The sequence below is a fragment of the Podarcis muralis genome, chromosome 2 (genome assembly GCF_964188315.1).
Source record: "Podarcis muralis chromosome 2, rPodMur119.hap1.1, whole genome shotgun sequence".
Taxonomy (NCBI): domain Eukaryota; kingdom Metazoa; phylum Chordata; class Lepidosauria; order Squamata; family Lacertidae; genus Podarcis; species Podarcis muralis.
Window position 1 is genome coordinate 62,437,194 of NC_135656.1, and position 143,518 is coordinate 62,580,711.

The 143,518-nt window shown below is 45.0% G+C and overlaps 2 protein-coding genes and 2 long non-coding RNA genes across 7 annotated transcripts; 2 read left to right on the forward strand and 2 right to left on the reverse strand.

Moving 5' to 3' along the window:
- Positions 1–591: 591 nt before the first annotated feature.
- Positions 592–5,585, reverse strand: RPS14 (ribosomal protein S14). The gene is made up of 5 exons (XM_028718283.2): positions 5,428–5,585; positions 3,223–3,373; positions 2,424–2,585; positions 1,310–1,386; positions 592–700 (listed from the first exon to the last, which is right to left on the reverse strand). The coding sequence occupies exons 2-5, from the start codon at positions 3,369–3,371 to the stop codon at positions 633–635; spliced, it is 456 nt and encodes a 151-aa protein (XP_028574116.1). The 5' UTR covers positions 3,372–3,373; positions 5,428–5,585; the 3' UTR covers positions 592–632.
- A 4,026-nt stretch (positions 5,586–9,611) lies between these two features.
- On the reverse strand, positions 9,612–14,448 carry LOC144326976 (uncharacterized). Of its 2 annotated transcripts, none has more exons than XR_013391922.1 (3): positions 14,287–14,446; positions 11,202–11,310; positions 9,612–9,752 (listed from the first exon to the last, which is right to left on the reverse strand). It is a non-coding gene; the product is annotated as an uncharacterized LOC144326976 (long non-coding RNA). The 2 variants fall into 2 exon arrangements; XR_013391923.1 differs by having other exon boundaries at positions 9,749–9,874; positions 14,287–14,448.
- Positions 14,449–16,782: 2,334 nt separating this feature from the next.
- LOC114591355 (uncharacterized) lies at positions 16,783–26,023 on the forward strand. Its single transcript, XR_013391924.1, has 2 exons — positions 16,783–17,265; positions 25,199–26,023. It is a non-coding gene; the product is annotated as an uncharacterized LOC114591355 (long non-coding RNA).
- Positions 26,024–34,577: 8,554 nt separating this feature from the next.
- On the forward strand, positions 34,578–111,384 carry NDST1 (N-deacetylase and N-sulfotransferase 1). 3 transcript variants are annotated; one of them, XM_028718284.2, is made up of 14 exons: positions 84,551–85,112; positions 89,718–90,200; positions 91,801–91,888; positions 92,241–92,395; positions 94,696–94,881; positions 95,140–95,268; positions 97,566–97,748; positions 98,365–98,461; positions 100,018–100,141; positions 102,622–102,796; positions 103,876–104,046; positions 106,389–106,498; positions 107,565–107,667; positions 109,207–111,384. In XM_028718284.2, the coding sequence occupies exons 1-14, from the start codon at positions 84,606–84,608 to the stop codon at positions 109,324–109,326; spliced, it is 2,631 nt and encodes an 876-aa protein (XP_028574117.2). In that variant the 5' UTR covers positions 84,551–84,605; the 3' UTR covers positions 109,327–111,384. The 3 variants fall into 3 exon arrangements, with proteins under 3 accessions (XP_077780743.1, XP_028574118.2, XP_028574117.2); XM_028718285.2 differs by lacking the exon at positions 97,566–97,748 and having other exon boundaries at positions 84,550–85,112; XM_077924617.1 differs by lacking the exons at positions 103,876–104,046; positions 106,389–106,498; positions 107,565–107,667; positions 109,207–111,384 and adding exons at positions 34,578–34,941; positions 103,549–103,848 and having other exon boundaries at positions 84,265–85,112.
- Positions 111,385–143,518: the final 32,134 nt, after the last annotated feature.

Sequence of the window (143,518 nt, forward strand, 5' to 3'; positions counted from 1 at the left end):
ATTGACGATCTGCATGTGACAATGCACCAGTGAATACAAAATAATCTGAAATAATGAAAATAATAAGGTGCATCTAAAAAGGCAGATGGGGAAGAATCAAATTATTCCTTTCATACAGATTTAAACGTTTTTCTAAATGGATCCCTGAAAGATGTATGTGGCAAGATGAGTCCAGAATTCTGTTATACAAAATCCAAAAGAACACATTGCTAGCCTATTGCATCTAAAACCAAACAGTTCTTTGGGGGAAGTGGCTGTCCAGGGTTGTGTGTAGTTTTTTTTTTAAAGTTCAATCTATATATGGAATTGAGATGCTTTGTCGCTACTTTTATCCATCACCGTCAAAATCGTCCTTAGACGGAAGCAAGATTTTTTATTTTTACTAAGTAGTATTGAGTAGCTTCATAGAAAAATAACTCGGTGGAAAAGTGATACAACAGAAATCCCGTGGAAGCTGTTAATGCACAGAAACTCCCCAAAAGAGACTGCTTTTCATGTAATTAGTGAGAAAAGGTCCAACTCAAGGATGCACTTCTAAGGACACCAGCGGTGACCAGAGTTGTATAAGAAAAGAACAAATGAGAGCAGAGGTTTATTGGAAAGCTTTAATGATGAAAGATAACAGCTACTGTTTACAGACGGCGACCACGGCGACCGCCCTTTCTGCGAGTGCTGTCTGAAGGGATAGGGGTGACATCCTCTGTGGAGAGAAATAAGGATTTCACATTCAGAAGACTTTCTTGCATACACAGGTCCACACACATACAAAACCCTCTAAGTCACTTTTCATATGGTAAATGAAACAATTTTCCAATGCAGAAGGCTGGTGGTCAAAATCTAACACTAAGAACCCAATTTACTGCAGGATCGTAAGTCAGACTGAGAAGCTGTACTTCCAATTTACAGCAACTGTATTTTAGGATGTGAAAGTCCAAGTTCAGACTGCAGAGGCTTTAGGACTTCCACTTTACTTAAGAAGGGACGACACAACTACCAGGGGAAAACATTTCATAATACCATGGTAGTTACCATGCAGCTTAGCACCAGTTTCAATTCTTTCTAACTAAAGGTCACAACTACCTGATGTTGGGACATCTCCTTGTCTAATCTGCAACATTTCTGTACTTCATATCTTAAACTCAGCACCTTTAGCATGTACCCCACAATCTTGAAAAGCGTTATCACGGGAAACTAAGAGGGTTTGTTTAACACCTGAGTAAGAATGGGACATTAAGAAACAGCCGTTTTCTAAAAGAGATGGTTTCCAAGGAGATGCATTCTTCAAATGCATCTTCAGTTGACAACTCACCAATGCGCCCTATCTTCATGCCAGAGCGAGCCAGAGCTCTGAGGGCTGACTGGGCTCCAGGCCCAGGAGTCTTTGTTCTGCAAAGGAAAAAAATGAGGAAATATATGAAGCAGATAAGCGTTTACAACTTATCTCTGATGTCTGCATTTGTTTATATATTGTATAGTTCTATAATAATTCATATGGAGGGAGTAAACTGGTGACAAAGACCAATACGGGACACGCAGGGAGATAAGATGGCAGTTCAACTTCAAGCTTTTGGTCTAGTGGCAAATAGAGCCCTAACTGTATTTTTATAAAAGCCATGTCATTTTCAGCTAACTTCATAGGCTCACCTTTATGCTGGAATCTGAAGGAAAGCGTGTAATGGAGGCATTTTATATTAACCAGCAGGAGTTTTTTTCTTTTTCAATTCAGACATTTAATCTACTGGGAATGCCAATCAGTTTCTGTGATTCATGGAATTATGTTCCTTTTTTTTTGTCTTGGGTGCCTGCTACCCCTTGGGAATTATCATTGTCATAATCCATGTGGATTCTCAAGATATCTCTGCTGCTTGTCTTTTCTACCCTATGCAGAACTGAGAAGGCTTCCCTCTTTTTTGCTTCTAACTGCAAGGTCTATGTCTAATGGGCATAGAATATCTCTGTTCTATTAAGGGAAATACATAGAAGCATTCAAAAGAAGTGGCTATATTAGGGTTGTCATATTTCAAAAAGAAAAAACCAGAACACCTCGAGGCTATATTAGATGCAACCTGATCTCACTGACAAATAATGTGAACAATACTTTTTATAAGATCATGGTAGTCCAAACTGCAACTTAGTCCATCTAAATGCAAAGCTTATTTAGGTAAGAGAAAAACAACAAAATATCCACAAAGATATTAAGCCAACCAATATATGCATTCAGTGCCAAGAGGGTATCCTCTCTGCTTCCCACCACCACCTTGGTCTACAGAATGCTACATAATTATATATACGGTAACGTTCTCATATGGTATTCCTGCATAATGTAAACTGTTAAGAGGTGAATGCTGAATGCCTTAGATACTAATTAGTATCTGATTAATTACATTTTATAAACTCTGTGTGGGAAAGAATGACACACATACCTATTTCCACCTGTAGCCCGCAACTTGATGTGAAGGGCAGTGATTCCCAGCTCCTTGCATCTCTGAGCTACATCCTGGGCAGCCAGCATAGCAGCATAAGGAGAAGACTCGTCCCTGTCAGCCTTCACTTTCATGCCACCAGTTACTCGGCAGATTGTTTCCCTGAGAAAGAAGGAACAGAGAGATTATTTGAGGAACCCCAAGTCTACTTTCACAGGAGATATGAAGTTACAGGGTAAGCAGATAAATTGTATTCTTGGCTCCTTTGCCAAATTGTTTTTAAAATATGGAAGCAACAACTTCCAAACCTTAACGCCTCTGCTGCTGCCCACAAGTCCTAAATCCTAGCAGACAAGACACAGAACCAGTCACACAAAGTTTAGCTGTCCCTTATGTTCCCACTTACTCCAGTATGCCTGAACAGCTTATAGAAGGTCATGGGGAACTGGTGGCCCTCCATTTTGTTGGATTCTGACTCCCACCAGCCCCAGCCAGGCAGCACTGCCAATGGGATTTGTAGTTCAGAAACACCTGGAGGCCCACATTGTTTCCTGAGTCCTGACTTATAGGATTTTAAACTAAAAGAACCTTTCTGTACCAATGTGAGTATGTCTCTTGACTTCTGTAGTTGATCAAGGGTCTGCCTGTGATGTCCAGCACTATATGTCCAGGAGTTGCATTAAGGAGTATTGAGGTGTAAAAGTTTACCAAACATCATAGACCAACATTCCCCATCCCCATATGTCTTTCATTTTAAAAACATGTTAAAGAAAGCAGTCACAAACGGGTGTCTACTCACTTGCCAGACAGGTCAGTTACATGGACAAAAGTGTCATTGAAGGAAGCGAAGATGTGGCAGACTCCAAACACATTCTCTCCTTCAGCCACCTGTGGTCCCAGACTGATTACTTGTTCTTCCTTCTTTTCCTTGCCCTTACGAGGTGCCATTTCTGTCATAAGAAAACAACAACAAATTAGGGAGGATATGGAAGGCCTTAAAGTACTGTCTCGTGGAAGGGATCTACTTATAAACCTTTATTAAATTAAGATTCCAGGGCAAGGAAAGTAAGTAGTTCAGACCCAAGTCACACAAGAAAGCTATTTTAATAAGCAGCTACATGGGGCTAGTTCACAGCCCTTTTTGCAGCTCTGTGCACAGAAAATCATTTCTGTACTGGTGCCAACTTCCAGTTCAGTCAGGCAGTACAGCAGCCTTCACCAACCTAGTGCCCTATAACACCCAGCAGCCCCAGCCAGCATGGTTGTGCTGTATGGGGTGGAAGAGAATTGTAGTCCAAAACACCTTGGCAAAGGTTGCAACAGAAGCACCTGTGCCTCAAGTTCCAGCTTCTAACTGCACCTCACTCCCAGCAACATCCACTCACCCTTGCAGCAACCCTGTTTTTCCTTGCCTCAGAAAACAAGGAAATCACTGCATCAGGTACTTCTCTCTCACATATATATAAATCCGAGGGGAAGATAAAGGACATCAATAGCACCATAGTTTACTAAGTTCACAGTCTTGATTAAGATATATGCAATATATTAACTGGGAGGAACAGCATCGTGAGACCAACAACAACCAGAATTGGGAGTTCTTGAAACACAAAACTTGTGCTAATTTGCACCGACTTTTCTTCAACATATTTTAATAATTCTCTTCATAAAAAAGGGAATGGAAGCCAAATGAGTTAACATAATGGTCTCCACTTTCTTTTTAAAATTATTTCAGGCCTATTAAATGAACATCCCTTCTGTATGACCGTGCAACACTCAGCATTTCAGTGAAATGTGTTGCTTCCACACTAATTATACTAGCTAGCAGGTTACAAAAATTAACAACCTTCCAGAATGACTTGCACAGGAAGAATAATGCTAATCAAACAGCACACATTACCACAATCACATCCCTATAACAAAAATCCTGCACTCCTCAATCAGGTATGCTTAGGCCTATAGCATGATACATTTCCCAGCATCATACATGTGGCAAGATCCCCACTGCTCCTATCTGTAATATTTAGCAATATATATTCTACAGACAATGCTATCAAGAAGATGCACAACAGCACTTAAGTACTTCTAAGCAAAAGGGTATGTAAAAAACAGATATTTATCTTACAACAGAGAAAACCTCAAGTCACTACATTCAACATTCAAATAAAGGGGATTACAATATAGGCATAATGTATGGAAACCTAGATGGCAGTGATTTTGCAGAGCAAGAATACAGCATGGGTAGTCAACATGGTAACCTCCAGATGCTTTGTACTACAACTCCCATCAACCTCAGCTTGTATGACCATTGATAAGGAGCATTAGGAGTTGGAGCACAGTGTCTGGAGAGCTAGGCCGTGTACTGTATGTAACATTGGAGATGCAGACGGCTCCGTGATACGTGGATCTTTTTTTCTCAATGTACCAGGACGGCCTGAAAACACAAACATGATGCCAGATCATCTCTGATCTCACAAGGCCGAAATCAGACCCAGAAAGTTCACTTCCTAGGATGAGGGAATTTGTGAGTTGAAACAACCTGCAGCTAGTAAATAAAGAAGTTTTTCCCACGTCAAACCATCTCAAATGGAAGGAAGCCAGCCTGCCTACCGGAGAACAGACTCAGCCACAGGCCTAGCGGAGGCCCTGGAGGAACCTCTCAGCCTCGTCCACCTTGGCCTTAATGAGACCCACAACGGCCTACATCACGGAAAACGACTCAAGCTACTGCTTCGCCTCTTAATAAAGCAAGAGGCGCGCAACTTAAACAAAAGGCGGAAAGGCGGGCTGCGCTACGAAGCTCCATCCCCGCTTTGCCCAGCCGCGCTCCTTCCCACTGCGGTGCTGCCTACCCCCGCGGACCCCGGGGGCACCAGGCCCTCCCCTCCGCCGCCCTCCCCGTGCAGCCGGCGGAGGAGAGGCCAGGCAAACCGCGGACAAATTCGGGGAGAGCCGGGTCCCCGAGGATGGGGGTGGATGGAAGTTACCCCCCTCTCTCGACACTTACTCGCACGTCTCCGCAGGCAGCAACCAACACCGGAAAGGAAGAGGCGGGCGTCGCGGGGGTCAGAGGTCACCTCGCTTAACCCGGAAGCGATACCGCTGACAAAGGCGGGTCACTTCCTCGAAAGACAATCCGGCTTAATCTTTAAATGCAGACACACACACACGGAATTTGATCGATTGGTGAAGTGATGGAAGATAGGGAGCAAAAAAAAAGGGGGGGGAAAGGAAAAATAAGACATGAGTCGGAATGACCTATTCCAAAATGGCGACGGGGCAGTGATGGAAACCCTCACTAAAGATGGCGGAGACTAGATAAAGTCTTATCCTCAAGATGTCGGGCGGCGCGGCGGCTCTGACGTCAGCGCGTTCCACCCCAGCCGCACACATAAAGCGGGGGAGCGATATCCTCGCCTTTTGAGTGTGTCCGTGGCGAAGATGGAGGCTGCGGGGAAGGAAAGCGGGAACTGGAGCCTTTATCAAAACAAAAAAAATTCCTTCCAGTAGCACCTTAAAGACCAACTAAGTTAGTTCTTGGTATGAGCTTTCGTGTGCATGCACACTTCTTCAGATACAAACCTCAACGTATTTGAAAAGGGCAGACTCAGATCGTTCATTGATTCCTCGCTGTGCGCGAACGCAGCTCATGGTCCTGTTGGGTAGCCGCTTCCTCTGCGCCGGCCTTTCTCCGCGAGGAGAGGACCGCGCTTGCTCTCCCTTGGTTCAAAGGGAGCGCGCCTTGCTTTTGACGCTCGGATGTGGCTGGCCCCGTTTTCCCAGTGCCGAAAGGTGCTGGCTCAGCAAGTGTTTTGTCTGTGCCGAAACCCAGTCCTGAGTTTCTCTGCCCATCGGATGAAGTGCTTCTGCCGAGGGGTGCTTAGGCTCCGAATGCAATGTTTAATTGCATATACAGCATTACTTAGAAAAATGGTTGCGGCAATTACAATCGAAATGGCTACAACCGGGGGTCCCATTTCTGCAATAACCAAAGTGTAGTTTTCCCAGAAGGTGGGAAAACCTATTCAGAGATCAGAGCTTTTCTTCCCCACAGCTGGTACCAGCATTTATTATTTGCAAAAGTGCTTATATGATGGAGGTTAGAGGGTAGGGTTGCCATATTACATATTTTAAAAAGTGCGTGAAGTTGTTGAACTTGTTTTGGGTTGTGTGCCAAAAAGCTGTAGAACCATTGAGAATATCTGTACCTGGCCCTACAACCAATTTCCTTTTCTGAGATGGAGACCATTTGCCAGGGGTAGGCAAACGAAGGCCCGGGGGCCAGATCTGGCCCAAACGCCTTCTCAGTCCGGCCCACGGATGGTCCGTGAATCAGCGTGTTTTTATATGAGTAGAATGTGTTCTTTTATTTAAAATGCATCTCTGGGTTATTTGTGGGGCACAGGAATCTGTTCATCCCCCCCCCCATATAGTCCGGCCCACCACATGGTCTGAGGGACAGTGGACTGGCTCCCTGCTGAAAAGGTTTGCTGACCTCTGCCATTTGCGCTAGTGGTAGATTATCATACTGACAGAGCAATCCATATCCCTTTTTTGTTGGGCTGCTGGTGGTGGGGTGGCTTCTCTCTGGTGCAGATCTCCCTTGTCTGCCTACCAGAAAATGGGGCTTTCCAGAGGTGGGGCTGAACGTTCTCTGGATCTTTTGGAATGTGAGTTGACCATGCTGCCATCATGTGGCAGTGTTGAGTGAGCTGGGCCCAGTCTCTGCCTGCACCCTTCACCTGGGATGCTCAGCATAGCTATGAAAGTGACAGTGACCCTGCTGCTCTGTAAAGCCCTACCATGCTGGGTGAGTGGAAGTGTTAGGATTGCTCCCAAAGAAGGGCCTGTGGTTTTCTTAATATGCTGCTGACACAGTCTATTAATTTACCTCCAGAAAATTGCCAGTTACAGCTGAACCTTTAGCCCTCCAGATGTTGCTGCACATACCACTGGCTATGCTTGTTAGAGCTGATGAAAGTTGTAGTTCAGCAGCATCTGGAGGACCAAAGTTCCCCATAGCTGAGTTATGGGAATGACCTAACCTAAAGCGTGTGGGCTGTATCCAACTAAGCGCTTCTCATACCTTTTGAAATTGACTTAATTTAGGTATTTTAATTTTAAGAGGTCTACCCTGAGTAGAAATGAGTTGGATTCAACCCTGTGATTTTCATAATATCACTGTTTTGACAGTTGTGCAGACACTGAAAAACAGGCAAACAGAAAAAATGTTTAACTTTTATTTGTATTCATTGCAGAAGCAAAACATGGTTAAAAAATAGTATTGCCCAAAACTGCACTAGTTTTGATTGATTGCATTTTGTTGTTTACACATGTCTGGCTTTCATTTCTGATGCATTTTGTCAGCTATCCTGGGTACACGGCTTTCACTGTATACAATACAGCTAACGTGTGTGTGTTGTTTGGATTGGTCATAGTTTATCAGCCGTGTACTTGTACAGTGGTACCTCGGGTTAAGAACTTAATTCGTTCTGGAGGTCTCTTCTTAACCTGAAACTGTTCTTAACCTGAAGCACCACTTTAGCTTAATGGGGCCTCCTGCTGCTGCTGTGCTGCCGGAGCACAATTTCTGTTCTCATCCTGAAGCAAAGTTCTTAACCCGAGGTACTATTTCTGGGTTAGCGGAGTCTAACCTGAAGCATATGTAACCTGAAGTGTATGTAACCTGAGGAACTACTGTATAGGATTCATAGGATAGAGTTAGCTGTGTCAATGAAGCAGTGTTTGCTTCTGTACAAAATACATGATGGTAATGCTGATTTGTAGTTGCTGATGAAAAATAATTAATAACTAAGCAGAATTTTAAACAGGTTTATGGTTAACCCCACCTCCTCTGCTTGCAAGCCTGCTCATAGCATTACTGGTTAAGAGCTCACGTGGCTTGTTTCCATCATTGTCAGGCGGAAAGTGCTGACTGTGCCTGAATGAAACACAAGGCTGTGGTTATTAAAATATGAGTTACGTATGTGCTTTGATCTGGGGGGGGGGGTTTCCTCTGAGACCCCCAGCAATTTTCCAAGTGGTCTGCTGGTGGTGGGGTGGGGAACTGAGGACTGCTAGTCTGGGCGCTGGGCATACGTAATATTACACAGGCTCAACAAAAGGGAACAAAATTGGAGAAAGAAAATGTCCCACTTGCTGGGGGCAGCTAAAAGGAATCTTCAAAAGTTGCAGTTAAAAAAACACAACCCACAGTTATATAACAATTAGCCTAAAATTTGAAAAAAAGAAGAGAATCAAGTGGAACATTATCAAGAGAGAAACACATGATAAAATAAGTATATTTTAAATAATTTCTTAAACACAGACAAGGAGGGAGCCAACCACTCCCTAAACCTCCCACTTGGGACATACAACAGGATTGCAAAAGTGGTGTTTGTGTGTGTGTACATAAATGCAGATCATTTTTTGTTCTACGTGCATGCACACTTGCACACATGCACTTTCTTTTGATCTTACTAAACTAATATTGTCAAAGAATCTGGCTTCTAAAAAGCTTCAGTTACATTGAATTATAATTCTGTCCCCATTGTACAGGCTTCAACATGGATGGGGAACGTGAGTCTCTCCCTACGTTGTTGGACTGCAAGCATGGTCAGTGGTCAGGGATGATGGGAGTTGTGGCGCAACAAAATCTGGATGGCCACCGGCTCTCCACCCTTGTGCTTTGTACAACACACATTTAGTTATGTTGCCTTTGCCCCACCCCCAGCCTACCACACTCATGTGCATAAAACATCCCCAGCCAGCAGCCTAAATATACCCAGCTGAAAGTATAGGCCTGGAATCATGATTCCACTGAAGTCAATGAAAGTTTTATTAAGCACTTCAGTAGCACCGTGATGGCAAGCAAGGCAATCCATCCATCACTACCGCCCCTCAAAATCATATCCGTCATAGATGAGGCAGCTCATGGAATCTGAAGGTGTTTTGAAATCCCTCAAGTGGAAGAAGCAGAACAAGCGGGACTCCTGGCCAACAAGTAAATGTGCTGCAGCAGAAACCTGCAACGAATTCCAATCTCTTTATTACCCTTTTCCTGTAAAGGAACTCAGGCAACATTTTACATCTCATTTATCTTTCAAGGAGGCTTGCCGGATGATTTTTGCAACAGGATGGGCTCTGCCACCTCTCATTCATCTGGTACGAATCTCCATCCGTTTGCATCGATAGAGAGAGAGAGAGATTTGCCAAATATTTCAAAGGGACCTTTCAAATATCACTCTGGAGCCTGACGTTTCCTTCGCATTAAGGTTGTCACAGCTTGATGGTCCTGGAAGGATTTACACAGGGGAGTGGGAGGCCATGTTGCTGTAAGAAATCATTGATTGGTAATCATGAATGGGCACTCGTCCATTCCCTACTTCTCCGATGATGATGAAGTAGCTCTACTTTCAGCAGCCTGACTGTCATTTCATTTGGGGATGGGGGGGCTGAGAAGAAACCCAGAGTCAGGGAATTAAAACAAACAAAAAACACTGCTGGGAACAAAAGCACATAGCATACATGCAGGGCTGAATCTTCTTGTAAAGTAGGAGTAAGTAGCCACACATTCGTTCCTAGATGAATTGGATTCATTATTTAAATAATTTAATTTCAGTAATTTCCTCTTTGTGTAAGCTTAATTCCAGATCCTGCTCTTCTGTTGCAAAGGATTGCTGCAGATACCTCACCTTTCACACTTTGGGATTGTGGTGGGAGTTTCAGGGCTGGTTCTGATATTGGGAGTGTTGTAACTGGCCTCTTTGCAGCCTGTCCTATTCATGTTTACCCAACAGTAGGTGTGGCTCATATCACTACCACTAGCCAAAAAGTACCCTAATTTTGCTCTGGCTCCTGAAGACTCTACTGATTTGGGTGGCAGCAGCAAAAAAAGGAAAGTAAATTAAAGTATACAAAAAGCTCTGGTGGAGCCCTGTGCCCTGTTGGGGCTGTCATCAGATCAATGTCGTCTGAGTGGAGAGGGGGTGAGAATCCTCCTTAGCTGATCTGCAGGGATTAATTTAGGAAATGGGTCCTGTACATGTTCTCTGGCATGCAACCCCCAGAGGGTTGACTACAGATCAGGCCCAAAAAGGTCAGCCACCCTTGCTTTATAATAATTGTAGCTGTGTTCACTCAGACTTGCTCCCTGGTAGTTTTGCATACTTAGTTGCCTGCTCACAGAACCTAGGTAAAAAGGTAAAGGGACCCCTGACTATTAGGTCCAGTCGTGACCGACTCTGGGGTTGCGGCGCTCATCTCACTTTATTGGCCAAGGGAGCCGGCGTCCAGCTTCCGGGTCATGTGGCCAGCATGACTAAGCGGCTTCTGGCGAATCAGAGCAGTGCACGGAAACGCTGTTTACCTTCCCGCTGGAGCGGTACCTATTTATCTACTTGCACTTTGATGTGCTTTCGAACTGCTAGGTTGGCAGGAGCTGGGATCGAGCAACGGGAGCTCACCCTGTTGCGGGGATTTGAACCGCCGACCTTCTGATTTGCAAGCCCAAGGCTCTGGTTTAACCCATAGTGCTACCCGTGTCCTAGGGGTACACAAACAGAACCTAGGGGGTCCACAAAAAGCAGAGGAAGCTGTGTTGGTTAATGGGCGTGGGGAACCAAAACACATAGTTGAACCGCATGAAGATCAGAGTGCTCAGCATGTCAGAGGTGTTACCTCCTGGATCACAGGCAGCATGCAGGGGAACAACAGCGGCAGGAGAAGGCTATTTTGCCCATGCCTTGCATGTGGGATTTGTATCAGCATGTGGCTTCCTACCGTGAGAAACGGGATGCTCAGCTGGAAGGGCCCTTGGCTTGATACAGGTTCTTGATCAGGTGACGTTTTGCGATATTTGTGGAATCCTCTATGTAGATGGATTTCAAGTCTGTTTCAAAGAAGCGGGATAGTTTTAGGTGCGCTTCAAAATAAGTGGATTAACCACTTGGAGCATTGGGCCAACCAACAATGGAGCCACAGGACAAAACTGACATGCTGGAGGTGGAATTGGGCCTGGCCTGTCCGGCATGGGAGAGCTTCACTGCATGCCTCAAAGCTGGCACCTTCATAGTGGTTGATGTCAGCTGGGTGCTGAAAGAGCTGCACATTTAAATAATGTGCTAACAAAACAAAAACAAAAAAACCCAACAACCCACATGCTGGTCTTTTCACACTTAAAAGTCGTCTAAGCAATAGTATTTGCTTCTAACCTTTCCCAGTGGTGCATGTCTCTTTGTGTTAGAAGACATTTCTATTAAAGACAGAATAGGAATGTAATGCAATTAATATCAAATGAAGTCCCTGCGAGACGACTCCATAACACAGCAATGGCCTTCTTGTGAAAATTTATCTACAGTGGAGTATAAAGGGGTCTTAAAGAATAATGAAACTGTATGTGGGGATTTTAATGTACGTAATAATTCCCTGAAACATTTTCTCTTAAAAGATCTAATTGGTGGCGATTTTAATCCACATCACTCTCTGTAGGGACATAAGGCTATTGCTGTGAATGGCAAAGACTTTGCAGAGAGAATGACAGAACTGGGACTGCCATTTTATTTCTTCCTTAAGCAGGTGACCACAGGGAAATTTCTTTGCATCTTACTCAACAGAGCTTCCATTTGTTAAATGTGAGCCTCAGAGCTTAAGGACTGTTTCCTGGCCTGAGATGTCCTTGGTTAAAGGAAGAGTGGATGTAGTCAGATTCAGTGTTGGAGAAAGTTCTGGAATTTGAATTGATCCAATGGTTTTGGAGGTGGACAGAAAGGCAATACTTGAAGGCCCTAACAAAGGCTGACTTTGCTGGGATCTGAGGGAGCTCAGAACTTTATGGAGCTACTTGACAATTTAAGAGTTTGGGAGAAAAAAAAATTCATATGTGTTTTGTTCTTATAAGAAACTCCAGTTCCCCCGAAGGCATCAATGAAGATGGCTGTGACCATATTGGCTTTTGTCAGATTATGAGATTAAATAAAAACCTGAAAATATAAGGTGGATGGTGCTGTTCTCTTTTCTCCCGCTAGAGGGTGCTTGAGATATTGTTGGATGAAAGCAAGATGACCACACAAACAAACATCTCAAAGTTCCTATGAAGCAAACAACAAAAAGGGAGCAATTGCAATGAGAAGCTATAGATCTGGAATTTGTTAGCAAATGTGACCTTATATATCTCATGGATTCAGTAAGGGATGTGGGTAGTTCTCTCAGCTATATACAGTAATTGTGTTCCATTTAGTATTCTTGTAATGGGTTTGTTTTGAACTGTAGTTCATGTTTCACATCCCAGCTATTAGAATATAGCCATTAGTGTGAGCTAGGTTTATCCCTAAGTGTACCTCTTGCCTTGCTGGTAAATGTCCATTGAGATGAATTAAAGAAAAAAGCTCTGTCATATAAGCTCATGGGATATTTTAAAGTCTCAGAGGAAGTTTAAGACTTTTTAACTGGAAATGCTGGGAATTTAATATGGGGCTCCCCACCACCACCCAAAGTGTGCTCTGTTGCTCAGCTGTGAACAGTCTACCCAAGGATTATTTAAAAATCCCTGGAATAAAATGAAAGTAAAATGGTTTTACAGTATTGTTCAGTCCAGTTGGAAAGGAGCACACGGCCACTCGCACTGCCAGCACAGGACTCAGATACAAAAAGGAAAGTGTGTAGGGCAAAGGGAAGAATGTGGCTCCTACAGTGAGCTTCACATCCCGTGTTTAAAAACCTTTCTAGAGACTGGTCTGGTAAGGTGTTAGACTGGAGCTTGACCTAGGACACTGGTTTCAAACCCCGGATCAACTTTGCAAACTAATGAGAAGGCCTTAGGCAAGTTTCTCCCATTCAATTTCATTTCTCCACTAGCAACATGAGAATAACAGCAGAACGTCTGATGGCTGTGATAAGGATAACAAAGGACCATTAAAGCAATGAATTAACCAAAAGGTGCTATGGAAGTGAGAGATTAAAAATAAATATTGACACATTTTAGGGCTGACACAATATACTAGCCAACTTGTCCCTATCTCGCTATTGCTGTAGGCTTTTGCTCATGGAGTGGGAAGAGGCCATTGTGCCCATCACTTCAGACAGAAAAATATATGTGGCTAGTCCTGCTAATCAGCAAGCTGGCCTTTGGTATGGCAGAGCCAATTCTGTGTGGAGCTCTCTCCAGATTTCTATCTGTGCCTCTACATTTCAAAGGAACCTAAATAATTACGGTATATTAGCCGGGCATTTATTAGAGGATCCACTGTTGGTTTTCCTGTTCCTTTCCTGTCCTCTTATCATTTCCTTGTGGTACTAGTAGTGGGAAGGTACTGTATATAATTACAGGCACCAACTCATTAACAGCTATGAGTCCTTGGCTACACACACACACACACACACACACACACACACCCCACACCATACTTTTAAAGCACATTCTCCTCCACAAATAATCATGGGAACTATAGTTTGTTAAAGATCCTGGGAATTATTGCTCTGAGAGGTTAAACTACAGTCCCCAGGATTCTTTGGGTGGGTGTGTAAAATGTGCTTTCAGTGTCTGGTTTGTAGACAATCCTTCAGTGTGCAAACGTGCTACAGCTATAAAAATCTGAGTGGTTATGATCCTGTTCCGAAGGAATCTTATTATTCATTTATTGCATGTATATCTCAAGGAGCTCAAGGTGGCAAACATGGTCCTCCTCTTCCTCATTTAATCCCCACAACAACCCTGTGAGGTAGGTTAGGCCGAGAGGCAGTGACTGGTCCTAGTCCAAAACTCTGACCAACCACTACACCACGCTGGCTCTCATTCCAGCACTGGAATGTAAAGAGAATAATAGCACTGCTTTTCCTTAAGGAATAAATAGGCCCAGGGGCGTCTTACCCATAGAGGCTAGTGGCATGGGGCGCCGGGGCGCCAAGTTCTGGAGGGCACCAGGGAAGAGGCGGAGGCTGAACGCAGCGCCTCCTGGCATCAGCTCGCTGCCCTCACCCGCCTACGCCATGCCACGCCGAAGCAGCGCCGCGCCCAGAGCCTCTGTCTGACCTGGCCACCGCGGCACGAAGCGTCCAGCTGAGGCGGGAGGCGCCTCGTCCAGCCTCAGCCTCTTCCCCACCGGAGGAGCCGCCCTCCAGCCACTGCCCGCCTCCTCCAGCCCCGCTGGCAGCACCATCCTTCCTTTAAAAAGGTGGACAACTGGAAAAAGGGGGGGGGGGTGCTGGAGGGAACTTTGCACCACGGCGCCAGATATGCTTAAGATGGCCCTGAATAGGCCCCTCACCATTATGGATGCCGGGGGGAAAGGTCCTGAAAACGCGTAGTCAAGGCTCAGAAAATAACACAGCTTTGCTATTTGTCCGCACTTCTCTTCTCCCATTCAAGCAAGTGTTCCCTTCTCCTGGCAGTAGCTCTTACTATCTGCCGTCTCTAAAAATGAATTTTGCAAGGGAGAACTGTATTCACTTTCTGTTTCTGCTCCTCTGTGTGCAAGGCTTTTCTCTGACCATCTAGTTTCTGTGTCCTTTGCAGGATTCCTCAGCCCTCCCCTTTTGAAGACCATAGAAAGCTGTTTTATACCAAGTCAGACCACAGGCCCATTATGTTTTTATTTTTCATTTATTCATTACGCCGCTTGATTGTAGGGGGGGACGACCCTCAAAACACTACAAAACAGAACAGTCAGATTATCACAAGAAGAGTTTTCAATGATATTTTAAAGCATACAGAAAGTGAAAGCAATAGACTAAAACCAATTAAAACTCAGCATCAGCTTTCTAAGTGTCTGGGAAGAATTGTCTAAACAGGAATGTTTTTAGCAGGCCCCAGAAGTGAAGGTGCCTGCCTGATCTCCATAGTTCAGTATTGTATACACTGACTGGCAGCAGCTCTCCAGGGTCTCAGGCCCATTAGCTAGAATCTAATGGGCACATAACTACATTTTCTTAGTAAATTTGTAAAAAAGAAGAACCTTATTCTAGGGCAGGCATAGGCAAAGTCGGTCCTTCAGATGTTTTGAGACTACAATTCCCATCATCCCTGACTACTGGTCCTGTTAGCTAGGGATGATGGGAGTTGTAGTCCCAAAACATCTGGAGGGCCGAGTTTGCCAATGCCTGTTCTGAGGCAAGTTTCCATGTCTGGTTCCAAGGCCTGCAACAACTTACACCTGGTCGCTGCATAAGGCTCAACATTTACCTAAGTCAAGTAGGCCCAGCCTCCTTAGGCCAACAGCCCCATCGTCACCGTATCCACATCACTGTTGATAAAGGGAGGTTTGTAACTAGTTCCCAATTGTTGGTGTCTGACTCTTCGTGACCCCTTCGAGCACGCCAGGCATTCCTGTCTTCCGCTGCCCCCCGCAGTTTGGTCAGACTCATGTTGGTAGCTTCGAGAACACTGTCCAACCATCTCTTCCTCTGTCATCCCCTTCTCCTTGTGCCTTCAATCTTTCCCAACATCAGGGTCTTTTCCAAGGAGTCTTCTCTTCTCATGAGGTGGCCAATAAGGCCATACAAAAAACCCTCAAGACCTGAATGTGCCAGACTTCGTTATCCCTTATCTTGCCCCAGAAGGGATTCACAAACTGCTTGGTGTCAGCCTACTCACTTCAACCCATTAACACCCCTGTGAGCGATGGGATAACCCCGCCCCCAAACCCAGTGCATTTCCTTCCCACATGAACTTGATTAATTGCAAGCTCATTCGCAATCTTCCAGCTGGCGATAAGCGCCACCAGGGGGTTGGCGGGAGTTTGGATGCTGCTTCATGTGTGTGAGAATCCCCCCCCCCCCCCCCGCTATGCCTGGATCCTCGACGTGGGTGGCCCATCTCAGCCAGCCTGTGCAGGAAAGGTGAATGGAGTGGGATAGAATTTCGTCCCAGAAGTGCTACAGAAAAAAAAGGAACCATATGTGCATGGAAGGCTGGGCTGGGCAGACTATAAACGGAATTAGCATCTGAGAGGATATGGCCAATCTAAAGCGTTTTTGGAAACAGATGTGAGAGGCGAGGAAACGGCACATTTTTATTTCGCTTTATCAAAGCAAAATAGCCCAGGCTGCCAGATGAGCACCTAGAAAGCACAACTCTGATCACCAGCAATCTCCCATGTAAGGCACCAGCAATCTCCCATGTAAGGCCCTGCCTCCTGTTTTTCCTCCCCGCCAAAGGGAAGGATTCGTAGTGAGCTAAGGAAGAGAAGGAGCACCACCACCCGCCCCTCTCCCTCTATGTTTTGGATGAGTTCACAAAACCCAAGGGGCCAGTGTGATGTAGTGGTTAGTGTCTTGGAGTTATATTGGAGAGACCCAATCACAGCAGTTTCAGAAGCTTCAACCAATGAACGGCGGCCCCCTCTGGAAGCCCAGTCAAGCCACCCCAGTGCTGAGTCTGCTGATCAGTCTGAAGCTCCCAGTGCGACAGGAAGGAATCCAGAATTATCTTTTAGATACTGTTTTCTCCTTGTATCTTGACAGGAAGAATAATGTCTCTCCGCTTCTTCTCCCAGATCAGAAAAAAAGCGAGGCTATGCGTGCACCGGCAGTACCGCCATGTTATCAACAGCAGAGAGGGGCATTCTCAGACCACTTCCAGAGAACTTGTCAAGGCAATTAACAATTGGCAGAAACATTAATGCTTGGCATTAAAGGCCCTGGCGCTAGTTAGGAAAGATAATTTATTTTCTCAGGATCTCTCGCCAGGAAGTAAGCCATAAACTCCAAAGCCACATCTACTTTTCAACTAGTGACAGTGGAGAATATTTCAACTTTATCTCCTTAGCTATCTCCCTTCAACTGTTCTGTGGCTACAGCCTCCCATTGCTGCTCATCCGGACTGCATATAGGATTGCTGCTGCATTCTTTGGTAATTGCATTGGATAATTCTAGAATATTCGGCCAAAATACTTCTGCTCTCTTTAGTCCTTCTTTGCAGTGATGTGGCTATAAATCTGCTTTAAGTTGTTAGCATGCCTTAAAAAAAAATAATCAAGCAATTATTTGATTCACTGTTGATCCATTCTACTTGTGTGGTCTACCAGTTCCCACCAAGATAAGTTCATGAAGTTGCATAATTTGTTTTGAGATTGATCTGTTTATCTCTTCTCCTAGCTTGGCAGATGCTGGTCAAGCCGGCAAGCCCTTAAGTGAAAGATGCAAATGGACAAATGTGCTTAATCAGAACCCCTTTAACAGTCATGTTGTTACTGTGTGGGCGGATGGGTGTTTGCAAATGCCAGGCCGAATACTTAGCAAATTCCTTTCCCCACAAGAATAATTAATCAGTGGGAACATTTTCGCCACTGGACATTGTGAACTTTAGCTCTGAGACTAGTTATTAGTCATATTTTCTCCCCCTTTCTTGGCACGATAATTTCTGTGCAAGTCCCACTCTGAAAATCTCTCACAAGGGTTCAAGTATTCTAAAATGCATATTTCTTGTGTTACGGCAAAATCTGGGTGCGAGGCTGCTCTGCCACCCAGCTCATCGGACTAAGTCCGTGGGTCCCTGCGGAGGAAAATGAGCTCAGCCGGAGACAGGAGCAAGCAGCAGAAGATCCAAGTTTATTGCGCAACAGGTTCAAGGCGAGATTGAACCCCGAGAATGGGGCGACCTAAACTTTTGAAACTCCCTCCATGTCCCAGAATACAGTGCAAGAAACGTCATGAATACATAATGAGAAGGTTGGGTTTCACGGGTTGCATCATGAATATATTACACACGTCATGAATATGTTTACAGAGAGGTGGGGTTACATTGATTTACATTTGAGATAAGGGAGGGGGAATGTGCAGAGTGAGGGATATACATAAATAAACATTTCTTGAGTACCGGTGGTGGCATGACAATGGGACAGTGATATGCATCGTCTGCCACCTGGCATTGCCGGGAGGAAGGGTTTGGCAGGACGATCTGACAGGATTAAGAAGTTCCTGTGTACGTGACCTGTCGCTTCAGGGATTATGGAGGTCGGGGTGGCATCATGGAGTCCAAAGGGAGCTGAGTTGAATGACACCAAGAGCTAGGAAATCGGAGTTATGGTTGATTTTATATCAATTTCCAAAGGTTTTCTATGCTTTCTGACCTATTCCGTATTGGTGATCAAAAGCGAAACAAAATGGACACATTGTAGCAAGAATGGATACACTCACGTTAGGAATAGGGCGGGAGAAAGGCATAGGAAAGATGGGGCTTATTCCGCCCGCGTGAAGACAGGAAAGAGAGCCTTTTATTTACAAGGCAGGGGTACAGTGTGGTGCCTATGCAATGGTGTGGGGGCCCCTGCAGTGCCCAGCCGGCCTCGAACCCCTTCAGGGAGCGGTGGGGAAGGATGGGTACCCCCCCCCTGTTCCTTCCGTATCAGTCCCCCATTCGGAGATAGATTTGCATTAAAGTTCTGCAAGAACTTGCAAATCTTTTCTCCGCACCCTAAATCTCGGAGAATGTAGGGGTGCCCTGTGAGTGGGAATAGGCTCTAATGGAAAAGGAGGTGGGTGGGCAGCAAAAGAGGGAACAACACGGACGAATAAAATTACTTGTGGCACCCTAGCTCTTTCAAACACTTTCAATAGTGGTGTATGCTTTACATTTAGCAGGAAGGTCCACTACTGACTGAAAAAAAATGCAGTTTGCTTTTTAGCCCCACCGTTTTTGTGTTTTCAGGTGCCAAGCTAGCTCTTCTGTGGTCTCACACCGGCATAGTGGTACAGTAACACATCCTGCTGAATCCCCTCAGGGCTTTCATTTAACCATGTCGCCTGGCAACCACCATAGCTGACCAGGCTTGGACACATCATGAGAGATATGTCTTCGCCTTGGTCTTTCTATGGGGTTTTCATTATTGCAGGCTCTGGTCTCACCCTCATGGAAAGTTGTCCACTTGCTCTTAAAGGACCAAAAACTAGTTGCAGCCTGGATACACGTGCCCAATTCCGGTAGAGTCCAATTTGAATTTATCTTGCCCCATGGTTCTCAACTTTTCAAAACCAATATGTTAAAACCAAAGCCATTCCTAAGGGGCATTTGTCCAAATGAGTCAATTTAACTCTATAAGGGACCATTCTTGCTACATCAAGGCATATACAATTTTCTTGTTATCAATAATAATATTACGAATGGTAGTCGTGTCCTCAAATAAATAAATAAAATTTGGGACATGATCTACACACAATTTCATCTGGCATCCTAATCAAAACATCTCAAATAATAATAAGGAGTGTTGCTTCAAATCTATCTGATAGATTAATTTCGCAGTTGTAGATGAAAACCAAGATTAATAAGTAAATAAATGCAGAACAATTGCTACTTGAAGACAGTACTGAATCTGCAAGAGATGCAGGGAAATCATAGAAAAGATTTGAAATAGTTTTCTGGAACAGAAAGAAAGAAATAGTAAAATTTGGGAACTTCATATATAGAAAAACATTGAATGCATAAATAAATGGGTAGGGAAGGTTGGCACTCTTCAGAGTGCCAGGTGGGACAAGGAAATATGATCATCAGTTGACTTGATCTAAGTATAGTCTGCTCTATTGGAAAGCATTGTAATATATGGGAGTCCTCCATGAAGACTTGGGGTGTAAGCCATATCCTTCTGCTGTTCATAGTTATGTATGTATTACACATAAATTTTTCTTTTGTGGAGATAACACATAATCAGACACACTTCAACATTCCTACATAATAACACATAATACACAACAAACTAATTAAATATCAGTTGAATATAAAAGTCAAAAAAATGTCCTTGCAATTCAACTCCTCCCTGTTTGTCAGCCCCACTCCTCCGGCAGTCTATATCCTTTGAAAGAGATAGCTGTGGCCACTTTGAAACTTTGGTGTCTTCTGTTGTGGTGGCGAAGCTTTTCATTGGATCTGTAATAACACACTTGTAGAAGTGATATCCTGTAAGGGCAGGGTGGACTTAAAAGACACAGTTAAAATAATAATAAAACACACACACACACACACACACACATTGACCTATGAGGAACCAAAATAAATAAATGCTAAGACACAGAATTTTAAGAAATCTGAAGTAACAATGAAAATAAAAGAGTGTTTCTTGATGTGACAACATCGGCTAGAATGTTAATAGCAAAATACTGGAAAATGAATTAATGGCAATTTAAAGTTGTGCAAGTACCTTGAACTAGCCAAAATGACAGAATTAATAAGGAATGCTCAGGCAAAAGGTAAACAAATACCATTCCACAAACAATGTTTGGTTATGCTTCGGTTAATTTCATAGACATCATGGAAAAACGGATTAAATAAATGGAAACAGATTATTTGTAACTTTAAAAGTGTCAAAGCCACGAAGAGATGGAAGTCACTAATATAGTAGGGATTTCACAGAACAGAAAGAAAGTTAATACAGCAGGGATTTCACAGAACAGAAAGAAAGTTGTTGTGGGAGAAAAAGGGACAAACACTTTGTTATCGGGGTTCACATATCCTCTTAAAAGGGAAAATTATTTCATGTGAGAAGCCTGTCAGGAAATGCTGTTCCTAAAATGCACACAAACAAAGTCTGTGATTTAAATCCCATTGAGGGGTGGAATTCTTTGATATTTACCTGTGAAAAGAATTTGGCATGTTTAAGATTTCAAACTTGGGACACATTAAGGGTGATTTCTCTCAATGGTTCCAAGTTTTACATAAACCTCCTCCCCCCCCCACAGTTCCCCCTCCTTCCTCTCTCTCTCTCTCATTTCTTTTCCTATCCTTTTTTTTTTTTTTTTTTTTGATCTAGTCTCTGTGCATGTGTGGAGTTCATGTCTCAGCAAACCTTTTATACTATTGAAATGTTGCATCTTTTGGCAAAATTAGAATTTGAATAAGGGAAGGGTAAGGAGTAGATTTTAAAAGAGGGTTAGATTTAAACAAAAGAGAGAAACTCAGCAATTGAAGTATTCACCAACAAAAGCTAGCAATTTCAGCCCAAGCAAAGCGACTGCTTCCTTTATGTACAGGAAAGGGCTAATATCCCTCTGGCCATTCGTGGAACAATGCCGCGCCCTTATATATGGGGGGAAAATGGCCAGAGAATCAGAATTCATAGGATTTTTAATTTTTTTTATTTTTTTTTTATTTTTTTTTAACATTCTAAGTTTTCGGCCTTACCATTTGCAGACAAAAATTTTCCTGCCCCTTTATTTACAGGATTGGTCAAGGCCCGTGTGTATTTATTTACAGGATTGGTCAAGGCCCGTGTGTATTTGTCTGATTTTCAAATAGTAGACAAAATGATAAACAAAATGATAAACACTGTAATCACTCAAATGCTTGGTACTACCAGTTGTGCTTCAAAACATCACAGCTTCACCTCTCACCTTTTTAAAACTAAAGAGCAAAGCTAGGCTGAATTTCAACTCCATCACCACACCAGAATTTAAGAATTACCCTGCAATGCTTGCAGACACATGTCCTTCCACACAGCCACAAATTGGGAGAGTTGAAAGGGACCCTGGGGTCATCTAGTCCAACCCTCCAAAATAAAGGGTTCACAGCAAGATTTCACAGCAAGATTTGTACTACACACACATACTTATGTACACAGGCACTACTGGGGAAGAGAGCACAATCAGTGCTCCTATCATGTACTAAGGAAGAGGAAAATAAAAATTCCCAACTTTATACAGAACCCTTTAGCAGATCTTGAGATTAGTTTGAGTTTACTTCCTTAGACGTGCAAGTTCCTTAGAGTGCAAGTTCCTAGACAAATTATCTTTAAAGAAAGATTGAAGTGAACATTTTCTTAAGATAGGGAGAGGATCTCTTATAAAGCATAGTTAAAACAGCCATAGATTTGATTTAAAGGGAATACAAAAGTGACAATTTTTCCTGAATTTGCAGAGGAATAGTAAGCCTAATCTGAATTTGCAGAGGAATAGTAAGCCTAATCTGAATTTGCAGAGGAATAGTAAACCTAATCTATGCCCCCCCCCCTTTGCAGTTTCCTTTAAAGGAAGCTTACTCGGGAGTAAATTTACCTGGCACAGAAGTAAGAAGGAGAAGAAAAGAAGAAGAAAAAACCTGAAAGAGACAGAATGAAACAAGGGGGGGGGGGCATTTTCTAAGAAAAGAGGCTAGGAAATCTTATAGAGACTGATATCAGGAGCCTTACAATAACTCTTCTGTCCAACTCTTATGTCCAACCAAATCAAAGTTAAAAATGGACTCAGATATTTTCTTAGAAAGAACACCATATTGTCAGTCATATGCTTAATGAAATACTGCATTTTAGCTTGAGAGCAATTGTGCTCAACTAGGCTTTCGCAGCAGAAACATTAGGTTAACTTCACATTCCAAAATAGACTGTAGACTCACAATCTCAAAAGTTGCGGCAAAGCAAGAGGTGGGGTAAACATTTGCACCCCTCATTCTCATTTTGTATTATTTAGGACTGATAAGGTCCAGCATGGCTTCCTTAGATTTAAAATTTTGAAGCAAGCTTGCAGTTTAAACTATGCACACTTAAGAAAGGTAGTCTGTCAAAGACAGAAGGAACAGACAACACACATAACAGACAACATGTAAACATACATATTCTACATATATGTATTAACAGACAACACACATAACAGACAACATGTAAACATATATATTCTCATCCTTCAGTTGGTTATTGCAAGGAGTTGGGCCGCTTCCTTTAGCTTCATTAAGTGAAATTAGTAGGAAGGTCCCACATGGTTTTAAGAGCCTCCTTGCCTCTTCAAACACAACCAGTTAACCAAACTGGCAGGGCTCACAATGCTTAGTTGGCTGGGTACCCCTTTATATATGCATGCGTTGTTGTTGCTTTTTTGGGGGGGGGGGGATAGAGAAGGGAGAAAGAGAGGGGTTGATTTGGATTTGGGTAACTTGTACAGGGGTTTATTTAGGGTTTCCTATCTCTTGTTGCTTGGCAACTTCCTAATGGGTTTTAGCGAGCTCTATCTATCTAGTTTCCTCTATTCCTTTCCTTATTTCCTATTCCAAATCCTGGGGTTCCTTTCCACTCTGCCAAATCCTGCCCAATTCCTCCTGGGCTATCCCTCCTGGCAACCTCCTTATCTATCGTCCCAATCTCAGGAAAAGGGGCCCTACTGGACGCCCGTGCGGTGCGGTGCCAGATCGGGTGATCCCTGGATAGAACTTCGAACTGAAAATCCCCCTTGCTTTTGGAAGCGGGCTCACGCACGATACACGTGTTACGTGGCTCCGACCAGTGCAGCTGGGATTGGGATAGAAAGCAAGACCCCTTCCTGCCCCCTCCGTAAGGGCGCTCGGGAAGTTCGGAAAGAGAACTCCAACCCCTTGCTTTCAACTGAGATGCCCGTTGCGGAGAGTCGGCTGTCTTTCCAAGCCGGGTCTCTCCGTCTTACTTTCGGACTCTCAATTGGTGCGGCTGACTGGAGGGTTTGAGAGGAGAAAGAGATAGAGCTCAGAACCCCCCTTTTGGGTCGAGCAGCAGTCCACGGTCTCTCTCACCAATTGGACCAAGAGACAGGCGAGAAGGAGCGATAGAGAGGAGGGCAGAGAATTCAGTTGCCAGGAGACTTCCACCCCCTTCCCACCAGTGCACTGGATTTTCCTTTTCCTTATACTCACGTGTCTTCTATGATGATCCCGGGATCGATGAATAAGCCGGCTGGATCCCTCTTTGCTCCCCGGCTGAACTCCTAGGGCTTTTGATTACCGCCCGGGAGATGGCTGGGGGTCCAAAAGGATCTTCCCAGGCAAAATGGCCCGGAGCCGGCTGAAGATTTCGGGGCCCCCAGTCAGCAGCTCGGGAGAACCGCAAGCCCCACGTTCGGGCGCCATCTGTTACGGCAAAATCTGGGTGCGAGGCTGCTCTGCCACCCAGCTCATCGGACTAAGTCCGTGGGTCCCTGCGGAGGAAAATGAGCTCAGCCGGAGACAGGAGCAAGCAGCAGAAGATCCAAGTTTATTGCGCAACAGGTTCAAGGCGAGATTGAACCCCGAGAATGGGGCGACCTAAACTTTTGAAACTCCCTCCATGTCCCAGAATACAGTGCAAGAAACGTCATGAATACATAATGAGAAGGTTGGGTTTCACGGGTTGCATCATGAATATATTACACACGTCATGAATATGTTTACAGAGAGGTGGGGTTACATTGATTTACATTTGAGATAAGGGAGGGGGAATGTGCAGAGTGAGGGATATACATAAATAAACATTTCTTGAGTACCGGTGGTGGCATGACAATGGGACAGTGATATGCATCGTCTGCCACCTGGCATTGCCGGGAGGAAGGGTTTGGCAGGACGATCTGACAGGATTAAGAAGTTCCTGTGTACGTGACCTGTCGCTTCAGGGATTATGGAGGTCGGGGTGGCATCATGGAGTCCAAAGGGAGCTGAGTTGAATGACACCAAGAGCTAGGAAATCGGAGTTATGGTTGATTTTATATCAATTTCCAAAGGTTTTCTATGCTTTCTGACCTATTCCGTATTGGTGATCAAAAGCGAAACAAAATGGACACATTGTAGCAAGAATGGATACACTCACGTTAGGAATAGGGCGGGAGAAAGGCATAGGAAAGATGGGGCTTATTCCGCCCGCGTGAAGACAGGAAAGAGAGCCTTTTATTTACAAGGCAGGGGTACAGTGTGGTGCCTATGCAATGGTGTGGGGGCCCCTGCAGTGCCCAGCCGGCCTCGAACCCCTTCAGGGAGCGGTGGGGAAGGATGGGTACCCCCCCCCTGTTCCTTCCGTATCACTTGGAACTATTGTAGCTGACCTTGCAAACGACCTTTGTTCTTGACAAAATTGCCATGTTTTTTGTAGACAATGTACGTATCCGGGGGTGTAATGGACACAGGAACGCGAATATATTTTGGAACAATATGGACTCTCAGAAAACACGCAAGGGTACTAAAACTGCCTTAAGTTCCAAATAATAGGAATTTCTGCCTGGTGAGTATAAATTTGTAACCAGTTTTGTGTTTTCACTTTCCTCTGGTATCTCTCCCTCTCTCTTTTGTTGGGGGATGGATGTTTTGATTTAAATGGTTCCTTTTCCCATTTGTTAATGGGGAATTATTCCAGAGAACGGTGCCAGAGGCCACATTCCAGAGATCAGACAGTCTACTGCTTCATCCCTATCAGATGTGGTACACCAAATATCACAGCAACGCTTTTTCTCTCCAGCGCTGGATATTCCCACTTGAGTGTGTAGTGAGACAACCACAAAATGTTAGCTAATGAAACACAGACTTAGGGGGGCGGAGGGTGGAGCTGGGACAATGCTGGAAAGGGAGAACGTGTATCCTGACTGATGTTTCTCAAATGGGATGACAAGGCCTTCCCGCAGTCCCTGGAGCCCTTTTGTGTGTGTCTTGCGCTGAGTGCCGTTGGGAATGCGAAAGCGCTGGGATTCTTCTGCCCCCACAGACTCTGGTAGCCTTTCAGTGGCACACAAACAGATGACGAAGGGCTGGCCTTTTCATCTCAAAGATCAAGAAAGAACATGAAGCTCTGAAGGCACAATGGGAGCAATAAATATCCTTCGTTACGAAGCTGAATTGAAAAGTAGAACTGACACCTTTCTTGTGTGGCCCTTTTCTTGTATATCATAGCATGGAAAATAAACAGGTGCAGTGTTTACAACCACATGTGGAAAACTCTGCCGGTGGAATTTCCGAGTCTCATTAAAATCCCTGGTCATCGCTGGGTGGCTGAACGGACCACGGAGGTGGGCCGTATTTTGATTGTCTTAAGAATGAAGTATTGAGAGCTCCAGGAAGGGAACAGAAAGATAGTTCACTTGCTTGCTCGGTGCAGCTGTCCTGTGCGCCTCTCTGCCCAGTGCCACTCAGCATGGAGTCAACCAATCTTTTTTATTATTTTCCCCATTTGTTCCTACACAGGGGGCCAGAGAAATGCAGCTTGCTCACTGAAGCCACCATTCAGCTCTGTAATGAATGCAGCTCACCATCCATGGTGCCCCAGTAAGTCAGGCAGGGCACTGAAAGAGGGTGCCCAGGATCCTCACAAACATGGTGTCAGCGCTCAGGGGTGCCAACAGGATTTTCTGGGCTCATGGAGATTGCAGAAGAGGACACTTGCAAAAGAGGACACATATTTACATACAATTTGCAAATGGCTTTTTGTCATGTGCATATTTGTGTCCTTCACAAGTGTAGAAGAGGCCACAGGAAAAATAAATCCCTTACTATGACGCAATAAAATGTCTGACAGACAGAATGTGAACAGATGAAGCTTTTCTAATAATTATATTTCTATATTATGAAAGGTTTAACCAGTTGAACTTCTGCCTGCCACATAGTTGGTAAAGGTACAAGAACCCTGTTTCCACCAACTCTAAACCAAAGTCTAGGCTGCAATCCTGTACCCACATACCTGGGAGCAAACACCGTTAAACACCAAGAGACTTACTTCTGGGTAGACATGCATAGCATTGTACTGTATGTTAGACATACAGTGAATTCTTGATCAGTGCATGGACTTTAACTCATGCACAATAGGCAATATGCCTAAGCCTCTGGTGGAAAGTTTTCACATTTTGCCTTTGCCTTTTGAGGGGTATGCTTTTCCACATGTACTTACTGTACAGTAACATTATCAGAAAATAGCTTAGAGGAAATATGTGATCTCAAATGAACCTACCACAGGAAAGATGGGATGGGAAACTGCAGAGACTCAAGGGACAGAAGACAACAGGAAAGAAAAGTGCATTAACGGGGGAGAGGAAAAAGTGGCCAATAATCAGGGGTAATGGGAATTGTAGTTCATCAACATCTGGAGGACCAAAGGTTTCCCCACACCTGCTTTACAGAATTTGCTGCTCCAGACACTCTTGCTGCGTGGCTCAGACTGGCTGTGCCTGGGCATATTTGTGCCATAAATATACATTTTTACGTGGAATGAATCCAGAGGGGATTTTTTTTCACATAAGTGTGCTCATAAAGTTTTGATAGTCATTCTCTCCCTCCCTCCCTGAGGAATTCTACCTCTGCTTAGGGATCTCCTATATCCTCAGAGCAGTCACCTGATCAGAGTTCCTCGGATTCTTTGGGGACAATGAAATGGATATAAGGCTGGTATAAGTTTGAAGATGTACCTTCTACATTGGACTCTTGCTCCCATCTGCCCCAGCGAGCACGGTCAGTGGACAGGTTTGATGGGAATTGTAATCCAGTAACATCTGGAGGGCTGGCCACAGGATCCCCATCCCAGATCAGCTTCCTGTCCTGTGACGCAGGATACTAGTTTGTTTTTCTGTTACTTTTGTTCCCATTTGTTTTTATGGTGTGTTTTTATTTTGCTTTTCCCTGTTGGATTTATATCCAATATAAATTTTCTTTTGCTATTTATCTTCATAGGCACTTATTTGTCAACTTTTCAATTTACCTGCTTTTAAATTTATTAGCATTATAATAATAATTCTTTTAGGGTGCAATTTGATGAATGTTTACTCTTCAGTGAGTCCCAATATGTTAGCAGGGCTTACTTCCAAGTAAGTGTGCATAGGATTGCAGCTGAAGTTTATTTAAGCAACGTGTTCACAAAATAGTACACACAGGTTTAGAGATGTGAAAGCTGTTTATTTAAAATGATATATTAAATAACTCTTTTTATTGTGGATGACTGGAAGATCCTGTTTTTATCATTCTCCTGAAAGAACTGTAAAACCTGCTTGCTCACAACATGTTCATGTCGGACTCTTAAGAGTAATGCCTATTGTACTTCGTTTTCACACCCTTGGATTGCTGTTTCTTTTGTTCTTTGCTGCTGGGCGCTGTTTTGGTACAGTTCCACAATATCAAACAATTCGTTGATAGAAAACAAAATGGAAAACTACAGGAGACATTTCACCACAAATATGGGCAAGGGGAGACGCACTGGAAAGTTTGGAGTATTGGCAACACTGTGTGACATCATATAACCTCAATGCAAACCAATCGGAAAGGTCAATGAACAGCGACATTGTAGAAGCACCATGAGAATTGTGTACCTGTGTGTGGAAATGGAATGAATGTGCAATTAACTGGTCATCTGGAAGAGCCTTTAATCTCCATAGGCTACCTGCAAGTCTGAGCGTATGCCCAGGGCAATCTGATCAGAAGAAAATGTTTATGTTTGTTCATAGGAACCAACTAAAAAGTAAAACTTTCAGTTACTGCAGTGGTTTTGTTTTGTTTTGAAACCAATCTGTTTGAACATGAGCTGGAAACACGAGGTTGTTCCATGGGGGTGTGTGGAAGCAATGTATTCTTTGCCACTGATTGCATCGTAGGTGTCATCTGCCCTCGGTGTTTAGAATTTATGCATCCACATGACTTCTATTGTGTGCTGACAATGATTTCAGGTACCATTGCTATTGTTCTGAGTTTGCCTGTACATGACTTAACAATCCTCGGAAGCCTCTAGGCAGGAATAAAGGGGCAGGGAGAAAATGATGAACTAGGAGAAATCTGGGCCTCTCTCTTTCTCTCCCCACCTCCAAACTCTCCTCCAGGCCAAGGGAATGGAATTCTTTGCAGGCTAGAGCAGGGATTGTAGCTAGGCAAAGTCCAACATGCAGCTGGCCGTTGGAGCTGATCTGCCCCTCATCTCTCAACTGGAGCGTGAAAAGTGGAAATTATTTGATGAGCCAGCAGCTTCTTCTCAATCCCTGGTTAGGTGGTGGGGGAAACCTCAGAGTTAATTGGCTTCAAAAATCTGACATGCATGAGGACACAGGAAGCGCACCAATTGCCAAAGAAAGGGAGCAGCCTTAGAAGAAGACATCAGCTAGACATACCAATTACTCCAAAAGCAGGCAGCCTCATCCGGCCCTTCAGGGCATTCCACCAAGTTTTGCTGCAGGAATGGTGCAGGGGGAGAAAGGACTTTATGGAAATATAGATCACTGGACAGAGCATCAAACGCATTCTTCTCCCGGCTAATCACAGTGCCGGGGAATCCTTTCGCTGAGAGATTATCACATAACTTAGGATAAGCCACCCAAGACCAATGTCACCCACATTGAGTCAAAACCAAACCAAACCTTGGTTTCAGAAGTGTGTGGGATTGCTGGCATAGAAGAAATCTCTCCTGAAAAGGTCAGGGTGTATTTCCAGAGATATTAGTTTTTTTCTTCCATACCCAGGTAATCCGCATGGCCCAGCTTCTCTTAATACTGCCCACAGACAGCTACTGAGCACATCTCTGAACACAAGGGACATAAGAAAGAAGCACGAAGAAAACACATCCAGTCAGTCTAGTCTGAATTTTAACCTCTGGGCTGTTGGCCAGAACCGAAAAGCACAAAGCCTGGCAAAGATCCACCGGGGCTGTTTTTGCTATTAATTAGTATGTGGGTGCTTTCATATAGCAACCCTTTATTTAAAAAGTACACGTGATTAAGGTATCAAGTGGTGAGGTGGCTGCATTTGTAGTGCAGTATAAGTGTGTGCTATGGAAATGTTGTGCTGTGAATGCAAATACACAAACTCTGTGCTGTTCCATCGAGTTCAACACCATTAATTAGAAAGAACAATGGACTTCGTATGTACTCAGGAGCTCTTTGTCCTTAGCGCTCTTTTTTTATTTCCCCTGCGGGGCAGAAAGGAACACTGACTCTCAGTGGATACTGCTGCTTTCCTTCTCTCTCCACCTCACTCTATGCCACTCAGTAGGGTTGCATGTGGACAGTATCCTGCTGCGTCTCCTTGTGCAGAACTGGGAGCAGGCTTGGCAATTGTCCCGATTTCCCCGGGAAGTCCAGAACATCACCATGCTGCTGCGAATCAATAAAACATTCTCTTCCTAAGAGGGGAATGTCTTGAATTGTAATTGCACCATATACAACAAGGAGATACACTCTGTGCTTCTAAAGTGGCACAGCAAATCTCCCATCAGAATTTCCCCTTAAGCTTTTTGCTTCACCTTCATCGCCAAGTGAAAATAGGGCTCCAATCCTATAGAGATTTACCTGGAACTAAACTCTTCTGAACTCCACATAAACCTGCATATGCCCTGTATGTTCACATTTGCCAAGGGAGGAGCCATGTCAGCTTGCTGCAGCAAAAGCAGCAGTGTCTTGTGGCATCGCAAAGACTAACCAATGTGTTGTGGCATGGGCTGCAGTTTACTATCAGAAGCATGAAACTGTCATCTGGAGCTGAAGTATATCTGTACATGGAAAGGAGCTGTAAATGGTAAGGTAAGAAGGAAATGAAATCTAGATAGTGATAATTACATTGTTAATGGTGGCCATTCACACACAGAAAAGCTGTTGATAACACTGGCCACCTGATATTGGTAAGCCAATTGGCACATGCAGTGTGACAAAAATCCCTTATCCTGATTCAAACCACAAGCCATAGTATTTAACTTCTTGATGAAGTAATTTAGCAGTTTCACATTATGGTCTCCCTCTAAAAGTAATATGCAATTGAATGTTACTTGTAAGCTGACTTGATGGGATTTATATCCTGAAAGGTAGGATAAAATAACTAATGAATAAATGTATGCATTTACGAAGTGTACATATTTTTGGATATGGCCATTTCTGATGTCAGATTTGTGTCCATTCTTTTGTGTAGATCTGTTTGCCCTATGCAGAATGCAGAGGGGCCATTGTTGGCAGATAATGCCATAAATAACATTGAAAAAACAGGGGAATGAACGGCTGAAGTTGTGGATGACTTATTAAGTTGTGTGATTGTGTCACCTGACACTTGCAGAGTGAATTAGTGGAATGACAACTAGTTTCTATCACATGTGTTAATTGGCTAACCGATGCCACAATGTCTATGTTATCTACACTTCTGGATTTTGTGTGTGTGTGTGTATGTGTGAATGACCACTGTTAGTAATATAATTTTAACTGTCTATACTTTTCTGCATTTCATTTCCTTTTGACCTCAATGTTTACATCTCAAGATAAAACTTAAAGTAGCCGATGAAGTGAACTGTAGTCCATTAAAACCTATGCCAGAGTACATTGGTTAGTATTCAGATTGCCATTATACAGTAATTAGATTTGTGTCTTCTTGGGTATTCTTCTCTCTCCCGGTCTCGCTGTATAGAAATTTAGATTGTAACCTATTTGAGGCAGGGACCTCTCTGTTCTGTTACTTTCTAAAGTGCCAAATGCAGTGTAATGCTCTGAGGAGGCCAGGAGCCATTTCATCAAGTTGGTAACAAAGGACCTATCAACAAACAAATGTTTTTTCAACTGATGTCTGACATCACCACTCACTGTCTGGTTTGCATGTGCATTTTTACACTGTGGAGCTGATTTACTGGCAGATTTTGAAATGACAAATCTCTCATCCCATCTTGGAAACTTTTGAAATGCAGATTCGTTTGGAAGGTGGTGACTCACAGTTTTGAACTATTCACAGAAGAAATCACCATGCCAGAAAGTAATCTTTGGGAGGCGTCCTTATTAAACACTTTAAAAAAACCCTAATATTGTGACAAACGGCAGCTCTGAAACTCAGTTAACTGACATCCAATTTGATCTCCCACTTTCTAACCAGGCTCACACAACAAAGAGTCCTAAATTGCCTGGATTAAAATATAGGCTGCAGAAGAAGAAACTACAAATGGGATTCTTCCACCATGCCACCACTGAATATTTTCCACCTTTTTGCTGTCGTCAGTGCCCAAATCTTGGTGGAAAGGTACACTTTTATCACCAAGTGATATTAATGAATGTCATAGTTTAATTATGTGATATGTGAACAACTGCTTATTTCTCCAGTGGAGATGGATCCATTTAGGGCAGGCATGGCTAAACTTGGCCCTCCAGCTGTTTTGGGACTACAACTCCCATCATCCCTAGCTAACAGGACCAATGGTCAGGGATGATGCGAACTGTAGTCCCAAAACAGCTGGAGGGCCAAGATTGGCCATGCCTGATTTAGGGCAAACAGGGCACTGTCCCGTCTGTTTTGCACTCACAGAACACTGCCCTCATCACAGTGGTGACGGGGGAAACCTAGAATAAATTGGCTCCATCTGCTGTTGGCTCTGGCAGTGGGTACACTGCTGACCTCCCTAGATATGTGAAAGTCTGGAATTCTGTCTCTACCTACTTTTGGCCTCTCAAAGTAATGTAAAGGCCGGGGGGGGGGGGCACCACAGAAATATTTGGAGTGGAGCTCTGGTTCTAGTATTATGGAACAAGGAAAAAAAAACCACCTCTCTCATTGGTCACTTTCTCTACACTGTAGCTATTCTAAACCAAATGTCCACAAATATTATACATTTTCTTCATAGGGGAGTTGCCCCTTTTTCCTGCATCCTTTCCAGATCTACAGTACCCTTTCTAAGGTTCAGTAATCTAAAAAAAAAATAATCCCCAAATTCCAAGTGCAGCAGTACCTTGGAATTGTGGATAAACGCACTGAACTCACTAGGTCCAGAACAATGCAATTCGGCTGCTGAGGCAACATACATTTAAATCCCACCCTGTCCTGGGAATTGTAGTTTGTTAAGGATGCTTGCTGGGAATTGTAGCTCTGTGATGGGAAACTACAGCTCCCAGGATTCTTTGGGTGTGTGCTTTAAATGTATGGTGTCTATGAAGCCTAAGCACCTCTTGTCTTGTAAGCTATATGGGTTCCCTATAAACCACCGTGATCACCTCTGTCTTGAGAACAGCAGGGTAAAAGTGTGACAGATATTCGGAATCACTGTGCTTAGATCAAGCTGCAGGGTTACATCCCTATGTACGTTTACCTTGAAATTAAGTTGCATCTAAATTATCTGGCGTACTTCACAGTAAGACATGTTCAAGGTAGGGACAGTATTCCCAGCTGCAAACCTTTTTAAAGAAAATTTACTGCAAACCATTTTAGAAGCCAGCTATGTGCAAACCTATTCTTTTTGATGGCCTTTGAAACAGGATTGCCAACCAACTCTTGGCTGGTCCTTGCAGCTTTTTGATGTCCACATCACCAGTGAGGCATGGGAGATTGTTTCCTTCCTGTTTTGCTTCCCCCAACTCTCATTTAGTTACTTATTAATCTGTGGCTTGTCTGAATGATACCGGGCTGAAAGGAAGTTACAGCAGCTGCTCAGCCACAACAAGCAGGTGTTAACAAAGGAGTAGCTTGGATCCAGACCAGGCTCTGAGAGAAGTGTGTGTCTATGAGAGAAAGCGAGGCTGAAATGAACCTAGATCTGTGACATATTCATCTCTCTGTATACACGTGTGGGTGACACACACAGAAAAAGTGTGTTGTCTTCCACACGCCGAGTTCTTTGACCACACAGTGCATATATCTGATTTTCAGAGAGTCATGCAGCTCAGCTGGGGTCATGTTACTGAATTGAGTTCTCTGCTCTGCTTGGGTTTAGAGTTGTCTTTGGCCTCGGTGTTCCCCGTATGTGAAATGGGTTACTGCAGGTGCACAGATGACACTCCCCTCCCACCCCAAAAATCTTACTGTTCCACCAAACAAAGCAAAATAAATTAAGGTGGGCTGCCATGCTAGAGGGCCTCAAAGCCTGCAAACCGCTTAGGAACGCTGCTTGTCTCTTTTGGACTAGGCAAAGACCTGCTGATCTACACAAACGCAGGTGCCTCTTTGCTGTACTTCCCTCCACCCTGGACGAGCACTTTCCCGGCTACGAATCAGCAAAACCTATCCCGCTCCACCTGTGAGTTGCGGAGCCCAATGCACTTCCCTAGGGCCTAGGCGCCTCGCGTGAACACCACTGAGGTCTACAGCAGAAAGGGGTGCCAGTGCGAATCCTAGTAGAAAGTAATTGATCCCCGTGCATCTCGGGCTAAGGAGCGCGCGGGGGACGGGACGACCCGGTTCACGCGCCTGATTAAGGCCGAGATGCTAAGCATGCTCCGAGATGCTGTTCCACACGGCCACGATCAACTGGGCGCGCTGTCTCAAAAGTAAACCCGACTTCGGCGGTACAAGTTCAGCATTGGCAGCGAAAGGCAGCCTTGATTTCCGGAGCGCGCCGCCGCTGCATTCCAACCCAGACCCGCCGCGATCCTCTCCGGTTCTACTCTGGAGCAGAGCCGGCGGGCGATTGCAAGGAAAGCCAGGATTCCCAACTTGCAGCCCCGATGACGCCTCGGCAAACAAACCAGAGGCACGGCACACACGCCGCCGCCGCCGCCGCCGGAGGAACCTTCTTGGTGGGTGGAGATACGGAGGAAGGGGGCGGGGCAAATCTGATGGGAGAGCTGGCAGGAGGTCGCTCGGTCCTTCTGCCAGCAGCGGGGCCGGGCTGGGAAGGGTTAACCGCGGCAGCCTCAGCAGCAGCAGCAGCAGCTCCTCTTCTTCGGTGCTCCCCGCAGAGCCTGCTGTGGCCTTTGAGGAGGAGACGCTGCTAATGCACCGCGCACCAGCCCCCTCTCCCTCCGCCGCCGCCACTGTGGGCTGCTGCAGACGCTGCGAAGGAGGACGGCAGCCTTGGCTGAGAGCTGCCTAGCAAGCGGCGCCCGGGAACCCGCGGAGGGAGCGAGGGAGCCTGCCTTCCCAGCCGCCGCCGCCGCCTCCTCCTCCTGGCTCCTCAGGTGCTGCCCGGGGGCTTGCGGACAACAGGTACGAGGCGGCGAGGAGGAGGGAGGAAGGGGCGAGCGGGCGGCCGCCGCCGCTCTCTCGCAGGCTAATGAATGGGCTGCGGGGGCGCCGGGAGCGCGTGCAAGGCCCGGCTGGAGCTCGGGCGCCAGGCGAGGGTCCGACGCGGGCTGCTGCTCCTCCGCCTTCGCGGGTGGAGGAAGGCGAGCCTCCTTCGCCGTGGGGAAGGGCCGAGGGAGAGCGGCAGGGAGGCGGCGGCGGCGGGGCGGAGTGGGGGGTGCAGTGGACAAAGGAGGGAGCGGGGTTAGTTGGCGGGGAAGGAGGGAGAAAGGCCTGCAGAAGCGAAAGCCGCCTCTCCGCCTCCCTCAACCGTGGTTTGGGATGATCCTCTCTTTTCTCCATCCGCCCCCCCCGGCAGTCGGTCTCTTTGACCCCCCCCCGAAAGCTGCAGTTCTAGGCTGGGGAGGGGAAGCGTGTTGGTCCCATGTGTGAAAGAACGGGAGGGGCGCCTTAGAAGTTGCATCTGTCTACTGTTGCTGGAGATTTCTTTTTCTCTAGTTTCTCTCCCCCCCACCCCGGAAAATATATATATTCCTGAGAACGGACAAAACTTTTGTCCTTTGCAGTATGTTGTGGAGACCCATGTGGTGGTGAAGGGGGGGGGGTGAGGAGCAGGCGGGACTGGTCCTGGAAAACAGTGCAGCCTCTGGTGGCCCTTGGTGGGTGGAGAACTTGCTTTTCTTTTCCCTTATCATTTTTTAAAATAAAATAGAAATATGGATCTGTGTTGTTTAGGACCTGGGTTTCCCTCTCTCTTGTTTCAGAAGCCGCTGCTGCTTTTATTCCCAGTGAAATTCCCTCTCCCTCCAGGAAATTCCACATATAAATTTTGTTTGTGCCTTCCTAATCTATCTCCTCCGATTGCTCTGGGGACAGTTCCTGATAAAGAGAGCCCTTAGCTTGCCAAGGCACATCTTAAAATACGAAAACGCAGCATACATAAATATCAATTTGAAATAATACTTGGCGCTTGGATTGCTTTTCATCTTCAAAGTGCTTTCACACTCATTAACTGATCCTCTCAGCATCCCTTGGATGGCAGCTTAACCTGGAATGATTTATACAGAATATCAAAGGGGTATGTCTTCCTAATGCTGTCTTGCGTTCATGAGTGTTGCTTTGTTCTTCACTGGTAAGCTCATGCCTCAAGCTGCACTTTCTTTATGCCAAGATATTCTGCACCCCAGTATTGAAGATTAGGGGAGAGAGGGCAAAGTAGACATCCATACAGGTGATGGAAGGTGGCCAGGAATTTTCTATTGAATCTCATGCCTCTTAGATCAAGGATGGCTTTTATACGGAGTATCAAAAGGAAGAACACTTATTATGAGGGCACAGGGAGGCTAAACTGATTAATAACCAATACAGTAAATCTGCCCTGCTTTTTTTTTTTTAAAGCTACTGTTTGTGACAAAAATTGGAGCTGTCTGTTTGACTTATATGTTGCTGTCATTGATAATTAGTAACACATTAAGTAGTTGGGATTTTGAACAGGATGCTAGTTGTACCTGAGTTCACTGTGACATGTCAGCTACTGGAAAATGTTTTTCCAAGTACTTGAGCTCCTGATACACTAATGCTAGAGAGTCACTAAGACAGCCAAGCATTTTTGTGACTGATGTGCAAAATGTTAGCCTGGTTGAGTACCAGATGCTACCATGAGCTGCTTGGACGAAAAGTAGGATATAAATGTTACAAATAAATAAAACAAAGTGGATATGTTGGTCCAAAATGTCCAACCTGGTAAGGTTATAGTTGTAGCAGCCCCCTTGATTCAAAGTGGACGTGGTCACATGGGGTTGGGGGCATGGGTGACACTGGTGAGCAGAATTTAAGGAAATATATATATATAATGGGAATTTCAGGTAAAGAAATACTGTTGCTCCTATGCATTTTCAAAAACCTGAGATACAGTTCCTAAGATACTAAAAAAATGAGTAGATGGCCAGAATTAAAATACCTAACACTGCCAAAAATCTGTTGGGATGGACACTATGAAGAATCTGAGAACTAGACGTGTAGAGGCTGTTTCCTTTTTTAACAAAATACCTCTCATAAGATTTTCATTATGTTGTACCAGTTCTGTATAACATTTAGAATGTGTTTCTGTTGATTACCATCTGCATTCTGCTAATTTTTGAAACAACTTGCTTTGGTTGATTGGAGGTGGTCAGAAGTTAGCAGCAGCTGTTCTGTGTTCCAGCCCTCTTTTCAAACAGCATAAGCACAACTAGGAGTTTCTTCAAAAGAGGGCATCTGTTGCCTTCTCTCTGTGCTGGCATTTGAGCCTGGGAGCAAGAGCTGTGCCAAGTAACCTCCTGCTGCTGCTCTTGAATTACTCTGGGTATCCCAGAGATTCTTGGCTGGAGATGGAGGTTGATGGCAACTACAAGTTCATTTCTGCTAGAAAGAGATGTTGTTTGTAGAATGTAGGGAGCAAGGATACAGGAAAGCTGTATTGTGTGACCTGTAGTCTGCTGATGGTGGTCTGGCTTGTACCAGGAGACACAAAGCCTCAAAATGGATTGAAGCCCTGTAGTTGCACTCTTCCCCTCGCCTTCCTGCCTGCACAGTTTAGCAGGATGAAAAGATCTCTCCTTCCTTAGAGATATCTGCTGGCTTCATAAAGCCCTAATCCCCTTGTGCCTTTCAACTCTTCCTCCTTCAAAAGGTGCTCTCTGAGGATTTATAGGAAGGAAAGTGCTAGCATTAATATAATACATGCAGGCATAAATATGAAACGTATTTAACACTGGAGATTGCTGCATCAGTAAAGCTAGGTCCCTACCCTCCATGGCTGATCAGAGCTTTCGGATAACTGCCATAAAACAAATAGGCTACCTTTCAAGAAACCAGAGGCATGCTGCTCCAGGCAGCAGTACCTGGATGAAAAGAGCTATGGATAAGATGCTCTTCAAATGTCATTACCTAGGAGAGAGAAACAGCATTAATTAAAAATAAAAGATTAGAGAAAAGCATCAAATTGAATGAGTGAGTTGGCTTAACATTCCACACCTTCTGAAGCTGCAAGTCTTTGTGTTGCTGTGGCTTGAGCCTTAAACAAAGCGCTTTATAATCCCAGCTGGAAGGCCTGTCCTAGCTTCTGAATTACAACATTAGCTGTGGTCTTTAGCCAACAACAAATATATGTGTTTGGTGTTGTGCGCGCGCACACACACACACACACATACGTAGATGATATAGATATGTAGAGAGAGGGGTAATTTTATTCTTTCAGAAAGGAGAATTCTGCGGTTATTTTTCCTGTCTTAGTAACTGGTGATAAGTATTGCTTCATTGGGTGGGTATTGAGGTAGACTAACAGCCATCCTTGCCTAATTCCCCAAATATATTTCAGGGGCCATTGTGTAGTCAGACTTTCTTGCTTGGGTGTGAATAATATATTTTAAATGTCTAAAATAGGAAAGCATAGCATCACAGTTCATCTAAAGGAAAAAGAATGCATACATTTGCATGTGTTTACGATGAGTTCTGATTTGAAACTTAGAGGGTGTAGGTTGGAAAGGAGAAGTTTGGGTGGCAGATTCATGAGCATTGCCTCTGGACACTGGAAGACCCATAAAGATCCCTTTTGGGTTGTGATTGATTCACTGCCACTGCCTGCACATTTTCAAGCTTTACTTCACAGCCTTGAGGAGTAGGAAAATGTTACTGTTTTTAAAATGAAAGCTAAGCTTTGCAGGGTCCAGTAATCGGTTTAGAATCATTATTCTTTAGAAAGACAAATGATATGCTTTATTATATTTTCATTGCTAGGCAGTTGCCTTGCGCTCTCCCTTAAGCCTGCTGGTCTGCTTTTCTCCAACAGTTTTCTCTAGAAATGTGTAAAGTGAGTGGCAGTGTGGTCCAGTGGTCTTGAAGATCTTAAGGTCTTAACTTCCTCCATGGTCTGTAAATTGGGGGCGGGGAATAGTCCCCCAGCTGTTGCGAATACTTCCTAGGCAATAATTTGCACTGGGAAATTAAAAGCACTTTAGAAACAAGTTTTGTGATGGGGGAACCTTTGTTTTCATTAATGTCATTGCTCTCAAAATACAGCTATAGGGAGGAGTGCATTTAGGATTACAACCGTAAAGAGAAACTTCGAAGTGTGACCCAGCTGAAACCTAAAAGACCCAATGTGTCAAACAGCAATGCACAATAATCACTTGCCTTATCCTGTGATACTTTGAATGCAGCAGTGCTAGAATCAGTGCTGCCAGGCAGGGTAAGGCTTCTCGCCATTGGAATCTGATTTCCACTGGGAGCCGAATGCTGGGCGGGTGCTGCGATGCATGCAATGGGGTTGGGTGGGGAAGGGATGCCTCAGGCAATAATATGATACAGCGATTTGGTCATGGGTTCCTTTGGTTGGATCATAGAGGGTAAGTTTGTGCAGAGGCTATTAAACATCAGACACATTCTCTCTTGGGCAGAGATGGGGGATGGCTGAAAAATGCCTGCTTTTGCCTATTTTGTCAAGGCTGCCTATAGATCAGCTGGAAAACGAATGCAAAAAGGGGTCTGCATCATACAGTCAGTTGAAACATTGGTGAGAATGAGAGAGCAGATGTGAAGGGAGAAGTGGTAGGAGAGAGTCGCTTTGTGCTTTTAAGGGCAGCAGTGGGAAGGGCTTGTAACACACTGTGCTAGTCCAGTCCAGTTCTTTTCTCAGTTACTTTATTGTACTTTATTCTATTTGTGCACTATCCTTCGGCTCACAATAAAAATGCAAACAACGGTAAATACGTACAATGCAGCTAAACAAATAGCAGCGACAAAGCAGTTGAATTGGATTAAGGCACAGAGGAGGACAAAAAAGCAATGGCATCACATCAAACAGAATGGGCACCTGGTGAACCTCCTCAGGAATTCTATAACCACTACCAAAAGTGGCCCTCTGGTCAGTTGCTACCCACCTAACCTCAATTAGTGAGGGCATCTGAAGGGAGGGCCTTTTCTGATGGCTTGGCACACAGGCTGGTTGATGTGGAAGCAAGCATTCCTCCAGATATCCCAGTCTCAGAATTATGTAGGGCTTCAAAAGCATGTGCAGAAATGGACCAGAATCCACTGCAATTCTTTTAAGCACCAGTGTGTTAAGGTTTCTATGTCTGGTGCCAGATAGTTGTCTAGTGCTCTTATTTTGAACTTACTTCAGTTTTCAGTAGTCTTCAAAGATAGCTCCATGTAAAGCACATTACAGTAGCTGGTCACAGATGTTACCTAAACATGATTTATAATGGCCAGGCTGTCTCTGTCGAAGATCGGCTGCAGCTGGTGCTCCAGCCTCTGCTAATGAAAGGTGCTATGTACCACACAGTTTATTTATTATGATTATTTATTAAATTTCCATACCATCCTCCATCCTAGGATCTCAGAGCAGTATATAATATAAAAACACAAAGACACATAGCATAGCAACAAACAAAAACAACACCTCCCAACAGTTTAAAAGGCCATAGATTGTTTAATTTGAACAACCAGTGGCAGAGCTGGCTCTAGGAACACCTTGAGGTTGCAAAACATGATCCTTTAGGAGAGAAATGCAACTCAATCTAAAACAGCCTGAGCACCAGTTCTCTGAGAAGACAGTCCATTTACCCACAACACCTTTGTCTTGTCAGGATTGAGTTTCAGTTTATTGATTTCATCCAGCTTGTCACTAATTCCAGACACCAGTTCAGTACTTTGACAGTCTCTCACCTGACTTGGATGTAAAGAAGTAGAGTGGTTATTTATATACTTTGAGCAGTTTTATAGCTGAAATAGTTGCATTTCTGTGGAACATTGCATAGTTTATCCAGGTGTGGGGATAGTAACGAGGTAAGAAGGCAGGCAGCCAAATGCTCAAGGACATCGTAGGTAGGAAAGGCGGGTGATAAAAGACGTGAGGGAGAAATAACCGTGTATTAAAGACACCTATGGCTCGGAGCCTTCGCTAGAGACTGCTTGCAACTTTTTCTTTTTAACTTTCTTTCAAAACCATGTAAGTAGAAATATTCTTTTTTTATTTTTTCCTCCCTCTCCCACCAACGAAACCAAACATAACATTGGAGATTCTCAAGAATCTACGTTATGTGGCAGAAATATTATGGGTTATAGATTGAATGTGCAGCGGATTATAAAAATGTGAACAGAAGATAGTGCTGGTGTTGAGGGAACTGGTCTGGTATTTAGGAAAGCTGAGTGCTGGGAACATCTTTGTGTTAAGCTTCCCCCTTTCACAAAATGTCTGAGGTCTGTACTCAAGGTTGACATTTTTATTTTTTTTTAAATACCAATAGGCCAGCTTGAGAGAAGAACCAGTTTATGTACCTTGGATCATAGGGTTTTCCATGGCTCAGATTCAGGTTTTACGAGAAACCAGAGCTGCTTATGAGAATGTGCTACTACAGTGACCCATGTATGGTTCCACCTCCCTATGCAAAGGGACAAATATTTGCATCCTCTGCTTGGATTTGGAACAGACTTAATGAACAAATTTGAAACCAATTTCATCCAAATACAAGAAACTGGTTTGTACAAACCATAGCTTATAAGCAGGCTATAAAATCAAGGACCCTAAACCATAGTTTCAACAAACCACACTTGGCCTATACCTATATTTGGATGAAATGAGAAACTGCAGTTCTAAACCTTTACCAAAGCTTTAAAAAACCTCTCCTCAAAGGAGGTGGGGGGCATGTGAATTTGAGACCTGTGCACGTTTGTTCTTGTGACAACAAACCATGATTTGACATTGTGCCTGAATTCAGTATTTCTGTAACGGATTTGGATCAGCACTGTAGATGTTACCCTCTATACCAGAAATACTTGGCAGTAATTATTTTCATCTTGACAGTAATTATTTTCTTCTTGCCTCTCAAAATTTAGACAGTACTGGTAAATTTTCATGTACCATAAAAAGTAAACGTTTGAGTGCCCAAAACACGCCTAGTGTCCATGACTATCTGGAATGTAATGGCTTCAAACAATTTTTTCCATGATCTGCACTGACTTTACAGAGGCTGTGTAATAAACAAGGAAATCAACAATACCATACTTGTGTATTCAGCAGCTTGGAAAACAAGCCATTGTTTTCCAGATGACTCAATTCTTTTTTTTCCAAAAAAGAGGGAGTATTCAGCAGCTACAATAAGCTTGTGGCTTCTGAATGAACATTGCAAAGGCTGTACAAGAGGGGAATTAAACTGAAGGAAGTTTGTGTCCTTTTATTCCACAGAAGAAACCAATTCAGTGTACTGAATAACTGCATAATTGTTAGAACTACCCTAGAAACATGGGGATGCTGGCATTCTCTGGCATTTTGGTAACCACCTTATATTCTTTGCCGAATACTAGAATGCATTTGCAGCATTGTTATTCATGTAATGAGTGTTTTAATGAAGTTAGTCCAATAAAATATTTGCTTTCTGTAATTTCTCTGGGACAATTAATTGCAGTATTCAAAACCCAGCCTTCTAATGGCATATTTTAAATATTTTATTTTCTTTCAGAACAACTTATAAATAAAAGCAAAAGTGATTGCAATCTGGGATGCTTGTTGGAACTCTACCTGCTATCAGAGTTGGTCAGACTCATAGTTCACCTAGTTCTGTACTTTTTCTTTCATTGGTCAAGATTATATAATTTAGAAGAATGGAGACACAAAGAGGAGTGCAGATTCACTCCTGGTTCCAGGCAAGCAAAGATTGGAATATTTGAAGCGCTGCTTAACTGAAAACCAGTTGAACTGGTGCTTTTGGATATAAGCCAATCCAGCACTATTGACTTCAGAAGCAAGGGTAGCTTAAATCCATGCAAACCTTTTCATCATTTGAATTGCAAAAAGAACAGTGATGAATTCCCAGATCTATTGGCCTGGTAATTCTACAACATGCTAATTTATATAAAAATATAAGCAGCTCCTCCTTTTGTTTCTTGTTTGGTAAGAAGTCTTTCCCCCAGTCTGTTTGTTTACTTCCAATCTCTAGTGCAATGGTTGTCAATGACATCAAGTCCAGGATCCATATTTAATCCTATATTGCAGTTTAGGACTGTTTGTAACTTTTTTTTTTTTTTTACTGTATATGTCCACCTTTCTCTTGATCTCTTAAATTTCAGCAAAACAAGAAAGATAATGGTGCTGACTGTGCTTATATGCAATCCAGTTGAGGTTCATAATTCACCATTTGAAGACGAATGCTTAAGTATGGGAATGGGCTGATTGGTTTTGTGTGGCGTACATCTGTATGTGTGTGTATACACTGGAATATCTGACATGCTTTGAGAATTTTAAGCAAGAGTTTGTTCTTAGGGTCACTTTAGTTAAGGCATAACTAATCTGTGACAAGTGATCCTGAGAAAACACTCTTATGAGCTTTATAATTATCTGACTAGATCAGACCAAGGTGCTAGTCCAGTATGCTGTTTTGCCCATAGCCAGATGCTTCAAGAAGCCAACGAGCAGGACATGATGTTAACAGCTGCTCCTTGTAGGTTCTCTCCAGTAATTGGTGACTGGAGATATGCTGCCTCTAAACCAGGGTTTCCCAAACTTAGGTCTCCAGCTGTTTTTGGACTACAATTCCCATCATCCCTGACCACTAGTCCTGCTAGCTAGGGATGATGGGAGTTGTAGTCCACAACTGCTGGAGACCCAGGTTTGAGAAGCCCTGATCTAAAGAGTGAGGGTGCATTCTGGTCTCTTCTGCCTACTGGCCATTGATAAAATGTTAGACCCAGGGGTGTTGGAGCCCAATAACCTCTGGAAGGGCAGCGCGTTGGCAGCCCATGATGTAAATGTGTTTTGTCTTTAATCCAATATCTCTGCACTGACATACTAGGGAGCTGTCCATGTAACCAGTTGAGCTGTGTTGATGCCACTGTCAGGTGTTTTCAACTTTCTACTCCCAGAGACCATTTGAAAGGCCTGAAAATGGCTGAGGGCAACCAGTTGCAAGCGGTGGCACTGCAATGGCAGCAGGTGGAGACAGGCATACATCTTCTCCTTCTTTGACAGCTTCCCTCCCTTGTCCTGTTACTCTCTCTCGTTTTATTGTCATTTACAATAAGAATGTTTTGTCTCCCTTTCTCATTCCCATCAACATCCGCTCAGGTCCTTTTCCCCTCAGAGGAGGGAGGAGGCTTCCTGACTTGGCAGCAGATTGCGTAGGAAAGAAGGAGGGCTGGTGTTTGTGTGTGTGTGTGTGTGTGTGTGTGTGTGAGAGAGAGAGAGAGAGAGAGAGAGAGAGAGAGAGAGAGAGAGAAGGCACAGCAGTGCATCTCCTTAGTCCATCTGCCCTGTTTACTTCCCTTCTCCCTCTTCGTTCTCTTCCTTTCCTTTCACTCGGCCAGTCACTCCATCAGTCACATCTGTTTCTTCCTTTATATTTCTCCCCTCACAACTATGTGTGGTACCAAAAAGGTTATAAAGGAGGTTCAGGAGGGCTGTAACAAGGAGGCTCACCTGAGAGTGAGCTGAGGCCTACTGATAGTGCCTGGCCCGCAGTTTGAGAAACATTGCATTTTACCTCCAGCCTAGTTGGCTGACTCTGCATTATATTTCCAGCAGAAGCTATATTAAATCGTAACAGGAATTGATTAAGTGAATGTATTGGGTACCTGGTTGGCATGCCTGTAACCTACAAGCTGTGGACTGATTTCTAGTTTGTATCTTTTACATTTGCCTTGCTCTTCTCTGCTTATCTCAGTATTTTCACCACTCCCGCTTGGTTCTTGCCAGGTGCCAGTCAATTGCCTACTGTCTTATTCCACATCCTTGCAGCAAATTGCTGGGCTTCCTTCCATATCTCCGAGCAGCTATTTGTGCTGGCACAGTCCTCCAAATCCAGCTAGATTGTCCTTTTAAACATCTCTGATGTCCTGTTCCTGGCTCAGCTCAGTTTCCTGCCTACAACCTTGTTTATTTGTCCTTCAACTTCTCGCGCTGATTTCTTGGCTCAAACCGCTACCCAAAATTGGATACAATTGTGATTTGGATAACGAGCAGTTGCAAAGCTGTATCCTATAGCTCAGTGTTGAAATTCATGTTCTTATAGCTCATGCAAGTTCGGTTCTTAATGTGTTTCTTGCAATAGCAGCCATTGATCTCCCCCCCCCCCCCCAATTGAAGCACTTATGTGTTGTTTACCAGTAATGTGCACCAGGTACGAATGTCAGCACAGAGCAAGGTTTCCCCAGGCCTACTGATTGACTTACTTGGTGTCTTTTCCTCCCCCCTCCCAAATATGTGGCTGGCACTGAAATAGTATCTATCTTGGATAGACATCAAAAAGCTAACAGCTTCCTTCAAACTATAAACTTTCCAGTTGGGTGCAGTTATGGGGGCAACATGAGTAGGTTGTAAGCTTTATATAGCATTCACTGTATGTATGAGCCAAGTCCAGGCCAATGAGGTACTTCTTGACACCCCAGATTTCAGCTTGGTATCACTGCTCACAGTCTCACCATGCCATAATGTCAGAAAATGTACCAATGCTGAATCTCTTCTTGAAATCTGTTGCCAAATACAAGCATTTCCTTTAGCCTACTTGCAAGGACAGACATACCCCAAATGTGAAGGTTAGACGATGTCACACCACAGGTTAAAAATCACCATGACTGGTTTACTCAGAGGATTTGTGAAAGTTAAGCATGCGCCATCTTTTAAAATATGGCTGAAATAAATAGGTAGGATTATCCTTAAGATTAGTTTTTTCTGACTCTGTTGGTTTTAGTATGTCGCTGGAATGGATTCAGATAGAGATAGAGGAAAAGCAAATGAGTGCCAATTAAATATATGTAGGACATTTTCAAAAATCAACGAAATGGCAAGATAGTGTTCTACAGATATTAGGCATGATTGAAAACATACACTCTTGTGTGCAGAGAAGTTCATTTTTTCTAACCAATATATATGTATAGTCCATTAAAAAGAAACAGTGGAGAAATTCAGTTTTGAGAAAAAAAGCTTTATGCTTGGAAGGAAGGAAAACATCTGATTTGTCTCTCAGTCTTCACTGTGCAAAATGTGGTGTGCGCACTTCGTGCTTCTCATTAGTCTGGTTTTGAAGCTCCCTTCTCATGGCAGTTTTGGCATTGTTTGCACATTTGCCTGCTTAAGAACCTGTTTTTAAAAAAATCAATGAAAAAATTCAAGATGGGTTAGAAGAACTAGTTGGTGTTTCTCAAAAGGAATGATATTAATTAAACTGTATGGATTACGTATTAACAGAATAGTTGCCTTTCCAGAAAGTTTAAATCCGTTTTTGAGCACTGTCCTAATCAGGACAATAGTTAAGAGACTTTTTTTTAATGATTTATTTATATATTTCATATATATTGTTTAATGCCAAAATAGTTCCATTCTTTGCTTATATTATTATTTTGTAAACTGCTTAGAGACTTACATGCAACCAGACTGTGTAATACAATGAAATCCTGGAAAGGCAACATTGTACGAGTCAGGGAAAGTTTTGCAAAACAGATGAGTCTTTGATTGTTTGAAGTTCATCGAGGTTGTTGCCTCCTGTTCTGAAAGAGGAGAGGGTGTTTCAGAAGGCTGGTGCCTAACCCTTCTAAAAATTAGTGACTATTCTCCTGTTTCTTAGCAATAACATATTGATAACTTGTAGTTGAGGCTTGCCATCAGAATATAGGACTAGACTGGACTTCTACAACATGCTTGAACTTTTAGGAAATGTGGCTTTATACAGACTTAAACACCACAGATAGGTTTCTGTGGGTCAAAACATACTGAACATCCCATTAGATTAGCTTATACTTTGGGGCCCCTATCCTCTAATATGTGTAACGTGGCTGACAGTTGTTCACCTCACGCTAACTGGAGTCTGGAAGCAGTTAGGGTAATATATAGATGCAGAAGAACTCTGATTATCAAGGCACTAAAATTTTTCACTGTTTTCTATGATATAGATAGAATCTGCTTTGCACTAGTCACTTAGGATCGCTAACATTGCCTTCTGGGTCAGTGCCTGCTGTATCTATTGTTCATGCTCTTTTTGTGGCATAAATCTGTTTTTGTTGCCAGCAAGGCTTCTTTTTTCTGCAAGGTTGACTAGGTTTCTTTTTTTTAAAAGAGAGAGATAAACCAACATTTTCCTGCACACATTTTTGTTGTGGTTGTTACAATCGAACAAGCCAGGCAACAAACCATTCAGTGCAAGCTTGCCTTTTCCAAAACACACAGAGGCGGAGGAAAAGGTAAGACCCCGCTTCTGACGTTGACAGAGCACCATCGTCTGTAAGTTTTCATGCACACATGGATCTCCATTTGATCTGCCAGTTGCAGAGTGAGAAGTGAGCTCTTCAGTTTGTTCTAGTCTGTCTTGAAAGTGCGGTGGATGCTCTTGGGGTGTTTTACTTTTGGTTGTAAATTCTGTACATAGCAATGTTCCTGGAATGCTAAGATATTTTCTTGCAAGGTTGTGTTTCACTTACTCTGTCAGCTTCTTGCATTGTTCAAGGGATATAACTGACTGACTGCATGCTGCCTTAAACATACCTCCTAACCTGACCCACTCTTCTCAAATTGCACAAGCTCACCTGTGGGCATCCTTATGATGATCTGTCTAGATTAGAAGATGTACATGTGTTTATTCATAGCAAGAATGGGGGAACATCTGGCTTTCCAGATGCTGCTTCACTGCAGCTCCCATAATCTCTGACCATTGGCTATAGCGGCTAGGGCGGATGAGCGTTGGGAATCCCAACAACATCTGGATAGCTGCCCTATCCATACTCCATACAATTAAAATTGACCTGATCAACAGTTACCTGCCTGTGGGACAGGGAGGTTTTTGTGGACTGGAGGAGATTGCCAAGAATGGGAAGGGAAGGTCAGCTCCACTGAGAAAACAGAACTTACTCCCAAGTAAATGCACTTTTGTGGCTCATAGGTTAGTAACTATTATGCATTCTCTTACAATGCTGGCATAAACTGTACAAAGGTGGGCTACCACACTGCTAATGTTGCTAATATAAAAGTACAGTGGTACCTCAGGTTACATACGCTTCAGGTTACAGACTCCGCTAACCCAGAAATATTACCTCGGGTTAAGAACTTTGCTTCAGGATGAGAACAAAAATCATGCAGCAGTGGCGCAGCGGCAGCCTTAGGCCCCATTAGCTAAAGTGGTGCTTCACGTTAAGAAAAGTTTCAGGTTAAGAACAGACCTCCAGAACGAATTAAGTACTTAACCCGAGGTACCACTGTAGTAATTTTGCAGTTCTCTTATTTCAAATGTAGCTAGCTTGCAGTGGTGAGGACCAGAAGCCTACATTCTTTCACTAAAACATTGTACATAGATCATAGCTGAGGAGTTATTGTTTTCCCTTTTGGCAGAAATAGGTTTATTGTAAGTTGAACTGTAAGCTAGTTTTAATCGATACCATGAAGTGCTCCTATAATTGACACTTAGCTCAAACCTGCCATCTTTTTTGCACTTTAAATCTTAATGTTAGCAAGACTATCCCAACATGGCACCCCTATGAATAGATAATGGCACTTTCCCATCTCTGTTAGCTGGTTTGTGAAATAAAGATTGCTGTTTAAGAGGTTCTTACTCTGAGACAAGAGGGCCGTAAGATCCAAGCCCCCCCCCTTCTCTTTGCATATCTGCAAACTCAAGATGGAGAGCAGGCTGTGAGGGAAATGTGTCTTGCCTGTCAAGATCTCTTCATGTGAACTCTGGTCCCAAAGGAGTTAAGTGGCTGTTCTTCAGAGGTTAATGAGGCTGGTGCCAATGAGAGGCAGTCATGTGAAGGAAAGGGGGGGGGGCTGGAAAGCTCTGGAGGCAATAAGGCTTCCCCCATCCCATCCCACTCCACCCCAGACCCCCTTTTCCAGCCTTCTCTTGGCTGTTTCCTATTACGTTTTCCGAATGGTAGTTCATAGTAGCTGGGAAGTGTCTGTGAGTTGCCCACAACACCAATGCGGGGAGGACTTGTGAGACAAGGACATAGGAGATCTTCTGTATCGTATTGTTCTGCTGTAAAAAGCCACAGACGGTCATGGCGGGGTCTGCAGGGGATGAATCAATAGCAGTGATGCATCTAGCGCATGACTGCTGGCTGACTGGATTCGGAGGGGGTTACTTGCTGTGGGCGGCAGAGCGCAGTCGAGGCTTCCCTTTCCCTTTGGGGAAGGCAGGTGAGCCAAGAAAGGCACCAGAGATTTCCTGCACCCTAATAATCCAGTTCATTCCCCTACCACCACAGGTGTGTGTGGAATGATCATTTCTTTCCACTGTGCTCTCTGGCAGCTACAGCTGCTTGGAGCTTTGCAGACTGGCTTGCCCTGTGTTTTGGGTGCCCTGCTTTTAACAACCCAGTGCTGCAACCTCTGGCCTTTATTGTGTATATTCACATGCCCTATATCCATCAAACCAGATCAAATCTTGTAGTGAATGTTCTAATTGAACCCTCCTCACTGTTTTCTTTATCCAGCCTCTTGCCCAGACCTTTCCAAGGTTTATATCCTGTGTGGAGTTCCCTCCATGTCGGTAATTGTTCTTTAAAACCTCAGGTCTTGGGGCAGAGCAGTAACACAATATAAACCTCAGCTTTTCCACCCTCTTTTCTCTGCTGCCAAACGAATGTAAGACTCTGAATTTTAAAATCATGTGAACTCTGCACTGATTTATAATTTTGAAGCAGTGAATTTTTATTTGCACCTCGTTTGCTTCTGTTGGTGGCAGTTATTTCCTTTTTAAAGGCATTTATATATTTGATGACCAATATGCTCCCTTATCTTGTTTTTTCATCAGTAAGCAAAAAAGGGCCACAGCCAGACAGACACTGCCTTTTCGTTAAAAATTATTTTAATTCTCCGGCGGGGTGGGGTGGGGTGGACAGCTATGTCTGTTGGTGTGAAGCATATTGCAGTTCTGTAGTGTCTGCTTTTCTTAAAAGAACAACAACAAATAAACGAATTTCATTTGTGTCAGAATATAAATGTGGTTGCATATATTTTGTGTGGGGGGGACTGTGATATCTCCCCCCCCCCCAAATATATTATGCCCTCTGCATTAGCATAGCCTTATATGGAGTTGTACCCGTTCAATTTTTCTAGCTCCCTCCCTGCTGATAAAGCCTGCTTGGAAAAGCCATGAAAGAGGAAAATTAAGCTAATAAGGAATATTGAGATTTGTACTGCCTGGCGTTTTTAAATATATAAAGAAAGGAGGTGGAACGATTTTATATTTTAAGCTCCATATGGAGGGTATAAATTTATCTTAAAACAGTTTTCTAATTATTACTTTGTTTTTAATTTCCTTGGGGTTTGTAATTAGCAGAGGGAGCCAACCAAAGTGGTATTTATTGTTTTTAATGGTTAGTGGTTTTTTCCATTTAAATCTGGGGAAATATTCCACAGAATGTAAACTGGCATATAAATTGATGAACATTCAGGTGCCACATTTACATGATGTAGCACTGAACCCTCCGCTCCATCTTTCCCAGAATAAATGCAGCCTGTGGCTAATCAACATTAAAGCCAGCACCAACGTACAGACAAAAAGGGCAACCAGTTCAGTTTTCTAAAGCATATTGCATAATGTTACACAAGACATATTCTGTTATGTAATAGAAAAAAAATAAGTGGGGCCCAGCAAGAATTTCTAGCATGCATCTGTTACTGGAGCCTGTATGCAACTTAGTGCTGGCTTTTGGTCTGAGAGGGCAATTGAAATAGATTGCCCCTTGCTGCAGCCTGATACGTATGGGGGATTTTTGACTGGCGATCTAAACAAGCCTCATCTCAACCTCTGATCTGTAATACAGTAAAAGCAACAAAGTATTGTGCAGGGCTGCTATAAGATACTTAGAACACACACCTCAACCTGTAATAGGGTCGCAACAGCGAACTGCAGTGAGGTTTGCTGTACAGTGGTACCTCGGGTTTTATACACTTCAGGTTACAGACGCTTCAGGTTACAGACGCCGTTAAACCATAAATATTACCTAGGGTTAAGAACTTTGCTTCAGGATGAGAACAGAAATCATGCTCCGGCGGCGCAGCAGCAGCGGGAGGCCCCATTAGCTAAAGTGGTGCTTCAGGTTAAGAACAGTTTCAGGTTAAGAATGGACCTCCGGAACGAATTAGGTACTTAACCCGAGGTACCACTGTATACTACTTTCTCAGCCCAGGCTGTGTTTGCATAAAAGCAATAGATAACTGCAGGGATGTTGCAAGCTACTCAGTCTCTCCTCCCTCTCCCCACAGCAGCAATAGGGGCCAAATTCCTCTATACAACGCTGCAGAGTTGTAAATCACTTTCCCAGCCACAGCTGCTGCAATATGAGGAAAATGAACTGTATTTGCTTCAGAATTTGTTTTAGCAGAGGCATTTTTTTTTAAAAAAGGTTCACACTAAATAAGAATGCTTTTAGAACTTTCCCCTTTTTATTACCGCTTGGTAGGGGGAATGGGCCACACAAATTGGTGGCTACTTCTTAGTATATTAAAACCTTGGATTGCTCAATTTTTTTCTTTGGTCAGCTGTCACTTTTGTCTCTGGGAACGCTTAAAGACAGTGAGCTGTCCAGACAGTGTATCTCTGCGTGTCTTCCTCCATTGTCTCTTGATAACCTCTGTTTGAGGGGGAAGAAAGGGAGCTGAAGAAAAATGCTTGAAGAGAAAAAGAATTAACTCCTCTTCCGTGCTTCTCCTCATTGCACTCCTTGCCTTTTCTTACAGCTACCCTCCCCTGACCACCCGCCAGTTGATCAGTCGTGTTTTGAAGCCTTCCCTGCTGTCCCAGAGGCACCCTCCTCTTCAGCAGTCATTTCAGCTGATTCCCTTCCGTCCTCCGGTTTTCCTTTCCAGGATACTCAATCTTCTGTGGCTGCTGAACATGCTCAGTCCTAACTGGACTGTTCTTTCTTTCTTTCTTTCTTTCTTTCTTTCTTTCTTTCTTTCTTTCTTTCTTTCATGTTTGCAAACCTTAGGGTTCCCCCATGCTTCTCGAGACCTTCCTCTTGTGCTTAAGTGGTGGTATTCTGCTCAGTAAAGGCAACTGACAGTCACCCTGCACTTCCCAAACGAGGAAATGATAACGCTGCTAAGAGTTCTTGTCTTTATGATGCCTCAAATGATCCTTGAAACAATTTGTTAGCCTTCTCTATATGTTTTGGTAATCGTTGCGTACCTGCTGCTTTTCTATTCGTCCAGTAATGAAAAATCTCGGTTCTTGTAATCAGTGTATTAGTTCTCCTTTGTGTGAAAGGACAGAATCTGTTTTCCAATAAGTAATAATACAACTATAGTTTGTTTTAGGGCTAATCATGTAAGGTTTGCTGCCCAATTGAATAAATCTCAGTATTATTTTAAGTTAATTGATCAATTATCTACACAAGCACATGAAGAAATAGAATAGTTTTGAAAAAGAAGAAAAATAGCTTATTTTTTAACGGCACATGTCACAGCAGGTACTTTTTTAAAGGAGTCATTAGTTCTATTAGGGCATCGCCCCAAATACATGAGCTGTGCCCACTGGCCCTGCTCCAGGTCTCCTAGCACTGCCGTCCCCTTGTAGTAATGATAGTTTTGAAACTACTGAAATAAGTATGGGTTCTTGCCATCAATGTTTTCTGATGCTGTGATAAGCTATGTTGGAAAATAGGGAAATGTATTTCTCCATATCCTATGCCAAATTTCTCCACTTACTCAACATGGTTTAGATAGGATTTCTTGTCAAATATGGATGCAAGATTTATTTTTCCAGATGCAGCACACCAGGCACAGACCCAGAGAGTTGTGGGTGGATGCAAGCACTTCTGTGTATATAGTAGGTTGTCTCTGATTCTCCCCCACCCCCCTCCACCTTTCCACTTACAGCTTTTTGCGTTGTGTTTAAAGGCTGCTCTGGAGAATCCCCAGAGTTTTGGAAATGGCTTCTCTGGCAGCAGAGGGGCCTTTAGTTGGAAAAGAATCTCTGAAGCCTCATTGCATATGCAAAAGCCTTCTTCATGGTCCATTGGACGCCAGCCATTGTGTGTATTTTACCCTGCTCTAAACTTTAAAAGGGAGAATGACAGCCTGATTGTGTGACTATTTACTTGGAAGCAAGTCCCATAGAGTTCAAAGGGGCATACTCAAGTATGCATGCATAGGACTTTAGCCTGAAGATGTGTACATTTTGCTTGCCAAATCCGTTCTCTGCTTGCGGTAGCCCCAAGCAGCAATCTTTAGCCATTTAGAAGCTTTACAGATGAAGCTTTCTTCTTTTATCTTCTCTGTATCGGTCCTCATCTTCTGAGCATCACTGTGAGATGGAAGGGAAATGTCATACGTATTCACAGGGAACCCGTGACTTATCTTCAGATAGGGATCATTTAGTTGCCTTTCCCCCCAAAGGGAAAGAGGGGAAGTAGTTACAGAGGGGAAGAGCACCTCTCAGGCTTCAGGCTTGGGGGCCTGTGAAAGAGCAGTGCCAGTTGACCGATCTCTTCCCTCTGCTCACATCCAGTTACTGGCTTGTGTCAAGCTGGTGATGGAGCATGCAGCCAAAGGCAAAGGTTGGCTCGAACCTGCCAGGGAAAGAACCTGCCATGGGGAAACAGTGAGTCATGCTCAGAAAAGACGCTGGACAAGGGACAATAACTGCCATGCGTAACAGACTTGGAAGTAAATGGTCAGCACGCAGGTGACAAGTTGGACCTGCAACAGAATGCTGCAGTTATTCTTATTTCCGAATAGGAGTGGTCCAGTTCAGGATGCCAGCCCATACCTTCCTTTGACACACTATGAGCCAGGATGGTTTCTATGGTTAACGCTTGGAGAGATGGCCTTAGGAAAACAGAGAGAAACTGTGCTACTGCTAATGGTGAGCCCCACCCCTGAGAAACTGTTGGAGAAATGATCCCCCAATTTCTCTTCCTGTAATGAAGGTGGAGGATTTGTGATGTTACCTGGACACAGTTCAAGTCCATACAGTGGCTTCGTTTGCACATTACACTTAGCCAAACTAGGGGCTCAGTGTGAACAAGTGTGCTGATGCTCATTTAGAAAACCATGGCCACTTGGCTCCTCTCCTGTTTCTGCTGCTGCCATACTACCAGGACCGAAGCAATGGTTTATTTCACTCCAAACGCATCAAGCATAGTAGGCCAAGAACAGCTTGTGGTTTGTTCAGAGAGAAGCAAGACATGGTTCACATATAACACTAAGCCAAACCATTGCTTAGTACAGCAGCAAAATGTCCAAGGGAATAGTGCAGCAGGCACAGTTTTCACAGCAGCAGCATATCACCCTTAAACCAAAGATTTCAGGGTGGTTCACAAAATAAAAATACAGGATAAAAATCACAAAATAGGTAAAACGAAACAAAAATTATTTTAAAAAACCACTCCCACAAACTAGCATGCTTGCTGGTTCACGCTGAGCCATAGTTGTGCTTCACACGTCATGCAAACCAAGCAGCTGCCTTGTAGGGGGCTCAGAGACTTAGAATGTGCAATCGTTTTCTATGCATTCCCCATGCGCGTACACACAGAGGATTGGGGTTTTGGCAGAGGAGGGACTAAGAGTTGTAATTCTATGCTGGGCGCAGAGGAGCAATGGATCACTCTCTTCCTTCTCTACCAACTAGCCTGCTCACTCACCTGCACGGAATTCCTGGTCGCCAGTGATCTGCCAGGCTACTTCTTAAATACAAGGTTGGGCTTGTTGTTGTTGTTGTTGTTGTTGTTTAGTCGTTTAGTCTGACTCTTCGTGACCCCATGGACCAGAGCACGCCAGGCACTTCTGTCTTCCACTGCCTCCCACGGTTTAGTCAAACTCATGCTGGTAGCTTCGAGAACACTATCCAACCATCTCATCCTCTGTCGTCCCCTTCTCCTTGTGCCCTCCATCTTTCCCAAAATCAGAGTATTTTCCAGGGAGTCTTCTCTTCTCATGAGGTGGCCAAAGTATTGGAGTCTCAGCTTTAGGATCTGTCCTTCCAGTGAGCACTCAGGGCTGATTTCCTTAAGAATGATAGGTTTGATCTTCTTGCAGTCCATGGGACTCTCAAGAGTCTCCTCCAGCACCATAATTCAAAAGCATCAATTCTTCGGCGATCAGCCTTCTTTGTGGTCCAGCTCTCACTTCCATACATCACTACTGGGAAAGGTTGGGCTAGCATACTTATATTCACATTACTTCATATTTAACTTATTATTAAGAAAAACAACAACAATATTTACAATTAAATAATTTTTTCTTAAAAAAATTCAATTGAATAAATAGCTATTTAGAAATGGAAAAAACCATTTTTTAAACACCCTGGTAATAATAGCAGCAGATCCAATGGGACACATTAGTAGGGACAGAGGAAAACTACTTTCTTTTCCCTTGCAGGGACTCAAACACTACCATGATGTGGAAGTGAAAATGTGCATTGTAATTCATTTATATATATTCTGAATGGTTTTCCTTTCCAGTTTTCGAAAGCTTGTTTTGCAAGCACTTAGTTTTGGGTCAAATTAGCCTCCCCACATCCTCTTACAAAAGAATTAATGATGTCCCATTGCTTAATGGATAGTGATAAATTGCTGGCTAAAGCTAAGCCTGCTCCAATGTCGATCTGATATTATTCTAATCTATGAAATTGTTCAGAATGATGTAGGAGAGAATACTCTGTTTATTCTTTGACATGATTAACTGAGACTTCCAATATGACTCTCTTGTGCGCGCACACATACAGACACGCAACACAATCCCTTTTAATGAGAAACTGTCAGGGAAAATGAAGTACAGAAAAACTGTTAGTGAATCCCCTGTGCACCGCGCCTCTTGTCATGGTGTCTGCAAGTCAAGTACTGTGAGCGGTATTCTGCATTGTTGTAATAACCTTAATGCTGCTTGTATTGCTCATAATGTTCCACCACTCAAGGTTGTTGAGCTGATTTGGAAAATTTTGATAAATGAAGCACCGCAGCAAGGGGACCCAGCTTTATTATCTGTGCATTACTGATGGGTTTTCCCCTCTCTGAGACTGCATTTGTTTCCCCATTATGTCTGCTTCCACTCATAAAGGAAGTCCAAGCTGTCTTAAAAATGCAAGCTGTGTCTACCTTGCAAAAATGTGGGCAAGCAGTTATAAAATGAGACTAAAATCCAACTTTATTAAGAAGCCAAATAGTTATTGCATTTGAATTAATGGTCTAACAGTTTTCAGTCATTCTTCAGATATAAATGTTATAATAATGGTATATGTTGAGTCTCACTTTTCTTGAGTATAGAGCATAGAGACCCAAACACCAAATACATGAGTTAGTTGAATTAGTTGTGACTGACGCAAGCATGTGTTAAAAGAGTAGTTTTCCTTGCAAGCTAGGGCTCCCTAGCCTTTCCTGGTGGCTCTTTCTATGTAGCTTGCGGCGGGAAGTGACCATTTAAAGGGCGTGCATGAAATCCACAACAAGCTTAGATCACTCACAGGCAGAGAGGTGTGCCTCTGATTTGGCTAAGAAATTGTTCAAGAAGAAGAAAAGAGACAAAATTTGACACAACTGATGCTTCTGATGGAGAGAATAAATAAAAAACATATAATAAAAATGAGACATACACGAAATCAGGATGCATTTCAAATGGACAACTTTTTGGGGAAGGAGAGAGTTCCTGTTCAAGTTACTGGGCAATGCGAAGCGTGAAGCTTCCTGAATTGTATTTAGTACGAGATACAGAAATGATTTGAATTCCTGATTACATTTTAAAGAAGATGATGTATGAGACCCCTTTATCCACAATGATAAACATTTATCAATAATTTGCCAAGCTCGCTGAGTAATTGATACAAGGAACTATAACTGATTGTATCTGTGACTTATTCTGACTCCAGATGATTTGAGTAGCAACCAACCTTGTGTAGGCACAGTTCCATACACACAAGACTTCTGCTTCTTATCTCCTTGTAGACCCCTGTGTGCTCCAAAAATCTGCTCAGGGGTGTCCCCCAGCCCTCTGAAGCAGATTCTCTTGTGTGGTGAATACAGAATACTGCCTCTTGGCCCTCATAGTTTTATATTTTAAAGCCCTAAACGGCCCTGGCCCTGTATACCCGAAGGAGCGTCTCCACCCCCATTGTTCTGCCCGGACACTGAGGTCCAGCTTTGAGGGCCTTCTGGTGGTTCCCTCACTGCAAGAAGCGAAGTTACAGGGAACCAGGCAGAGGGCCTTCTTGGTAGTGGCATCTGCCCTGTGGAACGCCCTCCTATTAGATGTCAAAGAAATAAACAACTATATGACATTTAGAAGACATCTGAAGGCAGCCCTGTTTAGGGAAGTTTTTAATGACTGGTGTTTTAATGTATTTTTAATCTTTTGTTGGAAGCGGGAAACCCAGCCAGATGGGCGGGGTAGAAATAATAATAATAATAATAATAATAATAATAATAATAATAATAATATATTTTGTACCATTGCAGGCATCTTTTTTCATCCTCATCTCTTATCTCATCACTTTTTCTTTTGCTCTGCTTTCTTTATCTCTACAGCTACATGTGTATGGTGGTAGCAGTAGCACACAAAGGCTCTCACTCTACCAGCAATTCATACCAGTGGAGGAGTCTTTGAGTCAGGCAGATTATGCAGTTTGGCTAGATGCGCTCCCCCCCCCCCAAAAAAAACAAAACAAAAAAAAAAACTGGGCCACTATCACCATGCATCTCTAAATCCAGAAAAGAAGCAATGCAGATGCAATGCTGTAAAGGCATTCCATCTCCCCTTTTGGATGAGCCTGTGTGAACCATAGATGTTCCTACAAAGGGCTACAACAACAGCTCTTTGGAAGTCGCTGTGTGTGTGTGTGTGTGTGTGTGTTGCAGCTGCAAGCAGATGGGGAGGGAGTGTGTGTGTGTGTGTGGGCCTTCTATTTTGCAGGCCTGTGTTGTTGTCATACGGATTGCCAGGTGACTAGGAAGGAGGCAAGGTCTAACATGTATCTACACCTAGCACAAAGAATTTGTCTCAGGGCCACAGACAGGTGAAATGTGGGATTTTCCCCAGCAGCAGCTGAGAGGAGTCTGAAGAATCAGAATGTTAATTATTCTAAAGTAATTGTTGTCCTCCTGGAGAGGGTCTTCTCTACATACCTAAATTTGAGTTTGACTTTGCTGCACGGGCATCGTGTCCTCCATTCTGCTTCTTTCATGTGGATTTCAGAAAATGAGGGAGGAAGCAGGAAAGCGAATAATAAGTACCATGCCACAGTTGCTCATTATTTTTTTTGGCTTTGGCTGTGGTTGGGAGTGACTGTGGATGCTATAGATCTCAAATTCTCTAACAAGAGTAGAATGGTCAGATTTGTATCACATAACGTGCTGCTTTGCATGCTCATTTTATTTGAAGCATTTGGCTTTTTCTCCCCTTAAAGAAAAAAATTCTAATTTTAGTGGGCATTTGTGGGCAGAAGGAATAATATAGGAAGTCATTCACTGGAAAGGATGTGATAGTTGTACTACATTGTGGGATAGCATATTAGAATTGCGTAACTAAAATTCCTGGTGATTTCAGGATACAGGTAAAAAAAGGCAATTATGTGATATCTTTTAAAAAATAATGCATCAAATGCATCATGTGAATTAAGGAGTGAAAATCAAAAGATTTACTCTTTGTTTTTCTTTATTTGAGAACATTTTCAAAATTGCTGGAATAACCTTTCATCACTATTTACTGAAAGGAGCGGAATGATAATGTGTGAGTCCATGCCCTTTTCTGAGGGAGATTTTTTTTTAATTATTATTCTTTTTGTCTCCTCCATTAAAACAACAAAGTTATTTGGAAGGGTGGGGGCTAGATCTGTTATGGAAATAATTAAGCTAAAAATGCAGAGCACGAGGCAAGCCAAAACGACCATCTGCTGCAAAATGCTTTTCTACAGTTGTGCAGACTGTGGCATTTTGATAAGATTTGATGCAACAGCACTATCAAGTCACATGTGTAATCTTATTACAGTAGTAATAAATACTTCCTGGGTACGATATTTAATAAATGAGATTTGGCATTAGAATGTGTAGAGGCAAAGGTCAATTGCAGATTTAAAGTACTCAAGATGTATCCAGCTTGAAATCACCCACTGGTGACACTCAAAAATCTGGAATACACACTCAACAAGATTATGTAGGAATTCACATCATGTTTTTCTGTCTGGAATTCACAACTGTAAAGGGGCGTGGTATATAGCCTGTAGATAACTTGTTGGCAAAGATGTTTCCTACAATTGGCTTGGAATTAGAAGTCATGGTATTTAACATTTCTGTATGGGTTATTAGTCTGAAGCATTTCACACACATTAAGGTAAAAAGGTAAAGGACTCCTGGACAGTTACCGTAAGTCCAGTCAAAGGTAACTATGGGGTTGCGGTGCTCCTCTCGCTTTCAGGCCGAGGGAGCTGGCGTTTGTCCACAGACAGCTTTTCGGGTCATGTGGCCAGCATGACTAAACCGCTTCTGGCACAACAGAACACCATGACGGAAACCAGAGTGGCTGGAATCACCATTTACCTTCTTGCCGCAGCGGTACCTTTTTATCTACTTGCACTGGTGTGCTTTTGAACTGCTAGGTTGGTAGGAGCTGGGACAGAGCAACGGGAGCTCACCCTGTCGCAGGGATTCGAACTACCAAACTTCTGATCAGCAAGCCCAAAAGGCTCAGTGGTTTAGATAACAAGCACCTTGTCTGGGGCCAGTGCTACCTCTATTTATTGATACTGAATCCAGGATGAGTATCTTGCATAAGACCACCTGAAGAGTTTGTAGCTGGAAGAGATTTAAACTGTATATACGTGGGATGAGCAGATCATACTTTCAGCTCCTCTGTTAGAGGCTCTAAAAGTCTCTTTCCCCAAGTTCCTTTAGTGATGATGCATTGCAGACAATTCCGCAGAATTGTTGCCACCGCTGGAGGCAGTATGCCTTAAAATACCAGTTGTTGGGGGAACAGGGGTGCTGCTGCGCTCAGGTCCTGATTGCATGCTTCCCATGGGCATCTGTGAGAACAGGATTGTTTGTTTATTTACTGTATTTTTTGCACCATAACACTCACTTTTTTCCTCCTAAAAAGTAAGGGGAAATGTCTGCGTGTTATGGAGGGAATGCCTACGGGTGGCATGCCTACGGATTTTCCTCCTCTAAAAACTACGTGCGTGTTATAGAGCGAAAAATACGGTACTTAGTAAAATTTATATACCACCTTATAGCAGAATGGGTAAATTGCCAACCCATAGCGAGATTAGCCTTAATATTTAAGCGCTTGCTCTGTGCTTGTCTGGCTGCCTTGCAATCTTCTAAATGTGCTTTCCAAATGTTAATCCTTAAATAGGCTGTCTTGTAAGGAATTCCTCGGCTTCTCATTAAGCAGTTAGGAAAACCCGTGTTTTTCTAAACTGATAGATTCAGAAACTACCTATGTTTCTTGTGTACGGAAAGATTTGCAAGAATCTATCAAGACTAAGTTGGTGTAGTTAGTGCTTTCTGAATGGGAGTAATCATGTTTACTAGTTAAAATATTTGAAAACCAAGGCCAGCCTTCGAATTGACTCCATTGTTGTTTATGAACGTACAGCACTGCCCTGTATTTTTGGCTTCAGTACAGTGTGTTCCATTTTAGTGTTGCTGTTTGCCCTTCCTACATCTTCATTAGACCAATGAGATTGAGGGTAGAGGGAAAAGAAGAGAGGGAGAGACAGGGAAACTGGAAAGTCACTTGGATGTCTTTGTTAAAACACAAGCATTTCTCCCCTGCCCTTTCCTGGCTGGGTGTTGTTTGTTTTATCCCCTTAACCCTGTAACTACTGTTTGCTAAGCACTTAAGCGGGCTGTGTAATCTATTGCTAAGATGTTCCTTATCTGCCTTTTATAAAACTCCTCTGACAGACTGCCGGAAGCCTTCTTATTGCTGTGGGAAGAGTTAGGGTGCTGGAAAAGATGGTTCTGTTTGCCTGCCAAGTATTTTCAGAAATGACAAGCCTGGTGACCCTAGCTGCTGTCTTTAGAAATGGTAGGATTACACATGCAATTAACAAGGCTTTGCAAATATTGGCCACCTCATATAGTATTTACAAGCATCAGCATGAATGAATGTTTTACGGCAACAGCTGACTTTACCTGCCATAGGCTACTGCTTTTATGTATCAAAATGGGACGATGGTGAGTTTTAGTGGTAGGTGGGCCAGAACTTTAATTGAGTAGCTTTTCCCCTTGACCTTGCAGATCAGTTCCTAAGATTAAATGTTTACCTGAAAGCGGCTGGCAAGAATGCCCATAAGCTCTTAAATTCATGTCTCTGAAACACGAGTCTCTCATTCAAAGCCCAACTGAATGAAAGAAAATATGGGAGCAGAGTAACAGAACATTAGCTATATGCAGCTACCTAAAGAGGTGATTTCTGTAAGAAGAAAGCGCCATCTCTTTTCCTCTCCCGCTGTTCATACAGAGGATATGCCTCTGTTGGGCAGTATACATTGATCAAAGAAATGTGTTTTATTAATGAAGGCAAACAAACCTTCCTTGCCTTGAAGGGATGGGCACCAGTGAGAGAGGTGCTGCTCGTGTCTCATCCGGCAGCTACTGCGCTCTCCACAAAGGCTGAACACACCATGGCTATAGGGATCCTATTAGTGTGCCTTCTTGTTATGTCTCTTCAGTGGCCTAATTCTAGGAAGGCACCTTGATCCTTTGCATATCCAAAAGACATCTCCCCTGCCTTTCCCTGCCACCTGCAGCTCTGCTCTGTAAAAGGAAATCGCGCTACCTGTGAAAATCCGCCAGTACCACACCTGTCCCTTTTATGCCTCTGCGAGAAAGGGGAATAGCTCGAGAATCTTGGAGGCTGATGGTTTTGAGGCACGCAAGCTGATTTAACATAACGATGGCAAATGATCTATGTGGCCTAGCTTAGGAGGAAGGATAAATTCTGAAGCCTCACGTGGAGTCTTATCTTCACAGTGCCCCCAAATCCCCAGGTTTTTGTTATCCAGATCTGGAAAAAAACACCCCAAAAAACTTTCTTCTTTATTGGCTTCCCAGGTTGTCTTGAGGCTGTGTAATTTTGCTTTCTATTGATGCCTGACTGCTGGATTCAGCTGCAGCCCAGGATGTGAAATGCAGCCAGCAGCCGGGGAAGGAGGGGGAACACCTGAATTATTTATTAAGAACAACTTACAGGCTTGTGGCCTAGCTGTTAACGATCAGCAGAGAGAGCGCAGAACAGGGATGGGTTGCGGGGTCTCTATCTCTCATTCTGTCTGGGAGGATGTTATTGTCTTGCCTGGATCAGTGTCAGTCGGGCATTGTGAAATGCTCATTCAGAATTTGCAGAAACTGTAACATTCTAGGGCCAAGGGGGCTTCATTCTCAGGGGTGTAACACCAGCTATTCAAACTCCTTCCCACCCCCTACCCCCACCCCCGCCCTGGATTTGCTTTCACTCCCCAGTGGCCTGCCTGGAACGCAATTCTCAACTTCTGCATTTTCAAAAACGAGAGGTAAATCCCCAGTATGGTGTGTTTAAAGGGATCTATGCAGATGTCAACAACAAGCAGGAAAACACCCTGCCATCCTGCGGAGAACAGCCAGTTAGAAGCTGAGCGTGTGGCACAACAAATGCTTCTCTTTTGTTCCATTTGGGAACATTTAGGAGCTGGGTAGCAATTAGTTTTTCAGCAAAGGGGGCAGCTGACTTCCTGAGGCTCAGATGCCCTGCTCCTAAAAGTTATTTTCCATGTCATACTGATTTCAGCGGAGCTTGCTTTCAGGTAAGAGCTCAGGAATGGAATTCCAGCAACCGTCATCAGGCTTGCTGTGTGTGGACGGACATCTTGACTGTGATCCAGTGTGAATGCAAGCAATAACGCATTGTGGTTAAGGGAGACATTGATCACACACCTTTCTGCTTAATTAGAAATGACAAAACTGGTTAAATACTGACTCAGAGTCTTTTTATGCATTTTGGTTGGAGTTGGCTTTCACCCTAAAGGGCTTTCTTCTTCTGCTCACCTTATCTGATCTTTGTGAGGTCTACCAATTAAGGGTGTTAATAACTAGATCTCCCTATCTGCCTTTACCTCTTAGATGGAAGTGCTCTGATTGTATTATCCTTAAAGGTAAAGGTACAGGACCCCTGACAGTTAAGTCCAGCCGCAGATGACTCTGGGGTTGTGGCGCCGCCTTACAGGTTGAGGGAGCTGGCGCTTGTCCGCAGACAGTTTTTCCGGGTCATGTGGCCAGCATGATTAAGTCGCTTCTGGTGCAACGGAACACCGAAACCAGAGCAGCGCACGGAAACGCCGTTTGCCTTCCTGTCGGAGCAGTACCTATTTATCTGTTTGCACTTTTTGGCATGCTTTTGAACTGCTAGGTTGGCAGGAGCTGGGACCGAGAAATGGGAGCTCACCCCGTCACAGGGATTCGAAATATATTATCCTTACCCAGTTGATATGCATAATATCTTCAGGCTTCTGGATTATGCTTGGATAATAATCCTGTAGCATTTGTGCAACACTTCAAAAGTACATTAGAAATGCACACCACACGTAAGGAGCAACATTATTTTTTATGAGGGCAAAAAGAGGTCTTGAACATCTGGGGCCAGGAGTGGATCCTATACTCCCTCCACACATCTGTATAGCATTTGCACCTTGTAATGGTTTTTCTTCTTAAAATGCTCGTGTTTTTCAATTTCTTACAATGTGTTTCCAAGTTGCTGATTTAACTCCCTTTTTTCCTAGGCCAGTTTCACACACCATTTGCTGTCTCCTCCTTACTAAGTAGAAACTCTGCACACTTTGTTTCTTTTTTATAGTTTCAGTTCATGCTTTCTTGGGTTTGAGCCCATGGCATCATTGAATAGATCCCCTCTCCAGCCCTAAGGGTGCTTGCTACATTTTTCAATCATGTTGTCAATCCTCTGTAGCTTGTTGGGGAACATGCATCCTTTTTCTACATGGTGTTATCTCCTGAGGCTCTGAGTTGTTGACTTCCTCTCTCTTCTATACCTTATCAGTGTACTCTTTTATTTTTGTCTGAGAAGCATCATGGAAAATCTTTGAAATCCTTGGCAATGGAATAGCCCCCCCCCCCCGCCCGTTTAAAGAATTGTATGCTATTTCATCTCCCATATTTTCCTTATCCCACCCACTGTTCCATTTTTAAAATGATGCAGCAAGTTAGTTTCAGAGTTAGGAGGTATTATTCAGTGTGGAAGGGAATACAGACACTTTGAAGTATGTTTCAGTGGAGTGCTCAACACTATACTCCCCACAATAAGCTTTCATAAGGAAAATATGTGCTTGCAGGTTGGTAATTGTGGCATCAGAAGAGAAATAAAAGATGGAGAGGTATATTATTTATACATTGCTTCCTGGTGAAGCATCGTGAAGTGACTTCACAATGCAATAAAATATATTAAAAATTGCATCAACATCATTTTTAAATTGCACATATATTTTTAAAGTTCAAATCCAATGCAGGTAGCTGGTAGGAGAAAGCTCTCCACCTTTAAGGCTTGTCCCCCCACTTTCAATTCTATACTGCTTTATATTTTTAAGGGGGAAAAAATCTCACAGCAGTTTAAAACAAATTAAAACATTAAATAAAACAATCCAGAATAGAATCAGAGAATTGTAGAGTTGGAAGTAACCCTACATCTAATCCAACCCAGTGCAATCTGGGAATCTCAACACTCAATCGCACCTGATGGCCCATCCAGTTTTAAACCATACCCAACCCTGCTTAACTTTGCAAATGTTCTAGGAGTTTTATTGTTGCACCACTAGGAGGGAGTTCCAAAGGGTAGGTGCAGTCACCATAAAGGTTGATTCCATCATTGTGTGAAACAGTCTTCCTGATAAGATAGTATCTACTAGACTTCTGCAGAATGCAGTCATTGGTTCAGTACATATATTGACACATGTACATCAGTGGCACCTTCGCCCAGCATCTTCTTGGGTCATCAGAATTTAATGTGTATTTTTTTAATATATGAATGCATAGCAACTGGCTTGACAGTTCTTTAGCTCTGCAAATAGAACACTCAGGAAGCACAGGGTGTTGTTGTTTAGTTGTTTAGTTGTGTCCGACTCCGACTCTTTGTGACCCCATGGACCAGAGCACGCCAGGCACTCCTGTCTTCCACTGCCTCCCGCAGTTTGGTCAAACTCATGTTTGTAGCTTCGAGAACACTGTCCAACCATCTCGTCCTCTGTCGTCCCCTTCTTCTTGTGCCCTCAATCTTTCCCAACATCAGGGGCTTTTCCAGGGAGTCTTCTCTTCTCATGAGGTGGCTAAAGTATTGGAGCCTCAGCTTCACGATCTGTCCTTCCAGTGAGCAGCACAGGGTGAGTCATACTCAAAACACAGAAGGCTTGCTTAATTTGGATGCACTTCCCTTGTATCACAGTCTCCTGCCTCCAAGGTAAGTGTGCATGTTGAAAGGGCCAGTGTGACTAGGACAGTGGTGGCCAATCTCAGCCCTTCAGCTGTTTTGGGACTACAGCTCCCATCATCCCTAGCTAACAGGACTAGTGATCAGGGATGATGGGAAATGTAGTCCCAAAACAGCTGGAGGGCTGAGTTTGGCCGCCACTGGACTAGGAGATCTGTGCACAGTGGAAATTAAAAGGAGGAACTTTGAAAGCAGACCACTACTTCTCTCCTCTTCTCCATGTAGGGCACCTGGGTCTCCAAGGTTGTGAGACGAGCAAGAGGAGTAGCATTAGGTTGGTTCCTCCGCCACAATGTCAAAAGCCTTTTCTGCTTCATGAAAGTTCATGTGTGCTGCTGCTCTCCCTGTCAGTTGTTGTGCTAATTTTAGATTGGGAAGAGTTGAGGCACGTTCACACTTGCCTTGGAGCTGCTGAGAGAGAGACAGAGTCGGCCAACCCAAAGGATGGAGAGATGGCAAATGCATTAAGTAATTTATAATATATTTTATTTATTCTTGGCATTGCTATACCTCTCATTCAACAAAGAAGACACACCCTCAAAAACAGTAGTTTCAGAAAAGGCAGATCACACTGGCTTTAAAAGGAGATTGTCTAGTCCGGGAGGATGAGTATGAATGGCTCACTGGTCATGATGGAACCTTTATGGGACCTTCCTGTTCAGGATAATATGCCTCTGAATACCAATTGTGGAGGAATAACAGCAGGAGAAGGTTTACTGCCTCCCTGGCACACCTGGCTGGCCGCTGTAGGAAACTGGATACTTGACTAAATGGCTCTTTGGCACAAGAGGCGGCCTTGCGAAAGATGTTTTTGAATGTTTTTGCCAGGGATATGTCTGCGGAGGAGAAAAACAATAAATTCTGCACCCTGTTTAAATTAGGGAAGCTGGTGCACGTTTCCTTATTTTGTCTATGCTATTGTACTTGTTCTGGAAAAATGCTTGGAAGTATGCAGGGTGCTGAAGCCACCCTTTCTAGCTTCTGAGGCTTCCAGGCATTTGGCATTCATTGTAGAATTCTGGTGTTAAAAACAAGGCCGAGGCTGTAAGGATAAATGTGGCTGTGTCTTTAAGGGCATCGCTCAGGCCTAGTTTAGCAAGTTACGCCCAAGCAGGAGGCAAGGCAAGAAGCCAGAGTGAGAAAGTAGCTAAAGGAGAGAAGACCTGTTGCATGTAATTCTTGTTCAACTCCTCTGACCTGCTCGACATTAATCAGAGAACATTACAGAGGCTGACAAGTTCCAGAATCCTGTAGTTGGAACCCCAAAATACATTTGTGCAGAAATCTAAAATACACACAAACCTTGGTTGCTGGTGAAATTTTTGCAGACTTTTACACAAGCAGATTTTCCCTTTTGTATCAGAGAAGCTGCTTTGCCGTTTTTAGGAAGGTGGTTCTGTATGCTATGTTCTTTTCCAAATTTATATTCATTATGTTATTTAAAAAAAACTGGTTCAATTAAAATAAATGAAAATAAATGGTCTCAAGGTACCACAGCATGCTTGGTTTCTTTGATAGCTGGATATCACTCTGTGGGAAGAGACATTAAGTCAAACTCATGAGTACACCTGCTGGAATTAATATTTATTTTATTTTTATTTATTAAATTTGTAAACTGCCCTTCGTCTGAAGATCACAGGGTGGTTCACAACATAAAAATACAAAATGAGAACGCAAAAGTCATAATAAAACCAATAATGAAAGCAAACCAATAACCCCCTCCCACAAGCATATTTAAAAGGACATAGTATCATTTATTTATTAAATTTTGTATAATAGAATTGAGTCTATGGCTAGCAATAATATTTGGGTGCCATATGCTTCTGCTGTGCAGGATTCATCTGCCAGAAATGGTGGGTAGTTATGTTCATCCACTCAAAAAAAGAAGAATCTATTCTAGCCTAGCTTAATACCTCTTTCACTCCTTCCTAAAACTGTTATAAACTGCAGATGTTATGGGCTTCAACATCCCCCCCCCCTACTTTCTGTTGTCCAGCCTAAAAGAGTTCTTAAAAACCTCAGTGGCTTGCTCAATGCCATGATGTTTTACCTTATCGTAATAAAGGTAAAAAATCCCTACTGTGGATTTTGAATTTTGTCAGCCATTGCTGAAAGCCAAATCGTTACGCACTGTGGCAGTGTGCACCTAGCTTGTCAGGGTCTGGGGGAGCAACATGTGCACATTTTTCAAGAGGCTGCCAGACAGAGGCCCCAACATTGCAATTTCTTACAAAATAAAGAATGCCGAAGCTCTCTGTGCACTGCTATATATAAACAGCAAGCTTTTTGGATGTTGCTACCGCAATTGCCAAGTGAGATTCATTGACCTTTCCCCTCAAAACTTTTGCTTTGCTTGTTAAATTCTTCTTCAGGGAAGCAACCCGGGTATAAAACGCAATGGATTTGTGGAAAGGAGAAGCATAAACGGAAGGTGGGGAGGGGAAGGGTTATGCACCTCTTTTTTTATTTGTTCTCTTTTTTCAAACGACAGCATACTTTTGAGAATCTGAAGTTAGCTTAACAGTAGTCTTATTGGAAGCTCTGCGTTGGGGAAACAAGCAATATGTCACCTTTTCTCATCTCTGCAGTGGACCCCCTTCAGTCATGTTATGTGTGAGAAACCAATCCCAGGTGCCCAATTAACTGTTGAGCATCCTTTTCTGGCACAGCTGTTTGGATAAGCTACCTGAATGTGCAGAAGTAGTCCAGGCTACCTGCTTGATAGCTGCCTTTGGGATTTAGCTGAAGTGGAGTAAACTGCGCTAGGTAAAAATGGTGCTGCTTCTGGTGGCTTCCCTTGACAAACAGTGACTAATGGACTGGGGCAAAGGGGTTATTTGGCTGTTGTAGACAGTGGTGTTATCAAGCTATTTTTAGTGCAACCTCTCTCTTATTGTGTGTGGGGGAATGATGGATCTTACAATGTGTGACGGGGAGGGAGGGAGGGAGGGAGTGAATAAAGTAGCACTGTGGCGTTGTAGGGCGAAACTACCTTGGCAGGCAAACAAGCTGATAGAGGAAGCCAAAGGCTGAATTTGACAGTGTTATTTAGCGGTAGCCGAAAAACGTGTTCTATCTTCTCCTCCCTTGCAAGATTTCAAGCAGGTAAGCACCACTGCTAAATAAGCAAAAAGCACATGTTCTGCTGGCCTGAATCTTTCTGAGCACAGCATCCAGTTCTGCCATTGGGGCCAAGTAGCTATTTGTGGGTGACCATAGAGACAGGGCACAATGTGCATCATCTGATGTTCACATGGACCCCATTTTGTAGCTTGTTCTCCTGTGTAACCTTGCTGGGATTTTTATTTGTTGTGGGGAAGGGTGTCTGTGGGCCATCTCAAACAAACAGTATAGTTTCATAAAGTGGGGTATGTCATCTCTCACCAGACCTCAGATGGAAAATAGCTAGTATAACACCTATTCGCCTTTTTCTTTTTTTATTTAGAAAAAAGGCACAGCCTTCAGACCCTGGAGTTGCTACCGACAGCAGGCCAAACTAGATGTGAGGCTGAGCAAGTCTTTCAATAGAACGTGCATACTTTTTAAAATAGGGACGCGGGTGGCACTGTGGGTTAAACCACTGAGCCTAGGACTTGCTGATCAGAAGGTTGGCGATTCGTATCCCCGCAACGGGGTGAGCTCCTGTTGCTCGGTCCCTGCTCCCGCACACCTAGCAGTTCGAAAGCACGTCAAAGTGCAAGTAGATAAATAGGTACCGCTCCGGCGGGAAGGTAAACGGCGTTTCCGTGCGCTGCTCTGGTTCGCCAGAAGCGGCTTAGTCATGCTGGCTGTACGCCAGCTCCCTCGGCCAGTAGAGCGAGATGAGCGCCGCAACCCCAGAGTCGGTCACGACTGGATCTAATGGTCAGGGGTCCCTTTACCTTTACTTTTTAAAATAAGAATTGGGACTGAGGCCTGTGCTGTTTAACATCATTGTAAACAAATAACCTGCGAGAAGTGGTTGAAAAGGCAGAGGTTCTGGATGACGGAAAGTACAATAGATTTTAGATAGAATAGCTAAATATAACCTGTACTGAAAGGTAGCCTAATGCTGGGAGAATGGGTGTCAAATTGACCAGGGAAATGAACAAACAAGAGTGTGCTTGTATGAGAAATTCCAGAATATGTACAATTAGCCACTTCCCCTCGAGAGGGGCTTCAGGGGTGCTATGAGATACTCCTCATTAACATGTTTTCTCCTACAGTTTTTTCTTTGTGTAAAAAAATTAGTGTGGCTGTGGAGAGGAATTTCCGAATCCATGTGGTTGAATTATTTGGTGGAGTCTTGCTTATTTTCAGCCACTTGTAGTCATTTTGAGATATTGCATAGCGGTTATCTCCAGTTACTAAAACTGGTGCACAAAAGGAAGTGTAGAGCAGCCTTCCCCAACCCAGTGTCCTCTCACTGTTCTGGACTACATTTCCCTTCAGATGCAGTGTGGCTGTCGTGGCTCGGACTCATGGGAGTTGTAGTCCAAAACTTTGGGAGGGCAGCAAGTTAAGAGAATTGTTAGGATGAATTGACTGAAATCCTTTGACTGAAATTTCCCATGTTGAAATTCATAGGTTTCCTGTGTACTTAAATATTTGCTATAGCAATTGAGACATGACCATGACTAAGATAAGTTCGTTAGTTTCAGCTGATTACTTCCCAATGCTTTGCAGATAAATAAAGGAGCATAATCAAAAACCTTTGGTCCTGCAGCCTTTTGCACTGGAGATAAATATCTGCTTAGTCAGGAAATGAATTTTTCTGTTCATTTGCAAGCATGCTATGCAGAGGCAGTTGTTTATAAGGCCACAGTCTTATCCATATATTTGGAAATAAGCCCTATTTAACAAAATGAGGCTTCTGAGCTGATATGATTAAATGATATGCTTAGTGATGTGCTGCAAGTGTCAACAATTTTCTACAAGCAAAGTCTGTTAGCAGTTCGACAAAATACTGCTCTCCTCCACTCCCAGGAAATGTCCATGCTGTCTGTTTGGTAAGAATCATAAATATTTGGAATCCAAAATATTTGGAATTTGAGAACTGAACACATTGCTGAGGTAGCAGGAGAGCATAAAACAGGTGTACCTAGCCATCCATTTGACTTCTGTGGATGATTCTTTATAAAGGATATCATTGCCTGAATTCTAGCAATTGTGGTGACTTGCTGGTTCCGGTAAGAAACCCACAGTACTAAATAGAGTAAATTATGTATTGGACCACTTATCTGGCTTCTGAAGTTAAGCATTATATTCCTGGTGCTGCCTCTCTTTAACATGGAAAGCCTGACTTTTGGTTCAGTCTATTTGGGACGCGGGTGGCGCTGTGGGTTAAAGCCTCAGCGCCTAGGACTTGCCGATCGAAAGGTCGGCGGTTCGAATCCCCGCGGCGGGGTGCGCTCCCGCTGCTCGGTCCCAGCGCCTGCCAACCTAGCAGTTCGAAAGCACCCCTGGGTGCAAGTAGATAAATAGGGACCGCTTACTAGCGGGAAGGTAAACGGCGTTCCGTGTGCTGCGCTGGCTCGCCAGATGCAGCTTTGTCACGCTGGCCACGTGACCCGGAAGTGTCTGCGGACAGCGCTGGCCCCCGGCCTATAGAGTGAGATGGGCGCTCAGCCCTAGAGTCTGGCAAGACTGGCCCGTACGGGCAGGGGTACCTTTACCTTTTATTTGATAGATGCTCTCAGCATTAAGTTTTAATAGACTGGTTGACATTGCGTTACGTTCTTTACGTTTCATTTTAAAACAAGCCGTGTTTATAAACACTCTTGAAAATGTAAACTGCTTTTATTTTTATTTCTTTTAATTAAGGAGCTGGAAAGAACAAGCACTCTCATGTATATTAACGCTGAGGGCATATGCATGCATTCATTTGGCTTAAACTTTAAAAGATGACGGACCCTTTTTGCTGTGTCAGTTGCAAAGGGTAGGCTGCCCATTGGCCGTGCTCAGTCTTCCTGACCTTAATATGGCACGTTAGTCACTCCCTTTGCCCCAAAACTTTAAAGGATGTGCTGCTTTCGTTCCCCTCTGAAAAGCTGGTGGCCTAGATTTGTGAGGGAGTGGGGAGAGGAACTGAGTTTGGAACAAATGCTTCATGATGCCTAGCAAGCTGGAACTGTGTGTGTGTGTGTGTGTGTGTGTGTGTGGTGTGGAGGTTGTGGAGAGTTTGCCTAGAAAGCTGGGTTGATTGTAATGCTGTTTGTCAGGGATCTCAGATTAGAAGAGGCTGCATTAAGTACAGAGGAGAGCCTGCCTTCAGGGGACTGAGCTGGGACATTGTTAGAAGGTGAGCCTCTTTCGTCTGCATGCCAAGCACGGGGGGGGGGGGGGGGGGGAGGGAGAAGAAGGATAAAGTCTCCCCCTCTTCCCACCAGCATTTTGCTTTAGTGTTTTGGAGGCAAAACACACTTGACTGAATGCTTGAAGGAGTTATATCCGCTGTCTTTGAAGCTACAAAGATGAGAGATTTCCTGCACTCTCATGTTGTAATGTAGGTGGATTTTGTAAACCTATGACAGGTTCCACACCAAGCATGAGCTTGGCAGAGGATAAAGGGATGGGGGCAGAAGAGGGGGGGGAGTGGATATCAAAAGAACATTTGGACTCATCTGTTGGATAATGAAAGGCAGGCTAGAGATGGAAGGCAAATAGCCTTAATGGGTATTTCTGTCGCAGGCCACAATTATGCATCAAATCTGTGTTATGATTGAAGCTGGCCTGCCAGTTGTTTGTGAAACCTTGCTTCTTTTGGGTGGCGCTTCTTGTACAGAATGCAAACCTGAATTCTTGTTTTTATTGACTTAATAAAGGAATGGCTCCATAGGGATTTTGAAATGGAAACATACATTGTTTTAAGATTAGTGCTTTAAATTAGGGTTGCCCAGTATTATGCTTTCTGATATTGCTGCTTATGATAGCCTTGTTTGTGACTTTATGACTTTATAGGGAGCGGGTGGTGCTGTGGTCTAACCACTGAGCATCTTGGGCTTGCCGATCAGAAGGTTGGCAGTTCGAATCCGCACGATGGGGTGAGCTCCTGTTGCTCTGTCCCAGCTTCTGCCAACCTAGCAGTTCAAAAGCATGCCAGTGCAAGTAGATAAACAGGTACTGCAGTGGCGGGAAGGTAAATGGCATTTCCGTGTGCTCTGGCACCCGTCATGGTTTCCCGTTGCCCCAGAAGTGGTTTAGTCCTGCTGGCCACATGACCTGGAAAGCTATCTGTGGACAAATGCTGGCTCCCTTAGCCTGAAAGCAAGATGAGCGCTGCAATCCATAGTCACTTAGGGCTGGATTTCACCGTCCAGGGATACTTTACCTTTCTTTCTTTGTGACTTTAAGAGTGAAATCGTAAGTGATAAAGAATCTGGATTGTGTCACTACTTTCATTGCAAATCAACATGCTCTAACACCACAAGGAAATTTGTAATCCAATGTCTCCAGTTTGCGCAATAGATACTCTGAATGCTTCCAATAGCCAAGTAATGAGTCCTTTTGAATGCCATTGCAGAGTTTGGTCCTCCCAAACGTTTAAAAGAGGGAGCTGTGGAATCATTTGGATAGGAGCCTTATATATTGCAGAAAGTTCATGATACAACTCTAACCAAAATTCTTGTTCAGGCAGGCACTCCCACAATAAATGGAAGAATGTACCTTGCACCCTACAGCCTCTCCAACCACATGATGTCATCTGTGAAGTTATATGTGAAAGCTGAACTGGTTTACGATGCCACCTGTGGGAGATTTTTTGATGAACAGTTCCCATATAAAGGGAGATACAGATTGGAGTGACATAAGAGTTCCATAGTTTCTTCCACTTACTTTCTGGTGTAATTGTACCCATATCTGTGTTCCAAAGCAACTTAATTCCTTTTAGGAATGCAATACAGTGGTGCCTCGCAAGACGAAATTAATTCGTTCCGCAAGTTTTTTCTTCTTGCGGGTTTTTCGTCTTGCGAAGCACGGTTTCCCATAGGAATGCATTGAAAATCAATTAATGCGTTCCTATGGAAACCGCTTGCCAGGGTGGCGGTGCGGAGAAGGGCTTTTCTCCTCACCGCAAGCCTTCAGGACAGGTACGGGAACAGAGGGGAAGGCGCGCAGCGCTTCTCCTCTGTTCCCGGGCTTGCGGTGGGAGGAGGGTTTTTCCTCCCCACCGCCAACATTCAGAACAGCCTTCCGAAGCCTGGCGGGGGGCGGAGAGACCTCCTCCCCGCCGCAGGCTTCAGAGCATCCTTCCGAAGGCTGGCGGCGGGGCGGAGAGACCTCCTCCCGCCGTCAGGCTTCGGAGCATCCTTCCAAAGCCTGGGGGCGGGAGGAGGTCTCTCCGCCCTGCCGCCAGCCTTCGGAGGAGGTCCGAGGACAGTGGGGAAGACGCGCTGCGCTTCCCCGCTGTCCCGGAGATTTCCCTATGGGCTTTCGTCTTGCGAAGGAAGCCCATAGGGAAATTCGTTTTGCGAAGCGCCTCCAAAACGGAAAACCCTTTCGCCTAGCGGGTTTTCCGTCTTGCGAGGCGTTCGTCTTGCGGGGCACCACTGTAGACAGATCCAGAATGCTATAGTGGTGAATAGGTGTCCTGTGGCTTAACTGTTGTACAGAACAGAGAAGGAGGCTTCTGGGAAGGTGGTGGGCTTGGTTTTCTTTGATAGTCTGGGGCTCTTTTTGCAGAAGCTTGACACCAAAACTGAAACAGATGCAAGGAATAGCAAAAATCATTGAAGGGATGATTTCACTTCAGAGGTACTATTTCTGGCTTGGTATGTTTCTCTTGGGAATCACGGTACAGTTCTTTCCCCAAAGTGTTCAACCTTAGAAAGCATGTAGAAGGCTGCTTGTTCATTTTAAAAGAAAAACCTTTGCAGAATTAAAAATCTGAAAAACGTTGTATTTCCGAAATACACTCCCTTCCCACGTGCATTCTGAAGGACTCTACTCCCATCTGCTAATGTTCAACTGAAGCATCTCACAGTTAGGAAGAGCACAACTAAAGAGAATTCGGCCTGTTTCTGTGTGTTAAGTTAAGCAGATCTTTGGAAAGGGACAGGATTATCCTCCACATAAAGAGAGAGTGTAATCTGGTAGATTGGAAGCGGAAGTTAGGTAAAGGAATACAGAGCATGGAAGATAAAGGCAGTAAAATTGACTATTTAACACATGGCTGGATTTGAGAACAGAAAGCTTCTGTTTACCAGTGGCATGCAATCCTAGATTAGTCTCCCTACATGGTTATGGTATTAAAGAGGCTTTCTGCCCCTGAGTTAAGGCCCGGTCCCAAGGAATGGTGGGATGGACTTGTAGTGTATTAACACACTCTTTCTGTCTCTTTGTACATAGTCTGATTTCTTTTTTAAAAAATTATTTCATCCTTGGAATAGAACTGCCATATTGTTCTGGTGTCTGACTAGTGATCTTGTTCACTGCTTAAGTCCTCTGGATTTTGCTAACCTTGTCTGGTGCGGTTGGTCATATCTTCTTCCCCTGTGGCATGGCCTGCTGCCATTTGGTTTCCGTGCATAGCCTGCAACCTTTCAGACTCCTTGAAAACGATTACGAGATGGTTGTCAGTGCCCAAGCCATGCTTTGGAATGTGGAGCGTAAGCAGATAACGAAAGGTGCTGTGGTCGCTCACGCTGAGTGTGTGTGTGTTCTAGTCCATTGCTTCTCGTACAATTTGCATGCAGTAGAATTTGTTCTACAGGACTCCATGGGATGGAATTGCCTTGGTCTCAAGGAAAAGGGGCATCGAGCAATAGTGGTGCCTCGGCAGAAGGAAAACCACGTGTTTCTGTTTGTCATGCTGAGCTAAACTCCATTCTGTACAGTATGCTGAACTAGAGTGTGTGTGTTGGGCAGTGACACGAGACGGCCAAAAGGTAAATTTGAGCTGCTACTTCAGCAAGCATCTAAAGTTGTAAGTGACCCCCCCCCCCCCGTTTTCTTTTTGTGCCAGAGCCAATCCTGTACACTGGAATATTTCTTCTCCACGTTTTCTTTTTCTTTCTTCCTTTTGCTGTTTGTTGAGAGCGGGTTGATGAAAGGGGGAAGGGGAATTCCTGTAGCTGTTACTAAGTTAATGGACCTCAGATCTAACTCTGCCACCTCTAGCAGTTTCCCCTTAATATTCATCTGTTCCATTTGAATGCTTCACTGTCTGATACTTCATTTCAGCACTGCTCTGAACTTGGGAATAAAGCAGTCATAATGTTCCAGTGCCTGTGAACATGGGATTGGAGGAGCAACTATAATTCTGCATTGCTGTGATTAGGGTACTTATGCATACTTGTGCTGATAGGGCAGAATTCTGCTGCCTTGTTTAAGGGATTATATGCATGGTTCCATAAAATAATTATTAAATATTTGGAAACTAGAAGGTGATTGGGCTTTTGTGATGGTTGGATGTATTCTGCACCAAACCAAACTCTGTGACTCAGTTTGCACCTCACAGAAAACCAGAGTTAATGATTTACCATGAAGATGCAGATTGGTTCCCTCTTTGTTCTACTCGTAGTGTGAATGTAAACAACAAATCACAACCCCTGGCCCAGCGCCATGTCCAAACTGGGGGTATTTGTTTGTTTTGCTCCAAAATTGCTAAGCCAAGGACAAACCTTTGCTTCACACTTGTGTGGAGCAAAACAAACCATGATTTCTTGTTGGGACGTAAAACTAAGCGTGGGATTGTGGTTTGTTGTTCCTGCTTCTACAAGGGAAGGAGTGAAGTAGTACACGTTCACAGCAAGTGATTTACCATGAAATGCGAACACAGCCTGAGTAGAAAATTCTGTAAAACCCATAGAGCCAGGTATTGAACACAGGTTTTGTTATGTTTCCTAGTTTGTGTTTCTATGCCTAGATCAGCAGTTCATGCCAGGCAATTCTTGCTCTTTCACGGTCTAGCTATGAAGCCTTCCCCTACTTAGTGATTAAAAAATGCCCATTGCTTATGAAAAGTTTAGGAGACACTGTCCTAATAGCTTTATTTCCTTGTCTTTATAATTGTTTAGATCTCGTTAGCAACCTCTTTATTTCCCTTCCCCTGACTCTGGGGAAGTAAGTACAAATTATATGAAGCAAAGGAAATGCATTATTTCCATATATTCTTCGAAGTCCTGTTGCTACTACTTTATCCTTGCATCCCTTTCCCCTCTGGATTGGCAACTGGGAGCTGTTTGGAACTGGGTTTGGATTGGGGAATCAGCACATGGAGGTCCCAAACATCAGCTCTGAATTGCACAGAACTTTTTTACTAGGGTGGACCCTATTAACCTTGCTGCATAAGTAGCAGGAACAGCAGCATCGCTCACTGTTATTATTACTATGAACAAAACCAGCACAATATGACGAGAGCACCTTATTAGAGCAAAAGTTGATTTGCGGGTTGTGTGTGCGTATGCACCGTCACCCAAGCCCCTTTCTTGTTGGTGATTAAAGATGAATGCCTAATCTTTTCCTGTCAGTAACTATTGCCTATCCTGCCTCTCCATGCATTGACATTAAATCTGTTGGCTGTCAGTTCTCTGTGTGTAGCCATGGGAACTCTGATGTCACTAACGAGAGCTTGTGACTTTCCTTCCATGCAGGAAAGATGACTAGTGAAGGCAGCAGGCGGCAGGTTGGCGGGATGTTAATTATTGTAAATGGTAGAAACAGAGTAAAAAAACCCCATCTGGTGGTTCCAAGGTGGGATTCTTGATTAGTTTTATCTCTTCCCCCACCTCACACCCGCCTTTTATATTAGAAATGCTAATTTTTCCTGCGGAGGAAGAAATGCTGGGGGTGTGCTCTCTTTGTGGGGAGGGGAAAGGGAGCTTAATGGTTAATGTCTAGTAAGCACTTTGGGAGATTAAAAGGGCTATTTATTCTTGCAGTTCCAGCAGAGGAACTTGTTGAAACGTGGCAGTGCTCCTGTCACTCAAAAGCAACTGCCTTTGGGGAAAACTTCTGATTGACAAACGAAGGTGCTGAGCTGGGTTTAGGAGAACAAAATGCTGTTCTGGGGGAGAATCTGCCGGAAAAACATCTTTCTTAGGAAACTTTGAAATGATTTCTCTTGCTGATTTTTAATACAAAAAAACGCACTCCTCTGGAGATTGGAGCCTTGCCCGCGAAGGTGTGTCTTACAGAGACAGGTTGCAGTTGAAACCAACGCTTAATTAACCCTTTGCAAAATAATTGTTCAGTTCTTTCATTCTATATTTCTTACACAACAACCGTATTCTTTTTTGAACTTTCATTTGAATTGAACATATACTCCCTGCCTCCGTCCCCCAAATATACATTAAATAGCATGCCTGCAGTACTGGGTTTCTTTGTGGGGCAGTGGGGGTGGGTTTCAGAGAATTCACAACACTGCTTCACTGTGCAAAAAGTCACCTTCTTGCCTAGCTATATTGTGTCTTAATTACAAAACCTAGGATGATCCATTCACACCATGCATTTCTAGATCTTTAAAATCCCAAATGGTTTGGGCCTATGCTTTTCTTTGGACTGCCTATACTCTTCTCTATTGTCGTTTCCTATGGTGGCCCCAAAGCAACGCAGTTGGGGCCATTTCTACGCTGGAGGCCTTTGCGGAAGCCCCTGAAGAATGTTTTCCCTTCTTTCCCCAAATGGCTTTCCGAGTGTGATGTTTCTTAGCTGGGCGGTGGTCCGGCTGAATTGTGTGCTTTTCAGTTCTGCTTTTAAAAACCCTTCTTTACGTGATGCGTTGAGTGGTAGTGTTAAGTATTTATTTTAAAATACGCATTACTTTTCCTTTATCCTTTTTGATGGGCGCTTGCCCCAGAAAAGCGGCCTAATAATCACCATCATAATACTAAATAATAATAAAAATCGTAGGAATGTTGTGTGGCGGGGAGCATAATCTGTGACATATTGTGGAATTTCATTCATTTCCGTGGTAGTTTTGCCCTTTTGAGGGCCAAACGACGCGTTACACTGAACAAATTATGTGCAGCAATCTCTCCTTTTTTTACTTTGATGAATTACAGGTACAAACCGGGTGATCCTTACTGGGAAGGCCACATGCAGAGAGGGGAAATTTATCTCTTCTCCCCAGCATTGTCAGAACTGAAACTGAACATGAGCACCCACCCCTCATGCTACTATAATGTTTGGGGTGTGTGTGTGTATGTGGGGGGGAATCTTTCCTGTTGCGGCAGTGAGAAGTTACTTCCTAAGTGTTCTAGCTGTGGGGAAGGGCAAGAGATGTTAGTTCCGATTGTGCTGTGGAGGGAAGAGAGAAGTCTTCCCACACCCACACAACATATGCCGCATTTCCAAGTTAAGGATTGTCTCCTGTGCGCATGCAATTAATAAAAATAAAAGGGGAAAGGAATCTACACGCTACACATTATGTGTAGTTTCGCCCCTAGATCCGTTGATTTGTAGGGCAGGCGGAGTGGGGGAAGAAAATAAACACCCAAAAGCAACCTTCAAATACAAACAAATTTGGTTCAGTTTCCACAGTCTCTTCCAGCTCGTTGCCCACAGAATTTCAAGTAGTAGTACATTGGTTTTGTTTGGCTGTAAGAACGTAACCAAGTTTCAAGTTGTGGGCTCACTTACTCTTTTTGCCATTTCATGAGCTCAGAAATAAAGTCTTTGCATTCAAAACATACATACATACACACACGGTGTCTGGAATTCAGCTACAGTAACTTTCACTCAGAGCAGACTCACGGAAATTAACAGACCTAAGTTGGTCATGGCCATTAATTTCAGTGGGACTACTTTGAATAAAGCTCACTCACCTATAAGTGCTAGCTTATCAAGGGAAAACTTCTCATTTAATAACCTACTTTATTGTGTGATATATCTGTTTATGTGGTATAAATGTTCATCTGTGATGTCTTGTCTACATCCAGTTGACTAATGTAGTTGTGCCAGGCAGATTTGGTCTGTAGCTGAGGGTCCTTTTAAAGTTGCCCAGATAGTATCATACAGATAATACATTATTGCTAATAATCGCTTGTAAAGCACCTAATGCTTACTAAGTGCTGTGCAGACATTAAAAACCAAGGTGGTTTGATTTATGAACGATCAGTAAGGAATATGGGCTGCTTTAGTTCAGCATTAGGGGTAGTATTATGAAATATAGCTAGAAATCCTAGTACTGTAAATGGATGACGTATAGTTAGAGATTCTAGTAATTATGGTGGTTCCGGGATGGTATTATAGTCAGGAAATTCCTTTGGACAATAGGCAAATGCTATGCTTCATGCTAGGAAATAACAACAACAACCATCATCACCATCACCATCACTGTTACTCCTACTGCCACCATTTGCAGTAGGGAAATGCCAGTGCCTCTTTATTCCAGTGGTTTGATGTGATGCCACAGAGAGAGTGTTGGCAGAGAAATCATGGCCTTTCTGACTGCCATGGATGGGCTTAGCGGCTCTGATGTCACCCTCAGTGCTTAGAAGGATTGTTGGAAATGTTAGTCTGAATTCTGAGGATCCAAACATTATTGAAATTAAATCCTTTCATATGGCACTACTTCAGTGGGTTTTGAATGAGCTCTTTGTAGAAAAAGTGGCATATAAATGTAGTAATAAATTTAATGAATCATTGATTCTGTGATCTCATGGCATTTTACTAGAAGAGCATGATTCTGCTTACTTTCTATGGCAGGATAGTTAGCATAATGCAAAGAGTTGTGTCAGATGCTGTAATTTGTGTAAACTGTGTGTCTGGAGCTATGTAAAACTTCCTAAATCCTCAGGAATATCACACCTTGGCCTGCCTGAGACACAGAAACCCCACCTTATGCGTGATGCGATTTCCTCCTTCCCCACACCAAAATGCAAACCCTTAAAAGAGATGTTTCTTCTTGTTTCTGGGTCTCTCTTGCCTCCTTGCTAGGAAGGGAGGGAACTCTGTTGCAACAGGAAAAATAAAGATCTGCCTTGCTTTCACTGCCTCCTGCCTCCATCCATTCATCTCTGACCGATCATGGACTTAGGGGACTCAGTCCCTTGGGGAGTTGGGCAGCAAAAGCCAACCATCCCTATTTTTTCTATATCAGATGGATTCTGTCCAGGATCATGGCTGAGCTAGCGATCTAGCTATACAGTATGGGGTTCCCTGTGTCATATTGGCATAGCTGCTTTGCCCTGGCTTTCTAGTAGTATGGGCATTTTTCTGTGGTTTCTAGGGTGATAATTGTGATCTTTTCAAATATTTCTCTCTCTCTATTTGCCTTCCATAAACATAAAAAAAACCCCTTGATTTTGATGTTTTACACCTACTTGAGACAGATCAGGCATTTCTAAGGAACAGAAAAGGAGTGAAGGTAAGAAATCGATAGTCTAGGAGGTCTGGCTTCAGGCCTTTTTTTGTGACACTTCAGAGGCCTGGTGGGCAAATCTTTCCTACTCTTGGAATTAAACCTGTCCCCAGTTCCATTATCTCCTCGCTTCAGGCAGGAGGGGAAATGACTGGATTAAGCCTGGCATTAATCCAAACTACTTTTCAACCAGCTTCCTTTTTAATCGCACTGTTGTTGATTTTACTTGATACTCCCCCCCCCCCTTTAAAGTCATCTCCATCCTTCTGCTCGCAGCGTCTCACACCACATCCATTTTAGGGGTTGTCTGCTTGCTTCTTCCACTGCAATAAGGCGGCAACTGTCCCCTTGCATGATGCACAAATGTGTTAAGGTTCTGAAAGGGGGCAGACAAAATTGGAAACAGCCCTGGCCAAGCTACGATTCAGTAGGGCACCCGAGAGCTAGGTGGTTCTCTGTGGTGGCCTTTAGAAAAGCCTCCCCTGGATTGCTGGTTGATTCATGCTGGAGTCTATTAATAGCTTTGCTCCACCTGCTAAGGTGCGAAAGTCCAAGGCAGCAGGCCATTGGCTGCTACTCCACTTCAGTCCAGAGGGTGCTGCCGGTGGTGACCTTCCAGCTGTCCCTGGGCAACTCTTCAAACACAGCAGAGCTGGGCTTAAAAGGAGGAGAGCAGAAGAACAATTGGGAGGAGAGGCTGGCAAGTAACAAGAGATCAGTGTAACTAAACACAGCAACTAAACCAGGACGTGCAGGCTCTGTGTTTCCAGATTTTGCAGATGTTAAACATTTGTGCGATACTTACTGGACTGCTTATTGTACATGTGCCTCGCCGTTAAGCCTGTTACATAGAAAACTAGGAGGCTGGGTTTCAAACGATAGGAGAACTTGAGTGGAATAGCAAAGGTCAGTATCTGAATCACTCATCCAAAGGTCACTGCGTTTCAGGCTGTTTTGTCTTCGGAACAGACAGATGGCCCTTGCTCTCTTCCTGCGCTGCGTGGCTGTTTACAGCTCACCATGCTCTTTCCCTCGGTGGAGTGGAAGGCTTACCCTCATGATGTTTAGACAAGAGTTTCCTCTTTGCTGTTGTGTCAAACACCCGCAGCTTGAGCACCGCTTGTGTTGCATGTTAGAGTTGTTTTTCCGGGATGCACTTGAACACTTGATGCCCTTGAAAGGTGGCTTCAGGAGGCCACATGTTTGGGTTTTGGTGGCCAGCCATGGTGTCTGGTAGAGCTGTCTTTGCTGTACAGGGACAGGCAGATGCACCCCTTTTTGAACCTGCTGTGCTCAGGGGGCAGTGGTGATGAGGAGCGGTGTGTGTAAAAACCCTTTCTTTCATACCTGCAGCATTGATGGGGGTGCATCCCAATGTGCTGGGCACCATTTTCCAAAGAGCCACTCTGCTTCCTTGTGCTCCTGAAAACTTTAAAAAGAAGGTTTCTGCTTCAGGAGGGTGCGCAGGAACTTTTTTCTTCTGGTTGATGGAACTGAACGTTTCTGGTAGTTGGTGGCAACCATATTGGTGGACCATGAGTATTGCTGTTCTGCAAAGGAGTTGTTAACATATAATGATACTGTAGAGGCTGAGTGTGTGTGTGTGTGTGTGTGTGTGTGTGTGTGTGTGTATAGGAAGATCTGTTGCACAACACAACAAAAAGGGTCCTAGGATTTGGAGGAGTGTGTATCCCCATGACTTATCGGCCGTCTCACTTGTGAACGTTAGCTGAAAGAATAAGGAATCCTCGTCACTTTTTTGTTTTGTTTTGTTTGTTTCTACTAACCCTTTTGTAAGTAGGGAAGCTGAAGAAAAATGGTATTGAATTGTCGGCGCAAGTCTAAACATGCCTGGATCAGGTATTGGAAGCTTTGCCAGATGCTTGGCTCTGACTTGCACCTGAACATTGACTGTGGATGTGCATCTTTGAAAGTTTCAGGTGCTTATGCACAGATGACTTTTAAGGGGAGTAGCATAAGCGTGTTGTAGAACCCTGGGGGCCAAATGAAATCTGACCCGTTGAATGTGCCATTTAACTGGAGGTTTTCGTAGAATTGTAGAATTGGAAGGGACCACAAGGATCATTTAACAATGCAAATTGTAATAGCTACTCTAAACTGAGGTTGTCCAGACTGCAACAAGCGCGGAGGGAGATTTTAATCATTTTTTCGCTGTGGAAAGTCCCTCCTCCGATGCTGGCAATTGTATCCCCACTGCTGCCAATGTGGGATATTTCCTTCTCCCAATGCAAGTGTCAGCTTCAGATGTGTCCTGAGTGCTAAATATTTCACTGGCCTTAAAAAAAAACCCAGCCTACCCCAAACCATTACCATATATCTTATAAGATACAAAACTTCCTTGCCCCATACTGCAAATTGGTTATATAGAAGTAGGTGGCTGGGTTTGCTCTTTTTAGAGGAAAAAGTAAATCTGGAAAAGAATCAAATGGGAAGTTTTGCCTCTGTGTGGATTGTTGAGGCTGTTTCTTAACAGCAGGACATCTTGTAGGTGTTTAGGAGTTGCAGGTGAAACGTGCCTTGAATCTGTGGTCTTTCCCTGGGTGCTGGCCTTGGAATGGCTGTTCCAAACTCTGTGAGCAAAATCAGAATTGTTTCACTTTTTTTTGTTTTTTTGTGGGTTAAAGCTGGGCAACGGGCCCCCGCTCTGGCTTTTCTTAAGTGTACAAAGAAACAGCAGTATTCTTACGGTTCTCTGCACTGTTGAACTATTAAGTATTAAAGGCTTCTTGTGGTGTGTTGGCAAGTGATTGACACTAAGCTGAAGCAGGTGCAGAGTGCGTGGCGGCTTCCTCAAAGCTATGTGGGGGTGAACAACTACGCTGGGAAAGCAAACTGCGGGCTCTCCCTGTGCCCACTGGGTGTTTAGGCCTCTGGATTGTATGGCAGCTGGCCCTTTGACTGGTACACCAAGAATGAGCTTGTGGGAGGAGGGGCTGTAGACCTACATATCTAGCCTAATAATGAAAGCTGAGCTTGAGGGCTGAAGCTGGCCTGTAATGCACTATCTGCCTTATGCAGACTAAAGGCCCCGGGAGGACCCAGCAAGCTACATTTGCATTTAAACACCACACATGCAAAACACCTATCTTGAATTTCCTTAGCTTTTTCTTCCAAAAGGCTTCTGTGAGATAGAAAATCCCTAGAAGCCTAGAGACACCCCCCTCCCCTAAAAATAGTTTTAGTTAAAAGGGAGGTAGGATTCATATAGGGGTGCAGGCAGGGAGAAGGCTGCTGCTCACAATAATCAATTTGACACAATCCAACTCTTGTCATGCCTGGAGATAAAAACAAGTGCACTCCCTTGGATAAGTGGCATAGCGCCTGAACGCGTGCAAAGTTTATTTCCTTACCCTTTTATCGGTCCAGGCCAACTTCAGCTGTGGCAACTTCTTTCATCAAAGGCATGGACCACTGAGGGGTCCATAAAGAAAGGTTTCTCTGTGGGAATATGCTGTGTTTGGGAGGCGGCTTGAGTTTGGGATCTTCCAGGTTGTGAGACTATGTTCTTCCCAGAGGGAATTTGCTAATACCTTGTTTGCCCTTTTTCTTTTAAACGCAGAACAACGCTTCTGGTACACGCCCAAGGATTCGCCATGCGTCTCCACCTGTTGAGAGATGTTCCGGAACCCCAAGACTGCCCAATTTCCGTCCTGATGATGCGTCAGTGATGATGCGAAGCTCTTGGTTTTTCTGCCTCAGAAAGGAACTCTGAATGGATTTGCCATGGTGACATGAAAAAAGACCAGGAGGGATAACGGACTTCCACAGGGGCGATTGTGTACACACACACGCTGCCTCTTAGGGAAATTGTCCTTTCCTACATCAAGATCTGGAGGGAGGGAGGGGGGCTGGGTGGGGTGGGGTGGGGAAGGAACCTGAACACACTCTATCAAAGCAAGGATGACTTTGGTAAGGATTCGGAGGAGCTTCCGGCAGGTGTCTCCTCAGGTGGTGCTGTTCTTGCTGTTTGCCTTCTGCCTACTCAGCGTTTTTGTCTCGGCCTATTATTTATATGGGTGGAAGAGGGGACTGGAGCCCTCGGGGGACATCCCAAGCCCGGACTGTGATGAACCGAAGGTCGCCCCTTCTCGCCTGCTTCCGCTGAAGCCCATCAAAGTGGTGGATTCTTCTCGCACAGACCCTTTGGTCCTTGTGTTTGTGGAAAGTCTCTACTCCCAGTTGGGCCAGGAGATAGTGGCCATCTTGGAGTCCAGTCGCTTCAAATACCTGACGGAGATTGCTCCAGGGAAGGGGGACATGCCCACACTGACGGACAAGGACCGAGGGCGCTTTGCACTGATCATCTACGAGAACATCCTGAAGTATGTGAACCTGGACGCCTGGAACCGCGAGCTCTTGGACAAGTACTGTGTTGAGTACGGTGTAGGAATCATTGGCTTCTTCAAGGTATTGGCTTTGGTTTGGGCAAGGCTTTTGTGGGAGCAGGTGGGGAAGAATCAGGCCACCTCCGGTGATGGGGTGCGAATTTCCTGCAGGAATTTTTTCAAGTGCTTTATTTTTCTGTGGGGGGGGAAACCAGTTTCATATACGGTCCTTGAATGGATGCCAATGGCAAGTAGAGTATTAGGCAGACCTGGGCAGTTTCAAAGAATGTAGCTGTGTTTATTTAATACAAGTAAAATAAACATACTGAATTAAATCACATTTTCCGACGCAAGCTTAAAAAACACGTTTTTTTTGGGGGGGGGGGGTAAAGTGTTTTATTATTGTTTCATTTTATAATGTATATAAAACAGGGAACAATTATAGCAACAGATGAAAATTAAAAGATGAAAATGAACTATAGGCAACCCCTCCATTTACACGTGTTCAATATATGTACAATCACGCGCGCACACGCTGTGCCAAACCCAGAAGTGACCTGAAATGTCACAAAAATGTTTTGACAAGGGGTGGACTGGGGCAGGGTGGGATGGAATAGGGTGTTTGCAGGCTTTTTCAATGGTGTTTCATATTGACACCATTTGCACACATAAGTGAAATGGGTTGTCTGTATAAAATAGACATGTAGAATGAGTAGTTGCACTGTAGTTACAATTACATGAGCTGAAATTTTTTGATGCTAATTTTCATAGGAATCTTATTTATTTTTTTAAAAAAATATGTGTATGCTGCTATATCATAAAAAAAAAAAAATCAAAGCAGTTTACAGCAATAAAAGCATCAAAACCTCTCCCCCAGACCAACACCACTGACCAGCTCATTTCATGGGGACAAGGTTAGTCCAACTATGGAGCACAGATCAATCTCTCTGCATGAACACATGGCCTAGTCCTACAGCAAGGTTAGGATCGTCTTTATTAAACTCCCTACAAATAGAAAATCAACACAAGAGTCACAAGGGTGGCCTAGCATCTCTCCCCGCCCGCCAAATATTGCACTAGTTATGCCCTCAGATTTTGCTGCTCCAATGCCACCTTATTTTGTTGCAGTGTAAATCCAGTCTGTTTTAAAGAGGATGGATGAAGAGCTTCAAAGAGTGACATAAACCTTGGACTCGGGTCCAAGACCTAAGGGGGAAGGCCAGAAGCTTGCATTATAATGTTATAATCAAACACGTGTAACTGTGAACACTCCCGCACTTGGTTTTCAGATTGCTGTATTAGGTTCTTCCATGTATGTGGTGGGAGGAATGCATAATTATATTTGTATGTAATTATGCCCATACTTTTCTATATACACTACAGATTCAGATACCCAAACAGCTGGAGTTTGCCCACTTCCTTCCTTCCTTGCTTGTTTGTGCTTTGCTGGTTGGTGGCAGCCATTTTCGGGCAGACACATCAGAGAGCAGGAGAAATCGGACAAATCAGGGAGCAGGAGAGACTGGAGAAATCAGTTTCTCCTTTCTCTCTCTTTTGCTGGTTGGCTGCAGCCATTTCAATAGGAAACCATAAGTGGGGAGAAAGATTGGAAAAATCCCAGATGAGAAATGTTCCCTTGGGAATCCACCTAAATCGTGGACTCGTTATGTGAATGCTCGCCAAACGAACGATTTTCGGGGAACACATTGCGTTTGGTAAGCAGGACCTGTGTGTGCTGCTGAACCAGTCCTAAATAAAAATAATTTTAACAATGAGATAGTCCTTAGCTGGTGGAGAAGGCTGTAAAGTAGATCCTTAGTTGTGTACTTCTCAGGACAGAAGTCTGCTTTACTCTTTAAAAAAAAAAGCACTTCAGTTTCCTCCCCGTTTTTCCTTGGACCCAATACTGTGTACACACTGTACATTTAAAGTACTCTCCCCCAAGAATATTGGGAACTGTAGTTTACTTCTCACAGAGCTGCATTTCCCAGCACCCTTACCAAACTATAGGTCCCAAGATACTTTGGTGGGGAAAGTTCTTAAAATGTATGGTATGTACACAGGTCTTCCTGAGGGAACATTCTTCCATCTCATTCCTTCTGCAGTTAGTGGTACAACAGTGCTGAGAGTGAATGCAGCTTTGAGGGCTTGGCTTGATAGCATGCTTCTCTGAAATTCATTACTGTTGGCTATCGCTGATGCGATAGATTGCCTAGACCCTTAAGCAATATTACCCATATTACAGTGGCACAGGTGCTTTCTGAAGGCATCCGTATCTGCCAGATGCTGGCTCATGCGTGAACAGTAGTGCTCTGGAAGAGCTTCAGCTTGCAAAATGTCAGCCTTTCTTGGACACCTTCTCACAGTCACTACTCGCTATTGAATGGCTTGATGTCTTGCCAGCATCGAGCCTGATAAGTAAAAGGGCTGTGTATTTTAACTGATGCCAAGAGCGGATTTACAAATCTGCGCCTTTTGAGATGAGGCTGCAGCGCCTTTAGTTCTGCTGGTGACAGTAAAAAAGATAACAGTAATGGTCCTCTTGGGAACTGGTTAATGTGTGAAGAGAACAGATTGTAACAGGGATTTGGGGGCCATCCGGCCGTCCCTGCCTAGCATTATGACTTGACAAGGCCACCCTACCCTGCTTCCCGTAGTGATTCTTGAATTTGGTTTCCAAGAAGTCAAGTAGGAGGGGATGCAGGCTAACACAACCCGTATGGCATTTGCCACAGGTCTATTGCATTTTTCCATGCTTGAATGGGTAAGCCAAGAAGGTTAAGAATCGAGGGCAGAAATGAAGCGTGTAAATGAGGCTTTATCCTGAGACCAAGAGACGTCCTGCTGCTTTTGACAGACATTTTTTGCACAGCAGTCTGTTTTCTCTTCCATTCTGATTTCTCTTGCTTCCTTGGCTTGAACCCACTATATTAAATTGGTTTAAATTTTCAGAGTGGCAAAGAAGAGTCAGTCTCCCTCCCTCCCTTGCTTCCTAACCCTCTGGCTTTCTGTCCACTTACATAGTTATATCTTTGAAAGATAATTTGATTGGGTGTTAAGTAGTATGGCTACACTGCATGTTGATCCCTTTCCAGACATACAGTTGGATAAAGCCTGTCCTTGAAAAATCCTTAGTTCATTGCACAAAGTATATTCTGTGTGTATTTCAGTGAACTTTATTGGTGGAAAGTACACAGACCACACAACATGCACGTTGCAATAATAAAACAGTGGCTTTCCTTTCTATTGACATAAATGAGAGAAGCAGAAGGGTCCAGAATATATGACGGGAAGAGCCCATCACAGTACCAAAACATATAGCCTAAATATAAGACTACAACCAAAATATAAGAGCCCAACCGCAAAGCCTGCTGACCTAACCATTTCTTTGCAGCTGTTTCAGAGAGGCACTCTGGTCCAGAGAGGCTCTCTAAGCCACAGAATTCAGCTTGGCTTGGTTTGTATATAAAAAGGCTGTATCTGATCTCCTCACCTCCGCGCCCTTCCCCAAGCGGCAGCCTCTTCATCCTAGTCAGAGTTTCCTCCCTCCAATCTACAACCTCTGTTGTCGAACATAATCCGTTCTGGAAGACTGTTCGACTTCCGAAACGTTCGACAACCGAGGCTCAAAGGGCGGTCGGCAAATCCCATTGAGAAAATTGAGAAACGCACCTCAGAAGCTGTTTGACTTCTGAGGCGTGTTCGAAAACTGAAGCAATTACTTCTGGGTTTTCAGCGTTTGAAAACTGAAACGTTTGGCTTCCGAGACGCTCGAAAACGAGGTTCCACTATAATCCTGTGGGGCTTCCCTTGTGAACCATCCACACCCATCACATTTAAGCAAAGTTTTCTAGCAGCTGTGTATACCACCTTCCAACCCTCTCTGGCTTAGGCCCGCCCCCCTCACTTTCCTCCTCTTACATCTTCGTTGGTATGAGTGGAGATTTCAAAAATGAATGGCCTTAAATGAAGATTAGACAAATTCATGAAGAATAAGCTCTCAGGGTTAGTGGCCACATGTAGCCTATGTTCTACCTCCGCTCTTGGAGGCAGTATGTTTCTGAATACCAGTTGCTGGAAGCCACAGGAGGACAGAGTGCTGTTGGGTCCTGTTTGGGTCCTGTTTGCAGGCTCCCCAAAAGCATCTTCTGATTGGCCACTGTGAGGATGGGGATGCTGGACTGAATGGTGCACCAGCCTTAACTTATGTTCTTAACCACCAGAGCAGCTCTTGGAGCCAATAGAACACCCATGTTTAGTAGTTTATAGCAGCAAGGAAACGCTTGAATTCCATAGACTGCTCCCCTGCTCTTGCAAGCCTGAAGTGACACACTCAGTACCACGTGTGCCTTCAGGAATTCAGTTAACCTGTACACCAATCACATTGTGCCATTATATTGCCTCTTAAGCATTGTTAATAAATAAATCTGAGACAAATAGGGCTCTAGTTCTTCACCCGCTTTCATACTCTGCTTCCCCTGTTCTTTTCCTTATTGTTGGCAGCTACAAGAAATTTTTCTTATGTGACACAACTTGCAAATAAATACTTCACACAGCAGAACCAAAGAGGTAACCCCTCAAATTCCTTCCTCCTATCTGGAAAATCATAAAGCCTCGCAAATGATGTCATCCTGTATACACGCAACACAAATGGGGTATAAATTCAGTTCATGTGATCTCCCTACAGGCCAATGAGAACAGCTTGCTGAGTGCTCAGCTGAAAGGCTTCCCCCTTTTTCTCCACTCCAACCTTGCGCTGAAGGACTGCAGCATCAACCCCAAATCACCACTCCTGTACATCACACGGCCCAGTGAAGTAGAGAAGGGACTCCTTCCAGGCGAGGACTGGACAGTCTTCCAGTCAAACCATTCCACCTACGAACCCATCCTCCTGGCCAAAACCAAGTCGGCAGAATCCATCCCACACATGAGCATTGATGCAGCACTCCATACCACTGTGGTTCAGGATCTGGGCCTCCATGATGGCATCCAGAGAGTCCTCTTTGGCAACAACCTCAACTTTTGGCTGCACAAACTGGTCTTTGTCGACGCTGTTTCTTTCCTCACTGGCAAGAGGCTTTCCCTCCCGCTGGACCGCTACATCTTGGTGGACATTGATGATATTTTTGTTGGCAAGGAAGGCACACGGATGAAAGTGGATGATGTAAAGGTAATGACACACAGCCAGGTTTTGCTCTTGAGGTTGGGATTTGGGGGAGATGTGGGGCTAGCTGTTCTGTGGATCCATTTCTTTGGGCTGAAAGCTACATGATGCTAGGAGCTGTGCCCTGGATCCCTGAATCCCTGAATGCTGTTCTGCTGTTCTTCTACCTCTACCACACTGGATCTAGTGTGGTGTTTGTGCTTCTGTCATTCCCAGAATGTGTGAGACTGGGATGCAGGAAGCGTAATCAGGTGTCCCAGCCTCATAGAATTTTAATATAGACTCAGAAACCATTTCTTTTTTTAAAAACCTGTTGTTCACAGCCAACATATTATTGCTTTAGTTGAAAGCCCTTTAAATCAGGATTGCTATGAATAGTTACACAAGTGCAAAAATGTAGAGATGGATTTCCTTGCGATTAAATTGGGAAGTACTAAAATTAAAAATCTTAACTTAGCCCAACATCGCTTGTTTTTCAACATCTGATAAAGAGAACTGTAGGCTGTGAAAGTTTGTCTTTAAGGTGCTACAAAAACTATTTTTAGTAAGATCAAAGAAACAAGAACAAACTAAGAAAGCTCAGAACTTGGAACAAACTTTTGTTGTCTAGGGATAAAATGAACTTTTTACTACATAACGGTATATTACCAGAAATAGGTGAGAACAATGTGTGTGTGTAGGAATCAGTTAATGACCACTATTCCTAATATTTCTATATCTTAGGGAGAGGGATCATTAACTGATTCCTTTGCGAAGAGCAAGAAGAAAATTAGACTGATGTTAACAACCGCGATTTATTTTGTTTGGCTTAGGGAAATGATGGTTTAAGGCTTGAACGCTTTCCTTTTTTTTTTAAGCAAAAAGCACAATGTGCAACAGATTTATCACTAGGTCCCTTAAGCACATGTCTGTCTCAGCTTTGTTTCCCATAGAATTATTGTTAAACCTTTGCCTTTTCTCTGCTTTCTTAACAAAAATAGAGAGTGTAGCTCTCCAAACAAAGTCCCAGAAGAGTAATTAAGCAGGATTTATTTGTTCCTGATGAGGAACATCTGAACGCTTACTTGCCCCCACTTCTACTCCAGACACCTCCACTTCTAAATAACTAGTATTTCTCTAACAAAGGCTAATCTAGTCACTATACTATTTGCTCACGTGAACTATCAAGTGCTTGCTTATGGTGGCAAATGTGTTGTGGGAGTCCCAAAACTGGGTTATTAGCAGATGGTGACCTTTGAGGTCTAGGAGGCGGCAGAAAATGTAAGCTGCACCTTCCTGGTAAGAGTGATATTGCAGCTTGCATGTTAATGACTGAAATGTGTATATATAAGGGCATGTGAGGAAAACTGATGTTTTGAACTGGTACTAAGGCCTCCTTGCATTTATACTGGTGGGATGGAAGCTTATTCACTGTGCTCCCTCCCCCACCACTGCTGGGATAATGTAAAAAAAAAAAAAAAAGGCCTATGCCATGTGAGAAGACACCATGCTGCATCTCCTTCTCTTCCTCTTCCTCGCGTCTCCAGAAGCTGGAACTTCTATTCCCCCAGCTTTCTAAAGCGAATAGGCTATGGTTTTAAATGTTGCTTTTCATCCCACTCTGTAGGCTCTCTTTGACACCCAGAATGAACTGCGCACCCATATCCCCAACTTCACCTTCAATCTGGGTTACTCAGGGAAATTCTTCCACACAGGTAAGAAGGATTTGTGGGGTGTGTGCGTTACCTTATTTGGGCTCTCAGGTCTTTCACATTGTGTTGAGGGCTAGGCTAGAAGATCTGCCTGGTAGGTGATGATAGCTTTGTGGATCAGATTCACCAGGAAAGCTTCCCTTCCCTTCCCTTCCCTTCCCTTCCCTTCCCTTTCTTATTTTTGCCCCTGGAGGTCCAAGGCTTGATCAGTCTGTGTGTTGTGTACAGGGTGGTTAATGATGTTTTCGTGTTCTACCGGGCAAAGCATATGGTTGGTTTGAGCCTGTGGGAGGAATGGCATTCCATTGCATGTCTTCGGTCTTTAGTCGTGACACTAGTGGTTTGGGTCTGTCAGGTACGGACGCGGAAGACGAAGGAGATGACCTGCTGCTCTCGTACGTGAAGGAGTTTTGGTGGTTCCCCCACATGTGGAGTCACATGCAGCCTCACCTCTTCCATAACCAATCTGTGCTGGCTGACCAAATGACCATGAACAAGAAATTTGCAGTTGTAAGTAAGACGCTTTCTGGGGACAGAAGAAGAAGGCTGGGGCAAAACAAAAAGCGGGAAGGAAGGCACGAGTCAATCATTTGTTTATTGTTCAGAATGATGAGTTTGCAATTGCAAAATGAAAAACCTAGCACTGCTAGGACATTGCCATAACGCGTTCCATCAGCACAGCATTCTTAAAAATGTCTCGTTGGCTGCTGCAGAAAACAGAACAACCATTTTTTGGGCTCCTGTCTACTATTTATGCAAGGAGTGTGGTGTGTGTAAAAACATCCCAACATTCAAGTCTCCCCAGGGGTCTAATAGAACCAGCTTCTCCTACTGTATTGTCGGTCTGAGGTGTTGCACCCTTCATAGCATGATAATGAATTGGACCTCCAGGAAGAAAGCATGGCCTGCTTTCCTCCCCTCCTCTCTTGTTGTCTTCTTATCTTCAACCACTGATCTGTAATCCCACCCTTTCCTATCTATTTCTGGAAGGGGGATCTTGGTTCCTGTGATCCCTTCCTACAGAAATGTACTCCTTCTGTGATGCTAGTCTTTCACAACTAGTGCCCATGAGCCTCTTTTCTTAAACCTAAAATCCACCTTCAGATTTTGTTATCAAATAGCTATTCAAAACGAAAATGTCCAGGAGAGCAAACCGATGGTTACGCTGAGTGTGGAATCTCAGCCTCTCTAACCTTGAGCACATACCATTCTCTGGCACAGGGACAAATAGTGTCCCTGGTAATCCTGCTTTGCTCCAGGGACACGGGTGGTGCTGTGGGTTAAACCACAGAGCCTAGGGCTTGCCGATCAGAAGGTCGGTGGTTCAAATCCCCGCGACGGGGTGAGCTCCCATTGCTCGGTCCCTGCTCCTGCCAACCTAGCAGTTTGAAAGCATGTCAAAGTGCAAGTAGATAAATAGGTACCACTCCGGCGGGAAGGTAAACGGCATTTCCGTGCGCTGTTCTGGTTCGCCAGAAGCTGCTTAGTCATGCTGGCCACATGACCCGGAAGCTGTACGCTGGCTCCCTCGGCCAGTAAAGCAAGATGAGCGCCACAACCCCAGAGTCGGCCACGACTGGACCTAATGGTCAGGGGTACCTTTTACCAGTTTTCAAGAACGGCATAAACTTTGCTTGTTTCCTTTCTACCCAACTTTTCTGTTGATGTGCTAACTTCTTTTATCTGAGGAATTCTTGAAAATTCCTTCATTACACCCAACCCCACAGTTTTGTTACAAGTCGGTTCTTCATCCTGTTGCAAATAGGTTTTTATTTATTCATTCACCCTCTTGGTTCCAGGTGTCAGATAGCATCCAACACCTTTCAGTACAGTTCTTTATCTGACCTTTTCAAAAGATGGGTGCTGCCAAGCAACCAGTTCTTGATAGTGCCATTTGTGGGATGCACAGCTCACTTCTCTTTGTTACTCTTTCAGCACAGCAGAGAGTCGGCTTGAACAAGCCCACTTGAGGGAGAAGAGAACTAAAAGATTAAATCATTACTCCTTTTTTTAAGGAGTTTTGCCAAAGATGCCCTTTGGTGCGTCATACACACAAAAAAAGAATTTGCAGGTTGCTCCTTTGCGATTACGTGAACAAATGAAAAGAACCTGGGAAAAGGGGAGAAACTTAAACATAGCCATAAAATCTCGCAGAAGATCTTTCTTAAAACAATGAAGCACGAAAGCTGTGCTGGATAACTCTTGGGTGGCAATCTGTATTCTCTAGTGTTGTGTAAGCTGTGACTTCATAAGATGTGCTACTATAGGCTTCTCCGTGTCCCCATGGGAGAGTTGCTCAGACTTAACACGGAATGCCTGTTGCCTGTAAAGCAGGGCTGAAATGTAATGTTCCAGGTTTTGTTCTTCAGTTATCCTCCTTGCATCTGCTGGAGAGCACCCGGTCTTGTGCTAGGGTCACTGGAGCATGTAAAAGCCTTGCTGTCAAAACTTGCTCTAAGGCTACACATGTTGGCCATATCATCTGTGTGATAAGTTGAGTAGGGGCTTGGTGTTAACAGTTGTTGGACCCATTCGCTACTCTCTCCTGTATCTCACAGAATTTACACATTGAACCGTCTTTCCCAGTCCCCCAAAATAGGATGCTGACATCTCTGCCACTTTGGGATGATATAGACTGCAGTGGGGAGGGGAGGTAATAAGATCTTCTTTTTAAAAAGCCCTTAAAGGCTGGATTCCATTCACTTGCGGTGGGAGCCTTTCATTGAAAGTCCACGGATTACTCCTGCTAATACAGTTATGACCTCTCTCTCTCTCTCTCTCTCTCTCTCTCTCTCTCTCTCTCCTCTTAGGAGCATGGCATCCCCACTGATATGGGCTATGCAGTGGCACCTCATCATTCAGGGGTGTACCCAGTACATGTGCAATTGTATGAGGCCTGGAAACAAGTGTGGGGGATCCGAGTCACCAGCACGGAAGAGTACCCTCACCTCAAACCAGCCCGCTTCAGACGAGGCTTCATCCACAATGGAATCATGGTAAGTAGGAAGGGCCTTCGCTCATCTTTCTTGCTTCACCCTCTCTCCAGTACGTGAATAAGCTCAAACTCTCCATATTGTTTAAGGGGGATCCACTAACTTAAGTGCAGGCAACCTGTGTGTTTCCTAAAGGGACGGTGAGGACCTCTTGCACCATCTGCTCAGAATTTATACGGAGCACTGGAACGGGCTGATTCTCTTTCTCCTTTTCAAAAACACCTGTAACTTGCTATATGTTTTCTTTCTGCTTCTTTCCAGGTTCTCCCACGGCAAACATGCGGCTTGTTCACACATACCATATTCTATAATGAATACCCTGGTGGGTCCAATGAACTGGATAAGATCATCAATGGAGGCGAGCTTTTTCTGACCGTGCTACTTAACCCTGTAAGTGCTGCTTTGATGAACAAGAGAAGGCCTAATTGCAGTGTGTAGAACCACTTCTTCTTCTTCTTCTTCTTCTTCTTCTTCTTCTTCTTCTTCTTCTTCTTCTTCTTCTTCTTCTATGGCATTTTGAAATAAAGTCTAAAACCACAAGCACCAAATAGAAGGAAAGCAACAAGATCACTGAGAAAAAGGGGAAAAGGTAACTCCCCGAGTGACAGACCTTGGTGCGTTCTGGGTGAGTTTGGGTGGTGGTAAAGCAGCCTGAGAAGAAGCTCCTGACCAGGATGAAAGAACTTTTAAGGAAAAGATTTGCAGAATATTAGAAAAATCACTGTAAACAGATTAAAATGTTAGCAGGCTTTGAAAAGGTTGACAATAGGACCCATGGAGGGGAAGGTGGAAAGTCTAGAGATTCGGAGTAATCTCTAAATATCTCTAAATGCATTTGGTATTGTTGTAATTTTATACTTGCAAAATCAAATAAAAATATTACCCCCCCCCCCAAAAAAAAGCATTAGCAGGGTTAGAATAAATTCAGCAATATGAAGTTTACTGAAATAAAACTGAAAAAGAGAGAGTACGGAATCATTGGAATATGCAGTGGTAAAGGGTTAATAAATGAACCATGGAAGTGGGGGAAGGGAAGTTGGTGATGCAATATTAAATTATTATTATTATGTACGGTTTGTATTTTGGTAAAATGTCATTGTGCAAATTTTTAAAATTCAAAATGATAAATAAAATTTAAAAGAAGAAGAAGAAGCTGTTGCTGAGAGAGTTTGGATTTTTAAGCTATGTTGCCAAAATCATAGTGACAGAGAAATGCATTTGTATTTGTTTGGTAAGTGGAAACCACATCCTGGGCCCCATAGCATCTCTTTAAAAGCTGAGATCCGTTGCTTGCTTCACTTGCTAAGTAGGCTTGTGCATAAGCATGGTGTCCCAGATTTTAGAAGATTGCATGGGAGATTTCTATAGTTATGTGAGACACACAATTTCTCTGCTGTATAAAATTGCTTGAGAAGGTCTTGATGCAGGAATCCAGGGCCATCGGATTTGAAGTGAGGAAATTGCATAGCTTTAGGAGTTTGCCTGCAGTTTGAAATGAATGTAAATGAATGTCTTTTTGCCTTTTATGATCCTAGAAAATGCATGTGATCCAACATTTTGAAGTAGTCTGGAAGTCTACTAAAGCTGCTATCTCTTCCAGGCTATCTGTTCAGAGAGGGGAAATGCCTCAAATCTGGTTTCCTCTCCAGATTTCTAGGGCTGCTTCTGTTCCCACTGACCCTTGCTCCCTTTGCGTTTGCTGAGTTATCTTGTTGTTAATTTCTGTATTCTCATGAGATAGGATGTTTGGTGGGGAAGGTCTGTGGGTTAGGCTGGGTCATATGCAGAGTTATCTGGGCCATGAATAAATTTGGTGGATGAATTTGTTTCTGTGGGTCGGAGAGAAGTTTATTTCTGGTTGATTGACCAGTGACTAGGAAAGAAGATACTTAAGTTGCCAAACAATTAATTCAGAGTGTCCTGCTTAAGCAAGTCCTCAAATTTATGCATGTGCAAATGGTGCACAATTTTTCACTATTCCTCTTTCTTTGTGGCACAATATGGCCTGCTTTGCATGTCACACTAAGGACTTTCCACACTTCCTCTTGTCCTCCTGGGGAAACCCGCTCTTTAGCACTCAATCAGAGCCAACAGCAATTCAGGTTTCCCCAGGATTGCCATTTGTTACGATCTATCCCTAAAGAGCAGGCTTTCCCTTGGAAAGAAGCGGGGCAAGAGGAAAGCCGCTTGGATATGTGCCTATAAAGTGTGGGTAAGGCAGAAAACTGCTTGGACCTGCGCTTTCTAAACGCAGCAGTGGAATTTGTGTATGAGCCCTAAAACATTATGGTTTATTGTGAACAAGCAGTGCCAGTGCGCTGGTGCACATTGCTGAAATGGTGAGTGCTTCTGATTGCTGAGAATCACAGGTGGGGAGAGCACAGGTCTTGCTTGTGGGCTTCCCACAGGCATCTGTGAAAACAGGATGAAGGACTAGAAGGGCCTTTGGCCTGATCCAGTAGGGTTCTTCCTGTGTTCTTACGTTCAATCTCTCTCCCCACCCCCTTTTGCTGCTTCTGGTGAACACCATGGTCTGGCTGCTCATGCCAGCCACATTGTTTCTCTCCAAAACAAACCATGGGTTGAAAGCCAAGGTGGCACAATATCGTTTTGACTAACCACGCCAATTAATTTCCTTGTCTTCTGTGCTGTCCTTTCTCCCCCCCCCACCTCCCCCCGCCCCAAAGATCAGTATCTTCATGACTCACCTCTCCAATTATGGAAACGACCGCCTGGGTTTATACACCTTTAGACACCTGGTCCGCTTCCTCAACTCCTGGACTAACTTGAAGTTGCAGACACTGCCACCTGTGCAGCTGGCACAGAAGTATTTCCAGATATTCTCAGAGGAGAAAGACCCTCTATGGCAGGTATGGGTCAGCTGCCTTTCCAGGCCTTCCTAGCTAAAGGCATTCAAGTAAACACGCTCAGTGTTCTTTCTGTTTGATTGGCTTGTTTCTTTTGAAACCAAAGCTCCGTAGAGACTCTCTATCTGAATCAACAGCCGGTCCAACAATTATGAACACGAAATATCTTTGGAATAGATAGTAGTTGTGCATGTGCAGCAATATTCGAACGACGTGCCTGTTTGCTGCTGTATTCTTCTCTCTCTCTCGAAACAGTGCACATCACACCAATCTGGTCCTAGATCTGAAAACTACAAGTGTGATATGATCTGTTTCTCATGGTTTGATTTACCCATCATTATGCTGCCTTTAGAGGTGAGCACAGCACTGTGTGAAAGTTTTCTTCCGCTTGTAAGATGCGAATCCACAATACTTAGACGTGACCTTGGAGTGCCAGGTATGAAGCAGGCCTAGCATGCTTGCTGCGAAGACAGTGCATCCTTTCCCTGCTGGCTGCAATGGACACAACTCATTGCTGGCTTTTGAGGGACCCCCTCCAGTAAGAATGGATTATTTTGATTTGCGGCATGCAAGCCTCAATTTCCCACTTGTTTGACTCCAACACATTCCCATGTTTCAGGATCCCTGTGAGGACAAACGCCACAAGGACATTTGGTCCAAAGAGAAGACCTGTGACCGGTTCCCCAAGCTGCTAATAATTGGTCCTCAGAAGACAGGTGAGCTCTAACCCAGGGATGCTGAACCTCAGCCTCTCTATTTTGCCCTTGGTACTCTCGCTCAGGCTGTTCTTTTTTTGCCAGCTCTGCTCCACACCCTCCCTGAGCTCTTTCCCCTGGTGTGTCCTTGAATTGTCATTATTATGCCTCTTGCTTGCCTGACTGTTGGACTGAAGGGCGGGGGGACGGGACCCCTGACTTTTGCCTGTCAGGAACCTTGCTCACTGGAGAAAGGTGAGCATCCTAACTGTCCACTGGTAAGCTGCCAGTGGGAGGTTCCCCAACACGTAACGTAGTTTGGGGGTTGAAGAAGTCCCTCCTGCTTCTGTAGCACATTGATCTACGCTATGTGCTTTGAACACACCTGCCACTAACATGGCGCGCGCGCGCGCGCACACACACACACACACACACACACACACACACACAGTATTACAAGGCTTGGAGGAATCCCAAAGTTTGCTGAAGTCTTACAGCAGTGTTTCTCAGCTGTTGTTGGACTCCCATCATCCCTAGCTAGTAGGACCAATCATAAGTGTTTAAGAAACACTGTATATAGCATGCAAGGAGGCCATGGCATGCTTTCTGGTAAGGCAAAACAGAAAAGGGGGAGAGGGGGATTGGAGTGGAGTGGCTGGGCTCCTGAGTAGAGAGCAATCCACAGGGCAGCATTTTGTTGCAGCTCCAGCTTATTTTAACTTCACAGCATATAGACCAGCCATCATATGACGGTCTCATCATTTGTTTGCTTTTCTTCACAAACTTTGTGCAGATGCCACTTTTTTTTTTTGTAAACCGTTTGCTGCAATCTGAGGCTAATGTAAGATTCCCCTTCCTGCAGATCAGTACTTTCCCCCAGTGCCTTTTCAACCACTCATAGCTGAGGCGAAACCCCTCGGTATGCAGCAATAGCTAGGATTGTCCAACACAGGATTTTTGAAGGGCTCCTTGGGTGTAAAAGTGCATTGCATGCCCTGAAGTTAGCTCAGGACTATACCTTGACAGGGGATGGCTGTAGCTCAGTGGCAGAGCATCTGTTTTACATACAGAAGATCCCAGGTTTGATCCTCGGTGTCTTCCAATAGAGCTGAGAGGCTTCCTATGTTTCTAACATCATATTGAACTGGTTCAAATGCAGCGCTAAGCTGTGGTTTATTAAGTCATGGTTCATTTGATCACGTGAACCCATCCCCAGGGGCTTAACCGTGATTTATGAACAACAAACAAATTGCACCCATTAGTGGAATTTTGTTTTCTTTAAAATAAAACTTGTTTTGCATTAACCATGGCTTAGCGATGGATGCAAGCCTGCCATTGTCTCGTCTTTAGCTATTCTCTGGTGTGAGAAACAACATTTGTGTATTGAGAGATAGGAGACGGAAAGGATTTAGGAGCACCTGGTGAACTTGCAGCACCCGTCCTGGGGAATAAACATATTAAACCTGCCGGTGCTTGGAGATCCAAGAAGGTCACACAAGCTGGAGAGCAAACATCTGGCAGATGCTTGGTGGGGAAACAAGTTTTCAGCTCTGTTTTCTTTCCCCTTCTGTGAAAAGGTACCACAGCTCTCTACCTGTTTCTGGGGATGCATCCTGACCTGAGCAGTAATTATCCAAGCTCGGAGACCTTTGAGGAGATCCAGTTCTTCAATGGGCATAATTACCACAAAGGCATTGACTGGTAGGTTTCAGCCCCAGTGCTGGGAGGGTGGCGAGCTGCATTTTGGGCTTACAAGGGTGGCTTGCAACATCAGCAATATGGAAGCGGAAGCCTTTTGGGGAGAGTCCATAGCTCTGTGGCGGAGCATCTCCTTTCATGCAGGCGATTTGAGGTTCAAAATCCATGGTTCAGTATCCAGGTAGGGCTGGGAAGGAGTCCTGCTCCAAACTGGCGAGCTGCTGCTACCAGTCTGTGTAGACCAGTCTTTCTCAACCTTGGGTCACCTGACATTCATGAACTACAACACCCATGATCCCTGGCCACTGGCCATGCTGGCTAGGAATGATGGGACTTGTAGGCCAACAACATCAAGGAACTCAAGGTTGAGAAAGGCTGGTGTAGACAATACTGAGCTAAATGAACCAATAGGATGACAGGGTGTGTGTGTGTGTAATTTTTATTTTCAAATTTTCAAAAAGAAAAAAACAATTTTATATATATACACGCACACTTAATCCATATCAGTACCTTTATGGGGTTCACTGAACCCCTGGACTCCGCCCCCCCATCCCTTCCATGGCTTCCAAAAGCTATCTTCCTTTTTTAACTGCATCTAATTGCATTTATAGGGACGCGGGTGGCGCTGTGGGTAAAACCTCAGTGCCTAGGACTTGCCGACCGCATGGTCGGCGGTTCGAATCCCCGCGGCGGGGTGCGCTCCCGTCGTTCCGTCCCAGCGCCTGCCAACCTAGCAGTTCGAAAGCACCCCGGGTGCAAGTAGATAAATAGGGACCGCCTAGCAGCGGGAAGGTAAACGGCGTTCCGTGTGCTGCGCTGGCTCGCCAGATGCAGCTTGTCACGCTGGCCACGTGACACGGAAGAGTCTCCGGACAGCGCTGGCTCCTGGCCTATAGAGTGAGATGAGCGCACAACCCTAGAGTCTGGCAAGACTGGCCCGTACGGGCAGGGGTACCTTTACCTTTAATTGCATTTATCCAAATTATTATACTTCCTTTTTATCCTTTGTCATGTTAAATTACAAGTGCTATGTCGATCCTGCTAACGTTTTTAGATTTTTACAGTGTTCTTTAATATATTCTATAAAGTCATGCCGTTCTCTATTAAATTTGTTATCCTCTTGGTGCCTGATCTTCCCGGTCAGCCTTGCCATCTCCGCATAGTCCATCATCTTCATTATCCATTCTTCTTTCGATGGGGCACCTTCTTCTTTCCATCCCTGGGCAAATAACATTCTTGCCGCTGTCGTCACATACATAAACAGTACTTTCTACTGTAGGCTGGCGAGGTATAAGGCAGCAGATTGCTGGGGTGCTGACCACCTGCTGTTTGCCCACCCAAAAACAAAGTCCCAGTGGTCTTACTCAGTGTAGGGAAGCTTCCTAGGCTCATGTTGGCAGTCTGATCAGCTGACAGGGGCTCCGAAAGGACAGATGCCTAACATGTGTGGAATAAGCAGGCAGTTTTTTAAAGTAGTATTGTTTTGTGGCAGCAAGAATACGCTAAGCTACACTGCTTTGTTTGCAGATCATCCAAGTAAGCATGAAATGCAGAACTGGGTGTGCATGTTTGATGCACTCTCCACACTCAGAGCAAGCACCAGTGATTTCTGCTCTGTAAGCATGTTTTATTCGGCTGGGTTACGCTGTGAGAAACCACAAAAGAAAAGTACACTGTGTCTAATGTGTTTTGCACACACCTCGCAACCCCTCTTCTTTGCTGTCTGTTGCATGACCGGGACGGTAGTCAACAACTGACAACCCCCACCCTGTCCTGGCAATCTGTGGTAGTTAAAACTGCAGTTGAATGAGTGTTAGCCTTCTCTATAAATGTATTAAATCTCAGTCTGATAATCCTTTGATCTAGAAGAGCACATCTCTAATTGTACAATAATTGTTCACATAAACAGTAATGAGCCAGATGTTTTAAAATGGATGAGATTCCACATGTGCATTAGTTTGGCTTGATAGATTTGGTCTTGGTCTGGAATATCTCTGAAAACAGGGAACCTTTTGGTATGTCCTAGTACTTCCTCTATTTTTTTTAAAGGACCTTGTAGAACAGTTGGCAATGTCAGGCTTGCCAATCAGAAGGTTGGCGCTTCAAATCCCTGCGACGGGGTGAGCTCCTGTTGCTCTGTCCTAACTCCTGCCAACCTAGCAGTTCAAAAGCAAATGCAAATAGATCAATAGGTACCATGGAAGTAGGAAGGTAAACAACACTTGTCATGGTGTCCCATTGTGCCAGAAGCAGTTTAGTCATGCTGGCCACATGACCCAGAAAGCTGTCTGTGGACAAACACCAGCTCCCTCAGTCTAAAAGCGAGATGAGTGCTACAACCCCATAGTTGCGTTTGACTGGACTTAAGCATTCAGGGGTCCTTTATCTTTTACCTTTAGAACAGTTGGCTGAAACCATTTCTGTCCTGCCTTCATCAAATGCCATCTATCACTCCCTTTCTGCCACTGACATTTTTTTTAAAGGTATATGGAGTTTTTCCCCATCCCTTCCAACACCACTTCTGACTTCTACTTTGAGAAGAGTGCCAATTACTTTGACTCAGAGGTAGCACCCAGGCGGGCAGCTGCACTGCTTTCGAAGGCTAAAATAATCACCATCCTCATTAATCCAGCAGATCGGGCCTACTCTTGGTACCAGGTAAGCTGCTCTGTCTCCTCCCCTCTGTCCTATATTTTTGAGTTTGGCTAAGGTATTGAATAGTTGGGCTGGAGTTAAGTTGTACATAAATTTCTAACTGGCAGGAAAAATATCTGCCGTATCCTATTCAGGACAGAACAGTGTTTTGCATTGATTTAGATTGTTGACATTAGGGGCTTTTTTTAATGAAACTTGTGCACACAAGTTGTCCTGCATATAGATGCCCATGGATGCACTCTTAAAGTGTGTGTATCTGGTTGCCACATCCAAAACAGCATTTTAAAACAACTTCATAAAATTACCAATGGCAGATTTGTATGGGAAGTTCAGGTGAATTATTAGAGTTATTTTAATTTATATCTGTTTGTAGATTTTTTCAGTCCTCACTGAAATTTATTTTTTGGGAGTAACTCATATACTAGGTAGAGTGCTGGACTTTTGCTATTTTGGGGTTGGATTCCATCACATACCAGAACATCCAGGTTGAACAAATAAAGTTGATTTCAAGCTGTAGTACAATGATCCCGCTCCCCATCCCTTTGACATTTTTGGGGTAAGGAAAGTGTTTGGGAGATGCACTGGATAACACTTGCTTGGTGCAACATTGTCTTATCTCCCCACAAACAAATCAAGATAAATGTTTAATAAACAGATCACCTGGAAGGGACTTTAGACCACAGGTGCTCTTCCCAATAACCCCAAAATTTTGTTGTGTCCATCAACATTGTGAAGATTAGTGCTTCTCATTTCAGAGACAAATTAAGAAGTTACAGTAACTGCACCCAGTACTCAGTTTTCCTTGTCTTCTTCATCTACTGCACCCTACAGGCAATATTGGATCACAGATACGCTCTTGTGTCTTAAAGATTCCCCTTGCAAGAAGCCCCCTTATGGAGAGTATGATATCTTCTCTTACCCTAGCACTGCTTATTCGTCTGCTTGCATTGGCACTGGAGTGTGACGGGGCTGTTAAAGGATTTCTTATTTGAAATGAGGTGTTCTGACTAGAGCCTCTGTGGCTTTTTTTCTTTTTTTTTCTTTTGGTAAAACTAAAATGCTGTCCACTTAAAAAACAAAAGCATCAGCGAGCACATGATGACCCAGTTGCCCTGAAGTATACCTTTCACGAGGTGATCACAGCTGGGCTTGAGGCCTCTCAGAAGCTCCGGACGTTGCAGAATCGTTGCCTAGTACCAGGCTGGTATGCTACCCACATTGAACGGTGGTTGAATAATTTCCATGCTAACCAGGTAGGAAAGACTCTAAATCTCTATATTATCAAAATATAGTGACTGTGGTTGCTGTAACACATAGGGATTCTCCTTGGCTTTCATGACAAGAATGTATGAAACTGGAGTGTTTCAGAAACCACTTCTGCATAAACTGTCGTGGAGTGTTTGGATGCAAGGGATTGGTGGGAGAAACCAGCTGTGGAACCACCGAGGGAAGAAAGCTCAGAGCCCAGGGAGCGGTGGTGGGAGAACAATGAGTGGGCAGAGGGGGAGAAGACTGGGAAGAGGAGGTGTAGGGGTAACAGGGTTCAGTGAGCTAGGACAGTCTGTGGCAGAGAGAAGTCAAGAGAGAACTCAACTGGGCAGAAGCTGAAGCAGGTGAGTGGGAGGAGGGAGGCCAAGAGGCAGAGATAAATCAGACTGGTGTCTCCCCTCTCCCCCTTCTGCTACGACAAACTCCCCTCTCCCTGCCCCTCTCCCAGAACCAAAAGAGGGCTGAAACGGGTGGAGCAGTGACAGGCTGCATGCAGACACAGTCTCCGAATGCTTGGGGAAAGCCCTGGAAAAGAGGGGACTTAGATGGCTGTGGGGAGGCAGGGACTGGAGCAAGACCATCGGGAATTAGCTGCTGTGCTCATTAGTCCTGACACTCAGCCAAGTCTGTGGAGATCATGTTTTTGCTAATAAAGAGTTAACTCCAACTTTGAACTGCGTGATTACTGATTTGCAGGCTCTGTGGCACAGGCTGACTTCCATGCTGTCCTGGTTAAAAAACTGTAATGAGGAGCCAGTTGAACTCAGATATGTGGCTCCATCCTGCACCAGTCCTTCCTCCCTCTGAGGTCAGCTGATAATGGGGGAAGGAAAGAGTTATCACATGGCCCCCACCCAGGTTGCTCTGCTGATCGTAAAAGAGCAAAAGATGGAAGTTATGCAGAAGCACTTCCTGTGCTGATCTGGCCCATTATACTTACTCCATTAAAAATGTAAGAGGGTGTGTAGGAAATTCTAGTTGACTGCCCTCAAATCCCCTCCATGCATTTCCTTGGACAATAAAAAGAAATCCATTTAACAGGAATGTGTTGAGAACCCGTCCAAAAATCCTTCTGCAGATGATAAAATGAGAAGACCTCTTTGGCTTGGTATGCCAAGCACTTAAGAAGAAGAAAAGAAATGGCAGACTTGGGATTTTGTATACTGGCTAGTTTAAGTTTGCATCTTGTTGGCAACTTATATATGTGCGCATAAGCATATGCTTATAGTTATGAGTATGCTGCTCTTGACTGTGAGGAAGGTCCTCCAGGCCCCCTCAAGGCAATGTTGTAGTCATTAAAGATTTCATGTCAAAGAAAAAGCCATGCAAATGAGCCACAGAGACGCTTCTGTGGAAAAGCCTGTGCTGTGGTCTGCATTTGAAAGCTCTTTTCCGTTCTTGTGCAGACTTAATGTGCTGGGAGAAAAAGTGGTGATTCCGTGCTCACCCTCTTCATAGCAATCTTATGCACATTTACACTGAAAGTAAGCCTCGCCAAACTCCAAGGCAATGCAGATTTAGAAGCAGGCTTAAGGCTGTTGAAATCAGTGTTGGGTTTAGGCCAGATGGGTTTGCTTTTGTGTAAATATATTTAGGAATGGGCCATAGGCCCAAAGGCAGGATATCGACTCTTCCTGTTTTGAGTGCATTAGGGTGTTAACCACCTAACACTTCTCCTCTCAAGCTCCCTAATGTTTGGTGCTGGAAACCACCAATCACATCACTATTGACATATTGTTGCTGCCTGTTATATTGCAGTAACTGGCTCTCGCTCTATGGAATGTGAGGCCTAGGTCTTCAAATCAACCTGGGACTGCTAGGAACACTGGCATATTTTATACTACTATTATATTTATATTGCATTTATAATTTCCCTGTTAAATTATTTCCCTTTTGGCATTCAGCAGCCAGGGTTGAGCAAAAATGTGCAAGTCTTTAATATTTCTGTGTGCAGATGTGCAAAATATGTGTGCCTACTTATGATTACTACTACTACTACTACTACTACTACTACTACTACTACTACTTTATTTACACCCCACCCTTCTGGCTGGGTTACCTGCCCTGTGCCCTTGGAAAGGAGTAGAACAGAAATAGTAATCAATAACATGTATTTGCATGTTACCCATGCACAGCTTCCATCAGTCTCCAACGAAGAGAGAAGCTAGGTCACTCCAGTCTTCCACTTTGCTTCCCTTACCAGTGCTTGGGGGACAAACCTCTTCTGGTTGCTCTGAGGCTCTGTACTTTGGAGTGGATTTGCTTTGTGCTTTGAAACAGAGTTGAACTCAAGGAGCTGAATTTACAGGGCTCGTTTTCCTTTCAGATTCTTGTTCTGGATGGCAAGCTGCTACGCACAGAACCAGCCAAAGTGATGGAAACAGTCCAGAAATTTCTCGGAGTGACAAACATCATAGACTACCACAAAACTCTAGCGTGAGTCCTTCACATTTCTTCCCCTTGAGCCAGTCTGGGTCCTTAATATTCTTTTCTACCTGTTGGGATTGATTTCTTTGCACGACTTTGTTGTATAGATCCTGGCTATTGAGGAATTGATTCGAGAGGCCACTTTAGGAGAACTGGGTTGTTGACCACATTCCCTTTTACAGAGGTAGAGGACTCTGGAACATTGCAAGCCTGCCTTTCTAAGGAATACAGGGGCCTGCAGTGGCTACAGATAGGAGAGAAATAAATTAATTCTGCGCTTGTTTCAGTAACAATAAGGTTTGTATTCTGCCTGAATCTTCATTGCCGTACATTCAGAAGATGCAGCATTTTCCTGTGCTGCTCAGATTTTTCTGGCACTCTGTGGCAGAGCTTTGTGTTAATTTATTTCTCTTTCCTTAATCTGAGACCCAGCACTTAATACACAAATGTGTGTAGTTGTAGCTTGAAAACCACATTGGATGAAGGGATTTCGAGAAGGGTCCTAGCTCAGCAGTATTTTGCATTGCCCAATATATATATAGCATTGTCATTTGAAATAATAGTTGATATGAAAAGAAAAATAAGCAAAACTTGTAAGCGCAAGTGGCAGCAAATGCTTTAAAAATATAACCAACTGCTTCTAGTGTGTTTTTCAGTTTTCAGAAATTATCTAAATTAAGGAAGAGAGACAATTTAAGCAGAACTACAACTCCTGCACCAATGCTTTAAAACCCCCCCCCCCAAAAAAATTGATACTGTATCATTCATATTTGCTTTGTCTATTAAAGTACAGAAACCTCTCTGTGTTGTCCCCTGGCTATTGAGGCCTCCTTGGAGGTTTTCTCAAGTCAGAAATACTACTATGTCAAAAGTGATAATGGGATAATTTCACATAATCATTGCCTTGCAAAATGGGGCTTATATTGGACTTGGAAGATATTGTTTCCATATGTTAAAATAAGTGATAACTAGTTTGGTGCACTTGTAAAAATGGCTAAATAAATTCAACCTGCAGTACAAGAAGCTGAGGGCAGTTTGGGTAACGTCGTTCAGTCTTTGTGGTTTGCCTTTGCAGGTTTGATCCTAAAAAAGGATTCTGGTGCCAACTACTGGAAGGAGGGAAAACCAAGTGCTTGGGGAAAAGCAAAGGAAGGAAATATCCGGAGATGGATTTAGATGTAAGTATTTGAAATCCTCTCAAGGTTTCTGGACCAGTGGGCATCTTGATGGTGCAACTGCTGATCTTCAGAGTTCTACACAGCATGCAGGCCCCACCCACACTTGCCACTAGCGGTGTGAAAACTTATATGCCACTATTCTTCTTCTTCTTTGGCGATCACTCGTAGCCGAGTAAGATTGTCTTCCATAAACACGGTTTTAACAATGATTCCGTAAGTGACTGTGGAGGCCAATTCTGGATCCACACTCCTTCCACAGTGGGGACATTGGTTTCCGGGTGGGAGTTGATCACAGTGTGGATGTGCTAAGCGTGCCTTTCTCTTAGCATGTTTCTCCCTTGCATCCTGAGTTCAAGTGTCTTCAAAGCCCATGACACCTCTGGTAAAGGCTGTTCTCCAATTGGAGCACTCGCAGGCAAGTGTTTCCCAATTGTTGGTGTCTCTACTACATTTTTTAAAATTTGCCTTGAGACATCGTGAGCATCTAAATATGGGAAATGTGGGCAGGGCCAGTTGCGTTGGTGCTTCTCACCTGATCATCGCTGGATAAAGAGAGACAGATTTGCCCATGGATTTCCCAGTCACACTTTCAGGTCTGGAAATACGCTGCTGCCACCCTTCTGTGTCCTCTTATCTGTCAGCAGTGCAGTTTGCTCCATGGGATTTAACTGTTGTTTCAGGGTGCCCTTTACGCAACTTATTGTTAAAGGTCTAACTGTTAAAATGTAAACATATAAACCATCTTACAGGGAGCTGTAAAGATTAATGGCACCTGTTCTGTGAACACTTGATGGTAAATCTAGGCTGACCTCTGTGTGGTACCCTTGTGTCCCAGGGCATGGTCTGCAGACACATGGGGTCACCATTTTGTTTAAGCTGGACTCTGTGTGATTTGTGCCTGGATGAGTGACTGGCTGGTGGGGTGAGGGTTGCTTAGAAAGGCAGACAGCCCCACAGAATAGGAGTGGGAAAGTATGGCTCTCCCTGAGTGAACCACCCACCCTGCTGCCACCTTAAATATCCCCCATCTGCCAGCCCTGCCAGGTCCCAGAAGCTTTCCTTAGGGGCAAGGGTAGCAAGCGGTGGCAACTCCATCAGTGGTATTTGCCTTGAATGGGGATGGACTTGCTAGTGGTTTCTCCCTTCTTCCCCACCACTGCTTTGAAAGCCTCAGAAGATTCTTGCAGTGCATTGATCCTGTCTTCCTCCTGGCAAATCCTCCCTCCTGGTTTGAACTGCAGTTCCTAGCACCCCAGACCATTGGCATCGTTTTGCTTAGAGTTTCAGTTCAGCCTCCATGAATCCCTGGCAGAAGAAGGCACTGCCATATGCTGGCAGTAGAGAGGCAGCTTCTGTTGTGTGGCCCAGTCAAGCACACAAACCGCACCCCTCTTTCAAGGGGTTTCTATATTTGATGGGAGCCATTTGAGCAGGCTGCTTCTCAGCTGTCCCCTCTGATGCAGCACGTCCATCGCATAGTAACACAGTTTTTACACAGTGGCACCTTAGTCATTATTCTTTGCTTTCCTCCTCTTGCAGTCGAGAGCGTTCCTGAGGGACTATTACAGGGACCACAACATAGAGCTATCCAAGCTACTGTACAAAATGGGCCAGACTCTGCCGACGTGGCTGAGGGAGGAACTCCAGAACACAAGATAGCCACTTCTTATCTCCTGTATTGAGCAATAGTAGAATGAGTCCGTGCGGAGGATCTCGGAACCTGTATGCCGAGCCGAAAGGATGTGATAATGGTGTGGGATGATATACACAACCAGGGAAGAAGCATTTTGAGCAATATCCATTCAAGATCATCTGGGGGAAATGGGGCAGCGGGGGGAAATAGCAGGCCCATTCAGTTAAATGCTGTAGCTTGGAAGAAGACGGCCGCCTGAGACCAACCACCTGAGTTGAATGACTTCGCTACACACCTTGGCCGAAGCCAGCTCCACAGCGACCTCTTCCATCTTCCCCAGGAGTGCTGTGCTTTACCGCTAGTGTTGAGGTTGCCCCCTGTAGTCTGTAATGCCACTTCCTGGCGAAGAGGATCTGCTCAAGGATCTGCTCTTTCTCCGCATCTGAGTCCCATCACCTGAAATAGTATTGCAGCAAGCCAGCTCCTTCTCAACAGATGATGGAGAAGGAAGAAAGGAAGGACTGGCCGGCAGCCAGGGGGCTTTGCTTAGTAGCAGCTCCCGCCCCCATGGAAGTTTGGAGAAGGGACCGCGAGGGCAGTACGACCTTGGATCTGGATTGGGGAGTGCCCCTGCTGCAAGCATGGACCTACTTTATGCAATTTGGGATAAAGCCCAGACCGGACTGGGATGGTGTTACTCAGTAGAGTTCTTAGCTGAAAGAGGTGGTTTTTTTATATATATATACATGGTGACTTTGAAAAAGACTACGGTGCTGGCAATACTTAGGTTATACAAGATGGATTTCCCACTCCCCTCTCTCCTCCGGTCTTCTTATTTGGGGATTTTTGAGAAGGGTGTGCACAGGGGATGGGAGGGGGATAAGGATGGGGAAGATGCACACATCTGACCAAGCGAAATCACTCCAGAGGGTTATCTTAACACACCCTCATCCTGCACCCCTGCCTGCAGCCACAAAGTTTTTGTGTGAGTGGTGGTTCCTGTGGTTAAAAGACTGACGCCATTCAGTATCCTAGCTGCTCTTCGCACACATGGCCCCCCTCCCAGATCATGAAAAGGAGGCCTGGGGTGTACACGACAGCCTTGGACTGGCAGCTGCCAAAAAAGGTTACTTAAGAACTTTGAACCCCTTGAGCACTAAGATAAAACAGTATTTTAGTAACTTTCCTTTCCCAGCCAGAACTATGGATGCCGGAGTTTGCATTCCAGATTAGGTTCTTTATTATTATTATTATTATTTTGTCCCTTTTGTCGCTGCAGAGAAAGGCCATGGCTTTGGCTGAACAGCCTGATGTCCATGTTTTCTATTGCTGCCCCAGCTCAGTGCCCAGGGTTGATGGGAGTCCCAACAGGAGTTTGGAGGGTACTGGGGTGGGGAAGGTTGCTGCACCATCATTTTCCTCAGCTTCCCTTTCACTGGTTTTCCCAGCCAGGTGCTTCTCCATCCTGCACACGGCCTACCTAGTGACTGCCAGTCACACAGGGCCTATTCTTCCCCCTGACACTATGCCTGAGCCCCATCTAGCGGATGAGTCGAGAAACAGCAGATGCCTTTCAGCTCTACCTTTTTATTCAGTGTCTTTATTTAAACAACTGTAACCAGTAAGGAATATGCAACTGCTCGAGAAGAAAAAATGGAATTGGAGATGGTGACAGTGGAGGGTTACTCATGTTGAGATGATGCCTCTTCTTCTTCCTGATTAAATCGTTTCTCATGTGGCCTTCTACACTACGGAACTTTTGACAATGGACCCAAACTACGCTGACATTGAAGAGACACCCTTCCTTCCCAGGAACACCTACCTCCCTTTCAAATAGGAAGAGCAGAGTAGTCAGTACGAAGGCTTCATACTTTCCGAAGTGGCTCTCTTGGATCTGCCTGTTTCTTTCCCCCACCTCCCTGTTCAAGGAAGCTCCTTCTTCCGTGAAGCCATGTGCTAGGATGTAAGCAAGAGAGCACTTTCTGTTTGTAGCAATATGGGCTGTGCCACGTGAAGGTTGCGACCTCTGCCAGGTTATGCCACGAGCGATGGAGCCAAAGCAAGACACCTCTGCGTTCTAAATACTGATCACATAGAAAAAAGGGAGAGGATAAGAGAGTTCTTGCAAAAGGGGCACATGAACAAGGAGCGCAGAACCCCGCCTGCTGCAGGTTTTTGTCTCCTCAGCTGAGCCCCAATATCAAAAGTGTGCTTACCTGGGAGAAAGGTGCTTTCAGTGAGAGGGACTGAAAGGTAGTGAACCGCGGCTGGGAAAGGGCGCTCTGCTCTTTTAAAACGCACACGCCCCTCTTCCTCAACTATTTCTTGCATGGTAGGAGCAGACCTGCATTCAAATAGCATATGCTATAGTCCTGTCTAGTCTAGCCCTGTGTCACCTGCATGTGTCCTATGTTGAAGGGTTTTGAAACCTGGAATTTGACCAAAAAAACCCCCTCCCCTTAATCTGTGGATTTCTAGCTATTGGGCACTTTGTCTTTTTAAAGGGGAGCCTTCATGTTAGCAATAGATCTGGCAACAGGAGTTAGTATTTGGACAAGTAACCTTTATAAGCATCGCCCCCCCCCCTTTGCCACTACTGGTAGCAGTCTTAAAACCTGAAGCTCAGGGCCATCTTTCCTGCTCAATTTAATCTAGTGGTGGTGTGCTTTGTGAGCACTACAGGTAAGAAGCCATAAATAAGCTTAGGAGGGCAGTTGAACTGGGGAAGTAGGCCTGTCACGGGAACAGTAAACGAGTAAAGTAATCTGCATGTGGGGCAACTGCTCCTGCTGCGGCTGCTGCAATTCAAGGCCCTGGTGAGTTAATTTTGGGCAGATGTCGGAGTGAATGAAAGTGACAAGACACACAGAATGCTGCCGTAGCCTTTCCCAGTGTTTCCAGCCTAAGGCACAGGGCCAGAAACTGCTATCCTGTACAAATTTAATTGCTACTCAGATTGGAAAAGGACAAATCTATAAAGCAGCAGAAGCAAGGAAGGCTTGGCTGCAAAAATGTGGCAGTGGACAGGGGTGGGCAGTTGCTGGGTCTACAGTCATACCTTGGTTTTCAAACAGAATGCGTTCCAGAAGTCCGTTCAACTTCCAAAACGTTCGGAAAACAAGGTGCGGCTTCCGATTGGTTCCAGGAGCGTCCTGCAGCCAATCAGAAGCCACGCCAGATGTTCAGCTTCCGAGGCAAAGCTCGCAAACTGGAACACCTACCTCCGGGTTTGCGGCATTCAAGTTCCAAGTTGCTCATGAACTAAGCTGTTTGAAAACCAAAGTACAGTGGTGCCTCGCAACACGAAATTAATTCGTTCCGCGAGTTTTGTCGTCTTGCGATTTTTTTCGTCTTGCGAAGCACGGTGTCGGGAAAGTTTTGGAAAAGCTTCAAAAATCACCAAAGTCTTTAAAAACCTCAAAAAAGGCTACCACACCGCGTTCTATGAGTTGCTCCTCGAAGTCAAGTCGCAACTGTATTAACGGTGTTAAGAAAAAGGAAACAAACTTGCAAGACGTTTCCGTCTTGCGAAGCAAGCCCATAGGGAAAATCGTCTTGCGAAGCAGCTCAAAAAACAAAAAACCCTTTCGTCTAGAGAGTTTTTTGTCTTGCGAGGCATTCGTCTTGCGAGGTACCACTGTACGACTACTTGGTTGGTTTTTCCACAACATGCACTGAACATTTGCAAAGTGGTTCAGTGGGGCTTTTAGAATTGGTTAAAAGGGGTGAATACATGCTCAGCCCGGGAATTTTTCCATTACCACAACTGATCTCTCAGCCTTTTCAGTAAACACACAGAGAGGGAGACAGAGACATAAAAGTTGTTACTATTACTATGTTAGAAGTTGGAAACCCTCACTACAAGTCGCCCAGAGATCTGCCCTTGCATCCTGATCTACCTTTTTCTCACCCCTGCTCTAGGAGACTTGCTTTATGACAAGATAGCATCCTGGGCCTCTCTTTCTCTCATCGTTTCCACATAGTTTCCACATAGTGTATTGACCTTGCTGCAGCTTTGATGCTTGCTTAAAATCAATCCTGTTGAAGGCAAAAACAAACAAACCTGTTTTAGTGTAAAAGTTTCTGCAAAAGAGTACCCTTCCCTTTATAGGGGGAATATTCTTTACAGCTGAAGCCCAAGAGGCTGTGAAGTCTCCTGTCCGGTTCTTGACCCCTGCCCGTCTCTCTAACGTCCAGAAAGGTCAAGCCACAGGTTTAGATGCTAAGTAGCATGAAAAGTATGGCCTCATTTATCTGTATGAAGGATTCGTATGGTGGCCCTCGCTAGATCTTCAGGAAATTGCTTTAACAGGTAATCTGCAGAGCAATGGTAGCTGCAGCCCAAAAGTTTGTCCCCATTGTGAATTTTGTGAGCAGCATGCACACAAAAAGCAGCAAAATGATGCTGAAGTTTTGCTTTTGTTTTTTTTTTACAAATGCATTTTGAATTTAGCTCCTGAAGGTAGCCGTTGTGTCAGGTTCAGGCATCACATGGCCAAATGCAAAAAAAGATGAAACCTTTATACATGATCATTGTTCAAAAGTATTAATTTGTCCTGCTCCCCAAAGCTGGTGTGGTTTAGCCTATACAGTGTGAGGAGAAATCTGCCTTTCCACTGGTCAGCAACATTCATAAGGCTGAGCAAATGTCAGGCATCTTGTCAATATCTGGGTTTTTAAGGAGGACAATTGTTTTGTTACTGGGTTTGTTTGGTTTGTTCTTTATAAAAGGACGAGCACTCTGAAGATTTTTATGTTTTGCATGAGATTCTGTATGGCTTCCCATGGGAAGGGGGTATTTTCTTGGTGGGAAGGGAGGAAAGGGGAGGGAATACATTTAAGAGTCTTTCTCCCTTATTTTTAATCTGTACTTGAACTCATTTTGGGTTCAGAAAACTGTGTCACTAATGTAAGGTCCTGTTGAACTAACTGCTAATAAAATGGGGTTGTCTGTTTTTAGATCATTTGTGTGGGGTCTCTTCGTGTGTGTCTCCTCTCTCTCCTTTTGTGAAATGGAAATGAGGAACATAACTTTATTTTTTAAAGGCTCAGCAAATCAATGTTTTGGTTTTGGTTTTTACAAGGACTAGGACTCTCAGCTTCTGTTCTGTAAGTAACTTTCTGTGTTCATAAACAGGAACTTGAGCAAAGTCCCGGCTAATGGCACCTCAAAGCTGCAGAAAGTATTACCACAGAGGCATTCTAAAATAGCATCAAATCCTTTTCAGCGATGTGCAGGCTACACAGCATACTGCAAATCAGAGAGATAATACAACGCAGTACCGCAGCTTCCCCCAACCTGGTGCCTTCCAGATATTTTGGACGACACAAACCATCATCCCTAACAATTGTCCATGCTGGCTGTGAATAATGGGAGTTGTGATCCAAAACATCTGGAAGGCGCTAGCTTGGGAAAGGCTAGCTTGTAGAGGAACAGTCTAGTTCATTCATTGGGTCAGTCTAGTTCATTCATTGGGCCTGGTTTGTTGAGTGTGGTACCATATATATATGAAGATTGATACTTCCCAGTTCTGACATACTTTCATGGGAACTTTGATTAACATATCATGATCCAGTGCAAAAACTGCTAAAACCAGTGTTGACATAATGGCATAATAAACAACAGTTAAATAATTACCGCCAATGAAATAGCCAAATAAATATATCAGAGGTTTATTCTTTAAATTTTTTAAAAACTTTTTTAAAAGTTTCATTCCAACCCTTTAATCTTTAGTTTTCAGCTGAGAATTTGAACACCGATCAAGGTTTTCAGCATGTGATCTTTGGATTACCTTGCAATGGATTATGAAGGTTTTTTGTGGGTTTTTTTTTAAAGTGAATCATTAGAATAGCTGAGGTTTTGTGAGCTGTTAATGGATGCATTCTGCCAGAAGGTGGCAGTATCAGCTTTGAAACTGGGATCCAGGTGGCAGGTAAAATAAAGCTTGTAGACAAGTTATGCTTGCCGTGAATTCATGAAAGATGCTGGCTGAAATATGACTTCAAGGGTGCAGCTGTGTTGCCATCGGTTTGTGCAAAGTGGTTCTCTACATACTTGCAGCAGTGTCAACTGCACCTTTGTATTTTTTTTATATATAAATTTTTATTAATTTTCCAACATAAATAAAAAACAATACAATAAACAATACATAAACACACAAACATATAAACACGTATAATTTCACAACCTCTTTTTCATAAACCTTACTTCCCCGACTTCCCCATACCTCCCCCTTCTGCATCCCTATTTCAAAATTTCTTCAGCAACCCCTCGCTTCAATTGACTGATTACTCATTTTCTCCCCCCCCCTTTCTTCTATTACTTAATCAATTTACAGCTGTAATTCTATATTTTCTTAACCTTGACATTTTAGCACTCATCAATTTTACAACAATTCTTAAGGTAAACTTTAAATTTCTTCCAATCTTCATCCAACTGCACCTTTGTAACACCCTGGTGATTATATTAGTCTGGTAGAAGTTTCCCCAACAAGAGACAGCACTGCACACATGCTCCCTCACTATTACATTCCACACAGTTGCATTTCAACCAGCAATTCATATGACTGGTTGTGCAGGTGCAACTCCCTTGTACAGTGGTACCTTGGTTCTCAAACGCCTCGGTACTCAAACAACTTGGAACCCAAACACTGCAAACCCAGAAGTAAGTGTTCCGGGTTGTGAACTTTTCCCGGAAGCCGAATGTGCTTCGTTTTGAGTGTTATGCTGAGGTCTGTCTGTCTTTGCTATTCATTTTGCGTTTTTGTGGCTCTTTTGTTTTGTTTTTGTGACACTGTGGAACCCAGTTCAGCTACTGATTGATTGACTCTATGACTGAAGTACAGTGTATATTGCTTTCATTTTATGGATCAATGGTCTTGTTAGATAGTAAAATTTGTGTTAAATTGCTGTATTAGGGTGTGTTTTTTTAAAGTCTGGAACGGATTAATCCATCGTGCATTACTTTCTATGGGAAAGCACACCTTGGTTTTGGAACGGACTTCTGGAATGGATTAAGAACCAAGGTACCACTGTACTGTATGTTTTACATTTCGGCTGCATTTAGTTCTGAGCTGATGCTGCCATCTTGTGGGGACACCTTAATGAACGCACATAAGCACCATGCAATTCCCATTGTGCAGAACTGCCCCCATGCCATAGTTCTGCTAACAAGAGGTGGCGGAAGTAAAAAGGATATTGCTACCTGATCCGTGTTACCTGATCCAGCACAGAAGCATCTACAGATGCAAAGGAATTGAGGGCACCCTGTTGCCAGGGGTGGGGAAGTTGTAAGCCAAAGGGCTGTGTCCTCTTGTGGACAACCTTCCAAGGGTCACATGCTGCTGGTGGTGGGCAGGGCCAGAGGCAGAGGTGGCCGGACAAGCCAGTGGCATTATCAGAGTTCAAAAACGCATACCAACCACGCAAAAACACTCAAGCTTGTGGAGCAATGTCAGTGAGGGATGTGACCTAGGGACAGCCCCAAGGGTGGTCTGGAGTCCATTGCTATTGCAGTGTTGTGCCTTACATACTGTATCCAGTGGAACTTACTTTCTTTGTCCTCCGCAGAACTCTCTGCCGCCTCTGGACGATGGCTGCTGTTCCGCCAGGGGACAATACCTCTGTGTTTGCTCATTGAGCATCTAGTCCTTGAGAATTAAGGGCTTCCTATGAAACTGAGGTGGGGCGGGGAAGGAGTCTCTCGTGTTTACAGAAGCAATGAGTGCCTCCAAAACCGATAACATTTCCCCATGGAGTCACACAGTGCGGTAAGCAAAGAATTCCACAACAGGCGCTGAAGCTTTCCTGCTCGGAGGAAGGAAGTCCTTGCTTTGTGGGCTTTCGGGGCTGGCAATTACTACTTAAAGGATGAATGGTCTCCTAGTTATTGCCGCTATAAGGGCTAGACCCCAGGGTACCATCAAGTCACCATACTTCAAGAAAGAATAGCATATGTGGGAGATTGTTTCCTTTTCAAAACTTTAGAATGGATGTTATGCTTCTGAATAGCTAACGGGTGCCTTGGGCAGGGATGGAATTGAAAAGACAGATGCATCTTCCCATTCAACCAGTATATAACTCAACTGACCACACCATCCTTTCTTGAGGACGTCTCAGCATGAAGGTTGTGTCAAAGCAGTGAGTGTACAATGGAGGCATCTTGTACAGAACTCCAGTATACAAATTCTTTTTAAAAATGAGAGGTATTGCGGCTTACTTTTGCTTGTAAGTTAACCCACTGCTGGCGGGGAAATGGGCAACAGTGTTTAACATGTGATGCCCACTTAAAATGTACTACCGGCTGAGATGGTTGTTCGTGTTCTGCTACTTGCTATGTAGATCATTATGAATAAAAATCTAGAGCTAGGAGCGAGAGCAGGGGCTGACGGATAATTCAGAGGTGAGCAGATGACAATCTCTACATGCTGTTAGAGCTCCATCTGGGAAGACTTTTTGTGCTATTTTTTTTTAACATGGATCACAAGCTGCTGAGTTTCATGGTCTTGGAGATATCCTAAAATACAAAATTCAATCCAAAATTAAAAATCTATTCCATTTTCAGTAGAACCAGGAGAAACCAGTACAGATCAATTTCTACATAGCTGTCAGGGGTTCAGGAGCAGAGGGACAGGAAAGGGAGGAATTAGAGACCGAGGGAGAGGAATCCGAGGGAGAGGTCAGCGATGATAGCCGTCCGAGGTCTCTAAGTCTCTCCAGCGAATCAGAGGATTCACAGAAAGGGGCTCCCGTGGTCAGAGCTAGGGGGTTGCCAGAGGGAACACCTCAGGAAGGAGGGGCCAGAGGGGACTCAGAGAGCAGCAGCTGGAAATCGGGACCAGCTTCCCCACCGGAGAGCAGTAGGGGGGAGGAGTCCCAGGCATCGGCAGCAGGCAGCTTTCCGCCAGCAGAAGGACATGAGTCAGGGTTAGCCACGCCTGCATCAGAGAGCGAGGAAACGGTCCAAAGGAAGGTCAGGGGCAGCGCGCGCGCGCCAAGTTCAAATGTACAAGAGGGTGGCGCAATGAGCAGCCCGGAGAGGGAGCCAGGTCCCAAAGCCCGCCGAAGAGAGGGGGAGGAGTCCGAGGGGTCCGCATCCGAGGCGTCCAGGAAGGAAGGCACCCCGGGGGGTAGTAGGACCCAGAGGCGGAAGGAGAAACGAAGAAGGTGGAGTAAGGCTAGAGTCTTAAACTGGTGTACAGGGGGCGGAGACTCAGACGAGGCTTCGCTGGTCTAGGGTCTAGACGTAGAGACGCACGCTAGGGCTTGAAAATGGGAACTAAACTTCAATAAAGACTTTTGTACAGTTCTGCTGGCTAGCGTTGGTCTTCTGTGAGCTGGGACCTGGAGGCAGTCTCTGACAGTAAGCCTCGTCTCACATTTTCATCGGTTTTCTTCGCCTCAAGCATCGCTACGGGAGCGAGGCAGGGAGGGCAGAAGACTGGTGCCTTGCGAGCTCACAAAAGTCAGGCGAGATGACTACAGAACAGAAAATAGCTTCCCTGCAAGAAGCGGTAACACAACTCAGCGCTGAAATAATCGCATCCAGGAAGAGAGAGGAAGAAGCGGCGGCTGCCTGCAAAGATCTTCAAGCCAGGTTGGAAGGGCTTGCGAAGCAGGGGCTACCGGGACCCAGATCCGAGGGGATTGGGTTGGGGAAGAGAGGAGGCAGCATTGTATCTCATTTTGAGGGGAATTTGCAGCAGTACCCCAATTTCCGAGCAGACGTGCTGTTTGCGCTGCAGCTGTTGGATAGAGACTTTAGAGATGAGCAAGAGAAAGTGGGGTTTATCTTGTCCCATTTGCATGGGGACGCGAAAGCATGGCTGCGCAATCTGTGGAGGGATAAGGATCCAGCGCTCCAAAGCGCAAATGCATTCATTAAGGCAATGGATTCCTGTTTCTTATCAAACATAGACATTGACATTGCCCGGAAAGACATATTTGGGCTAAGACAAGGGAAAGCCACCGTAAGGCAGTATCATTCCCGGTTTTTTGCATTGGTCAACGCGCTGAATTGGGATAAGGATTCTCCGCCAGTTAGAGACCTTTTTTTGGAGGGACTGAGCCCACAGATCAAGGATGAGATGGCACGGGGAGAGAGACCCACAACCACTCAGCAAGTGGTTGAAAGAGCGCTAACGATTGGGGTGAGGCAGGAAGAACGCCCATGGAGCAAAGAAGAAGGGCGTTGGGGACGCACACCAGCGAGAGTGCCCCCCCTATTGCCCAGAGATGCAGCGCGTGCGCAGTCCACGCCTCCACAGGGAGGGGGCGAAGAGCCGATGGAGATTGGCGGTGCTAGGGCTCACTCAGCTACCAGAGCCTTAACACCGGGAGCAGTCAAACCGAAGCTGCCTAGAGGGAACAGGAAGTGCTATATATGTGATAGTTGACAGCACATGGCGAAAGAGTGTCCCCAGAGGCTCCACAAGCACACTGCAGCTTCAGTGACAGTACTGGAAACAACTCAGCAGAGAGAACCACAGCAGGGAAACGACGGAGTCTGGCTGGAAACGGAGGCACTGGGGCCCAGCCAGACGAGTCAGTGAGGAAGTCCCCAGAGATTTTGCAGCCCACAGACCCCCTCCCGCCCAAACCAGTGGTGCAGCTCACCGCATCGCTCCAGCTGCCCAATGGACTCACCTTAGAAGTGCCTATTACAATTGACTCTGGCAGTAATGCAGACTTTATAGGACTGGAGTTCATTCAACAACACAACGTAGCGTTACTGCCAGCCACGCTGCCCCTGAAGGTTGTCACGGTGGATGGCAGGGAACTGCTAGGGGGGCAGGTGGTACAGCAGACGCCGCCGATGGTGATGCAAATTGGGAATCACCGGGAGGTCATCAGCTTCAATGTCACCCAACTGTCGGACACGCCTGTAGTATTAGGCATGAGTTGGCTGCACAGGCACAGCCCAGCATTGGCTTGGTACCAGCGCCAACTGACTTTTGGCTCCTCCTACTGTGCGGAACACTGCATTATACCCAGCCCAGAAGGGGAAGAGGAAGACCCGCAGTTACAGTTGGGCACGCTGCAAGCAGTACCCCTCAAGTATGCGGAGTTTTTGGAGGTATTCTGCGAGAAGGAGGCGGACAAGCTACCTCCTCACAGACCCTATGACTGCAAGATTGACCTCCTGCCGGGGGCGACGCTGCCAACTGGGAAACTGTACTCCATGTCTGAGGATGAACTGCAGGAACTCAGGGAGTTCATAGATCACAATTTGAAGCGTGGGTTCATCCGGGAGTCAAAAGCGGTGGGAGGCAGTCCAGTATTCTTTGTGAAGAAGCGGGACACGCCCCAAAAGAGGCTGGTGGTGGACTATCGAATTTTAAACTCGAAAACCAAGCCCTCAGCCTTCCCCATGCCCAAGATAGACGACCTGCTCGCGACGGTGCGGAAAGGACGCGTTTTCACCAAGTTGGATCTACGTGGGGCGTACAACCTGATTCGCATGCGCGAAGGCGACGAGTGGAAGACGGCCATGTTCACGCCACTGGGCACCTACGAATACAGAGTTATGCCCTTCGGATTACAAAATGGCTCTCACTGTTTCCAAGCCTTTATGCATCATGTGCTGGCGGGGCTCCTTTACAAGAAGTGCGTATGCTTCCTGGACGACATCCTGATTTTTTCAGAATCGCAAGAGGTGCACGAGAGGGATGTCAGGGAAGTTCTGCAGAGACTGAAGGAGCACAGGCTGTACGCCAAGGTGGAGAAGTGCCAGTTCGACATGACGGAGGTGGATTTCCTGGGCTACAAGTTGTCGGACAAGGGGCTCGCCATGGACAGCGCCAAGGTTCGCGCAGTTTTGGACTGGAAAAGCCCACGCAATCGGAAGGAAGTCCAGCGGTTTGTCGGCTTTGCCAACTTTTACCGCAAGTTCATCAAGGGATTTGCCATGCAGACAGCGGCCATCACCGACACGCTCAGCTCCAAGAAGAAGAAATTCATCTGGACGGAGCAAGCGGAGCAGTCCTTTCAGAAACTCAAGCGTCTCTTCGCGTCCGAAGAACAGCTGCTGCATGTGAATCCCAGCAGACCCATGAGGGTGGAGACAGACGCCTCAGACAGAGCCGTGGGAGCTGTCCTGTTGCAACAAGACCAGCAGGGGGACTGGAGGCCGTGCGCCTTCTACTCGAGGAAGCTCAGCAAGTCGGAGCAGAATTATACTATCTGGGACAGGGAGTTGCTAGCCATCCATGCAGCGTTCAAGGCATGGCGGCACTTCCTTATCGGAGCCAGACACACAGTGCAGGTCCACACGGACCACAAGAATCTGGAGTATTGGCGCACGGCTAGGTTCCTCAACCAGAGACACATTAGATGGGCAGAGTTCTTCGCGGACTTCGACTTCAAGATAGAGTACATTCCAGGCGACAACAACGTGATGGCGGATGCATTGTCCAGAAAGCCGCAATACCTTGAGGAGGCGGCACCGTCGGCGGCCAAGCACATTTTCGCACCGGAAGCGTGGGCGTGCGCGTCGGCAACCGTGGACCTGGACGCCGTACGTCGCGCGCTGCGGGAAGACCCCTTCGCACAGGCCAAGATGGAGGAGGTGCACAGGGGCACAGCGAAGGCCGACGAGTTCCAGATACGCGATGGGTTGCTCCTCCACAAGGGAGCACTCTACGTGCCGGGAGACGACCTCTGCGCAAGGGTACTGCAGCAGCTACACGACGCTCCCACCGCCGGGCACTTTGGCAAAGAAAAGACTGTCGAACTAGTAGCCAGAGACTTTTGGTGGCCCAAGATGCGGGGGGAAGTAGCGGATTACGTCTCGAGATGTGACACCTGCCAAAGGGCCAAGTCAGTTCACAAACCGCCGGCGGGACTGCTGGAACCGCTGCAGACACCGTCTGAACCGTAGGAGAGGGTGGCCTTGGACTTCGTCACGGATCTGCCCAGTTCGAGGGGAAAGACAGCAGTGCCAGTGGTGGTGGACATGTTTACTAAAATGGCACACTTCATTCCGTGTGCGAAGGTAGCCACGGCAGAGCAGACCGCCAAACTGTTCATAGACCACGTGTTCAAAGTCCACGGTCTGCCACGGTCTATTCTCTCCGACCGGGGGCGACAGTTCATCTCGAACTTCTGGCAGAAGCTGATGGGCATTCTGAACGTCAAAGTCAATTTGGCGTCGGCGAGACACCCACAGACCAACGGGCAAGCGGAGAGGGTCAACGCCATCATGCAGCAGTACCTGAGATGCTACGCCAATCAGCAGCCCACGACATGGGTGGACTACCTGCCACTCGCCGAGTTCGCTTACAACAATACGAAGCACGTGTCGACAGGGGTGACGCCGTTCTTCGCCAACAACGGGAGGCATCCCAGAACCTTCCCGAGTTTAGAGAGAGTGGGGGAGGGGGAGCCACAGGCAGCGGAAGCCTTAGCGTCGGAGTTGCAGGAAGTCCACGAACAACTCAGGAGGCAGTTAGAACTAGCAAAGCACGCATACAAAGTGCAGGCCGACAGACACAGAAGAGTTGGGGAAGACATACAGGTGGGAGACTGGGTCTGGTTAGCAGCGCAAGCAGTGCCGACCAGATCGTTAGCGAAGAAGAAGCTAGGACATAAGCAGCTAGGACCTTACCAAGTCCAGGCACAGGTCAATCCAGTGGCCTTCCGGTTGGCCCTTCCGGAGGGTTCCAGAATGCATCCGGTGTTCCATAGATCGGTGCTCACGCCCTACAAAGCACCTCATAGATTTCAGGAGCCAGACACAGCACCAGACCCGCTCAGAGAAGGGCCCAGAAAGGGGGGGTCGCCAAGAAGGGGGCACATCAACGAGGTCACAGAGATTTTAGACTCGAGATGGGGGGAAGAGGGAGTAGAATATCTCCTAGCCAGAGAGGGTACCCCGGCCAGTGCCAACAGCTGGGTACCGGACTATGCCTTGGAGGAGCCTCTGCTCAAAGAGGAGTTTCATGCCCTCTTCCCACACAGGCCCATGCCAGCCGAGTATTTCGACGACTGGCTCTTCACACCCACTCTTTCAGCCAGCACATTCCAGGGGTTCGCCTCGGACGAGGAACAGGCCCCAGTCACGAGCTCCCAGGAGGGTTCGCCACCGGGGTCTGCCTCAGACCGCTCTTATTGGTGGGACGATCGACAAGAGGAGCAGTGGCGCAGGAAGTGGCTGAGGGGTCCTTGGCAGGGACCACCCGAAGAGGGGGAGGGGGGCGAGACGGACATGGACGTGTTGGGGGAAGACGTGGGGTTCGAGCAAGGAGGCAGAGAGATGGAAGCAGAGGAGAGCGACGTCGACGAGTACATGGGGGACGAACTGTATCCTGCACGCACCCCCGCTACGACGGAGCACCCAGTACCCACACCGGAAGGAGGGGAGGGGGGAAGGGGGGGCTTCGAGGGGGGGATGGATGTCAGGGGTTCAGGAGCAGAGGGACAGGAAAGGGAGGAATTAGAGACCGAGGGAGAGGAATCCGAGGGAGAGGTCAGCGATGATAGCCGTCCGAGGTCTCTAAGTCTCTCCAGCGAATCAGAGGATTCACAGAAAGGGGCTCCCGTGGTCAGAGCTAGGGGGTTGCCAGAGGGAACACCTCAGGAAGGAGGGGACTCAGAGAGCAGCAGCTGGAAATCGGGACCAGCTTCCCCACCGGAGAGCAGTAGGGGGGAGGAGTCCCAGGCATCGGCAGCAGGCAGCTTTCCGCCAGCGGAAGGACATGAGTCAGGGTTAGCCACGCCTGCATCAGAGAGCGAGGAAACGGTCCAAAGGAAGGTCAGGGGCAGCGCGCGCGCGCCAAGTTCAAATGTACAAGAGGGTGGCGCAATGAGCAGCCCGGAGAGGGAGCCGGGTCCCAAAGCCCGCCGAAGAGAGGGGGAGGAGTCCGAGGGGTCCGCATCCGAGGCGTCCAGGAAGGAAGGCACCCCGGGGGGTAGTAGGACCCAGAGGCGGAAGGAGAAACGAAGAAGGTGGAGTAAGGCTAGAGTCTTAAACTGGTGTACAGGGGGCGGAGACTCAGACGAGGCTTCGCTGGTTTAGGGTCTAGACGTAGAGACGCACGCTAGGGCTTGAAAATGGGAACTAAACTTCAATAAAGACTTTTGTACAGTTCTGCTGGCTAGCGTTGGTCTTCTGTGAGCTGGGACCTGGAGGCAGTCTCTGACAATAGCTTAATGTGATAATGTTGCCAGTGTGCTACCCAACATCTGGTACAAATTCCCCATGCTGACTGGAGCTTGGTTTTGGTTTCTACTTGTTCTGGTGAATAAGGAACGGGCATACACAGAAACAGGATGTTAAGCATTTTCTGACTACCACCTTGGGATCAATGGGCTTTGCTTACTGTCAGCATTTGCTTGTAGTGACTGCCACTGTAAAGGCAGTTACTGGGCCCCTGGAAGGGCACACTGTGCCCGGACCATGAGGTGGCTTTTAATCCTTTCTCCCTGCCGGTCTCTGTGCTTTGAGAGGGAAGCAGAGTGGGTGGGTAAGGACAGACAGGGAAATGAAGCACACTGTTCACCACAGTGCAAAGGTCTCATTGCCTGAGCACAGTGGAATGTTGTATCCCGGCAGAGACAAAAGGCGCTATGCTATTTCCACAGTGCACAACTTGGCTCCTCTGTATGGGGCCTCTCGAGCTATTCTGCTGCAGGCTGCTCCTCCGACTATGACGCACGTGGCCTAAATAGCAGCATTTGGGGTCTGGGGTGGGTGTGCGATCCTCTTGGCTGACATCAGTGTGTCAACCGCAGGGTTCTTCAATTTATCCCGTCTCAACCAGGAAGCCAGACTTAGCATTAGTGTGTTGTAATTGCAGCTGAGTCCCACGTACAACACTTTACTTGCTTGGAGTATTAATTTACCGCCTCCCTCTTTGACAACACAACAAAGATCCTCTGGATGTCTTCCCTTCACCCTCATCCTGGCAAGAATGCTATTGTCCCCTCACTTTCCTTGAAAAGGTGTTGGCTTGAAATAATATTTTCAGTATTTTTCTCCCTGTCACAGCTCAACCCTATAAAAATAAGAAAGAGTGCATGCTTTCTACACAGCCCTTGGAATTAGGAGTATGAAATGAAACTTCTTGCTCGATGCAAGCCTTTTAGAAATTAAGGGGGGAAGTCAACGCAAACAGGTGTCATTCTGGATTCCACCTTCCATCAGCTTTAGCCAGCATAGGCAATAGTCAGGGATGATGAGAGTTTTACTCCAAAAATTATGGAGAGCTTCAGGTTGGGAAAAGCTGATGTATACTAGCAGCAAACCTAGGGATCCGTCTTGCCAAAGAGCTTCACCTATATACAGTGGTACCTCAGGTTACATACGCTGCAGGTTACATATGCTTCAGGTTACAGACTCCGCTAACCAAGAAATATTACCTCGGGTTAAGAACTTTGCTTCAGGATGAGAACAGAAATCGTGTTCCGGCAGCGCAGCAGCAGCAGGAGGCCCCATTAGCTAAAGTGGTCTTCAGGTTAAGAACAGTTTCAGGTTAAGAATGGACCTCCGAAACGAATTAAGTACTTAACCCGAGGTACCACCGTACAAGCTGGAAGATATCAGCGTGCTTGGTTCACAGGTGGGGGGAAGGTTTGCAGAAGTACCCATTTTTATTTTTTAAGGGGGAGGAGAAAAACACAAAAATAGCTTCCTAAGGACTTGGCATGCTCAAGAATGCTGACTTATTGCTGGAGGGCGGGGCAGAGGAAAAGAAAATGAAAACAAGGAAGAGGGGAATGGACTAGGGCAGGGAGAGCCAATGTTGGGTGCTCCAGACATTGTTAGACAGGGCTCCCATGACTCCTGGACATTTCTGAGGCTAATGGAGTCCCACAACCTCTAGAGGACCCTGGAATGAGGCATTCTGAATAGAAGGCTCCATGCTACAATATTTTGTTGCAGGTCCCACATGTATTCTGTAAATGAACACCAGCTTTTGAAACCGCTTCTTGGGAAAGAAAGAAAGAAACCCTGGTGCAGCAAAGAAGACCAGAGAGAGGGGAATGAGGTAGCCAAATTGCTCATTTGTACTGCTGTCTTGTTGACAAAACTCTGCGAGTTTATTAGTGGAAGCAGAAATATTACACAACAAGCAAGGCCAGAAAGCCCCAAAACACATTAGCTGAAACCACATCCCCCTCACAGGGTCTGGGAAATGTATTTGGCTTCTTGTCATCTGACCTCTTTGAGACAGCATTCCAGCAGGGAAACAACACAACCCACAAGCCCCAAAGCATTTTCAGAGCACCAGCGGCTTCCTCAGTGCCTGGTCTGAGGCTGGGAAAATAGGCCAAAGAGCTGAGGGTGGCAATGCCTTGGAGTTGGGGGACACTATGGGCTCTGTGGACACCTCCTTGGGAACACTGAAGACGTTCACCACCCAAAACCTGAATGCAGTGTGTTCTGTTTCCCCCCCTGAATATGCTGCTCACAGTGCCAAGCTAGTAAAAAGAAGCTCAGAAAGTCTATTTGTGGTGAGCTTCCCAAACAGCTCATAGCTCCACCTTCCACTGCAGTAGCTTAGCATGAAGGCTGAAGGTTAGTGAGCGGAAGGCAGACTGCTATTTTCAGGAGCATGCCAGAATTCTGATACAATGAAAACAGCCTTTCGATGAGGTCTAGGACTAGCCTTTTTCTCATACCTGGTTTGGCCAGGCATAATCCTTCAGAGTTTGTCTGCACTGCATTTCTTTCCTTGTGCACAATCCTCCTGCAAGTCCCTCCATTCTGCTACATCCAGTACCCAAATCATAGAATTGCAGATTTGATGGAAGGGATCCTGAGGATCATCTAGTCCAAACCTTGCAATGCGGGAATATGCAGCTGTCCCATGCAAGGATTGAACCTGCAACCTTGGCATTAACAGCACCATGCTCTAAACAACAGAGCTATGGAAAGGGGATATTTGTATTAATGCTGTGATGGTTAATTTCATGGAGGAGGAAGATGAAATTGCCACGCCTCTGCCAACGTGAAGAGCTGCTGTGTGCATGAACTTCAGATTCCAGCAGTGCATTTCTGGCTGCCAACATTCTCAATGGCTCTTGCTTTGTTGTCTAAGAGTTGCTTGTCACCCAGCAGCACCTTCCTGTCGCCCTTGCTGTGTCCAGAATAAAAAGAGAGCATTGACCACAAAATATGTAACATTTATGCTCTGCTTTCCCTTCAGTTATGCCATTAAGAAATCAGTAGTGGAAGGGATGCAAAGAAGAAGAACCACCCCCCAAAAGCCCCCTGGGGCTGCATATTTTGCACTTTCTATAGGGAAGACTGTGTTTTGCTCCCAGACACAGGCCCCTCTAAAATTTCTGAAGTTAGACCTGTCCTTCCAAAAAGGGCCCAGGGTTTAAAGAGCTTCAGGTGAGGCGTTTCCTAGTTTGTGCATGGAGGGCTCTAAATTGCTTAGGGCCCAGATTAGACTTTGCCTTCCCAAGGCAGTCTGGCATCCTAGTAAACACATTTTAAATTTAACCGCACTAAACGCAGCACTTTATATGCAATCAATCATTCTCTTAAGTGCTCTACAGAGTATTTAATTACAGGTCGCCCATGGCCTTCAAAACTCTGCCTTCTGCCTCCCTCTCCCATCTCCAGCCACGGCACACTCACTGCCATTGCTGGCTGGAACAACATAGCTCTGCCCCTGGATCAGAGCCTAGATACATTTCCCTACTAGTGGTAACAGTAGGAAAAAGAGAAGCAAGGACTCCTGGCTTTGTAGCCCAACCTTTTCTGCTCCACTGAAGCCTATAGGTTTCAGAGGCAGGTGGAAACCAGATTGGACATCTCCTAGCCATGTGAGTGGTAGATAATATCTTCTGAAATCATACAGTGGTACCTCGGTTTAAGAACAGCTCTGTTTACAAACTATTCTGTTTACGAACTCCACAAAACCAGAAGTAGTGTCCTGGTTTGTGAACTTTACCTCGGTCTAAGAACGGAAGCCAAACGGTAGAAGGGCACTGGTGGCGAGAGACCTCCTTAGGGAAAACGCACCTTGGTTTAAGAACGGTTTTGGTTTAAGAACGGACTTCCGGAACAGATTAAGTTCGTAAACCGAGGTACCACTGTATTGTGAAAGAGAGATAATCAAGGTTTCATCAATCCTAGACGTGTGCACTAGTCACAAGATTCAACTTCTATCTGTAGCTTTGGGAAGCAGGACTCTATTTTGCAGTATTCTGTGTTTTTCCAAATCATCTCAATATTCAGGACCAAATGAGATCTGGTAAAAACGATTCTCTCCCCGCCCCAACTCCATTTACTCTAATTGGGAATCGAAAAATGACTATAACTTTTCCTCTTCACAAAAGTGGATGGCATTTGTAGATGCAGGAGCCACTTGTAGATGCAGCCTGCCAAATTGGAGGCAGCTACATCCAGGGATTTTCATGCAGGGCACCTTTAAAGTTTGATTTGAAACAACAAAGTACAGTCCATAACTTCTCCATTTTCTGCAAGGAAAAATAACATGTGTGAGAGATTACAAAACAACCCAGCACTTTGCTATGTGTTTGCAGCTCCCATTTAATTTGCTTGGTACACATGAAGTTACTCTCAAACAACACCAATCCTGATACTTTCTCCCTGTAAATTTGGGTTTATTCGATATGGGGGTAATCTAATAATTTGGGGCAAACTGGGCTGGGGCTGATGGATTTGAAATCCAACAACATCTGGAGAGGTAAAAGGTAAAGGACCCCTGGATGGTTAAGTCCAGTCAAAGGCGACTATGGGGTTGCAGCGCTCATCTTGCTTTCAGGCCGAGGGAGCCAGCGTTTGTCCACAGACAGCTTTCTGGGTCATGGGCCCAACATGACTAAACTGCTTCTGGTGCAACAGAACACGATGATGGAAGCCAGAGTGCATGGAAATGCCGTTTACCTTCCCACCACCTATTTATCTACTTGCACCATTTCCCTATCCCTATCCCTGCCTTAGACTGTCATGGCTTCACCCGCTCAAACACCTCCTCTCCCAGTGATGAGAAACAAAGTTTGAGGATATTGCCAGTCCTGTGCTGTGATTCCTTACAGTACTATAATTCCCAGAGATGGATCTCAAAACCTGTTTATATCAGGAGTGCAAATACTGTGCTGGCTACAGATACAAGAGCTTCATTCAAACCTTCGGATGGTTCAACCCTGTTTTTCTTACATTTTTTTTTATTGCATTTACGATACTGTTTTTGGAACTAGTTGACGTCTGCCATTGACCTTATGCGCGACCAGTTAAAGGACCTTCCTGAGTGGATCCCTGAGCACCTGGACGAAGGCCCACCAGGCTCTCCTCCCGTACTGATTTAATTGCAGGGATGAGTTGTGCATACCTCCTTATATAAATTAGTCCTGACTCCTTTAATCTCCCCCTGCTGTGGCAGGAGCCGATAGTAGATGGCTGGAGATTAGCAATATCGCCAATTAACAGTGGAAGGAGCAGTCTCCTTTTTAGTGGCAGATGTCTGAGATCCTGCAACAAGTTTCTGTTTGGAAAAGAATGCTGCCAGCATCGTCATAAGTGTGTAAATCGCACCCCCCCCCAAAAAAACCATACTGTTCATAATGGATCCTATGGAAGCCTGGGGAAATTAGCATCTGTTTTCTTAACATGCTTTGGGGAGAATGATCGGTGGACTTGTTCCTAATAGTGGCATGTGCTATTTCCCCCCATTTTGTGACAATGGCAGGGTCACAGAGGTGCATTTCAAATGGAATAAAATCAAATGTTTTGAGGGAAGGAGCTCTTAAGGTGGTGAGTGGCTATTGCAAAGAGAGAATCGAGCAGCTCTCAAACTCCCCCACTTGAAAATTGTGGGCCGGGGTGGGAAGGGCTGCGGTTGGTGGACCACTTAATACGTAAAACCTTGCTTTTCTAATATCATGGATGTGCTTCTGGGTTAAAGATGAGGACAAAGAAAACAACAGTTCCCCTTCTATACCGGTATCTTCATCAAAAATAGTCCTGTATTATGAAAATCTTAGGCCCCAGGCCAGAGCTTCTTACTCTGTTTGATCTCCTCTGACTGAAATGGTCTTGATCGCTGTTATCTGAGAAATAATAATTCAAGTTTATCTGTTTGTTTATTGTTTCTTCTATTTATGGACCACTTTTCATCCATCCATCAGGACTGCAGGAGCAAGTTCATAATACATTAATAGAACTGCAAAGAAAAAGGAAAAACACACACCAGGAGATTAATATCACAAAAAACAACACATAAATTATGGCAAAACCCAGGAATTTAAAGCACAGGTCCAAGTGCAGATATTATAAACCAACTGTTCCCAATTAGCTAAGTACTTTGGTCCCCCAGTTTTTCAAAAGCCAGGCCATGGACCTCCTACTTTTGGTATCTCTATGGTAGTTTTCTATGCCATGGACCCCCTGGGTAGGTTATGCAGACCCCCTTGGGTCTGCAGACCACCAGTTGGGAACCACTGCTCTAAACTGTTCCACAGCCTTTTCACAGACTACCTGAATGGAGCTTGTCAACAACCAGGGGGACCATGGACCACAGTTTGAGATCCTCTGTCTTGGATACATTGGCACTGAGATTCCCATTTTGACCATCTGGCTTAGGGTCAAAACTGACACATTATGCTTTTGTTGTTTTGGCTGCAACTCCGTTGCTTGCATATCTGGTGGTAAACCAGCTCAGCTGAGCAGGCTTTGCCAACCTGGTGCCCTCCAGGTGTTTTGGACTACAACTCCCATCAGCCCCGGCCTAGCCAGCCAGCACAGCCTGGATTTGAGTTGTTGGGCGCTAGGTTGACAAAGCCGCTCTAGGGATTTAGAGTTGCTGGGTGGATCCTGCGATGGATTTTGCCATAGAATTGGTGTAAGGGGAAGTTATGTCTGCCTCTCTTTGCTGACTGGCTGCTGGGTTTTCCATCAGGCGCCAGGGCTTGCACCGATTCCCTTGTGATGTGGCCTGCAGGCCACTGAAGTGTAAACTGAATCCAGGGGCTGTGGAATGTTGCCGTGTTGTCTTCAGACAGGGTCCCCTTCAGATGAAAAGATAGAAGCTGGTCTTTTCCACCTCACCCCCACCAGACTCGGGCCGATGGAAAATGCTTGAGGAAATTAAGAATAAGCCTAATGAATACCAGACTGGGAACCAGAAGAGGTTTATTTTAACCTGTCGAAGTGAAAAATGACGTGCAGTTTAGTTAGAGCTCCAAATGCGGTGTCTGAAGGGGGGCAGAGAGGAGGGGATCAGGGTGGAACTGAAGTTTTCATATCCTGCTGTATGTGAAAGAGGAGAGTTTAATATCCCCAGAAGGCCCAGCTAATGCACCATTCCAATGCACGCTTACTTTGAAGCAGGTTTCATGGATCACAGTGGGATTTACCTCTGAGTAATCATGTATAGGGACGCGGGTGGCGCTGTGGGTTAAACCACAGATCCTAGGACTTGCTGATCAGAAGGTTGGCAGTTTGAATCCCCGCAATGGGGTGAGCTCCTGTTGCTCGGTCCCAGCTCCTGGCCACCTGGCAGGTCGAAAGTATGTCAAAGTGCAAGTAGATAAATAGGTACCGCTCTGGCGAGATGATAAATGGCGTTTCAGTGCGCTGCTCTGGTTCGCCAGAAGCGGCTTAGTCATGCTGGCCACATGACCCGGAAGCTGTACGCTGGCTTCCTCGGCCAATAAAGCGAGATGAGCGCCGCAACCCCAGAGTCGGCCACAACTGGACCTAATGGTCAGGGGTCCCTTTACCTTTACCTTTAATCATGTATAGGAGAGCATAGTAAATTTACTGGTGGTTGATGAACGTGAGCAAGGCAGACTGTTTGGCATGGCTGGCCTCACGATGTAGAAATTGCAAGGGAGACCAGCAAGGTCCCGGTTCCTTGAAATACAGGAGAGGTGAGGGAGGTGTCTAAAATTAAAGTCAAAATAGCTGCTAGGAGCCCTTTGAGAAAGACATGGGTGAGAGCGGAAGCCCAGAAACCCGGAATCCCTGTGATGATGGCTAAAAAGACCAAGGCAGGGTCTGCACTCTTTGGGTTTGGAAGTGGGTGCTCACAGACAGACAGCCTGCCATGCGTTTCTCTGTCAATAGGGTGTGGCAGGTGCCCCAGCTGTCTGCCAAATACATTTTCTTGATTTCTGCCTCTGTTGCAAATTTGCAGGCTAGGCAAAACCCAGCTGGCTAAGGGCCAGGGGTTGCTGGAACAAGTGTGGAGGAGAGACAGCCTTCCAGCTTGTTGCTGGAGAAGGCACAGGGCAGGATGCTTCCTAGTACCACCCAGCTGTGACCCCTCCCTATCTGCCAGACTCTGCTCCTGCTCCAGTTACACAGCTTTTCCAGCACTATGAACGGGCTGCGCCAAACTCTGGTTAAGAAGCTTATATCCGCAGAGGAGCAGGCACATCAAGATTCAACAGGGAAAAGAACCAGCAAGGTGAAGCCCCCAACTTGTCTGAGCAGGAACCGAACATGGGAATTTTAGGCATTTTATCCTAGGAGTCCATCACTCAAAACACAGCAACTCTTGCTTCTTTTAGGACACAAGTCTGCTTTCCAAAGCCGTGGTTACCAGGCACTTGGTGGGATGAACAAACAAGGTAGAAGGTTTGGGCCACTCATATAAAATGGAGCATATTTTCAAGCAGGATGAGGCAGAAACAGACCACTAGAAAGCACTTGACTTCAGTGATAGAATTCTTCTACACTGAATATGTTGGTGATCTCTGGATGAACTCGTTAGCTAGAGCATTAGGATCCATTTCCTGAGAGGCTTGTTGATATCCATGCAGAAAAGCCATGTGATAGAGCCTCATCTGCGTGATGCCTTGGTGTAAAAAGGCCTTTGTTATCTGAAGGCGTGAGAATGGACCTCCTGACATACAGAATGAAGTGGGCACTGCAAGGCCTATTTTAATCATCTTTGTCAATTCTAGAAGCAGCTGTCAATGACGTTTCCCTTGTTTCTTGCTCAAGGCCAAACTAGATGTCTGTTCAATTACAAGCACGGGAGCCGGATTTTGCCTAGGAAGGCAGCACCTGGGAGGGAGGGGAAGCTTGTGGTTCTACTCCCCACCACCCATGTTTGGAAAGGGGATTTTGTTCTTGCCCCTTTCCTGCATGGCTCTTTAGGGGGGCAGTCCCCCATTGGTGCCTATGGGGATTCCTCATCCCTAAGGCACAGGGTCTCTTTTGGATTAATGAAAGCAAACGTGAGGGGATTGTATTGGCTCTGGCCCCCTGCCACACATTTGGTGGCTAGGGAAGTAGTTCTAAGTGCATACTGATATATGCTCCTAGGTCTCCACATGAATTGTTGGCCAATCTGAATTTTCCCTCAGAAACCCTATGTGCATATGTAGTCTCCTTCACAAGACACCAAACAGATGTCTGGTGTGTGTGTTTATGTGTGCGCGCGCGCACACACACGCACACACACACACACGGACAGAGCTATCTAGCACGGCCTCACATCCCTCTCACATGTGCTTTCATTGCACAAGGAAGAGTATGCCTTGCCCTCAGTGTGTGCGTTTCTCCCTCTTTTACACACACACACAGCCAGGCAGAGTGAAGCAACAGCCTCAGGTGGCTGATTTGGGGTGCCATGAAAAGGCAGTGTTGTTACTTAATTTATTATTACTGTATTTTTATTACCAGAGACAGGGAGAGGCACTGAATGTGGGGCTCGCTGTCTTGGAGCCAGTGTTGGGGCTATTTGCTGTTCTCCCTCAGGCTGCAAAATGTCCTGGGCCAGCCCAGCACACAGAGTAAAGATGGCAGCTGTGACATTCATAATGGCTGTTGGGATCCTGTCAGCTACTTCACGATTTCATACCTGACAGCAGCCTCAGTGGAAAACTTAGTCAAAACAAAAAAAATTCCTTCCAGTAGTACCTTAAAGACCAACTAAGTTAGTTCTTGGTATGAGCTTTCGTGTGCATGCACACTTCTTCAGATACACTTCTTCAGATACACTTCAGATACATGCACACGAAAGCTCATACCAAGAACTAACTTAGTTGGTCTTTAAGGTGCTACTGGAAGGAATTTTTTTTGTTTTGACTATGGCAGACCAACACGGCTACCTATCTGTAACTGGAAAACTTAGGAACATGTTAAGGTACTTTTAATACTTTTTTATAAGAAGAAAACTCTAAAAGGGAAAAGATATGTAGCTTCAAACCACCAGGGGGAGTTAAACTGTATGCTTCATTTTTAAATTCCTTGTTTTTAACCTGTCTACATTGCAGTTAATTTAATTTAGCAGTCTCCAGAAGAAAGCAATTATGTTTCCCTTATAGAAATTAAGGAAAGGGTACCTAGCAACACAGCAAGTTCCTTATACTGAGACAGACCATTGGTTGATCTAGCCCAACACTGATTGGCAGCAGTTCTCCAGGGGTTCAGATGGGGTACCTGGAGAAGCCAGAGGACCAGGGACCCCCCCCCCACCAGAGGCTGTGCCACAGAGCTACAGCCCTTCTCTGTGTAACATACAGGTACTGTTACTTTATGTTTTACCAGACCATCACTAAACCCTAATATAAAGCTCTGTTTCCTGTGCAAGCCCACATTGAAGTAAGTCCCATCAAGTTCAATGGGACTTAGCTTCGGGTGGCACTGTGGGTTAAACCACAGAGCCTAGGACTTGCCGTTCAGAAGGTCGGCGGTTCGAATCCCCGCGACTGGGTGAGCTCCCGTTGCTCGGTCCCTGCTCCTGCCAACCTAGCAGTTCGAAAGCACCTCAAAGTGCAAGTAGATAAATAGGTACCGCTCCGGCGGGAAGGTAAACGGTGTTTCCGTGCGCTGCTCTGGTTCGCCAGAAGCGGCTTAGTCATGCTGGCCACATGACCCGGAAGCTGGACGCCGGCTCCCTTGGCCAATAAAGCAAGATGAGCGCCGCAACCCCAGAGTCGGTCACGACTGGACCTAATGGTCAGGGGTCCCTTTACTTTTGCATGCATACAGGATTCCTGCCTTCATCTCTCGAGCACTGAACTCAACCCAGGGCTTGGTCTGAGCATGAGAACCTTAGGAGATCAGGCCCCAAGTCCCTGACAGGAGCCCAGAGGAAGACCAGATCTGTCGTTCTCGGGTCTGGGAATGTGCTAGTGGCGGAGCCTGCAAAGTGATTTTAATCCAAGCCAAGGCCTGGGATGTCCAGAGTGCAGTGGGGAAACCAAAGCTCCGACAAGCTTTGCAGACAGATTCCAGACGTGGCCCCAAGTGGGAGTCCTGACCCACAGTGGTTTTTGAAGGGAGTCGGCTGGAACTGGGACTGATGCCGAGAATAACACTGGTACATTTCAAAGTCTGGGGGAAGGGAGCAAGCCTCGCCTCCCAACGCCTCTCAGCGGTCCTGTGCTTGGCTCGGACGCAGGGTCAGGTCCTATTATTCCGGATTAATTAATGCCGCCTTGCTCCAGTTCCTTCTCCCAGCAGAAGCTGCTCCCTCCAGTCACAATGTTTACGTAGCCAGCCTTCCAAAGAAAGCCCCTCTTGCTGACGATGAAAAGCTGCTCTCAGCCCAGTGTTTGTTTTTCCGCACGCCCCTTCCCTGTGGCATCCTCGGCCAGAGAATAGCGGTTTCTTTGACTGCACGAGGGCCAGTATGCCTCCTTCCCTCCTGTCCCATCCTGCGCACAGTACAAGGCCCTTCTGTTAGTACTCCACGGCAGGCAGGCAAGAGATCAGCCAAACAGAACACAGATCTGCCCTTCTTCTCCCAGCGGCCCCCACAGAGGGCACTGTCAAATTGCCATTTCCTTTCCAGGTCTGGGGAAAGTTTGTGCAGCCCTCCCTTCTTTTCCCTTCTGCCCCTGCAGAACAAAGCAAACTGGAGGATCTGCTTGCTTCTTTTTAACCTGTCCCAATATTATGCTCAGAACTGTACTGGTGGAGAGGCCTCGCGATCCTGAGGGTGTTGTTGGACTCCAACTCCCATCAGCCCCAGCCAGCATGGACAAAGGGAGTTGTGGATAGTCACAGGTTTCCCCACCTTCGTTTTAAATGAAAAGCACATGGAAACCTCAAGAAACCGAGCACACGAGAGGCGCTGGCAAGGAGAAAGAGGAAGACATGAATTATACCTGAGACTGGGGTTACCAGAAGGAGAGAAGCAGTCAAAGCTGGGGCCCAGGAACAGAATCAAGCAGAGACCGTCCTTGGACCTCGTAGGCAGCCTACAGGTAGCAAGAAGAGTTTAAAAAGTGTAGAAGTTTTATCCAAGGGTTTGATATCTGAGCATCCATGTTTGCCCACAGAATGGGCTGGACCTAGGAGGTTGTACATGCAAGGCACTGAAGGTCTGAACTGAAGTGTAGGTGGGTTCCCACAAGGCAAGAAACAATGATAACAGCAAGAACCTTTATTGAATTAACAGAACTCGATAACAGGGGCAAAGCAACTGCTTATATACATTTCTGAAGGCCTGGGCCACTCCCACTCCCAATGTGATTGGCTGTCTAAACTTCCAAGCTGCGAATCATGACTCAGAGTTTAAGGGCCAATGGCAGGGGCCCAAATCCTGAAATGTTCTGTGATTGGATATCATGTATTGAATCAGAACACAGGGGCTTAGAATCCTTAGTCCTGACTCAAGCTCAGGCAAACACAGACCACTGAATATGTAACATGAACCTCACAACAACTGGTGCAGCATCAAAACACAACTAAATATTTAGTATTAAAAATGTACTCGCTGACTGCTTGCTTGTTGTATCTGCCCCACACATCACACAAAAATAGCATGCAGGTGCTGCTGTTGTTTTCCTTTGCAGAGTGACATCTTTCCTTTGCAATGTGACATCTAAGGCCATTGCACATTGCACAGAAGCAAACCCATGTTTGCCACCAAGGGTGTGCTCCGCTGGGTTCTATAGTCAGTTGGGACTCCCTATCTCCATCAGAATTATAGGTTCAGTTGCAAACATGTTTGTTGCGGTCATGCTTTACATTTGTAAGCAACAGAAGCAAGTGTCCTGGTTCCTGCATTTATGAGAGGCCTTGCTCCATAGCATGCTTCCTTTTCATCCCCCGAAGTTCTTAAAAACTCAGGTGGAGATGTGGCAATGGCAGCGCCTACACCTGAACTGGTATGCTTCACAAAGCAAAGGCCTAGGTCTTCATAGAAAATAGGTGTCAGGTTGACAAAGGTCTGGCTACAATGGAGTGCATTGTCTAGCAAATGGTCTTCATGCACACAGCGTGGTAAGAAACCACATGGGGATGAATTAATAATATACAGCTTAAGTGCTGATAATATTGGGGGGAATGTAGACAGGGTCTAAAGAACATAATCTAGGAGTCACTGAAGCAACAGCAACAAAAAAGAATTATTTTTATTATGTATTTTGTGTTTTTTATATTGTAATTTTATGTTGTGAACCGCCTTGAGATCTATATACTTAGGGTGATATACAAATTCTAACAGCAACAACTAATTGCCAGACTAATATCATGTCTCTAGTATTGTCCTCTTAACATGAATGGCAACTTAATCCATTGAGTAGCAAAGGTCAGGATGCTTGCATCATTGTTCCCCTTCATCTCATACCTCACAGCTAGTAGTTCCACCCAGCTTTTTTGCTCTCTGCCTCTAGGCAAAAGCCATCCACACCCACACACCCCAACTACCGGTATATCCTTTCTACTATGCCATCACTAAGCAGTTGCTAAGGGACCTTATCTTTTTTTTAATCCTCAAGGTTGGAACAAACAGCTAGTGAACTTCAAAGCTTCAGCTATTATGCTTAAGTTTTCATTTTTTCTGGGTTGCAGACGCTAGCTTTATAATGAAAGGATAGGACAGAATTAAGAGGTTTTGTATATTCTAAAAGCATTATATGTAACAAATAATGAGCATAAATGTGTCAAACAAGCATTGGCAAAGGTTGCCCAATACACAAGTTGACACTGGTGCTTCTGTTTATTAGGCTTGCCAACTTACTAGAACCATGTCTAAATAACACAAGATGCATTTTCACTGTGCTAAGTAATACTATCTAACTGTCTAAGTTGAAAGAATCATTCTGTACTAAAATTAAGCTGCAGTGAACACAATATTCTTCCTAGTATGCCTCCATCTTCCTTCTCTCCCATCTGTGTGAGAAGAAACACAGACCCCGCCCCCCAGCAGTGTCCACTCAGATGTAAGCTCCGTTGACTTCTTTTAAAATTGAGTTACAGACAGGTAAGTATGTGTAGGATGGCTTAATGGTGTTAGCTAATTTATGGATAATGTATATAGCCAGTCTTTCCACTGTTCAATGCTTAAGGCATTTCGATATGAATATGTCTGAAGCAGTCTGAATACTCTAAAGGACTTTAGGAATGTGAAGTATCATTATCATCAATTACTAATTTTATTATTATATAAACTCACAGTTAATATGCTCTTTCTTATGTTTCCCTTGAAAGATGACTTGTCTGGCACTGCCAACCTTTACCTGCCAGATATTACCTGTGGGGGGGGGGAGGAGAGAGAGAGCCACTGTTTTAGGTTTAGATCTACTGAGTGCTGACTACATTGGAGATTCCTGCAAAGAAGAGATTACACATCACCCAAAATTATCTTGGGGTCCTTTTTGGTGACCAAGGATTAATTAAAGTTCAGAACTATAATGAAATGATGAAAATTACAAATTTAATCTTACTGAACACTTGCAATTGGCAGGTGATTTATTAAAATTTAGGAAATGTCCCAATCCAACACCTTAGAGTGAATAATTCCCCCCCCCCCCCCGGTGGGGTCCTGTGACTTTCTCAGCTAACATGATGAGTGACAGGGAAAGCTTCACTTTCCAATTTTCCACTTACTACATGTTCACAAGAGGCGCTGGGGCTCAGTCAGCAAAACAGCTGACAGCCCTAATCCAGTGAAAATGAAACATGGAGACAGGTTTCTGTGTGTGGACCTGATCTCTTAAGGATCCATATGCTGTTGGGTGGTTGGGGTGGGGTGCCTTATTTTAAGAAAGCTGCAAGTTGAGCCAAAGATGTTCTCTGTTTCCCCTCTTATAGCAACCTGTGTTTCTTTGCTTTAGGGTTGCAGACTGTGACACGGCATAAAGGACAGGTTGGTGGTACCAGTCCAGTATTAACATTTCTTTTGGATCATGCTCAGGGGGAAAACAAAAAACAGGTTGCAGACTATCAGGGATGGATTTCTTTTCGGTACTACCTTCGTCCATTGCAAGTTCAGTAGACTAGTTTCACCCACCCCCCCATCAGATAATAATATAATAATAATAATTTATTATTTATATCCCGCCCATCTAATTGGGTTTTCTCAGCCGCTTTGGGCGGCTCCCAACAAAACATTAAAAGCGCAATAAAACACCAAACATTAAAAACTTCCCAAAACAGGGCTGCCTTCAGATGTCTTCTAAAAGTAAGATAGTTTTTTATTTCCTTGCTATCTGTTGGGAGGGCGTTCCACAGGGTGGGCGCCACTACTGAGAACGTTCCCTGTAACCTCTGGTTCCCTGTAACCTCACTTCTCGCAGTGAGGGAACCGCCAGAAGGCCCTCAGAGCTGAACCTCAGCGTCCGGGATGAACGATGGGAGTGGAGATGCTCCTTCAGGTATACTGGGCCGAGGCTGTTTAGGGCTTTAAAGGTCAGCACCAACACTTTGAATTGTGCTCAGAAACATACTGGGAGCCAATGTAGGTCTTTCAAGACCAGTGTTATGAGATATCGGTGTCCACTCCCAGTCAAAAGTCTAGCTGCCGCATTCTAGATTAGTTGCAGTTTCTGTGTCACCTTCAAAGGTAGCCCCACATAGAGCGCATTGCAGTAGTCCAAGTGGGAGATAACTACAGCATGCTAACTGTAACTACTGAGATAACTACTGTCTCTGGTGAGACAGTCCGCGAGTAGGTAGGGTCTCAACTTGCGTACCAGGTGGAACTGCTAGACTGCTGCCCTGGACACAGAATTGACCTGCGCCTCCATGGACTGTTCCTTTAGGCAGTGTGGAAGCAGGGGGCACACCTTGGACATAAAAATCCTTCTCCCTCACCTTTGCCTGAAAGGTCAGTAGGAAGCATAATTCAGAGGTGGGAAGTGGAGGGCAGAGGAAGGGTGGTCACACTGAGACCCAACGGGCTGAACTGTTCTTTGGAATACCAGAATCATCAGGCACCCACTGGGGCTGGCAGGGCGGAAGGCAAGGAGACCAACATCATGGGAAGGTGGAGCCAATGAGTGGCAGAGCCACTCCCTGGACCAGTTGTACATAAGAAGACAGGCAGGTGGGGTCTGGCTGGGGACAGACATAAGTTGGTAGGGCAGTGCCCCATTTGCCCTAACAGAGCCAACAATGAATGCATCAGCAAGTACTTTCATAGCACTCGGGTCATTTGCTTAAACTGAGACTAGGCTAAAATTAAATTGAGCTGGGCAAGCAGAGAACTTGGCAAGTGATTCGTTGGAAACAAATGGGCAGGTTCCAGCAACGCACTCGTTTTTAATTATACTGGTTGGGTATGTAAACAGGAATAAATGAGGCCCTTGTATTGACTGAAAAACACATTTGTGCATATAAACCCTGGGAGTGTTAACTTTTCTCCCTGTGTAGAAGATGAGTCCATTGGACCATAAAGTGTAATTGAGCTCCTGCTGTTCCAGGAGCGCGCCTGATTCAGTTTCCTCCTGTGTAAAATCCTGACGACCGGAATGCTAATGGGCTTGTGCAGCATCCACATCCCTCCGTTGCTATTTCTGTTTCTCCTTCCCAGCCCATTTTCCCTTGCTGGTCTCGTTTAGCCTTGCGGTCTGCAGTGCACACTCTTCCAGAGCTTCGAGCTGGAATAGAACGGAATGATTAATCCGCTTCCAAGGCAGTTCCAGTAAGAACTCAGGAAACAGAGATCTAGGGAGGAACCCTGAGATGTATGCCTCAGCTCAATTGTCCGAAAGCATTTGCAGATGGTTATAACGCTGGCTGTCCGCATATGAGAAGGTATCCCACTGCAGGATCCGTGGCTGTAATCAGCCCTCTTCTACTTCCCATTTTAGCTCTGCATCTGTCCTCCCTGCACTGAAAACTTTAACAACCACCAGGACATAAATGGTCCTCTTTTGCGGGTCCAGGCATAGTGAAGCTGCGGGCAGTGGAGCCAAGGCATGGGACATTGCAGTGAGCACAGCACAACCATTTTGGGATTGAACAGGCCACAACTTTATCAATTACAGATGTCAGCAGGTTTTGGCGTAGGCATTGGGCACATGTATCCTGTATCAACCCTGCCTGCCTGCTGGCTGATTATTTGGCAGGGTTAACCAAGGTCAAGGATTGCCCTATGACATACATCAAATTGGGCCAACCCTTCCAAGGCCACCATTTTGGGAGTGCTATGGCCCATCAGCCCCCATCTGGGCATCTAGTAACAGGGGCCACTGGAGAGCTGGCCATGCACTTTCCAACCCCATAGTCCCCCAAGATGACAGAGAGTAGACCACACAAAATGCAAGAAAATGCTACGATTGGAAACATATTCTTTAAGGGTAATGATCTGGCTTGGTGTGTATGTATATGTATATTCTTGGAGCTAATTAAGCTCAGGGGTTTGTTTTTGTTTTACCAAGCATTGTTCAGTCAGCTCAGCTGCCTTATTCCAATCCCCCCCCCCCCCCGAGCCTAATGAATCTTTCATCTGAAGTTGCCAGCTTTCCATGATCTTGCCTACTGAGCCCCTTTAAGCTGTGCCAAAAATGAAAGCACTCTGCTTTGCCAATAGCAATACAAAATGTGCTGTGTTCCAAACAGCATCTTCCAGCTGAGCTTCCCAGAGCACTTTGCAAACCGCACCCTTGCGAAGGGTTCTGCCCATTTGTCGGCTCTGGAGCACAAAGATTTTAACCTCCCAAGCTACTTGACAGCAGTTGGGATTCCAGCACAGATCTGAGCAGTTTTATTTGGATCGCCTTGTCGCTTTCCCAAACTATTTTCCCTCCCACGTGCCTAACTTTCTGTGCTCTTCCTAGTAGCGTAAAGTGAAACAACAAGCCAAAGGGTAAACACACTGAAGTTCCATTGATATCCATGGAGAGACTGAAGGATGCATTTTAATTTTTGTGTTGAGGCTGAAAAGTGCTAAACCTGGACTACTATAGTTTCTGCAATCCTGTTCCTCTGCTTGCATATGCAGAGGTATGAGAAGGACCTGTTTGTGGGTCAAGCCAGCAAGGGGCCAAACGCTGTTGGAAGTGCAACGGCAGGGATTATTCAGGTTGTAATTTAAGCGTTAACTATGGGCTCATCCACATTTCTGCTCCTCCCATGCCTGGAAATCACGGGTCGAAGGGGTTTTGCCTTTCTTCTGCCACTTTCCCCTGGAAAAACCGCTATTAAGCATTAAATCAGAACAAGTGGCAATCCACAGAAAACCCTATTGCCATTTGTTCCAGTTCAAGACTAAACTGTGGGTTTCCCTAGGGGAAAGTGGCAGGGCAAACAGAAGTGTGGATGAGCTCTATGTTCGTGCAGTTCTGAGAGAGTTTTACTCTGTGTCTTTGGCTGAATGTCTCCCTGCTGTGTACAAGGTCTGACTTAAGAAAGACAACAACAACCCCTCTCTGTTCCTTCTTCCTCAAATGATATAAGGTTTCCTTCAGTTTCCTCGTCCAAGTGTTATCAAAGACTTCTCTCTGGACTCCATCAGTACAGCTTTGTTATCAAATGTTGCAGGTGGATGCACATTAGCACTGCTTTGGAGGGCACAGCCTTGCTGGAATGTATATTCTGGTTCCACCTTCCCCTATCCCTCTTCAGTCTTCAGCTGGCCCCCGGCCCCCATTTCCCTGGGATATCAGTACACAATTAGCCAGTTGCCATTTTGGGCTGAGTAGGGATTTTTTTGCTCTGATCCTCAGTTAGCTTGTGGTATGGTCCAAGCTGAGGTTTTTCAGGTGTGGATTCACCACCACCTCTTGAAAGGCCGCAGGCCTCTTGATTGTTTTGATTTGTGTTAGAAACTCTGAGTGGGCAAGAAACACTGGCCACTTCCTGAGCTGCTGCTTCTGGGCCTTTAGTTGCTGCCTTATGTGTTTGGCAGGAATAAGCAGCTCTTTTTGGCAGAGTGCTCTGGAGGACTGAGGTCCAAGTCCACCTATTAAGAGAGCTCAGAATAAAGGCAGAACTGTGGCAGAAGAGGGAGGCCAAGAGATTCCAACATTCCTTCTGGGATGGCTTCTGTGGAAAGTTCAGTGCTGAAAAAAGAGATTTATGGTTTCATCTGCTGTTAGAAAACTCTGTTCACTTGT

What these genes read in the sequence shown, in the direction of transcription:
- RPS14 (XM_028718283.2), bottom strand. Translation starts at nt 3,371, where the DNA reads ATGGCACCTCGTAAGGGCAAGGAAAAGAAGGAAGAACAAGTAATCAGT. An exon ending in GTAACTGACCTGTCTGGCAA is followed by an intron (nt 2,586 to 3,222) that starts GTGAGTAGACAC and finishes CTTCTTTCTCAG; the next exon opens with GGAAACAATCTGCCGAGTAA. An exon ending in CATGAAGATAGGGCGCATTG is followed by an intron (nt 701 to 1,309) that starts GTGAGTTGTCAA and finishes TTCTCTCCACAG; the next exon opens with AGGATGTCACCCCTATCCCT.
- NDST1 (XM_028718284.2), top strand. Translation starts at nt 84,606, where the DNA reads ATGACTTTGGTAAGGATTCGGAGGAGCTTCCGGCAGGTGTCTCCTCAG. An exon ending in TGAAAGTGGATGATGTAAAG is followed by an intron (nt 90,201 to 91,800) that starts GTAATGACACAC and finishes CCCACTCTGTAG; the next exon opens with GCTCTCTTTGACACCCAGAA. An exon ending in AGGGAAATTCTTCCACACAG is followed by an intron (nt 91,889 to 92,240) that starts GTAAGAAGGATT and finishes TGGGTCTGTCAG; the next exon opens with GTACGGACGCGGAAGACGAA.